The sequence below is a fragment of the Trachurus trachurus genome (assembly GCF_905171665.1).
Source record: "Trachurus trachurus genome assembly, chromosome: 23".
Taxonomy (NCBI): domain Eukaryota; kingdom Metazoa; phylum Chordata; class Actinopteri; order Carangiformes; family Carangidae; genus Trachurus; species Trachurus trachurus.
The window spans coordinates 4038633-4182811 of NC_139912.1; the positions used below are offsets into that span (position 1 = coordinate 4038633).

A 144179-nucleotide genomic window follows, 5' to 3' on the forward strand; every position below is an offset into this window, starting at 1 on the left:
AGCGTCGGTCGCCTCGACGGACCTGTTGCTGCTGGACGCCGAGCAGATTCTCTTGTATTCGGCGGACGGGAGGCGGCCGGTCTTTACAGGATCTCTGCGGATCCTGATGTTGCGAATCAGATTACTGGAGATGATTTGAATCGTCTCTCCTTGTTCGTGCTTCGCAGATTTTTTCGGTCGTGTCGGTGTCGGTATATGTTTCCCATCAGCGTGAAAGTTTGGGGCCACAGTGGGGTATCTGGAGCGTTTGCTTTTTGAAACGTTTGAGCCCTTGGATACCCTGTCCATGGTCCAAAACCATGTACGTACGGTAGTTTGGAAAACAGAGTTTGTGAAACGATCAGTAACTGTCTAGTACACGTCTCTTCACACACTGTGTAATGCGAGATAAGTGTTTTATAGCTACTACACCTTTTCACCAGTCCAACATGAAAGGCAGGTGTGATGATGTCATCAGTGATGCTGCTTTTGAAGATTCCGTGCAGAGGTGAGAATTCCATCCTGTGTGACATCATCTGCCATTTATGAGCTCATCCATGGCATGACACGGAATGTATGACATCATTAATCATTTAATGACATCACAGTTCATGTGTGGGTCAGAATGTGTGGGGGAGGGGTTTCCCAACAACCACTATGACATCACCTGAGCTACAACACACAGACACCTGTGTATGACTGATAAACTGGACTTGAATAATTATCATTATTTGATATTGATTTATTTTTTATTAGTGACTCACGTGAGAAGCTCTAATCATCTTTCAAAATAAAAGTGTCTCCAAAATAAAAGTGTAACCACATTAACACAGAAAATCATCCTGTAGGCTACATGTGTAGTCAATTTTGTTAATGTATTTGTTATACAGTAAAATGTACATATAAAATGAATATTTTATATTAAAATGTAGTTGAAAATACTTTTGTGGCAACATATATGACACATCTTTACCAGAATATAGAGGATAGAAGATATTTTTTTAATGGTAGGGAAAATAAATAACACTATCTATCTATCTATCTATCTATCTATCTATCTATCTATCTATCTATCTATCTATCTATCTATCTATCTATCTATCTATCTATCTATCTATCTATAGCCTATGGATAATATCTTACCCATCAGTATCTTTTTCTTTCTCTCTTTCTTCCTGTCTTTCCTTCCATCTTTGCATGTTTCTATCTATCTATCTATCTATCTATCTATCTATCTATCTATCTATCTATCTATCTGCTCTGCTCCACTCAAACTGCCCATCAAGCCGCTGATTGGCTACCGAGGGATAGTGGGCGTGGTCCTCTCTCACCATCAGAGCTGTGATTGGTTGGCTGGAATCCTTGGCTCGTAGTGGGCGTGGCCTTACTGTAGCTGCTGTCCGACAGTCAGATCAGTTGGACTGACTCTCTCATACATTCAACAGTGTAATAACGGGACCGGCGGCGTCGTTGTCGTCGTGAACTGGAGTTTTTTTTCCTCTTTTTTGTGTGTGTTTATCTCGCTTTTGATAGGGGATATCAGTCTGTGTGACAACCCCGCCGCAAAGTCACACTTTGTGGTTAAAAATGGAGACATTTGAATGAATTTGAATGGAGTAACGAGCGTGAGGAAGGTGGATCGGGAGATAGTTGAGAGGATTTGAAACAGGAAACCATCCCGGACTGAGCGAGCAGACGACCGACAGGCGAAGAGACGAGCAGTCGGACGGCTTTTACGGTGTATTTGGAGTTTTATTTTCTTTCTTTATATAATTTTTTTAAGCTAACAACTGTTTTTTGAGGGAGTATTTTGATGCGGCCGTTAAGTTTTCCCCGCAAATGACGTGGACTAGCACGATGAGCAGTGGCTACAGCAGCTTGGAGGAGGACTCCGAAGAGTACTTTTTCACGGCCAGGACTTCTTTCTTCAAAAAACCTTCAGGCAAACTCACAGAAAACAAGGTAAAAACAAAAAAAATACACCATTTAAACCTTTAACTACCTCTTTTGGCTTTTTTGGCGTGATTTTTAGACTGGTAACGACTCCGTGGACACTTTAAAAGTCCACTGACAGGCAGCGTCACTCAGAGCTTCACTCAATAATCAGCCAAATCAATATTCAATAGTCGATTAACAAAAGCACACATGAGATACAGATTATTTAAAGTCCGTTTTCAATTATATAGTTGTCATACTCGCCTTCGGTGTTAATCCTGTCTGGAAAAACTGCTCTAATTTCAATTAAATGGTCATTTTGTTAAGTGGGTTCACCTGTTGGGACCTGTTACCTTCCCCACCATGAAAAAACCACAACCCATTAGAATAAAAAGTTTGGTTTTTATATTGTTTTTGTTAGCTTTTTATGCCGAATTTATCTTTTTTTTTTATGTTAAAAGCTTTAATGGTCTTTCTCTGGCATTGGTTGGGGAAAAAAATGGCAGATTTGTCAATGTGGTTTTGGTGTTTGTAGGACTGTGTCATAGGAATTATTATGTATTTGCATAACAAAAAAGAGCAAAACCCCAGTCTGTGTCTGTGTGGCTTAATCCCCTTTTGACAGTTGTTATAGCCTTTAAGCCTACATTACAGTACATTTCATTTCATTTCACAATAAGAGTCCAGTCCCCTTCCTCCTCCTCCTCCTCCTCCACAAGTTACAGATCAGTATCAGTCATGGAGAGGAGGATGTTTAAAGAGGAAGTTACTATTACTTACTATTTAATCTCACTATTTAAAGTGGTTTTCTGTATTTGTACAGAGATGGCAGGAGACCACAACCCACCTAGAGCTGAAACAGGCTTAAAAAAAACAAAAGAATAGCCTAACACAACAATTACATTCCTAACTAGATTATTGAACTTTGTTTTTAATGACGTCTCTGCTGCAGAATTAGGTCTGGACCAAGTCTGATCGAATCAAATCAAAGACGTTTCGGGGGTTTATCATGTCTGGAGCACAAAAAAATTAGGTCACACAACACACACACACTCACACTCACTCACACACACTCACATAACACTGCTCAGGTCCTTGAAGTAGCTCTGGCTCACTGAACTGAACACACAGCTGGGGTTGTGCGACTCAGCATACTGTAACAGAATCGGGCTATTCTTCTACTCAACCCACTCACTCACTCACTTCAATGTGTGTGTGTGTGTGTGTGTGTGTGTGTGTGTGTGTGTGTGTGTGTGTGTGTGTGTGTGTGTGTGTGTGTGTGTGTGTGTGTGTGTGTGTGTGTGTGTGTGTGTGTGTGTGTGTGTGTGTGTGTGTGTGAGTGTGTGTGAGACATGGGGTTTGTTGCATATTCTTGCACAGCAATGCATGACCCTTCACTTTTCCATCACAGGCCCTTTAACACAGGTCTTCTCTTTCCTCATAGCAGTGTGTGTGTGTGTGTGGATGGATGCACAATGTGGCCCATAGTGCTGCTGAAGTTAGAGGTTGTGACCTGTGGCGTCCCATAAACGTGGAGTCGGGAATGGGAATGGGACTGTGGCGGTTTTCCCCCTCCACATCGCCATCGCCACACAACAGTAATTACAACTAGACAACGTGTCCCTTTAAGGGGGGGAAAAATGTAAAAATGTGTGGGAGCTGCAGCCACTGCCACCGCCGCCACTGCTGTATGATATTATGATATGAAATTAGTGGCTTCTGTATGGGAACAAACACAGACAGTTGTTATTGTGAGATGATGGAGGCAGTAATAGATTACTGAAAGTACTGGAGTGTACTTTTCTGCAGGCTGGTTGGAAATATGAGAATGTAGGAAACTGTAAACCGTCAGAAGAGAAGCGTGTTGAAATGAAACTGAGATTGTTGTGTCAGCATCAACGCTGCAGAGAAGACTGGACTTTTTTTAAAGGGATAGTTCAACATTTTGGCAAACTGGCCCATTGCCATAATCCCTATAGTCATAGCAGTAGGTTAGGTTCGTTACCTTTAATTGTTGGTGCAAGCTATTTTTAGAACGGCGGAGCAGAGTCGTGAGCTGCTCAGAGCTACGCTACACTACGGAGGCTGATGGGATTTCTTGGTTTCCCTCATCAAACTCATCAAATACACAATCCAACAACTCCACAACGCTCTGGTGGACAAGTTGTGACCTGCACATTCACCACGCTATGAGATAATAACACAACGTTACCAGACAGAGTTGTTTTAGAGGTAAATGTAGAGACTGCTTGATGAAAAACTGCTTCCGACAGGAATGCGCATCAGCGGTTTTGCATGAATTTACCACGAAAACAACTCCCTAATATTAATATGTCTTTATACTATAATGTATTTGAGAATAAAAGGAACATATGAAGTTATATGAGTAGTTTGCAAATTGTAAATGCATAAATACATCACATTTATTACAAACCAACACTGATGCATCATTGATAAATGAACTGTGGCCGTTATAATGAGCAGTCAGGATTTAATCACAGGTACAAACAGGTTTTTTCAGTTGTGTGTTCCTTATAGAAGCAGTTAGAGGGAAACAACAGCATTACATAGGCTACTGCTGAGTTGAATTGGTGGATTATATCCAGTCAGGGTCCGACGTTAAGGTTTTTTCGTACTTGCCCTGTCGGGCAAGTACTTTTCAAATCTACTTGCCCCATCTAAATTCTTACTTGCCCTGCCTAGGTTTTTTTTTTCTGGTTGTGTGGTGCATACTTTCGCTCATGACTTATATCTTACTAAAATCCTTCCTGTTGACTATACACAACACTACACAACACTTCTTTCTTCAGAAAGCAGTATTTATTATTATCTATAATTGCATTTAAATGGCAATCATTGCAGACATGTAAAATTAACTGCTATTTCACATTATTTGACCAGGTGAGCCACCTGTTTAATGCCCGATCACAGTTGAAATCTTGAACTGAAGGGCCTTTTAATGGCTAAAACATTAACCTGGACAACATTTTAACAGATAGCTGGCTCCTCCAATCAGATTTTATTCTTTTCATTGCATTCACATGCTGCAGTGGACAATTTAGCTTCAGTATTAATGCAGTATCTAAAAATATATATATATATATATATTAGAAAAGACCAATTTAAAAAATAATTTTGAATATGAAAATGTTCATGTCCATCTATATGCTCTCAATACTTGGTTGGGGCCATTTGACTTGAACTACTGGAAATAGGCTAGACTTTTCCATGTTACTCTAGTTTATTGAGTTGCCCCTGTAAAACTCAAGGATGTGGGACATTGAAACAACAGTGACAGGCAAACAGCCAATCATATGTGTCAAACTCAATTTAGTTCAGGGGTAACAAACAGCACAATTTGATCTCAAGTAGGCCTAACCAGTAAAACAATATCATGATAGCCTATACATAGGCTATATTTCAAAATTTCTATTTTTCCTCTGTTTTAGTACATTATTAAGATGTTTACAGTTAATGAACTATCCTTTTACAAAACATATTATGAACCACCTGAAATTTCTTGATAAAAATATGTGCAATTTAAAATTTTCACACTTGCTGAGGGCCGGATTGGACCCACTGTTGTGCCGGTTTTGGCCCGCGGGCCGCATGTTTCACACCCCTGGTTGTAGCGCCGTCTCCACGTGTGTTTATTGACAACAGGATTATAACCTAAAAAGGGCACGTTAGCTCGTCGGTATGGTAACTAAACGGTGCGTCTGCCCCGAGTCTGAAACAGCGGCGGCGTTAATGAAGCAGCGTCAGGCCGCTCACCGTCAGTGAAATGCTCGGTGAAATCGCCGATTACGGCGAGCCGCGAGCGACGTACCTATCTCACCTGGTAGAGCACCCGCTGCAGCGACCCAGTTCGATCCCACCTGACAGTGCCTTTGCTCCGCGTCAACCCCCCCTCTCCCCCCGTCTCTCTCCAGCTGTCCTTTCAAAATAAATGCATAAAAAGTCCGAAAATAAAAAATAATAAAATCTGAGTCGGTGCTTGCCCGACCGGGCAAGTCCGCGCAGGTTCTACCTGCCCGCCGGTAATTTTTACTTGCCCCGGGCAATCGGGCAACCGTTATTGTCGAACCCTGCCAGTTGAGTTGTTTTTTGTGCGTTTTTTCCCACGCACATTTTTCCTTTTTTTAAAAAGAAAAAAGTCTCCATAGAAAACCCAGCAGCTGAAGAGAATGGTGCATTCAAGTGTGTTTTTATAGAATGGGAAATAACGGAAGTTGGTGCTCTCTGTACACATTCATGATGCTTGACCTTGAAGGCACCACTGGCGTTTGTGGTGTGTGTGTGAGAGAAAGAGGAGTTTAATAAGCTGCAGTTTAAACAGAGAGGTGTGTGTGTGTTTGTGTGTGTGTGCAGGGTAATCCCACCCAACCCCCAGACACACACACACACACTCATACAGTACAGTGCACACAAACACACAATTCAGACAATGTTGACAGACCGAAGCTTACTGTGCAGCATGTGATGAATGATGATGTCATGGTGGGCGGGGCCGGGACACGCCCACTGACCTCAATTAATCTGATTTATTTAATTATTCATCATGACCTCATCTCTGTTTGTTTAATACTAAAGTGTCTGACCAAGCAAAATTTTAATATTTTATGATACATTTATTGAATCGTGTCGTGGGTAGGGTTGGGCACGTTGGAAAACAAGTAATTAGTTAGAGTTGCTCTGTACTTTCCTCAAAAAGTTAATGAGTTACTACATTAAAAAGGTAACTAATGACCAGGGAAAGTAAGTGTTGCGTTTTCTATAAAATAAAATGCTCAAATATGTCAAATTACTTGGACTCAATCCTGAACCGAACCCACACACCTAAACTCCTTTTTTTTTTAAATAACGTCCTACACTTTACTTTTCTTTACTTTATTTATTTGAATGGGACAGTGCACATTAATGGACATAACATGTAAATATGACGGATTATAGCAAGATGCTAATTTCCGTCCGTAGTCTCATTAACATAAAAACAGTTCAACATATAACAATGAAAAACACACACACGCTTAAACAGGTGTTTTATTATTTTGTGATAGGACTTTTTGAGTCAAGTAACGGCGCATTTTATTGTCAGTAACGTTAACGGTGTGAGAGGAAACAGTAACTTATTTTTGATTATTCGTTAGTGAAAAAAGTAGCGCCATTAGTAACACCGTTTATTATTAATAACGCTGTTATTCCCATCCCAGTGTGGGAATAAAGGTTGAATTTAATTCATACAAACTGTCACTCATAACATTACTGTTCATTACTATTTATATTGTACTGACGGAAATTTGCTTGGACACACACACTTTATTATATTCTCCAGAACAGACAAATGTTCAGAAATCGCTGTGTCATGGATTCACAAGAACTTGGCTTTACATACGTATGTGTATATATATGTGTGTGTCATTGTGTGTGTGTGTGTCAGGAAGTGGTATTTCCTCGCAGGTCGACTCGTGTGTGAACAGAAACCCTGGTGTTTGTTCAGTTCGTCATGTTTGGCCATGTCAGGATGAATGGACATCACGTTGTAAAGTAAAGTACAGAGTGTGATAGATAGTGGAGAGGTTGTTTGCTGACACTCCCCCTCCCCCGCCCCCAACTTTCCTCCCCCGTTCTCCCCCGTCATTGGTTTATAGATCGATGGTGTAATGTCTTTACCTGCCCACGCCCTGAAAGGTGTGTTTATATTACTTTTTTTATTTATTTTTAAAAGCATTGACTTCACTTCCTGTGCCCGGTCGGACCAGTCTCTTTATCACCTTATCTTTTTTTTTTTTTTTTGAGTTTTGTTGGTTTTATTATTTGGCTGACATGGGAGTATTATTCTGTGGAATTGCAGCTCTGAGGTCATTCTCCGCTGCGGAGCTTAGATTTTAACTTCCTTATCTGTCGCCGCCACTGCCGCCGCTGTGGGGAGAGGAAGAAAAAAGAAAAAAAAAGTAACACGTGTTTTATTATCTTCAAGGGCGACGGATAGACGACGGGCAGCAGATACTGATCTAATCTGTCACTAACCTACACACCGTCACACCGGCCGTTCACCCGTTACCTGTGAACTCAACATGTTCATTTAGTTTATTTTTTATTTTCAGTCTCCTGTTGCTGCAAAACATTTTGACCCTTTTACCTTTTTTTTCACCTTTTTTAAAAGACGTAACGAGCTGTAATGGCCCCTCCTCTCTATAGGTTATAACCAGGATAACAATTGTTTTGATTAGTGATAAATCTAAGTTTTTATTGGCTTATCTTTGAAACAATGGCTGCCTCAGCTCTGTTTAGTCAAACATGACGTCTTCAAATGTTATTATATTAGATTAAAAAGACAATCGATCCACAAACATTGTTGATTATTTAGCCATGAATCGATTGGTCAGTTCATTGATTGATAGAAAATTAACCGAATTGCGGCTTATTATTCGCTAAAAAGTGCAAGAAATTCACCAGTTCCAACTTCTTAAAGGTGGATTTATTCATTTTTCTTTGTCCTCAGAGGTTGTTAACTGAATATCTTTGGATATTTGACAAAAATATAGATTTATAGATTTCAAATTTGCACAATTGGCTGTGAGAGCGTTTGATGTTATTCATAATTTGTTCTTGAGTATCCGTCCATTAATTGATAGGTTAAAAGTAAATGTTTTGGGTTTAAAGTTATCTTTTGTATCTGGCTTCACCAGAATGAAGAATATGAATAATATGACTTTTAAATAGGATCTATTCCATGTGTATTTAGTTTATTACGTTCATATCATTCATTGACCAACCAAAACAATTGGTGTACCAACACAAAATCTCAGATCTTCAATAAAAAGTAGCAGAAATCATGTCAGAAATGATTATACAGACATTTAGAGAGCTTTTAAAATGGTAAAACTTTACAATCAAGTCAGTTTCTTTGAGTTTTAAATCAGTTTATTAGAGTTAAATCAGTTTCTTTGAGTCAGAGCCCAGCTGTCGACCCGTCGCCTCGGTAAACCCGTGCGTCGTCTTTCCTGTCCTCATGTTCATGTGAATCCAGATCCGTCCTTTCCCACATTCTCTCCATCTAGATTTCCTTCCTCTTCTTGTCCAGCCTCACCCTCTCACCCTGTTTTCTCCTCACCCCCGTCCTCACCCCTCCGTCGCCCCTTCTCTCCTGCAGTTCCTCCTGCATTGTATGTCACTTCCTGCCTGTTCTCGGCTCGCTTTCCTGTTCTCTCTCGGCACCAAACCAGCGAGGCCGCCCCCCTGGCTTTGTTGTTGTTGCCTGGGTTACTATAACATGTCGGAGACTTCAGGCACCTGCTCCAACTACACAAACACTTTAGATAACACACACATTTACATCTTATTTCCATGTTTCATCACCTTTTATTATTGTTTCCCCACTAATGTTTTTTGGATAATGAACGATTGTGCACTCATTTGCATAGATGTCACTCCGCCTCTTCCCTCAAAGGTTAATATTTAAATCCATAACGGTGTGTTTTTTATGCTGTTAGTTGGTGTTACTAGGGGTGCTAAGCTATAAAATGCAACAGAAAACCATATTAGTGCTTCCCAACCTTGTCCACCCAATCATACGTTCTTGTTTTCCGAAAGTTTGGTCACATTTGAGCTCTTAGGAACAACTAGAGCTGCAGAAACTGGACTTTTGAACCATCTCTCCATAGCTTTTCGTGGTGCATTTACTTCAACCTGTCACACAAAGGAATCAACCTTCTTGCTGTTTCTTGAAACGTGACTACAACTGGTGTCACATCTCAGTGCCTAGTCAGTGTGATTCTGGCAGCCGCCTCCCCACTGATACTCTATTACAGAATAAGCCTTTAACTTCGCCAAGTCGTCCTTGGCTCCGCTGTGATCCCTCACAAAGACTCTTACCGGCCACGTTCCACTGATGCAGATTAAACTCATGACCCACTAAGCGTCGCTGTAAATAACGTCTCAGATCCCCGTTCTTCAAAAACTTAATGTAAATACATGATGCAGCAGAGTCGCACGGTCCATCTGTTACTAGAAACAAGAAACTGTGGTTAAAGCTTCCTCAGCTGCTGCAGATCAAGAGTCATCTGATGCGGTTACAAGATGTGGTGTTAGTCCCACTAAACCCAGACTTAAAAAAAAAACATGTAAACACTTCAGTCTGACTGAAATCGTACTAAATCCAATAAGTCAAAGTCGGACTAAAACACCCAGTTGATGTGGTTGGAGTTCCAATTGATCAAATCTGAAGACAATCTACAGTTCCCACTATAGGCTTTGGACAGGAAGTCAAACAAAGTACGAAACAGAAGAAAAGAACGAACATGTGCGAAATGTTCGTAGTTGTTTGTCGATTGTTTGGTCTGTTTGGTTTGGAGGTAACAGGTCGATCAGAAAAAGGTTCGGCATCAGATCAACACCTATTGTAGCGTAGTCTGAAAGACTAACATACCCAGTTGATGTGGTTGGACGTTGAATTGATCAAATGCTCTGAGGACGATCTACAGTTCCCACCCCGGGCTTTGGACAGGAAGTCCAACAAAGTACGTAACAGAAGAAAAAAACTAACATGTGCGAAATGTTCGTAGTTATTTGTCGATTGTTTGGTCTTTGAGGTAATAGGTTGATCGGAAAAAGGTTCGGCATCAGATCAACACTTATCGTAGCGTAGTCGGAAGGCTAACAAACCTGGATGATTAGGTAGAATTGGTCAAATTGGACAAATTAGCAAAAGGCGTTCTGAGGACGGTCTACAGTTTTTACCTTGGACTTTGGACAGAAAGTCCAACAAAGTACGTAACAGAAGAAAAAAACGAACCTGTGCGAAATGTTCGTAGTTATTTGTCAATTGTTTGGTCTTTGAGGTAATAGGTTGATCGGAAAAAGGTTCGGCATCAGATCAACACTTATCGTAGCGTAGTCGGAAGGCTAAGAAACCTATAGATAATGTGGTTGGAAGTCGAATTGGTCAAATTGATCAAATTAGCAAAAGACGTTCTGAGGACGATCTACAGTTTTTACCTTGGGCTTTGGACAGGAAGTCAAACAAAGGACGTAACAGAAGAAAAACAGACATGTGCGAAATGTTCGTAGCTGTTTGTCGATTGTTTGGTCTTTGAGGTAACAGGTCGATCGGAAAAATGTTCGGCATCAGATCAACACCTATCGTAGTCGGAAGGCCAATGAACCTAGATGATGTGGTTGGAGGTTGAATTGATTAAATTGAACAAATTAGCGAAAGGCATTCTGAGGACGATTTACTGTTTTTACCTTGGGCTTTGGACAGGAAATCAAAGTATGTAATAGAAGAAAATCAGACATGAGCAAAATGTTTGGAGTTGTTTGTCGATTGTTTTGTATTTGAGGTAACAAATCAATCGGAAAAAGGTTCGGCATCAGATCAACATTTATCGTAGCGTAGTCAGAAGGCTAACAAACCTATAGATAATGTGGTTGGAAGTCGAATTGGTCAAATTGATCAAATTAGCGAAAGGCGTTCTGAGGACGATTTACGGTTCCCACCCCACAACAAAGTACGTAACTGAAGAAAAACACGAACAATGGGTAAATTGTTCGTAGTTATTTGTCGATTGTTTGGTCTTTGAGGTAACAAGTCGATTGGAAAACGGTTCGGCATCAGCGTAGTCGGAAAGACTTTGGTAAATAAATCGGTACCTGTAAGTTGTGATAAGAACAGTGGTCCAATTAAATGACCTAGCTGAGCTGTGACTAGCAACTTTTAGCATCTTAACGTACCTGACTGTAGCTGGAAGAGGATGGGATTTTAAAATGGCCTTTCTGAGCCTCCGTAGACCACAGAAGGTTCTGTCTTCACTCAGCTTTTAGGTTTTCACAAGACATTTTAACGTCCTTTTGGTTTTTACCAGTTACAACATAATTAGCTGCTAAGACAAACACTTGGATTTACCAGTGTAAACCCTCTATTGTCGTTTCTGGCCCACAGTGAATTGTGGGATACGTTGGGCCTCTTCGAAATGCTTTTATGTCTTTTATACAAAGTGCACTTGCGTTTGAAGTCCTCGCTTGAACCCTCACCAGTGTTTAGACTTTCAACACGGCCACGCCGACCATAAACACGGGAGGTCGCGTCCATGAGGGCTGAGCTGATCGCACCTCGACCAACCAGCTCGACTAATCACATTTCTGTTGGTTTTTTTTTAATCTGCTGGAGGAAATTCCCTAAAGTTTGATGTCGGTGTCGTCATCACCTCGACCTGAATCCGTCTGACTTTCATTTTCATTATGTCTGTTCTCTGTGATCGCCTGAACGCTGCTTTGTTTGTCAGTCTGGCATCAGTTACATTTACTGCAATATTACTGCAACAACAACAGAGTCAAAGTTCAAAGAAACTTTATTGCTGAACAGGAAAGTTGATTCACAACCAGGAGGCATAAAAACACTCTTGTGATGGATGTCCGAGGTCAAAGTGCAAAGGACAAGTAAGAAGTGGAGTTTGTCTTTTATTGATACAGTAAAATATCACTAAATTTTATGATGTGGTTCAGTATTGATGCTTTAAAACACCGTACAGATGTTTTATCAATAGTTTACATGGCAACAGAGGTTTGGTGTCGTATTTGAACCTTTGACCGACAGTGTTTTCTCTGTTCAGACTGAACAAAAAATACTGTTGTTGGGCGTTGCAGCGACTGAGTGTTACAGTAATAACAAATTTGTCTCGTCTTTATCTTTATTCCGTCCTCCCTGTTTGCACTTTTGAGTTTCAAATTGCACAAAAAAGGTTTTACAATGATGCAGGACTGTGAAAAACAAACACAGCTGCAACTCTCGATGTAGAAAAACGAACCGTATTTATTTGTGCATGCAAACATTGTGTGTTTTTTTTCTCCTAAAAATAGACTGTGATAGATGGCGGCCATATCACAATGTCTTGTCAATGCACTGGGCGAGTAATAAAGTTTATTATGCAGCATTTTAATGACAGGTCAGATCAAAGTCAAACAGAAATAATAGGTTCACTTTGTTTCTCTGCATGTTTGATATCAGGTGATCTGAGTGCATGAGGTAACAGAAGTGTGTGTGTGTGTGTGTGTGTGTTTGTGTGTGTCTGCAGGTTGTATAAAGCCTTTTATGAGACTCTTATCCTTTTACCTCCTCCTGCGTTTTTGCTTTTCTAAAGTGGGATTGTTCTGAACTGTTCAGGCCCTCGATATCTCCTCAAACAGAGCTGCACTGCTTTTTTATCCCTGGAAACACACACACACTCTAACACACACAAACACACTGACACACACTCTAACACACACGTCCTGTAACTCAGCGGTGGGCTGTGGTTTATAATAAGATAAATCTGCCTTTGAAAGGAGCCACCTGCGTCATGGAGAATATGAGGTGTGTGTGTGTGTGTGTGTGTGTGTGTGTGTGTGTGTGGCTAAAGTGAAAGAGTTCATATACAGACGACTTAAAGCTGCTGTACACTGACCTATATAAAATATCAACCAATCAATAGCTTCCAATCCAATTTAATTGCATTTAAGCTCTTTTTTTCTTATAATAACAGTATAATTCTGGATAAAACAGTCATTTTTAGAAAATAAAAGCCTAATTTCTTTATAATAAAACAGTTTTTTCTAGTTTCAGCTGCACAAACGTGAAGATTTAATGTCGTGTTCATCGTTTCCAGACATTTTACTGACAGATTAATTAATTAACAACACAATCGAGCTGCCGACAGGAACCATCCACACTGTGCTGTGTGTGTGTGTGGAAAAGTGAAAGAGTTCATATACAGACAACTTAAAGCTGCTGTACACTGACCTATATAAAATATCAACCAATCAATAGCATCCAATCCAATATAATTGCATTTAAGTTCTTTTTTTTTCTTATAATAACAGTATAAATCTGGATAAAAATGTCATTTCTGAAAATAAAAGCCACATTTTTAAATAAAAAAACTGCTTTTTCTAGTTTCAGCTGCAGAAACGTGAAGATTTAATGTCATGTTCACAATTTCCAGTCATTTTACAGACAGATTAATTAATTAACAACACAATCAAGCTGCCGACAGTAACCGTCCACACCGTGCTGCTGTGTGTTCGCCCCCCCGCCGGCTCCACGTCGTGCAGCTTGTCTCCAGTGATGATGAATCACTCGACCAGCTGCTCCACACAGACCAGCTCCTGTCCAGAGCCCTGAACAGGTGCTCAAGTGCTTTTTAAACCCCTTCACCTACTCCGAGCAGGACTGGACCACCTGTAGCCTCATATTACAAGGTCAGAGGTCGACAGACAGGAGATGAAACCGACCTTATATAGAGATACTGTGAGTTAATTAGACTTTTAGAGATCATAAAGTTTGAGATGCAGGTCAGAGGTCATCAGAGAGAAGCTGTGTCCTCTGTATATTTGACTTTATTTGAATTTAAATGACTTATTTTGCATTTTAACGCCCTGTTAATGAAGATAACAATGATACTGTTCACTGCAGTATCTCAAATGTGTCGTTAAAGTGGAGAATGTATTGTATTTTAGGGCTGTTTGGTCAATAAAATGTAAAAAAAAAAAAATGTTGAAAAATATAAGATGACGTCCTCAAATGTCTTTTTTTGTCCACAAACCAAAGAGAGAATCAGTTTATTGTCATAAAGGAACAAAGAAACCAGAAATATTCACATTTAAGCAGCTGAAATCAGAGAATTTTGACTTTTTTTCTTTAAAAAACTAGTTGACAATTAATTTAATAATCGATTATTGTTCAGTTCATTGATTAATTGTTGTGGTTCTAATATTTTACAGCTTTTTCGTCGACGTTTAAACTGGTTTTTGTTGCTGTAAATGAGTCTGGTTGCAGAGGAGTGACTTGGCCTTCGCTCTTGTGTGTTTACATGAGCAGTAATGAAGCGTGTGTGTGTTGCTGTGTTTCTGTGTGTGTCTGTGTGTGTGTCACATACCAGGCGTGCGTTGTTGGGAGCTCATCTGGGAGCAGTTTAGCTCGGCTGTGATCTCCGGCTTCACCATTATCACCAGACCACAGAGCACTTTGAGGTGGTCGCTGATTCCTTTTGATGATGCACAACGAGAAAGTGAGAGTGAGATGATGGTAAATGACGAGGCGGGTCTGCAGAGAGAGTGTGTGTGTGTGTTAGTGTGTGTGTGTGTGTGGTCAGGTGGAGGTCAGGAGGATGAAGAGCTTTTTCCTTCTCTAGATGTTTCTAATTCAGATTTCATGTGTAAACGGTTTGAAGTGGCAGCGTTGGGTCTTTTATTTTGAAAGGAACAGCGAGAAATTATGTTGATTCACCACAGTTAGTGTGTGTGTTACAGTAACAGTGTGTAAGAAATCTACATTTTCTGACATTCAATGCGTCATGAACTATTTTGATTATTGATTATCCCAAATATCCTTTAGTTTTTCATGTAAAATGCGAAGATTTACTGTTTTTCTGCGTTTTATTTTGCTATAAACTCAGTTTTTGGACAGTTTCTCAGAGCAAAGAAGCATTTTAAAGACATTTTTCAAAGTTGTTTGACCTCTAAACTTCATTTTCTGATATTTAATCCACTGTCAATGGATCAATCACTTGAGAAAATGAATAAACATTAATTTATGCTGTAATTAGCTATTTTGATTATCGATTATCCCAAATATCCTTTAGTTTTTCATGTAAAATGTGAAGATTTACTGTTTTTCTGCGTTTTATTTTGCTATAAACTCAGTTTTTGGACAGTTTCTCAGAGCAAAGAAGTATTTTAAAGACATTTTTCAAAGTTGTTTGACTAAACTAATATTTTTGTGTGTGACACATACAAACACACAACGACTAACAACATTGAAGGACTGTGGGTGAGGGTCAACCGTACACACACTTACACATATAAACTAGGGCTGCCCCCAAATAGTCGACCAAGCACTGGTCGACCAAAAAATCATTAGCCGACCAAAATTTCATTGGTCGATTGGTCGCAGGAAAAAAAAAAAAACATTTGGAGCCGTGTCTTGTCAAAATTAAGCCAACATCAATGACTGAACTGTATAGGAAAGGCTATTGGGCTTTTATTTTGAAGGGCCAGATACAGGAAGTCGTGACGTGACACTTTTTTTTTTTTTTTTACACGGCACGGCAGTCTCTCTCGTATCACCGCTGTCACCATTAGCGGTGCTGTCTGAGCCCCGGTCCCGTCCCACAGCGCTCACCGGCGGTCAGTCTCAGTGTCACGGAGCGGATCCATGATAGTCCCCGCTGCAGTCAGAGACCCCCACCCATAGACATATGTCTATGCCGTCTATGCCCGCACCGCTCCACGCTGCGGACCCCCACCCCCGCACCCCCGTCACAGCCTGAGCTCAGTAACTTTTTACCCTCCTCATCTACTGTGTTTATTGGTGATAAACGGGCATTCTGCCGGTAATAACGGTGAAACCCGACCGGCTTGTTGTTGAATCTCGGACCCAACACGGCCGGAGTCACGAGCATTAATTAATTAATTCTCAACCTGACCGCGGGCAAAAAAAAAAAAAGAAATTATAAAAAAAAAAAAAAAATTTTTTTTTTTTTTTTTTTTTTTTTGGAAATTTTTTTTTTCCCTCAAGGTGGGGGGTCGATTAGTCGACTAATCGCCATAAGTGACGACTACTGGTCGACCAACAAAATCTTTGGTCGGGGGCAGCCCTAATATAAACACACGGGGCCTGATGTGCGTGTAAGAAATCTTCATTTTCTGACATTTAATCCACCGTCAATGGATCAATCACTTGAGAAAATGAATAAACATTACATTATGCTCTAATTGGCAACTATTTTGATTATTGATTATCCCAAATATCCTTTAGTTCTTCATGTAAAATTAGTTTTTCTATGTTTTCGTTTGCTATAAACACAGTTTTTGGACAGTTTCTCAGACCAAAGAAGCATTTGAAAGACATTTTTCATCATTTATTTTGACATATAATAGAAATCAAACTAATATTCTTGTGTGTGACACCGGCTAAACACAATAACGACTAAAAACCTTGAACATCGGTGGGTTTCTGAACGCCCCTCCTGCTGAGCGCTGGGTTCATGTTCACATCTCTGAAGTCTGTGTTTTGGCTAGCCTGCAGTGTGTGTGTGTGTGTGTGTGTGTGTGTGTGGGATTTTCCACTACACACTGACACTTCACAGTCTCATCCTTCAGGTATTGTTGTTTCCTTTATCAGTCCTCGAACAGACACACCTGTCCTCTTGTCTCTGACGTCCTCATTGTGTCTTTTGTCTCGCAGCAGTGACCGGTGACGCCGCGTTGTGAAATCTTAGACTCGTTTCTGCTGGTTTCACTGGAGCGACGAGAAAACAACAGCTATTATTATTAAATCTCATTGTATGTGAGTGAAACTGGAGCTGTTGTTTTCATTATTATTAATAATAGAATTAGAAAACACAATAGAAATAGTTTTATTCTCCAATTTTCCCTCCAGTGGAGACACAGAGCTGCTGAGATGAAACCAGTTTGTCTTGTTAATCATCTGAGGAAACTTTGAGGAGACTCTTGAGGGTTTTTATGTTTTCACATCAATACAGACATCAGATCACAACCCCACAGACCTGAATACACTTAAAGGGATAGTTCAACATTTTGGCAAATTGGCCCATTGCCATAATCCCTATAGTCATAGCAGTAGGTTTGTTACCTTTAATTGTCGGTGCTAATGGGAGGCTAATGGGATTTCTTGGTTTCCCTCATCAAACTCATCAAATACACAATCCAATAACTCCACAACGCTCTGGTGGACAAGTTGTGACCTGCACATTCACCACGCTATGAGATAATAACACAACGTTACCAGACAGAGTTGTTTTAGAGGGAAATACAGAGACTGATGATGAAAAACTGTCCCTGAAGGCAACGTGCATCAGCAGTTTTGCATGAATTTCCCTCTAAAACAACTCTGTCTGGTAACGTTGTGTTATTATCTCATAGCGTGGTGAATGTGCAGGTCACAACTTGTCCACCAGAGCGTTGTGGAGTTGTTGGATTGTGTATTTGATGAGTTTGATGAGGGAAACCAAGAAATCCCATGAGCCTCCGTAGTGTAGCTCTGAGCAGCTCACGGCTCTGCTCCGCTGTTCTAAAAATAACTTGCACCGACAATTAAAGGTAACGAACCTACTGCTATGACTATAGGGATTATTGCAATGGGCCAATTTGCCAAAATGTTGAACTATTCCTTCCGTCTTTTCACCTGGTTTGGACTCGCTGTTTGTTTTCTGCGTAATCCTGCAGCCCGATAAAACCTGAGCTCTTCCTCTTCCTCCTCCTCTTGTTGGACGTGACTGATGGTAACAGGCGCTGCTCTGCTCTCTCTTGCTTCATACCTGACTCACTTTCTGTAACGACTTTATCTCTCTTTCATTATCGCCGATCGCAGCTGCAGCCGCTTGTTTTTCTTTCACCACATCTATTTTTAATTAGACCGTCGTCTCTTTGTGGCTTCTCATTAAAGTTTCTGCTGGAGCTGGTTTGGACGTGAACGTTGATGAAGTTTCCTTTTAAGGCCTTTTTATTTTCTTCATTCCATAACCGTTGATCAATCCATCAGTCATATGACGAGAGGGTTTTTTTTCCAACCTGATGAGATTATTCTGACTAACACGGTTAGGTGGTGGATTAGTTTAGTTTATTACATATTCTATCTGGTAATTCCTTCTTAATATGATGCAACGTGATGATTAACCGGCTGCAGTCTAACATGAAATGGAAAATAACTCAGAGAATATCTGCAATGATGAGCTGGTGGACAGAGAAATGATCTGTTTATGATAAAATGTCATAAAAAAAAGATGTTTCTGGCATCACAGTGTTGAACGTTTATGGATTTTCCAGTCGTCTGTGACACTGAACTAAAAACCTGAACAAGTTTCCAGCTGTTGTTCAGACTAATCTCTTACATTTTATCCATTCGACAACCAACCAGTTACTGAAGAACATAAAAAAACATGAATTATAATCATTAGCAGCCTAAATTTGCTATTGATTATCACAAATATCCTTTAGTTTTTCGTTTTTTGTCCGTTTACTTCGTTGTAAATCAAAAATCATGGTTTTTTTGGACAGTTTCCTGACAAAACAAGCATCTTTTCATTATTTTTAATAATATATCTACTTTAATAGATTTAAGTGGTTTTAAAACAGAAACAGTCTTTAGTTGCAGCAGCGTCTGAATGAAACGTCCCAGAGGAAGAAGAAGAAGAAGGAGAAGTCTGATTGTTGACTCGCCCTCGTCCAACACACACACACACACACAGTCCGAGGTCATAACCAGGAGGTTTCATAATAATCCCTGCACACACATGCTTACTCACTCCACACACACTCCCCCACTCAGAGAAACACACACACACATGCACACACACACCTCTGGACCTGTTGCTCAATGCTTCTTGTGTTAACAAAGTGAAGCCTGTGGAAAGACAAAACTCTGGGTTTGTCCCTTTTACTGTTTCTATTTAGCAACGTCGTCAACTTCAGGAACAACTGGGGAAACATCAACTGGGTGTGTGTGTGTGTATGAACTCTGGCCAACAGTATCTTTACCCCCCTCCCTCAGTTTTAATGAAAGCCATTATTCACAGTAATGAGAACATGGAGGACTTTATTATTTCGGCCCCAGACAGCGGCTCCAGTGTGAGAAGAGCTGGGAGCTGACAATCAAAACAGTTGGACGGAGAGAGACTGCGTCATGTTTCTGATGTTATATTTATCTCCAAAGCAACTGAGAACCGAGTCTGACCACATGAGGAGCGGCTGAGGAAAGAGGAGGAAGAGGAAAGAGGAGGAGGAAGAGGAGGAGGCAGCTGAGGACGCTGGGTTTTTATTAAACATGATGATGTGATAGAACAGATTTAATGTGTTCATCCTCCACTTCCTCTTCTTTTTCTTCTACGTCGTTCTCCTCCTTCACTTCCTGTCAGTCTTCTCTGGGTGGTCCGTGTCCGTCCGTGTCCAAACAGACTTTCACCGCGTTGTGTTTACTGAACCACACAGTCAGTCTGTCCGTCGTCATCCACTCTGGTTCAGGTTGTCCTCGTCATCTCCGTGTGGTCCGACAGGTTTCGTCTGCAGGTCGAAGACAGTAGAAGACGTTTTGACACCAACAATACGAACAAGTTGCAATGTTTTGAGACCAAATATACTATAACTTTTTAGTTAGTTAGTTCGTTTATTTGTCATGTACATTAAAAAGTACGGTGTACAGTCAATGCATTGAAATGTAGTCTGCCCTGGCTTACTCTCAACCCTTAAAAAATGAAAATCAATAATGACAGCAAAGATAACTAAAGTAGATGATTAAAAAAGTTGAGGTTGAACTTTTTAGGTCGATCGTGGACGTGTCGTTGGTCCAGATCAGACTGGATCTCTGTTAAAGTGAAGTAATGTCCATTATATTCAGGTTTGTTTTCTGTATTTTGTCTCTAATTTGTCCAAAATGTTGCGCTTGTGAAAAGAAATGACTTTTAAAAAGCCTAGAAACAGAAATATTTCAACAGGACTGCCGATCTTACCTTACCTTACTTTTTCTTGTCATATTTGCCAACATCTGCATCTAGAACAATAATACCAATATCAGTTCTGCAGATATATTGATCAGGCTCCAGCTAGATGGGTTGATGGCTGAAATAACCTGGAAATATTGAAATAATCAATCGTTTCTCATAGTTTTTCATGAAGAAATCTCAAATTTTTACCAATCAAAGCTTCTTAATTGTGAGAATTTGCAGCTTTTCTCTGTTCTGTATGTGACATATTTTAGATTTGCAACGTTGGTGAGACTAAATCATTTGCAGGCGTCACTTTACACCAGATGATTTTTCAACATGTTAGGCACAAAACTAATGAATTGGAGAAAATATAATGAACCATTTAATTCATATTTAAGTTACAACCCAACTCCAGACATGAGATTTAATGGTATTGATCCAGAACCTGAAGCATGCCTTAAAGATGATTATTTAGCGTTATTTTGTTGAGTCTTAATAACCTTTGAATAAATTATGCTCAGACAAACCGGGTCCTGTCTCCACTTTGAAAGCTGAAGGTCGCCCAGTTGTGAATTATTTATTCAATAGCATGAACAGTGTTCAGCAGAGATGTAGAGGTCATCATCATCATCATTATGATCATCAGCCTCCATTAGCGGAGGAATGTCCAGCAGCATGGTGGAGGAAAGGTGTGAGCTCTTTGTTAGTGGTGCATACGTGGACACATTAGTGCAGGAATGCCGGGAGGGAGGAAAGGTGTGGCCCATCTCCACTTCCCCCCACGGACCCAACGGGAAGTAGCACAGAGAGGGAGGGAGGGAGGGGGGGACGAGCTGGACACGAGATACTTAGGGGGGGAAAAAAGAAAAAGAAAGGGAAAGAAACGTCTTGAAGAGAAAGATGATCGAGTCCGATCCAGGAGTTCACAGGTTAGGAAATGACTTTCACATTTGTTTGGTGGGTTGGACTTTCCATTATGTTCCATTGATTCATTTGTGAGTAAATTATTGTTAAACTAAAGTAACTTGGATGTTTTCACTCGATATAAACACGTGAATTTTGTTTATAGCAAAGGAAACGATTCAACTTATTTTGAAAATACAGCTTCCTGCAGGAAAATCGACCTGAAATAATTCATCGTTTACCTCGTTTTAAAGGAAATGAATCAAGATTATTCTGATGTTTCCAAGTTAGTAACGAGTTTAATATTCAAGGTGTTTATAAAAACGGTCCTCAGGACGGGACGACGCTACAGGGAAAATATTTACCCAGAATCCTGTGTCGTGTTGATTTTATTTTATGAGTCACAGAGTGATGTGTTCATCACTTATTATACATTATACTTATTATACATTATCATTAACTCTTATGATGGTTCCAGCTTCTCTAAATTGAAGTTTTTAAATGATCAAGAGACAAATTAAACTTTAGAAACTTGTAAAGGACATTTTTTAACACCGGGGACACAAAAATGTGACGGACCAGGCAAAAGACTGAGGTTGTTTTTCTTAAATTTGTCGCACATTTGTGTCTTAACATGTATATTCTTAGCTTTCATTGCACTAAACCATCAGGGCCTCCGTCCTTTTGGCTTTTTTCATGCATTTCATAGACGTAATAATGGCAGAAATAACCATTTTTTGTTTAAATTAAACACCTGGCAGTCGTGATACGTCAGACTGACAATAAGTATAAACTCTCTTCTTTATGTTTGACTGGAACGAAATGGTCACTGGCCTCAACGTTAGAATAAACACAGTCACAGAAATAACTCCAGTTTAGCTTCGACACGTCTTGGACTTGTCCGTACAGATAATATAGGTTAGATTCAGCTCACGCAGCCAAATCACTGTGTTTAGTCTGAGCGCAGCGTCCACAACACACACACACACACACACACACACACACACACACACACACACACACTGCTGCTGGATGATGTCATGTGTTTACGGACGGTGGATGCAGACGAGCGTGACAATGCTAAACAAAGGCAGGAATGCTGCAGGTGTGTGTCGAGGAAGACGCTGTCATTATCTCTCACTGTATAGACAAAACCTAAAACCACCACGTAGGTTATTTTTAAAACCGCAGGGAGATGGAGATATAAAAAAACAAAAAAAAAAAAAAAACCTCCCAGACTCTCTCCCTCTGTCTTCTGTCTTCTGCAGCTGTTTTTCCTTCACTCGTCTTTTTCTGTCTCGTCACTTTTTATTCCCTCTTTCTCTTCTGCTTTTGTTTCCAGCTCCGGTGCCAGAGCTAAGAGTCTGTTCTGCTTTTTAAAAAATTCTTGTTTAATGCTCTTCTCTTTCATGCAACAAGTGCAGCGAAGAGACAGGAAGTTCAATTATTCTTTTAAATATTTAACCCAGTTTTAAATATCAGTCACTCTTTTGTTTTATACTTGGAAAGTATTTCAATTGTTGGAGAAATATACTTGCTGTCATAACAGGATTAAGTTATGACAAACAGACCTTTACAGTCCATTTAAATCAACAGAATAAGCCTTTTATTTCCTTTGCTCATCCGTATTCAAGACCACTAAAAGCACATTAATGCACCGTCACAACCTGTAATGGAGACAATGGTATGAGCCTTTACTCATTCATATCCTGTGCCTGCAGTGACAATGACTTATGTTGTAGTGAAAGGCGTCATAATCCAGAGGTTTAACGCAGTTAACAGCTGTCTGGAGTGTTTTACATGTCACATCTGGACAGTGCATTCAAATCACTTATAGTGCACTTAATTTCAACAGCTCTAGGTTTACAATTTCTGATTTACGATCTCCTCTATCGATCATAATAACATCTTTTAGATACGTTTTGGGTTTGTAACGATTCAGGTACTGAAAGTTTAATGGTGTAGTTTTCAAGGTTAAGTGACAATTTAGATATCGATAGAAGAAGGAGATTATATATCGATATTTCAGTTGCAGAGTTCCCTTAAGTGACATTTTATTGGATATAGTAATAAGATACAAGGAAGATGAGGCAGAAAAGGAAGTATGTTTGACAAGAGACAGGATTATTTAGGCTGAAATTCAATGTCTGCTACCCAGCTTCTTGTTTTGTTATTCTTCTTCTCTTAGTCAATGTAGGGCCAGTTAAAGAGACAATTTAAATCTAGTCTAATTAATTAGTGTTGTGGTTCAGTGTGAATGTGTCCTGGGATCAAACTCTATGTAGACGATGTTGCTGTGTGTTTCACAGAAAGTCGATAGCCTCTGTTCATCTGAAGCTTCATCTTAAGATTTATCGCTCTAGGAATGAAACAGTTTGTTATACTTGGCTCTACATGTTACATTGAGCCTTTAAAGAGGAGCATTTAGAGTCGAGTTTAAACACGTGAATAGATCTTGTATCTGTTTATCTGTTTTTATATAATTTTATCCGTTTCTACCATAAATCAACTTTTTGAGCCGCTGCCATGAAAAGTCGCCGCACACGAACGAACCGCGCTATCCAATCTGCTTTAACATGCAGCACGGTGATGTAATGTCAGATGGGATGTTCACTGCTGCAACAAGAGGCTTTCACACTCTTTCCATCTGAGTGATTGTGACTGTCAAGTATTTGTTTTGGCTCCGTTGAAACCCTGGTTGCTGCCTTTGTCTCTGTCTCTCTCCTCTGTCTTCCTCCTCCTCCTCCCTTCGTCCTCATCCACTGTTGATCTTGCAGCTTCAGTGGGAGGATTCGCTCTGCTCTTAAACAGGAACATGACCTCAGTGTGTTGCAGCTCCGCTCCGCTCTGCTCTGCTTCTCCTGTTTGTTTGGATTCAGTCGTTCTCGCTCTCCCAGTTCCTCTTAACTCTCTCCGTCCTGGACGTCAAAAAACAAAAGTCACAAAACTCCTTATACTCCAGGCCAGTAAAGTCACTGTGGGCTTCGTTGGAACCAACAGGACTTCCCCTTTTCTGAGACCACAGCTAGTTAAACTTTTCTTTTTAATTGTGAAACATTTTCTAAAGGAATCGTAAAAAAAAATATAACAACACAAAACTGGCAGCATCCCCTTCGCCACAGAGGCTCATTATCTTTGAGCTTTTAATGTCCCGTGACGGGCAAACGGTCGTTTCAGAAGCTTCTCCACCCTGACCAGAATAAAAGTCTGGAGAAAGAAAACTCAGCACCCTCGGGTTTGTTTTGTAAACTTTTGATTGTTTGCGGGCGTAGAAATCCCCCTGAATCAGAGAAAAACACTGAAATTCAGCCGCTCCGGTGCATAAATATTCATATTGGCTCGTTTGTTTGAAATGATGGTGAAACATATGTTGAAACTCCTTGAGGGAGCTCAGCGAGGGCTCCAGGATAATCAGAAATAAACTTTATATTGTATTTTCTCAGAGCTTGTAAACTGTGGAGAAGGAAACGCCGCCAAAAATAATAACAGCGATAAAATCCCCCCCTCAAAAACACAGAGACAACAGTTGAGTTGATGCTCGTGGTGGTGGAGGTCGGTTTGGTTCAGACCCTCGGTAATTGGACGATTAACTGTGGCGTCACAGTTGGTTTCTTTTATTTGGTGCAAATAAGGAGACAAACAAATCAGAAACAGTCGACTGATCCAGAGCAGCGTCCCGTTCCTGTTCCCTCGATGCTCCAACGAGTAAAGAGGTGGCGGGAAATTAGTCTGAAATCAATGACAAACGTTTCCCTCAGAGGATCGGCCGCTTTTCATTGTTGTCGACTGAAAATCAGACACCGGTTAATTGTTTGCATCCATCCGTCCGTCCATCCATCCATCCATCTATCCATCCATCTATCCATCTATCCATTCATCTATATATCCATCTATCCATCCATTCATTTGTCCATCCATCCATCTATCCATTCATCTATATATCCATCTATCCATCCATTCATTTGTCCATCCATCCACCCATCCATCCATTTGTCTATCCATCCACCCATCCATCCATCCATCCATCTATCCATCCATCCATTTATATCCATTTGTCCATCCATCTATCCATCCATCCATTCGTCTATCCATCCATTTGTCCATCTATCCGTCCATCCATTCGTCAATCCATCTGTACATCCATCATCCATCCATCCATCCATCCATCTATCCGTCCGTCTGTCCATCCATCCATCCATCCATCTATATATCCGTCTATACATCCATCTATCCGTCCATCCATCCATCCATCCATCCATCCATCCATCCCTCTATCTGTCCGTCCGTCCATCCATTCGTCCATCCATCCATCCATCTATACATCCATCCGTCCGTCCATCCATCCATCCATCCATCCATCCATCCATCCATCCATCCATCCCTCTATCTATCCGTCCGTCCATCCATTCGTCCATCCATCCATCTATACATCCATCCGTCCGTCCGTCCGTCCATCCATCCATCCGTCCATCCATCCATCCATCCATCCATCCATCCATATATCCATCTATCTATCCATTTGTCCATCCATCCATCCGTCCATCTATCCATCCATCCGTCCATCCATCCATCCATCCATCCATCCATCCATTCCGGCGGCTTGTTAATTAATTAATATAGAAATTAATGAAACTGCAATAAAAGAAGAAACATTAGAAGCAGCTTTAGTTGCATCTTCAACAAAACCTCGCAATGTTTCCTCTCTGATCCCTCTAAGTGAAATGTAACAGCGACATTCAGTATGTCCAACGCCAAAACTCTTGATAGGTACCTAACAGATTCAGGTGATACCGTTAAATTGACTGATAATTGGTCAAGAAAGCATCGGTAATCAATGAGAGGATTGATCGTTCTGGCTGAAAAAGACTTGATAAGTTCTGTTTGAGCTTTGGATTCATTGGTCTCCAACAACTACAAACAAGTACGAACCGATCTCAGTTTGGTTCGGCACAGACTACTTCCTGGTTTCAACGTGTTTTACGGGACGATTATATCAAAGTCGTAGAGGCTTCTGAACGTGTTTAGATCTTGTTTCCCTTCTGGCAGATCAATCAATCGATCGATCAATCACATGCTTTGTGGTACAACTTCAGTTATTTGCACTATTGAGGTTTTAAATTCCAGCTGTGAGACAGATGTGACTGTTGATAGTGGACCAGTTGTTGCTGTTGTGTGAGGAGTCCAGGTGTTCGTGGTCAGGTTGTGTAACGGCGCCGGCTAATAAAGGCTGACAGTCACCTAATCTGCTGGGTCACCAGGTTGAGCTGCTGATGTAATGCTAACACACACACACACACACACACACACACACACACACACACACACACACAGACACACACTCCACAGTCCTGAGAGGAAGGCTTTTCCCCCCTGAGGGAGTATCATTTATCAAGTTTCTTCTCCTTCTCCTTCTTCTTCTCTGCCTTTGTTCTTCCTCCTCTCTGTTCTGTTTTGTCCTCCTCCTCCTGTGAGGATGGAGGGATGACAGTTAATCTTCTTACCTGTCACTTCCTGCTCACTCACCTGGGCTCTGACTCACCTGAGCTGTGCAGCCGCTTCAAGTTCAGACTGATCACGGTAAAACAAAGAAGAGAAGATGAAGAAACCCTGAGGTGAAACGTAACGTGAGGAAACACAGTTTTTTTAGAGGGGTTTCTGCTGCTGTCGTCTCTTTGTGTCTGTTTGTTGTCGTCTTTGTGTGTCGTCCTTTAATCCTGATGAGTCAGCGTCTCTGTCGGATTCAGTCGCTGTGATATCACTCCGGGAAAAAACCCAACTGTGTTAATGAACGACGTGTCAGAAAAGAAACATTTAATGTGTTATATCACTTTAAATGTGTCACTTTCGTCTTTTATTTCACACATCGACGTGCTGAATATCTGATTATTTATCTTTTATATGAAGGCCGGTGTATTCCAATCCACTTTATTTGTATCGCACATTTTAAAGTGCTGCACAACAGATACAAAACAGTAAAATAAAGAAAGTTAAAGTTAAAATTAGGGCTGCCCCCAAATAATCGACCAAGCACTGTCGACTAAACACCATAAATGACGACTACTGGTCGGGGGCAGCCCTAGTTAAAATACAGTAAATTAAAAGCATATAAAAGCAATAAGAAAAACATAAGATTTTATCATCAATCAATCAATTCCTCAGTTATTTTATTTTAGTTTAGTTTATTCATTTGTTTCATTCATTGAAAAAAGAAAATAACAATAATGCAAATCCTGATTTTTTTGTCCAAAACCAACAAATATTGAATTTATGATGAAGAAAAATCAAGAAAAGCAAGAAAACCATCCTTTATCCTTTGATCCACTGATTGATTGATTGATTAATCGATCAGCTCAGCTCTTTAGTAACAATTTAAACAGCTGTGGCCAGATGTGAGTCAAGTTTTTATCTCTGAAACAAACTCACAAACTGTGCGACCATGTTGCTGCTCAAAGCTGTGAACCATCAGTGGACACATTACAGTGCTGCTGCAGTGTGTGTCTGCAGTGTTTGCACATGCTGTATTGGCACCTTGTCTTTCCCTTGTGTGTTTTCCATATAAGGGTGTATGCGCCTTCAAAGCCTCTCTGGATTCTGCACTGTGTGTGTGTGTGTGTGGTTTTTATTAGATGCCGAGCAGCGCTGCACTATGCCCATGTAAGCACAGACGACACTCGGGAATTAAACTCAAGTCTAAAGACTCTGCATTGGCACAAACACACACACACAGACACACAAACACAAAGTTCAGAGGTTTAACATTTCATTTCAGTCGAAGTCATCGTACTTAATAAAAAAACGCGTTTGCAGCTTCTAAACATTTTTACTTTTCTTTTTTTTTCTGTGTCGTTTTTAAATCCGTGAGGCGTTCAGGGGAAAATGGGTCAAATGGCCGAGTCCCAGCGGTCCATTGCTGCTGTTTCCAGTCTGCACATGTTTGACTCTCTCACTCTGTGTGTTTATATTATAACGAAGCCTGTGGTGACGCTGCAGAACCTGTCAAACACATCAACAATAATCCATCATCCATAATCAATTAACCTGTCACTTACTGTGTTATTATGTATAAACAGTTGTTTCAGCTTCAGTATAACAAACGTGAACATAGCGCATTAGGATTTTAGTATTTTTCTACACCGTACATCGTCTCTACTGTGTTTTCTATTTATTTATTTACCGTGTCCTTTTAATCCGAGATCAGTTTCCATCTCACGAAGGCGAAGTTTGACCTTTAAAATCACTCGTAATGTTTATAAATGACCTTCAGTGACTCATCGCTTTGCTGTTCTGACATTTAAAGTCGTTTAATTCTCGTTATATCACGTTATTCATGCCCGCAGTTGTCGACTGGTCGTTTTATCATCCACTTTCGTGTCTACAACTACTGATTGCTTGTAAAAATGTGTGTAATAACAGAAAATCACCATCGCTTTAAAAAAAAAACCAGTTACTTAACATAACAAGAATACAGTTTATCGCTTCAGTGTTTGATTAAAGTGTATTTACATGTGTCAGAATGATGAAATAACCCGTAAATATAGTAGAATATTGTAATAATACAAATAATAAGGATGAAAATTGCAGATATATGACATCATTTAACATTAAATGTCCATATTAAGTGACATTTAATATAATAAAGTGATACATACACAAAACATTTGATTTATCTCTAAAAAAGAAAGAGTTATCAGGTTTAAGATGTGAAGTTTTTACGTTTTACTTATTGAATAGACCTTTAAATGTTAATAAAGTACGGCCACCTGTAAAATAAATGGGTTTATCCTTTGTTAAATGGATAAATCTGATGTTAATTTGAGTATAAAATGATTTTTTTTTAACATGTAACTGAGTTTTTAACTGTGGCTCATTAACCCACATGTTCATTAACACGTGTGTGTGTGTCAGCTGACTGTTCACACATCACATGCTGTGCTGCGTTCACGTGCACGAGGCCTCCTGTCAATCAAACTGACAATTTCCCTAACCCTGGAAACATGTTGATTTGTTATGTTTTGGTTTCGTGTGTGTGTGTGTTGTGTCTAAAATTAGATGAGTCATTCACTCAGCATGGGACTGAGGCCGATCAGAGACGAGTGTGTGTGTGTGTGTCATGTGTTTGAGCCTCCAGCAGCAGCAGCAGGACACACACTCAGCTCCATGTCTGTGTGTGTCTGTGTGTGCAGCAGTTCTAGTTGTGTTGAATATTCAAATTCTGGACAGAAACGTGCACATTTTAGTTTTTTATCTCTCTAAATGTGACCTCTGACCTCTGGTTGTGTGAGCTCCTCCCTCCCTCTCCCTCGTCTTTATCTTCATCTTAATCATCCTCTCTGCTGCTGCTGCTGCACATGAAATAAAAACCTCCTTTATTCTCCATCGTGACTCGAAGCAGCAGCGGCGGCGGCGGCGGCGACTAACGACTTAATTAGATTCAGACGTCGAGGAGCTAAAAGCGAAACGAGCCGCTCGCTGGTCGACTCCGCGGCGCATGGTCTCCGTCTCTGAGGTAAAAAAACAAACTGATACCGGGAAGATTTTAATGATTTATCTGTGATATGATGATGAAGATGAAGATTTAGAGGTTTTTATTTCATGAAAAACAACAAACAGACAGAAAAACTTGATGCATGGCTTTAGTTCCCAGTGCAATTATGACTCATATATTTAAAAAAAAGACTTTTCTTTGTTTTTATAATACAGGATTTCACTCTGTCATATATGTAGTGTGTTGTGATTATCTATTGATTCATTTTAATGACAAATATAGTAAAAATCAAAATATAAACTCCTTATTAACATAAATAAAAATGTTAAACTGAACCAGCTTTATTTAGAAGAACTAAAAACGGATCAAACTCTGTGAGTCTGTGTCTGAAATGTGACGTTTCCAGATGTTGTGGCTTCGCCCTGATGTGCAGATCTTTCAGGATGTAATTCCTGATTGATCTGCAGAGCTGACAAAGTCCAAAATACTTAAAAGAGGTCAAATATGGAGCCGATACAAGTAAAAGTCGGATTTTAATTTGAGTTTAAACAAGAAAACTTGGATTTTTATCAAAATAAAAGAGAAACAATTGCACCAACTAAAAGCTGCCCTTCAAAATAAGAGTCCTAGATCAGTCAAAAATGTCAAAATGTGTGTTTTTTAAAGCTAAAATCAGCAGTTTCCTGTAAAATACATACATAAATAATCCTGCAGTGAAGTACAGACACAAAATTTAAAATATAAAAAGCTCTTGAGGTGAAAGTCGATGTTCAGTTTGGACACGGTTTAATCTGCAGCCTCCTTCCTGTTCGGAGTAAAAACGGACGCATCTGCTGCTCCGGCAGGAAACCAGACACAACAACAACAGTGACGATGACACATATACACACACACGGTTTAGTATCTTCACTGACCGTCCGTAAAAACCAGCTCCTCCTGCTCCTCGATGATTTAATTTGTCGATTTGTGATTTATGTTTTTGTGTTTTCTCTTGTTTCTCTCCTTCAGGATGTGGAGAAGGAGCGAGAGCTGCGGACGGTGCTCAGCCGCGACGAGATCAGACAGAAGGTCGATCAATACAACACAGTGACCACAGACCACCTGAAGATGACGCTGGTGAGAGCTCACACACACACACACACACACTGAAACACACACATACATAAACAAACACACCCACAGCGGCTGAGTCAGAGTCGATGAGTCGTGTGTTCAGCTCGGAGCTCATTTCTCTTCTGTAGCTGCCGATCAATCACAGAGCAGTTTGATCGATCAGCTGTGGACTCGTCAGGATCAATACTTTGGATTTATTTAAGAAAAAAAAAGCTGCTTTTAAAAGAAGATGAAACAGATTTTAGGAGTTAACTATGACAAGTGGACATTAACATCATAATGGAGAAGCAGGAAGTGATGAAATTAAAGGTTAGAGACGAAAATAACTGTGATTTAATTCACTGTTTTTGTTTTACACTTGTTTTTACCTTGAGTAAACTTTTATTTGAAGCTGCTGTAAAAGCTTCAGCTCCAGGGTTTTGTTTGATATAAAGTGTTAATTTATGGGCTGTATCTTATGTGTTGTTAATAGGGATGTCACGATAACTTGTTTTCGGTATTTTTTTTGACTATTTTGATTCGATTTTACACATTCATAGTGTTGTGAAATTAATTCATGTATAATAATAATAGCCTAGTGATAATACCGTGATTATCTCTCTGACAATAATCGTACCAAGAAAATTTATAATTGTGACATCGACATTGTTAATAAGTTAAAATAAACGTGTTTAATATATAATATCTGTATTTTCTATGTTGAGTTCAGTGTCAAATAGTGATTTTAAAGCACAGTTATATCTGTGGTTTTGTTTTTAAGGCTTTAATAGACAAGTAAGAGCTGAATCAAAACTAGAGCCGATGGTCTCAGGACTTATTATTTGTTACATTTGTCCATAATAATAATAATAGAAAAAACAATATTGATCAGTATAAGATCCAGAGATCTGAACCTTCAGATGTTAAGTCTCAGGTTTCCTCAGGTTTCAACATCCTCGCAGCCTTCCCAGCATTCCTCAGCAGTTACATCACACTGATGTCACCTTATCCCCCCTCAGTGTTTTCCTTGGCCGTGCAGAAGGTGTGTGAAGCTTTGTCTCACACACACACACACGATGACTGTGTTGTGTTAAATACAGAGGAGATGAATCACAGGTTTTATCATGTCAGACGTGTGACTGTAGATTCATTCATTCATTTTAAAGCTGCAAATTTACGTGTTACTTTAAAAGAAATATAACTTTATTTAACTTTTTGTGTGTTTTTAACCAGAGAGTTTTTAATCTCATGAGGGAGGAGCCAGATTTTTGTCATAACACAGAAATAAAACAGAAACTTAACCTTTAAAATGTTGCATAAACCAAAGTTAGAGTATAACTTAAGTGTATTCAACAACTTTAAAAGTGTTAAAGCTCAATAACTTTAATTTATTTTCAGATTTGACAAAGAAAATCAGAAAATCCTCACGTCTGTGAATGTGACACCAGAGAATATTTAACATTTGAGCTGTAAAATGAAACATTAAAGGGATAGTAGCATTTTTTTAAAGTGGGGTTGTATGATCTACAAATAGCCCCTAAGTACTTTAATTGCAGTAGAAGACTCTCTGCACTCCTCCCGTTAGCAACGCCAGCCCATAATAGCCCTGCCCAGAGATTTACAACACACATTGTTGTGAATGGACCCAAAGAAACGGCCTATTTTCCCGGCCTAAAAGAGGTTTTACCTGAAAAAAAATACACAGTTCCATTGTTCACTATAATACAATTTTTTTCCAGCCCCTCAAAGTGCAGGAAAAACACAGTTTTTATTTGGAGCTAACCAACTGCTGATCGGCGGACGCTAACCCTGGGCGGAGGGATACGTGAGTTGGTTAGGTCCAAATAAAAACTGTGTTTTTCCTGCACTTTGAGGGGCTGGAAAAAATTTTATTATCACGAAAATAGGCCGTTTCTTTGGGTCCATTCACAACACTGTGTTGTAAATCTCTGGGCAGGGCTATTATGGGCTGGCGTTGCTAACGGGAGGAGTGCAGAGAGTCTTCTACTGCAATTAAAGTACTTAGGGGCTATTTGTAGATCATACAACCCCCCAAAAAATGCTACTATCCCTTTAAGTTGATTACTGTATGAGACAGATGTTGAACCTGGTCCACACCTCCTTTTCCTCTCTCTCTCTCTTTGTTTTCTGACTCCTGTTCACACGGAGCTCGTTCGACCTCCTCGCTCCATATGGACTAATGAGATTAAGACGCTCTCTCTCCATCTGGACCCATCTGTCCAACTGGGATCAGTGGGGGAACTGGTGTCAAACAGAAACAAGACAATGAACTCACTTCAGCTTCATGCTGTTCATTGATAAGTTTATCAAATGTCTGCATCAGTCAGACACTTTATTTTGTCAAATTAAGACTCAAAGTGTTCATTTAAAACAGAGGAAAGCAGCTGATTCTCATTGACTGGGGTTGGTTTTTTTTAACATTTTGCCTTGAAATCAGTGTATTTTTTATACTTTATATGCAGATAAATAACATTTCTGTCCCTTCTGCCTCTGTTTTTTATTTTTATAGTTACCATAAATCCTCCTTTTCTTTGCTTCAGCTGCTGAACTGACATAATTTATATTAGATTAGAGACAGGCGTCAATATGGGACAGACTTTTATTTAATTTCAATGAGGTTTTATTCTGGGCTTCCTTTTTTTTTGGCCGCATTCGAGCCGAGAATTAACGCTCACGAGTCCTGTCGCGTTGTGTCCGTGCTTTAACACCTGCGGGTCGAACAAGGTTGGATGGATCTTTGAGAACTGTAGCAGGAATGAAGCAGCTTAGAAAGTGCTCAAACAGGCGATCGTGGACTTTATACATTCACAAGAACTTGCAGAAAATACAAACAGACCCGGAGACCTTGAGACCGGCTTTTATTTATTCAAACCTGCAGCCAGACCAGGTCCAGTACAGGAGACCACCGGCGGCCGAGTCTATTTGATCATTTACGGTACATATTTATGTAAAATCTTTGAGCTTCAACACCAAAACATGTTCTGTGTCCGTGCACTGAGCGGTAAAGACGGTCCCTTCAGAAAAACGCGATTATGCGATCGCATAATTTAACGCATAATCAGCCACAAGTCTGCACATTTATGCAGGGCCCGGGCCACACTTTTCCAAAGATGCTGCAATTTCGCCGCATATATCGCAGATTTCCACACAAAATGCACAAAATATGCAAGGCTTGCGAGTGTTGGGGGAATCACCTTTTTCTTCTTATTCATCAAACCGCAGTTTCCCGCAATTTCATCGCATCAAATTGTATAAATATCGTGCATTTTCCATCGCATTTTTTAAAGCAGAAGTAAGCGATCCGGTCGTTTTGGCTAATGCTGCGTTCCAGGCAGGCTTTTGAAACCGTAAATTACAGCTTCAAGTCACAACTTACGACTTTGTAGCGTTCCAGGCAACCCACTCGTGTTTTTCCGACCTGTTTTACCGGTGAAAGTCACTATAACGGCCACTCGTAACTTCTGACCCGTGAACTCGTACCAGATCGAACTGGTACGACTTCACAGGTCGGAAAAACACGAGTTACGAGTTTCCTTGAACGCACCATAACAGTCCTCGTCGCTACGTCACCACATTCACGGCGTCCCTTGGCTGCACACACAGCCCTGCATGCCGTTCTCTCTCCTCATTGGATAAAGGTTGTAGGATACGAGAAAAGTTTTCTCCTCGGCTCAGAGCAGAGCAGAGTGACTGACAGACCCGTGTTTCGGTCCAAACACTCTATGTAAGTGATTGCTGTCGGAAGATATAACTATTTAAGACTTATATTAACACAAATATATCACTTACTTCTGCTTTAAGAAAAACGTGCTGCATTATCAAGGATTTTTTTCCTGCAACAATCACAATAAAACTTGGTGACAGACAGTGACAGTGAACGCATCGTCTCTCTCTGTTTCTCTCTCAGGGCTCGTCCGGCGTTTACACCGGCTTCATCAAAGTGCAGATGGACCTGAGGCGGCCGGTGACGGTGAGAGCGACGCCGCATCGAGGAGGAGGAGGAGGAGGAGGAGGAGGAGGAGGAGGAGCAGGAGGAGCCTTCGTGGAGGAGGAGGCGTTCTATCTGCCCAGAGGAGTCACCAACACGCTGCACATCAGCTCCAATAACACCGTCAGACAGGTGGCCGACACACACACACACACACACACACACTGAGAGCAGCTTGATGAAGACGTGACGACTGAAGTTTGACTCTGACGTTCAACTTTTTAATTAAAACGTCATTTTGTTTCGTGATGAGTTCATGAACTTGAGCTGATGTGGGACGTCCCAGTTCCTATAACTATATCTTGTCTGTAACAACATCTATTGCACGTCTGTCTGTCCATGGATGTATTATGGAGGGAACACCTCCTCTGTTGCTCACCCTGATGTTTCTCCAATTTTTCCCTGTTAAAAGTGTTTCCATGGAGTTTTTCCTCAGTCGATGTGAGGGTCTAAGGACAGAGGATGTTGTTGTGATGCCATGTAAAGCCCTTTGAGACAAACTGTTTGTAAAAACGGGCTATACAAATAAACTTGCCTTGCCTTGCCTTGCCTATAATAAATATATGTAATATATTAATAATTTATAATATTCGACCTGTTGGCAGATTAAAGCAAAAACTAATGCGCCTTTCCGACTGCCACCAAAAGCCGATTGTTAGCGGTCAGTTTAAACGGGTTTTTTGGCCAGTGGGAAAGGGGTATCTTTCAACTCAATAAGTGAAGCCCCAATTAATCAGCTGCCAATCATTATCAGCTGATTTTAATACAAAATAGGTGATTGGTAGATGGAAATAAAAGCTTCTAGTCATTGATCACCTCATGAAAATGATCAGAAGTGATTGGTATCCTGATTGATCGGCGTTTAGTTTGTTCTGGTGTGTGTTCGACAAGTGTTTTCAAACTGTTAAACCCTATTCGCACAGGATTAGTACTACCTGGGGACCTCTGGTGATTTGTAAATTACCCCCCACACATCTGTGTTTCTTGCGGTGCATTCGCACGGGATAAGTGAAGTCTGTATTTTACTCGAATTTACTGACATTAAGGCTCCGATACGACGTCAAAGCTGTGCACGTCGTAACATCCGCTGCTGTCACATCCATGTGCGAAGCAAATTATAAATAAAATGTCAAAGCAGCAACGTGACTTCGCAACAGTGCAGTTGTTGTCGCAATAACGGGCCGTCACGGCATTTGTATTAAGCCTATTGAAAGAAAAATTTTGCTCTTTTTATGGATCTGAGCTGTTTATTTAAATGGGTTTCCAGCACCGATACGTGCCCGTGTTTGCACCTAAAACGCCTTCGAAAATGCCGCTCATAATTTCCACCGCAGCCTCCATGTTTCAACCCATACAGTAGCTATGGTTTCAACCGGGGAGGAACAAAAAATGCCCCTCAATTACTGAGATGCAGATTTGCACGGGACTAGTTTTACCATCGGTCTTTGGTGAAATATAGTAGGTCATTTGCGGAGGAATTTTTACTTTACAAATTACTGACATGGCGCATTCGCACGGGATTAAGATCACAGACGTCCTCCGCAATTATTACAAATTACCAGAGGTCCCCAGGTAAAAACTAATCCCGTGCGAATAGGACTTTAGTGTGTGTGTTTGTTTTACTGACCATGTCCTTTCTCTGTGTGTGTGCTCGTGCAGGTGATCGTCGCCCTGTTGAACAAGTTCACAGTTGCAGACAACCCGGCCAAGTACGCTCTGTACAAACGCTGCCGCAGAGAAGAGCAGGGTAAGTGTGTGTGTGTATTAGTGAGTGTGTGTGTGTGTGTGTATTTATGTGTGTTTAGGTGTGTGTGTGTGTGTGTGTGTGTAAAAGAGAGAGAGTATAAAGCAACAAGCTGCAGTCTTGTGTTTCATGCCACTCGTGCCGAGCTCAGTATCAGATGCTTCGGCGCTGACATAGTGTCGACAATCTGTGTGTGTGTGTGTGTTACAGTGTGTGTGTTACAGTGTGTGTGTTACAGTGTGTGTGTGTGTGTGTGTGTGTGTGTGTGTGTGTGTGTGTGTGTGTGTGTGTGTGTGTGTGTATTTCTGGAGGCCTCACCCTCATCTTGTCGGGTGCTGGATGCCTCAGGGCTCTCCCCACTATCAACAGCTCACCAGGAATAAACACACACACACACACACACACACACACACACACACACACAGCTGCTGCCGGTCGTTGGGTTTCACATATTAACGTCGTCTCCCAGCAACAGAAAGTCAAAGTTTATACGAGTTAAAACCATAAAAAAACAAGAAACAGGGAGGAAGAAGTCGCTTTTTATTTTTATGTTGTTGTTTTTTTTTACTCTAAAACTTTATAGAGATTTGTTTGTTTTTTTATTTTATTATTTTATTTTGTGAGTTACAGTCGTCTGTTTTTGTTTTTTCGTCTCTGCTCATAAAAACCGAGTCTAGACTCTTCGTCTGAAAAACTCTCGGATCTCAAACCACCGATGTCGACGAGCTGCAGAATAAAAAAGTTCCTGCTGCTGTTTCACCACAGAGAGAGAAAGAGAAACGTATGAAAACATCTGTGACTTTATAAAGGGATAGTTCAACATTTTGGCAAATTGGCCCATTGCCATAATCCCTATAGTCATAGCAGTAGGTTCATTACCTTTAATTGTCGGTGCAAGCTGTTTTTAGAACGGTGGAGCAGAGCGGCGAGCTGCTCAGAGCTACGCTACGGAGGCTCATTATGGGATTTCTTGGTTTCCCTCATCAAACTCATCAAATACACAATCCAACAACTCCACAACGCTCTGGTGGACAAGTTGTGACCTGCACATTCACCACGCTATGAGATAATAACACAACGTTACCAGACAGAGTTGTTTTAGAGGGAAATGCAGAGACTGTTGATGAAAAACTGTCCCTGAAGGCAACGCGCATCAGCGGTTTTGCATGAATTTCTCTCTAAAACAACTCTGTGTGGTAACGTTCTGTTATTATCTCATAGCGTGGTGAATGTGCAGCTCACAACTTGTCCACCAGAGCGTTGTGGAGTTGTTGGATTGTGTATTTGATGAGTTTGATGAGGGAAACCAAGAAATCCCATAATGAGCCTCCGTAGCGTAGCTCTGAGCAGCTCACGGCTCTGCTCCGCCGTTCTAAAAATAGCTTGCACCGACAATTAAAGGTAACGAACCTACTGCTATGACTATAGGGATTATGGCAATGGGCCAATTTGCCAAAATGTTGAACTATCCCTTTAAGTGTCAGGATCAAAGATCAGATAAACAACAAGAAAAGAACTTTAATTCATTAATTTCCTATTTCAATCGGCTTCAAAGAAGATTTTATCAATGAACAATCAATCGTCAATGAATTAAAGTGAAGTGAGGTATCTACTACGGTGGCCCTGAGGGCTCAACTGAAGAGAAACACCTGCAAAAACATAAATGTGTCGATGGATCAATCATCAATAGTTGATTTATTGATTTATTTTTTATATATAGAAACATGAATCCAGATGTTTTTGGTCAGATGTGTGTTTCTCTCTCTCTCTGTTTTTGTAACCGCTCCTTCATCGTCTGCCATGTGTGTTTATACGTACACACACACACACACACGCACACGCTGCAGCAACCGCAGTGCTGGAAACACTGTACAGACTGAATTAACCTGTGTGTGTGTGTGTGTGTGTGTGTTGCAGTGTATGTGTGTAAGCTGGCCGACTCCGAGCAGCCGTTGTTCCTCCGTCTCGTCGCCGGTCCCGACTCCGACGCTCTGAGCTTCGTCCTGAGGGAACAACAGACGGGAGAAGTCGTGGTAACGTTTCTTCTTCTTCTTTTTTTCTCTCTCTCTCTCCTTCACTTTAAACACTTCCTCCTGTTTCATTCTCCTTTTTTCTCCTGCTTTCCCTCCTCCTCCCTCCTCTCCATCCTTCTCAATCTCTTCCTTCATCCAGTTTTCCTTTAACCACTTCGCCTCCTCTTCCTCTAACTCCTCCTCCTCTCTTCACTTCCTTGTTGCTGCTTTCTTGTCTTTTTCTTGACTTTATGCCATTTTATCTTTATTGTTTCCACTGAAACCAAAATTTAGTTGAGTCAAAACCCACGAGAAAAGAGAAAATAATCAAAATTTCATTTAGAAGTTTTTAGTTTCAGGCTCATTTAATGATCAATATTTCATCACAGTATGGTGAATAATAATCTAACAACAGTTTATATATATACAGTATATATATATATATATATATATATATATATATATATATATATATATATATATATATATATATATATATATATATATATATATATATATATATATATATACAGTATATATATATATATATATATATATATATATATATATATATATATATATATATAATGATAATAACAAGTCACGTGACCATAATTATTCAAATTATCATCATTTAAACAGAGAAAATATTAATAACTTCCATAATCTTAAAGGGACAATGAGGAGTTTTGGAAAGTGAAGTGTTCTCATACTACATTTACCATGAGCCTCTGCGTGCACGGTGAAATTGCCACCATTAATTAAAATAACAAAATAACGATAGAGACAAAACCATATATTAATCGAAAATGGAGCCATTAACAAGTGGTAACGTAGATTCATCCACATTAATGTGTGACTTTTTTATAACCAAATACAAACTCCTCGTTGTCCCTTTAAAATAAGACGAATAAAGAAGCACCAAAATCTACATGAATGAATGAATGATTGACAGAAATAATAAACTACAGAACATTTAACAATTTAAGATCCAGATGTCACAGTTTAGGACAATAACATCTAGTATAATTAGAAAATAAATGACAGAATTATAGAAGAAAGAGTGAAATAATCAAATAGAAAAATGAGAAACTGCAGTGAAAACAAGACATAGGTAAAGGTTTTCTGTAATAAACTAATCTCTTCTCTCTTCCTCTCTCTGCTCGTCAGTGGGACGCCTTCTCCATCCCCGAGCTGCGTAACTTCCTGCGTATCCTGGACAAGGAGGAGCTGGAGCAGCGGGAGGCGATGGTCCGACGCTTCGAGACGTATCGACAGAGACTCCAGGAGGCGCTGAGGGAGCGGAGAGGACCCTCGTAGTCTGGAGGAGGAGGAGCAGATCAGGACTGCTGCCCCCTGCTGGGCCGGAGGAGGAAGAGCAGGAGGAGTTTAACGTTTCTGTTCTTCTACCTGAAGTCGGACGGAGAGAGAGAGAGGAGGGGGGATGTGAAGACCAGAGAAACGGGAAGAGAAAAGAGAGGATGATGAGCTCCCGGAGGAGGATAAAAGACGAAGAGTTTAAAAAAAAAAAAAAAAGTGAGAGACAGCAAACGAAGGACGGACTTTAACGAGGACGAGATGAGACGTCGCTGCCTGAAAACACCAAAGATTCACTCAGTCGTGCCAAATTCACTCGTCCTCCCTCCCTCCATCCCTCTCTTCCTCCTCCACTTTTATCCTTTGTGGCCATTTGTCGACTTAGAGCTTTATTTAATTTGTCTGTACATATTTTTTTCTTAATTTATATGGGTGAAGCTTTTTATTATTGTTTCGTTTTTTTTTGTTTTGTTCATTTTTTTTTTTTTTCCTCTTTTGGAAACAAAGTCTTAGTTTGTTCTGCAGAGGTGAAGCAACAGTTTGAGTTCAGACACAGACACACAGAGAGAAAAAACACTGACGCATAAAGTTTTATCAGTTTGAATCAATAATCACAGAGAAACTAAAGAAAAAACGTGAAAGTTTGAGAAATAAGGAACAAGAAGCTGCTGAGTACGGAGTTTCAAGTGTGCCAAAGTTAATGTTTTTATCATGTTTTTATTGTATTTTATTATTATAGATCATAGACAATAAAACTACATATATAAAACTCAACATATTATAGGTTGATTAATTAAGTTTGCATTTAAAAAGTGTAAAAAAAAAACATTTAATCCGCCTTTTAAATAATGTTTAGTGAATAAATAGTAGTTTTATAAAATGTTTTGTCATCCCTCTGACTGATGTCGCCGCCTTTTTATATATTTCATCTCATAAATTATTTGTATCCTGCTGTAACGTTTATAGTTTTAATTTGAGGAGCAGACACATCGGTCAGTGGGATAACAAAGAAAAAGTAAAAGCTAATTAATCCATTATCTTAGAAATAAAACGATTAATCATATACTGTATATCAATTGGCAGCTTTAATGCCATATTTGTATAGAATAAATATACTATTATGTTCCAGTTCATACGCATATGATATATAAAGAAATAGATGTAATTGATTTAATAACTTAAACAATATCTCTATTTACATTTTAGCTTTTTTTTGTGATGTTTTTTTGGTTTAGTTTAGTTTTTTATGAATCATTTATTAATAACTTGGCACACTTGATCCTCCATACGAAAGGCCTGAAGCTGGATGTTGTATGTAGATGAAAAAGAGGTGAAGAGACACAAACTGTTCGACGCTAAAGATGGTAAAGACGATGTTTGAGTAGAGACGCAGTAGAACGACAGTAGAGTCTTATTAGACGGAGAAGTTTGTTAAAAAGAAGTGTTGATCGTTGGATGTTGGATGTTTGACGACGATGACGATGAAGTGGTGAAGTTTCGACGGGTTTCTGGAAGTCGACCGAGCGATTTAGAGGAAGTAGAAAACAAACTTTAGACGAGAGGAAAGAAGGAAAAAAGGGGAGAGGACTGTGATTAACTACGTTTTTTGTTGTTGTTGATGGTGCATTCGTGGACGCTCGTTTAATCCAGCGCCGAGACAAGAGGCGGAGAGGTCTGTACGTGCAGATATAAGTAGAAGACAGCGAAGGAAAAAAATGGCCGCATTGTCCCGTCGGTTTTCATGTGTGTGGTTTTTTTTTTGTGCTCTTATCTCGCACTGAAACGTGCAGCAGTCGAGAAATAATAGAGAAAAGAAAACAGAGAAAAGAAGACGGAGATAAAGAAAGAAAGGAGAGAGAGAAAGAGTTAAGATAAATAATACGCATCAGAAAGTAGAAGAAGGTGCAACATTTAAAACAGTTCAAGGCCTTTTTGTGCAGTTTTGTGGTCATTGAACGCCTCGTGATGGCGATGCAAGTAAATAGCTGCCTTAAATATATCATCATATATGCAAACGTTGTTGATTTATATCATTTATGGCTTCAAGACCAAAGAGGCTTTAATAGAAGATGTTTTATTTTTATTTTTTTTATTTAAATCATCATCAGTTTCTCTGGTTTCTGTTAAAAAAGAAACTAAAAAATCAAACTTTAAATGATCATAATTCACAAACTGCTTCGTCGTAGTCTGAGCTGCAGGTACTGATGAAGTCACGCTGACGGTGCTGTGCTCGTGGTTCTGTTGTGCAACAACGGCGCCGCCCGGTGGACAAACGCCGCAACTGTTCTCACGTCTGTGTCAAAAACCTATCGATTATGTTATAGATTTTTATTTTATTTTAACTTGTTGATGTCATAACCAAAGATTTTTTTTTTTTTGTTTGTTTTTTTTGTTGTTGTGGTGTTGCCTGGAGCAAAAAAAAAAAATTATATTAGAGGCTTCTTCCCACAGGAGGGAAAAACATATTATATATATATATATAGTTTAGAGAGTTTTATTTAAAGGGGTTTTAACCCTGTTTTTATTTTACTATCAAACACTGGGTTAAATCTATGGAGGCAGAAAAGGGCCAAAAAGATTTGAATTTTTTAAAAACCACTCAATATTTGTGACATTTAAAGGTGATTCATCTCTCATAAAGTCGATTTATTCAAAGAAAAGCGACATTAGAAAAATCAAAATGAAGTTTTGGATAAAATTCAAATGATTTTTGTCTCTTTTTTGCCTCCATATTTTATAATTTAAAATGATACAACAGTCTGCATGCGAACAGTTAAAGAATCTTAAAGCCATGTCATTGTTGCAGAAAAAGTCGTATCTAATTCTTTTTTTTTCTTCTTTTTTTTCATTTGGGGGCACTTTAACTTTGAAATTCAGGGATGACGGGTTTTTTATTTTAATTTTAATTTTAGTTTTGTCTCCTGTGAGCCACCGACACCATCACACTCTTAATTTGACAGATGTTTGTTATTGTTCAGCTCTGCTCATAATCAGGTGTTTTTCTATTGTAACAATTTTATTTTATTTTTTATTTTTTTGGTCCGGATGAGCTTCCGTAGAATTTGCTCTGTTGTAGCTGTAGACTGTGAAACTTCCCTGTTTGTCTCTTTGTTCAGCGTTAAAGCATCATCACATCATTATCGTGTGCTGATATTAATCAGGCTCGTTGATCAATACATTTTTATTTTATTATTTTATTTTATTTTTTAGTTTGTGGGCCAGTAGTGTTAAAAAAGTCTGAAGAGTTGATGTGATGTGTGAGATCTGGTTTTAAAGCTGCTCAGCCGAGTCGGGACAGAGTTTTAACGAGCTTCAAGGTTCATTTTTCACATTTAAACATTTAAATTTGACAAAAAATTTAAATATTCTAATAGTTTTGTCTATATTTTTGCGAAAAATGTGATGTTAGATGGTATATTTTTCACAAAATTGCTAAAAATGCAGCATTTTCTGCTCCTTTAATGGAAAAATGTGCAGCTTTTTTTGAATTTGGATGCTTTTACTGCACAAAAACTGACACTTTGCAGGCAAAATGATTAGTTGATAGTTTGCTGCAGCCCTGATTCCAAGTTTAATTAAATATATTGGAAGTAAAAACCACTAAAAATCGATATTTGAGGCTCATTTTTGCTCGATGTTTGACTCTGAGCAGCCGACAGCTGTGATGTTAAATGCCAAAGATCAGTTTGTTTGTGTAGCTCTTCTCTTCTCTCTTGTACTGGTTTAATTTTATTCTCCGGTGAAGCTGTTTTTGTCATTTTGTTTCTGTTGTTTTGGTTCCAGATGACACAGTGAAGCTTCTGTGACTCTGCAGGAGTTTATCTCACATGATTTTTTTCCCACCCGATGAGTCTAAAGTTCGAAAAAAAAGAGATAAAAATAAAAAAATGCTCACGGGGTTTAAAGTTCAGAGCCGAGCTGCAGGAATCAAGTTTTTTTGTATCAGTGAATCCTCCTGTTTCAGTTTCAGATCAATAGCTGATATTATGATGTATTGACGGCTGCGGTTGGACTTTTTTTTTCTCGGCAGTGCCTTCTTCGCTTTTCTGAAAACGTCTGAGCTGCAGCAGGAAAACGGACTCTTGAGCTGCTGAACAGACGAACAGACCGACGTTTATTTTTGTAGGTTTCTCTCTCAATCAGTCGTGGCCTTGACTCTGACGGAGCGGCCGCATCTAATAAAGTGAAATTAAAAAACTCAACTACGATCAGTGTGCGTGTGTTTATTATTTTACCACATTTCTTCATATGTTTTTATAGTTTTAGTGTTTACAGTCAGTTTGTACAGATTGAATTGTGTCTAATTCAATCATTTTCGTCACTTTAAGGCTTCAACTTCCTGGTCAGACCTTTTCTTTTTAACTATATTCAGGTGTTGTAATGTAAAAAACAACTAAAAAAAAGTTTTTTAACAGCTAGTTTCAGCCTTTAATGTGAAGATTTACTGTTTTTCTCTTTGATATATTTAATGTTTAATCATAAATTGAAGAAACTTTGAGTTTAGGGTATGAAAGCAGACAAAAATAGTTCATATTAACAATCATTTTTCACTCTTTTCCAATATTTTTTGACTAAACAAATTACAGATCATTAAGGAATAATCGATAATCTATGTTTAACTTTAGTTTCTATAATAACATTTAAATCGGGTGAGTTAATGATGTGAAAAGAAGAGTAAGTAAATGAGATTTTTGAAAAACTTCTTTGAGACAGAACAAGGCTAGCAGTTTCCCTCTGTTTCCAGTCTTTATGCTAAGCTAAGCTAAACTAAACTAACCAGTTCCTATTATGTTTATGATTGTTTAGAGAAAATTTAAAATAAAAAGAGTCTGTTTGAGCCTCGAGCTTCTGTTTGTCTCTTGGTCGTCACTTTTAGTTTATGTCTTTCTTTTCTCTACTCAGTGTTTTGGCAACAAACTCAGTCTCAGTCTCCTCCTCCTCCTCCTGACCTCTGTGTGACCCCAACTCACATAACCTCACACACACACACACACACACACTGAACTCCTCCACTGGTAAAGCTGCAGGAGTGAAGGCCGAAAAAAAATCCAGGATCAATGACAGCGCTGCCTTCAAAATAAAAGCATCTAATAATGGTTTCGTAAATAAATATTATGAAACAATCAGCCACTGTTCACTCTGATGTAACAGTTTTTGTCCATTTAGTGTCTATTTTTTTACTTGTTTAATGTCTCTTTTGTGTCTCTTTCTATTCTTTTCTGGGTATTTTGTCTTTCATGTCTTTTCCCTGTCTGCTTTAAGTCTATTTTTAATTATTTTATGTCTCTTTTTGGTCATTTTTACATCTATTTTTATTCATTTTGTTCTAATTTATAAATCTATTTCGTAATTTCACCACTACAACGCGTGAACAAGTCTGAAAAACAAAAAAACAGAAGCAAAAACTGTCAACTAGTTCCCGGCCACAGCTCTAATTTTGAAATTCCAAACCGGAAGTGAACGTTTACACACCGGATCACTTTACACATCGCTGAATCTCAAACACACACAAACTTTGTTACACACACTCATTCATCTCTGCTCTGATCCGCGTGAAGCCGCAGGAAGAAGAAGAGACGTCGACTCAAACTCCACCATGTAAGTTTCACGTTTTATTTAATTAAATTTGCTCCAAATTAAAGTTTGTTTTCTTTATTTTTAGCTCATGCAATCGCAGAGGAAGTAGAAGTTGTCTTCGCGCTCACAACAAATCCACCAATTTAACGTTTCTTTCATTAAATTTGAGACAGAAACGTCGTTAAAAATTGATTAATTAACAGTTTTGTGAACTTTTTATGGGTTTGTTCGCTGTTCGGCTTCAGTTATTAGGCTTTTATTTTGAATTAAATGATAATCAATGATCGGTTCAGCTGTTTCTTGTGGAGATGAGGAAAAAAAAGTTCAGAAGTTACCTGAACTCTCACATCAATGACGTCACCACCGGTTGACAGGTGTGTTTATAATATATGCAAATTAGAGAGGGTGTTAAATTTGCATATTTATGAATGGCGCCTCTCTGAGGTTTGAAAAGTAACGCTAAACTAAAGGTAACGCTAACATCTGGACACCTCTGGATCAAGTCAGTGTGTGTGTGTGTGTGTGTGTGTGTGTGTGTGTTTGTACATTAACCTCTTCAACTCCAACAACAACATGCAGCTGTTTCCTCACACTCCAGATGTGATGTGTCAGGCTGATGTTGCACAACCACATGATGAAGTCATAGTTTTAATATTTTTAAAGGGAAAGTGAGCAAATAACAGACAGAAAACCGTCAATATGAATATGAATAATGTTTAATGTGAGCAGTGTGAGTCAGTGAACGCATCAAAGGACAGATTTGACTCTTTTTTTTTTATCACAGAGGGAACAAGGAACTGATTTCCATAGTGTGGCTTTTACATTCAAAGTGTGTGTGTGTGTGTGTGTGTGTGTGTGTGTGTGTGTGTGTGTGTGTGTGTGTGTGTGTGTGTGTGTGTGTGTGTGTGTGTGTGTGTGTGTGTGTGTGTGTGTGTGTGTGTGTGTGTGTGTCAGATAGGATCAGGTTTGTGTAACCACCAACGTCCAGAGTTACAAATTCCAGATCTAGTGAAGCATCTTATGCTGAAGGTCAAATTTCACGTCAGGGTGTGTGTGTGTGTGTGTGTGTGTGTGTGATAACAGAGTCAAACAAACTCTGTGTTTTACATAAAAGTTCAAATCAATTAAAACTAAAAACAACAAATGACCTAATTTTTGTTTTATTTAGGCCAACGTAACAATATGTTTGAAAAATGATGCATTTATAACTCGTATTTGATGTTAAATTCCTTACAGTATTTACTTTACTTGCACATAACATTCTGGCACACACACACACACACACACACACACACACACACACACACACACACACACACACACACACACACACACACACACATTATATTGTACTATACAGTATTATATTTTTTGAATATAGTATTCGTATCATAGTACAGTATGTCGCTTAAGGTCAAACAAATAATTAGTCTAGTAGGAAGGAGGGGTCCCAATGTCCCCGAGACAAACACTTTTGAAAAATGTTTTTTAAAGGGATAGTTCACCCAAAATTCAAATTGCACTCATTATCTACTCACCCTCATGTCGACTATCAGGGCTGGGAGAAGTTTCAATTTGGACGAACCGGGAAGAGGAGCTTCCGCTACAAACAAGCTTGAAATATAGACTTATTTTATTTTTTTGGAACAATTTCGCATTTCGGGGCTTCAATACAAGACGGACATTACATACAAGCAGCATGGAGGTATTTGGATGTTTTTTGGTGTGTCTTGTGGTATCCATTTGCAACCGTTGTCGACTTGAGGGTGAGTAGATAATGAGTGCAATTTGAATTTTGAGTGAACTATCCCTTTAAGGACCCTTAAGGCGTCTACTTAAGATTTTTGCTTGTTGCCCGGGTCAACTAATGTCCCATGGGGGGGGTTTTGGTGGCCATTTTGAATTTATGTCCGCACGAATGGTGAAAAACGCCAATTTTCACAACTCCTAAACCAGACATCATACAAAGACAAATGAACACACTTTTTCTGATACTTTTGACACCAGGAATCAAATGGAAAGGTCACTGAGATGGTAAAACTACTCTACACCAGAGAAAAATGAACTCTGAGTAGTATTATAGCAAATAATACTACCTAATTGACAGCTAAAATGGGTTCAGGGGTCCTACGCAAGTATGGAAAGTATAAATACACTGCAAAAAATCAAATATCTTACCAAGAATATTTGTCTTATTTTTAGTCAAAATGTCATTTCTAGTCAGAATAAATCTCATTCTACTTAAAATAAGACTCATCACATTAAAAGTAGCTTGTTTTTAGACACGTTTTCCTTCTTTCAAGCAGATTTTCACTTGGAATAAGTAGGAAAATCTGACAGTGGAGCAAGTTTTTCTTCCTTTCTTCCTTTTTCTACTTATTTCAAGTGAAAATTAGTTTGAAACAAGTGACAATTATCTGAAAACAAGTTAATTTTTAGGTGATGAGTCTTATTTTAAGTGGAAAGCGGTTAGTTTTGACTAGAAATGAGACATTTTGACAAGAAATAAGACAAATATTCTTGGAAAGATTTTGGTTTTTGCAGTAAAATGTGTGTGTGTGTGTGTGCAGGTTTGGCAGGAGATCAGTGTGTGTGGTTCTTCTCTCCGTGGCCGTTGGTGTTTACCTGCTGCCGTCTCCCATCGACCCCAAACCACACGTGTAAGTACACACACACACACACACACACACACACACACACACACACACACACACACACACACACACACACACACACACGGTGATGTAACTCCTCCTCCTGCTCCTCCAGACTGAAGGGCCCCCCCCCGGCCCTCGAGGGGCCGCTGGCCGCCAACACGCGTCTGCAGAGCGGCCGCAGGCTGTTTGCTGGGAAACTACACGGCCCAGAATCCTTCACTGCTGACGGGAACGGTGAGTAAGATTACCGGTTAAAGGGATACTTCACCCAAAATCGATAATTCACCAATCATCTACTCACCGTCATGCCAAGGAAGGGTTTGGAGAACTTCCAGAGTCATCAAAACGCTTTAGGAGTTCCAGGGGGGGTCTGGCTGGTGACGGGTTTTCATATAATGACGGTGGATAGAGTTCACTTTTGAATGGTCCAAAACACACACTATGAAACATCCAGATACCTCCATACTGCTCGTCTGTACTGACCCAAGTGTCCTGAAGCCGCCACATGGAAAAGTTGTTCGGAATAAATTAATGTGATCTCTGTTTTTATCCTTGTTGTAGCAGTAGCTCCCAGTGGCTGCACGAGATTTGCTGTGAGATGTTCTTCCGTGTTTACATCAAACATCCAATGGTTTACAACGACCAACGAACATCTGGCAGCAAATCTCGCACTGCTGCTACAGTGGTTCCCAACCTTTTTTGGCTCGTGACCTCATTTTGACATCACAAATCTCTGGCGACTCCCGTCTATCAAGATGCGCCAGCTCAGATTTTACATGTTGCATTTTATTTGAACTCGATTTATATTTGAGAAAGTGAAAGAATAGAATCCAGTTGTTTAAGATTGTCTGTGGTGTTTTAAATCATAATTTTAAAAAGAATAATAATTAGTTAAAAAAAAAAAAATTATCAGTAATGTTTTTTTATCAATTACTAGACATTTCAGGCGACCCAATTTGAATTCCAGGCGACCCCACGTGGGGTCCCAACCCCAAGGTTGAAAAACACCGATCAAATATAATTTTTTCCGACCAACTTTTCCATGTGGCGGCTTCAGGACACTTGGGTCAGTACAGACGAGCAGTATGGAGGTATCTGGATGTTTCATAGTGTGTGTTTTGGACCATTCAAAAGTGAACTCTGTCCACCGCCATTATATGAAAATATAATATAATAATATATGAAAACTCCTAAAGCGTTTTGATGACTCTGAAAGTTCTCCAAACCCTTCCTTGGCATGATGGTGATTTATCGATTTTGGCTGAAGTTACCCTTTAATTATTTTATCTATAAAACGTTAGAAAACAAAAGACTGAAATAATTGATTGGTTATTGATTTTGTATTGTGTGTGTGTGTCAGGTAACGTGTTCACGGGGACGGTGGACGGGAAGCTGTGGAGGATCGGTCCTGACGACGACCTCACACTCGTCACTCACATGGGACAGAATCTACCGGAGTGTGGTTCGTTCTTCTCCTTCTTCTGTTTTTATTCAGCGGCTGCTGCTTCCTGTCTCTGTTCCTACATATTAATATTATTATTATATGTTATTATTATATCTTTAAATTTGATGTTATTTCTTCATATTTACTGTAAATATTCAGTAATATCACTGCAAAAACTCAGACTCTTACCAAGAACATTTGTCTTATTTCTAGTCCAAACAAATCTAATTCTACTTAAAATAAGACTCATCACATTAAAAGTAGCTTGTTTTTAGACATTTTTTACTTCTTTCAAGCATATTTGCACTTGAAATAAGTAGAAAAATCTGATAGTGGAGCAGGTTTTTCTTCCTTACTACAAGCACAAAAAACTTGCTTTCACTGGCAGATTTTTCTACTTATTTCAAGTGAAAATTAGTTTGAAATAAGTGAAAATTATCTAAAAACAAGTTAATTTTTAGGTGATGAGTCGTATTTTAAGTGGAAAGAGATTCGTATTGAGTAGAAATGAGACATTTTGACAAGAAATAAGACAAATATTCTTGGAAAGATTTGGGGTTTTTGCAGATAATATTTATACAGTATGAAGCTCTATGACCTTCTAGTTTCAGCTTTATTGATATTTTTTATTCTTCTATGTTTATTTTCATTCATAAAATCCCCAAAATTGACTCCTGAGACGTCGACTCACCTGATATGAAAAGTTCAAAGTGCTGAAAACTAAAATTAGATCAAATAATTCACCAGTGAAAAAGCTGTGGATGATAAAAGTGGCGTTTTTGCATCTTTAACTTTTTAACGTTTTGATTTCTTTATTTCTTTCATCTCTGCTCTGTTATCAGGAGGTTTTTGTTTTATTCCTACAAACTTTAACATGTTTTCTCTGTAAAATCCAGATAAACAAGGAGACGACGGCCGCAATTTAAACACAAACATCTTCACACGGTTTTTAAAAATCTGGATGTTTGTGGTTTTGTGGATTTGACGTCAGAGTGAAAACAGAGCTCCGCTTGTCTTCTGTGTTTTTACAAAATCATCACAGTCGTTCTTCTGTCCTCAGTTTATTTTATTTTAGTGTGTGTGTGTGTGTGTGTGTGTGTGTGTGTGTGTGTGTGTGTGTGTGTGTGTGTGTGTGTGTGTGTGTGTGTCCTCAGGCAGCAGCACCGACTTCGAGCCCGTCTGTGGTCGTCCTCATGGCGTTCGCCTGGATCGTCACGGTCAGCTGATCGTCGCCGACTCGTACTTCGGGCTCCACAGCGTCGACCCGGCGACCGGAGAAAAAACTGTCCTGGTGGCGAATTCACAGGGTAAAGAAAGAGTGTGTGTATGTGTGTGTGTGTGTTAGGGATGTCACAATTACTTGTTTTCACAATTAATCGCGGTATTAAACGCCACAATTAATTGATCGTAAAGATTCCTAAATACCGTCACTTTCCAAAAGAAGATGATGTATGAACCGTGTCGGCAGATGTTGCGCCAAAGTAAAGGGTAAATGCACAGAAACTGGTCCATTTAACTAACGTAGCATTGAATTAGTAGGAATTTAAATGCTAGAGTGTCATTTGTAATAATAAAAAAAAAAAGATTAAAATTAACTTAAACATTTGGTATCGATGACAATTAATGACTTGAATATTTCAAACACTTCCCCTGGCGGTTTAAAGCAGAAGTAAGTGATATATTTGTGTTAATATAAGTCTGAAATAGTTATATCTTCTGACAGCAATCACTTACATAGAGTGTTTGGACTGAAACACGGGTCTGTCAGTCACTCTGCTCTGCTCTGAGCCGAGGAGAAAACTTTTCTCGTATCCTACAGTTTTTATCCAATGAGGAGAGAGAACGGCATAAAGGGGCGGTCCTCTCTGTGTGTGCAGCCAAGGGATGCGCCTGAATGTGGTGACGTAGGGACGAGGACTGTTATGGTGCGTTCAAGGAAACTCGTAACTCGTGTTTTTCCGACCGTGAAGTCGTACCAGTTCGATCTGGTACGAGTTCACCGGTCTGAAGTTACGAGTGGCCGTTATAGTGACTTTCACAGGTAAAACAGGTCGGAAAAACACGAGTGGGTTGCCTGGAACGCTACAAAGTCGTAAGTTGTGACTTGAAGCTGTAATTTACGATTTCAAAAGCCTGCCTGGAACGCAGCATTAGCCAAAACGACCGGATCGCTTACTTCTGCTTTAAACATTTGGTATATTTGAATATTTCAAACACTTCCCCTGGTGCATTAATAATTGGTCATATTTTAATAGATATTTAAAATATGTTATAATTAGTAATGTATATTTTAACTATATTTGATTTTACACATTAATAGTGTTGTGAAATTAACGAATGCATAATAATCGTGATAATCGTAACACCGTGATTATTTCTCTGACAATAATCGTACCAAAAAAAATCTATTATCGTGACATCCCTGTGTGTGTGTGTGTGGGTTAGTATTAAAAACCCACTTCATTATCAGTAAATGATTATTTTGCGTTTGTGCGGTGCGTCCTCCTCAGGTGCTGACGGCGTTCCCTTCGCCTTCCTCAACGGCCTGGAGATTTCCTCCCAGACCGGGATCATCTACTTCACCGACTCGTCCAGTCGATGGGGACGGAGACACGTCAAACTGGAGGTGAGAGGGTTAATTTAAACACAAATAAAAATATAATTAACCAAATTAATTTTTCTTGTTAATATAATAATATCCCTGACTACTTTAAACAACACAATACAAACATCTAAAAAATATATATATATATCAATTATTTAGGAAATAGCAACATTTTACCAGTTCCCCCGTTTTAAAAATAATGGTTCAGTCCAACATCCTTGGCATTGAGGAAGTGACATCACTCAAGTCTTTAGAAGAACAAACTGTAAAGAGGAGAAAGTGTTAAAGCGTCTTTTCTTACATATTTTATTGTTTTTATTGTGAGATCGGCATCACATCACATAAATGAATAATAGTTAACAACTGTTGAGGAGAAAACTAACAATAATGTTGAAAAATATTATAATTTCATGATTTCTTAACCCTCCTGTTTTCCTTCTGGGTCAAATCTGTTCCCTTCCTCCATCCTTCCTCTTTCCTTCCTTTCTCCCTTCCTTCTTTCCACAATCATTCCTTCCTTCCTTCCTTCCTTCCTTCCTTCCTTCCTTCCTTCCTTCCTTCCTTACTTCCTTCCTTCCTTCCTTCCTTCCTTCCCTTCATCCTTACTTCTTCTTCCTTCCTAATCTGTTCCCTCACTCCATCTTTATTTGCTTCCTTTTTCCCTCCCTTCCTTCCTTCATTCCTTCCCGTCAACCTTCTTTCTTCTTCCTTCCTTGAACGAATCTGTTCCTTCCCTCCATCTTTCTTTCCTTCCTTTTTCCCTTCCTTCTTTTCACAATCCTTTTTCCCTCCTTTTCTTTCTTCCTTCCTTCCCTTCGTCCTTACTTCTTCCTTCCTTTTTGACCCTTTGTTCCCTCCCTCCTTCTATGTTTCCTTCCTTCCTTCCTTCCTTCCTTCCTTCCTTCCTTCCTTCCTTCCTTCCTTCCTTCCTTCCTTCCTTCCTTCCTTCCTTCCTTCCCTTCGTCCTTACTTCTTCTTCCTTCCTCTTTTGATCCAATTGACCCAATCTGTTCCCTCCCTCCATCTTTCTTTCCTTCCTTCTTTCCCGTCTACCTTCTTTCTTCTTCCTTCCTTGAACGAATCTGTTCCCTCCCTCCATCTTTCTTTCTTTCCTTCCTTTTTCCCTTCATTCTTTTCACAATCCTTTTTCCCTCCTTTTCTTCCTTCTTCCCTTCCCTTCGTCCTTACTTCTCCCTTCCTTTTTGACCCAGTTGACCCAATCTGTTCCCTCCCTCCTAGGCTACTATCTTTGCTTACTTTTTCCCTTCCTTCTTTCCTCCCACCTTTCCCTTTGTCTTTCCTTCCTTCCTTCCTTCCTTCCTTCCTTCCTTCCTTCCTTCCTTCCTTCCTTCCTTCCTTCCTTCCTTCCTTCCTTCCTTCCTTCCTTCCTTGACCCAGGAGGACAACAGGAGGGTCAAATCATGTGATGCTACATGTCTTGGCTAATTATGGACTTACAGCTACTTTTAGCCAAAATCTCCAAACCTGTAACTAAAAAACACAGTTAGGTGAATTTTGTTACAGGGAATTGTTGAAAGTTGTTTCCAAAAATCAGACGACTTTAAGTTCAACCGAATTCAGAGAATCACCCACATCTGAGCTGTAAAAGAGAGAAAAAGAAAAAAAAAAGAGTTGAAAAGAAGTAGATACTGTAGGTAAATAGAGGCCGATTCAAGTTGAGTTCATTAAGGGGTTGTTTTGGTTCGTTTAAAGTGTTGCCTTGGTAACAGCTGCTCAACAAAAACAGCACAAGGACACTTTTCTTTTCATCCGTCCATCAGGCTGCTTCGACAGAAAAAAAAGAGGAGGCTGAAGTCCATTCACTTCTACTAATGACGGGAAAACGAAGCTCCAGGAGAAACTGTGTTTACAGAATCACTGCAGGCTTTTAGCACTAAACTGAATCTATTACGTAGATAATGATAATAAAACGCTTGTTCCACATGTTCCTCCAGTTAATAAACACTCAACACACTTTATTGTGTTATATAGCTACACAAGGTTCAAGATTAAGTCGCTGTTGTTTATGGTTGTGGAAATGTATTTAACCGAGCATTAGGCTGATGGACAAACAGAAATTATTGATCATAAAATAAAGAAAAACACAGCTTCAGTGCTGTGAGTCATATGTTAAGCTAAACAATCCAAATTTAAGCCAAACCATATTAAAAAAAAAAAAAAAAAAAAAGCTAAGATAAAGTCTTTACAGCCTCTACAAAAAGTCTGAAGTGATTTAACCTAAACCAACAAAGCTAAAGAGGCTAAAAGTAAGAAGATTTAAGCCAAAATGAAAATGTTATCGAAGCTAACTTAACTAAGCTAAGACAAGCGAAACTAATGATGCCATCATTAGTTAGTTAAAGGTGTACAGAAAAGAAAACTGAATTTGAGCCCACTCTGGATCATAAAATTAGTGTAATAACTCATCTATCAGACGTTGTAGGCCAAACTTTGTGCAAAATTCTATTTTTGAGTAAATCTGGGATGAAAGTGTGTATTTTTTTTTTCGCATTGGATAATGCAGGCGCACGGTTTACACGTCAGCCTGTACACGATTCACCAGCCACTGATATTGGATCCGTAATCCGTCATTCAAACGTCTGAGACACGCACACACACACGGAGCTCGGGCTCGCCCCAAACTTTGAATATCCCGCCCGCTCGATAACGACCAATCAAATTCGTTTTCCTCACTCGGGTAAACTCGTGTTGCAGCTCGTGACAACTCGGCGCGACACACAGGACAAACGGCCATTTCTGTACACCTTTAAGTTGGCTTCGATAAGATAGTTTTTTCTTACTTTAGCCTAACATGTTTTTTAGCTTTGTTGGTTTTAGGTTATTTAGAAAATGACCGGAATTCTCCTTTAATCTAGAAAGTTGGACAAAGCAAAGATGATCTGAGCAGATTTTATTTAGCTAAACTGAACGACGGCTAAATTAACAGCTAAATAAATAAACATACATAAATACATGTATTAGCTAGGGTAAACTACTTGTAGGTAAGCTATGCTAAGTTGATGTGTTTGTTGTCTCAGGTGATCGAGCTGAACGCCCTCGGCCGCCTCCTCTCCTACGACCCTCAGACAGGAAGTGTGAAGGTGCTGCTGGACTCGCTCTACATGCCCAACGGCATCGTCCTGTCGCCTGACGAGAGCTTCCTGTTGCTAGCGGAGACGAGCATCGGACGAATCCTGAGGTACGAACAGTTTGACAGTGTGACAAACATCCGTCTGCTGAAAGGACGAATGTTTTAAACCTCTTATCTCTCTCTCTCTCCGTCTGTGTTCAGATTTTGGCTGAAAGGCCCAAAGGCCGGCACCAAGGAGATCGTCATGGACAACATGATCGGTTACCCCGACAACATCCGCCGTAGCGACCATGGCACGTTCTTGGTTGGCATAACAACGCCACGTTTCAGGAAGTTCATGCCTCCCTTCCTGGACCTGATCGCCCCGTACCCGGCCGTCAAACGCCTCCTGGCCAAGGTCGGTGGTGAACCAGGAAACTATGACGATGAAACTTAAAACCATGTCGCTAAGTTACTTAAAGGGATAGTAGCATTTTTTTAAAGTGGGGTTGTATGATCTACAAATAGCCCCTAAGTACTTTAATTGTAGTAGAAGACTCTCTGCACTCCTCCCGTTAGCAACGCCAGCCCATAATAGCCCTGCCCAGAGATTTACAACATACATTGTTGTGAATGGACCCAAAGAAACGGCCTATTTTCGTGGCCTAAAAGAGGTTTTACCTGGAAAAAAAATACACAGTTCCATTGTTCACTATAATATAATTTTTTCCAGCCCCTCAAAGTGCAGGAAAAACGCAGTTTTTGTTTGGACCTAACCAACACACGTATCCCTCCGCCCCCTCTTTTAGGCCGTGAAAATAGGCCGTTTCTTTGGGTCCATTCACAACAATGTATGTTGTAAATCTCTGGGCAGGGCTATTATGGGCTGGCGTTGCTAACGGGAGGAGTGCAGAGAGTCTTCTACTGCAATTAAAGTACTTAGGGGCTATTTGTAGATCATACAACCCCACTTTTTAAAAAAATGCTACTATCCCTTTAATATATACAGTGTATAAACACACACATACAGTACTGTGCAAAAGTTTTAGGCAGACTCAGTCAGAATGCTTATCCATCATGCAATACCATCAGTGAGGCGTCTGATTGGACCCAAATGTATTTACAACAACCCCAAACATTCAGCGTTCAGTGTCATTTAGAACTATCATCAGCATAAAGAAGAACAACAAGTCCTGGAAGTGATGGTGTGGAGCTCTAAACTCAACATCATCCAGTCTGTCTGCGATTACATGTAGAGACAGAAGGATCTGAGGAGCTCCAAGATATTTGGAAAAAAAACACCGGCCCAGGGGTCTCATTTATAACCGTTGCGTACGCACAAAACGGGGCTGAAAGTGGCGTACGTGACTTTTCACGCCAAGGTTGTGATCTATAAAAAACAGACTTGACGGGAGAATCTGCGCAGCTCTAAGCAAACTCTGACCCATGCGTACGTTGGTTTGGAGGAAAAGGGGAATTGGCGACACAGACGGTGTGGTGGTGAACTGAAGTCAGACTCAGGAAATGATGATTGAGAAGAACGATTATGTTTTTATTATCGGCCGTCACACATTTAATTTCAACCCGTATGCGTTAGATCCATGTTGCCACGGTGATTTAATTCAACAGCGCCCTTATGTTGCATCGGACTGGTGTTTCAGAAACATCTTCTTAGAATCTAACTTAAAATTCAAAATCAAAATTCCTTCTCTATATTTAATCACCACCGTCTCTCTGTCATATTGTCCACTCCCAGAGCGCAGGAGGAGGAGAGGACGGCGTGGCTGCATGGGATAAATACATGGTGTAAATAACTATATGTTCCTATGATACTGTGTGAACATATGATCGAGAGTCAATTAAATCTCAAACCCTGGGAAAAAAAATCCAGTAATCGTTCCCACAATTGTTACATTCTGTTTTCTTGTTATCAAGAGAAGTGTCATGTTTGATCATTCCTCAGAATGTAACTGATTCTGCTAATTATTCAAAGTTTTATCGATCAGTCTAATTACTGTAAATAATACAGCGGTGAGCCCCGTGCGTAATTCTGCACCACGGCACCGCTGGAGGAGAAAGGAGGGAGAGGGAGACCATGACGAATGGTTAATAACTCGTTTCAGATTAGAACTGTTGTCATTGTTGTAACCATGTGCCGAACCGGGTCCAGCATGTGAGAGGGCAGCGCACCAAAACAACACCGCGTGCGCTCTGAGCCGCTGACGCCGTTAACAGCTGCAGCAACACGTCACGTCGCCACTTTCACACCTGCAGCTAATTCACAACACAGACAGAACAACAGCACGTCAGGCTCATTGACATGCAGATCACATTCATGTGGTGGTTTGCATTGACCATCTACGGTTAAAACAGGGCGTGAACAGGGCGGAACGTGAAGCGGATTCAGCTGCGCACACTTGTAGGAACTCTCTGATTTATAAAGGGAAGTTTGCCTGCAAGTGTGCGTACGCAGGGTTTTATAAGTCTGAATATTTACTGGCGCACGCAAAACCTGGCTTTTGGGCGTACGTACACTTTTAGTAACAATCCCACGCACAGTTTTATAAATGAGACCCCAGGTCCTTCAAAAACTGTGTGCAGGTCGTACCTACCTAGAAGAATTGATGCTGTTTTGAAGGCAAAGGGTTGTCACACCAAATATTGATTTGATTTAGGATTCTCTTCTCTTTATTCACTGCATTTTGTTAATTAATGGGAAAAAAAATTAACACTTCATCTTTGAACGCATTCAGCTTTTTTTCCACACCTGCCTAAAACATTTGCCCAGTACTGTATAGACCAGAACGGCTTTTTTATGCAAATGAGAATGACTGATGCATCCTGGGTAATTTAGGGGCAGCACCCGGCATCCCTCCATTGAAAAGTTCAGCCTACTAACTAACAAAAAGTTGGCTATTAACAGGCTATTTACAGACAACACTTAGCCAAAACCTACCCGGTGACTCGACCAAATACGTGTAGATGTCTGGGTCAGACATTTCTGGCCACTGTGTGAAGTCATTGATCACTGTGGGAGGCTAAAGGAGCATACCGCTAGATTCATTAATTGTAATTTTTCAAGATAGCGTGAACGGTGGGTTTCAAAGAGGGTGTCAAAAATAATTATGAGACATAGTGCTACAAAAGAAACAAAAAATTAAACATTCAAATTGATTGTTAGTTAGTCTACACTCCATCAAAACACAAAAAGCCACTGAGTGCAATGTAAAAATGCCGAGCGCTGCCCCTAAATTACCCAGGATGCATCAGTCATTCTCATTTGCATAAAAAAGCCGCTCTGGTCTATAGTACATGTCTGTGTGTATGTAACTATGTGTGTGTGTAAGTGTTAATGTGTGTGTATGTAGGTTTGTGTATATGTATGTTAATATGCATGTGTGTGTTTGTGTATGTAAGTTTGTGTTTATTTATGTATGCATGTATGTATATGTGTGTGTAAGTATGTGTTTATGTATGTATGTTTGTGCGTGTGTGTAAGTATGTTTAAGTTTATGTGAGTATGTACAGTATGTGTGTAAGAATGTGTTTGTGTATGTAAGTATGTGTTTATGTACATATGTATATCTAAGTATGTGTGTATGTAAATGAGTGTATGGAAGTAAGTGTTTAAGTATGTATGTGTTTATGTAAGTGTGTGTGTAAAAATGTGTTATGTATGTATGTGTGTGTGTGTAAATGTGTAAGTATATATGTAAATCTCTGTTGACCTTTAACCCCTTGTGTCCTCCAGCTGGTTCCTCTGCGCGGCTACAACCTGCTGCTGCCCCGCTACGCTCTGGTCCTGGAGCTGGGGCCGGACGCCGAGCTGCTGGGAAGTCTCCACGACCCCGAGGGCCGGCTGACCACGGCCGTCAGCGACGTCTTCCAGCACCGAGGGAGGACGTTCCTGGGAAGCACCGACCTGCCCTTCCTGCCCGTCCTGGAGGACACGGACAGCTCGTGATGGACGAGACGAGACGAGATGTAGGACTGTATTTTTTATTTTTATTTTTTTTATATTTGGACCCTTTAAAGGATAATTTCCGTTTTTTACAACCTGGACCTTATTTCTAGCATAAAATACGATCATTTACTCACCCAGATAACTTTGGTGTCATTTGGAGTTGTTTTGACGAAATTAGCCCCAGTGGAGCGGCGCGTATATCCGTATAATGCGAGAACACGGGGCAGCGCAATGCAGCCTCTAAATAACACATTATCCGCCGCAAAACTCGTTCATTTCGCCATTATTTTGTTATGATACACTAGTGCTATTCCCCTCTGAGTCCGGGGTTAGCTGTTATCAACATCCGGGGTCTGTAGGTTGACCTACTGACCTCTGACCTGGATGATGTCATCTCCGACCGCTGCCCGGCGCGGCTAACTTGCTACCGCTAGCAAGCCGCGGTTCGTTTCTGCGTGTTTCCGACTTTCCGACAAAATGAGCAGCTGGATGAAGTTCAGCTTCCACAGGCTTCCTCTCCTCAACCTGGACTCACTAAAGCTCCAGCTAGTTGGGCTAAAAATGACTCAGAGGGGAATAGCACTAGCCTATCAGAACTAAATATTGGTGAAATGAACGAGTTTTACGGCGGATAATGTGTTATTTAGAGGCTGCATTGCGCTGCCCCGTGTTCTCGCATTATACGGATATTATATACACGCCTCTCCACTGGGGCTAATTTCGTCAAAACGACTCCAAATGACACCAAAGTTATCTGGGTGAGTAAAATTTTCGTATTTTATGCTAGAAATAAGGTCCAGGTTGTAAAAAACTGAAATTATCCTTTAAGGTTCCGTACATAACGAGCAGCTGGATTTTACATGTTGATGATGATAACTAGTCCACATTCACATCTGGAGCCACATGTGGACTGTTCTGGATCTTGTGGCTTCAGGCGTCTTGACGACGAACTAGAAATGTTTTTTTTTTTTGTTTTTTTAGAGAAGTCATAAGTTCCTGTGGGAACTGAAGAAGCTTCAGATCATGAACTGTTGTAAAGGTTTTAAACTTTTAAAACATCAGTTGTGTCAAAACACTGGAAATATTGTTGTTGTTATTATTGATGTTGTTGTTAAAGGAATAGTTCACCAAAAAATGAAATTCAGCCATTAGTGACTCACCCTCATGCTGATGAATACTCTGGAGTAGTTTTTTATTCCTCAAAGTGCATCTGGAGACCTGGGAGGCCGGTTCGTAGTCCAACGAAAACTTTTATGACAGTAAAAATGTCCATAAAACTAGCCAAAAACCATTTAATATTCCTCCACACTGCTCGTCCACTGCAATCCAAGTGACCTGAAGGGAGATAGTCCAGAGTTTACTGGAAACAACGTCATTTAGGGCATTTTTACAGCCTAAACAGTCCTGTATTGAATTTACCTGAACGTCAGAGCGCAATCCAGGACTGTTTAGGCTGTAAAAATGTCCTAAATGACGTTGTTTCCAGTAAACTCTGGACTATCTCCCTTCAGGACACTTGGATTGCAGTGGACGAGCAGTGTGGAGGAATATTAAATGGTTTTTGTGTAGTTTTATGGACGTTTTTGTGTCGGGTGCTATTGACTCCCATATAAAGTTTTCGTTGGACTATGAACCGGCCTCCCGGGTCTCCAGATGCACTTTGAGGAATAAAAAACTACTCCAGAGTATTCATTAGCATAAGGGTGAGAGTCAATAATGAATGAATTAAATTTTTTGGTGAACTATTCCTTTAAACTGTAGGAATTATAAATGTTAACGCAAAATTAACAGTTCACTTTGTTTGTTTAGACTCAGACCGGTGGCTGTAACAGAATAAAAATGAGTTCTGGCTTTGAATTTTAATAACTATTGAATGTTTTGGTTTCTATTCAGCTAAAAAAAAGGTTAAATGTGAAAAATATCATTAGAATTATAAGTCCAGGATGTGTTTTTGTGAAATTTAAGACGTTTTTATAGAAGAAATTGAAATTGAAAACAGGAAATGACATAAATGGCACAAAAAGACAGTCAATAATCAATCAATTACTTGAGAAGACGTTTCTGTGATTGAGAATTTCTTTATTTGGACAAAAACACAAGCAAAAAAATACATCATCATCATCATCATCGTCATCAAAAACTACTCTGAAAATAAAAAAGTGCCAAAACAACAGACGAGTTCTGACGGTTGGAAAAAAGTGCATCAGTGAAAACACAGCGACGTGTTTCGTGGTTCTGCGGCGTCGGGACGTTCGACAGAGGGAAAAAACGAGCTGCGTGGTCGTTACCGAGGCGACGACAGGAGGAGGTGAGTCACAAGCCATGTTTCCATCCAAAGTGATTCGAATTACTGGGAAATGCGCATTAAAAGAAATTCGAATCATGTGTGTTTCCATCTACGGACTTTGCCCCCCCCCCCCCCGGACGGACTGACTGACGGTCTGATTTGAACACATTAGCGCGATTTAGCGCATATGTTTATTACCGTCATAACGCAACCTGTCCGTGTGTGTGGGAGAGAGAGAGAGAGAGAGAGAGAGAGAGAGAGTCGCGGCGCCCCAGACTTTATTAATGATAAACGCTGGACGCGCTGGTTGATAAGTTTGGTTTTTACTGAGGAGGAACTATGAAGAACTGTGCACTAATCACATATGAAGGTGTGTGGGGGCTTTTATTTTGCCGTGGCGATGCGCCGCAATTAATTAATTGTTGTGTGACAGCGGAAACCCTGATGTTGTCTTGTGAGTGAACTGCAACATGGGAGCAGATGGGGTGAAAGTGGCTACGTCACACTTGATTCGCATACAGCTGTTTCCATCCCATTCGAATCAACCAAAACCCGACCATAGCGAGCGTATTTCATTTTGTGCGAATCAGGGGATTTTAATGCGAATCACGGCGTTTCCATCATCATTTTCCGATGCGATACATCTCGATGCGCATCTAAACAGCTGATGGAAACGCACCTACAGGTAACAACTGCTTTTTTGTTTTGTTTTGTTTTGCTTCTTTCACAATAAGACAAAGAAAATAAAAACAGACAAGAACAACAATCGTCTTTCAGTTTGTGAACGTCGCCTCAAAGTCTCCGGATCAAACTCTTTGGTTGGACGTTAAAAAATCTGCAGAGGAAATTTTTTTACTGTCGAACACAAAATATCAGCTTAAAAGGAAAAGTTTTTTAATTCTTACAGAGATGTGATGTTAATTTGTCGAACTGCTCCTTTAATATTAAAATGTCAGTTTTCAATAATGTTACAATTTATGACGTAAACTTTGAACTTAAAAAAAAACTTCCCTTTGATTTTGAAGGAGACGAAAAGAAAAAACATAAAGTAAATGTACATTTCCTTTTTCTATATTTATTAGGTCAAATATTAGTATTTTCAACTCAAGAAAATTAATAGTTAGAAACCTAAATTTAACTATTAAAAAAAAAAACACTAAAATAAAAGAACTTATCGAGATTAATTGATATAAACAAACATATTATTGACCAGTGTTTATCTATAATTGGCTCAATGAAAAACTACAAACGTTGTGTGAAATAATTAGTGAAATGTAACGAGACAAAGTTTTCACAGGTAGAAAAGACAAAAGTGTCGGAGTGGAAACGTTTCAAATCAGACACTATTAGAAAAAAATATCCACTGAAATAATAAAAACGTAAAAGTCGACGAGTCTCTGAAGCTTTAATATAATAATAATAACGACTTCCTGTTTGTGGCTTCATGTTGTTGTAACGTAGTGAGTCTCGTCTCTTTCTAGGCACTCGTCGTGTTTAAAGTTCAACTTCCTGTTTCATGAGGTTTGACTTCCTGTAGGTGGCGCTCTTCTGTGTGGATCCTGAACTTTTTTATCACTTTAATCAAACAACTTCTTGGTGAAAAACTTCTTAAGCTTTTAAGAAAATGAAAAATATTGTTTTATTAGATCTTTGATATTCTAGGGAGCTTTTATTTTGGCGATCCTGCGGTTTCCAGCTCATTTCCTGTTGATTTTTACAGTGAAGTTTTAAAGAGAAAGTGTTGTTTAAGCTTCTGTTTGTTATGTTCAAGTTTTTTTTTTAAAGAAAAATAATTGATTATGAAGTAAAGTTATAGTTAAATGAAAAATACAGTAAATGTCGATGTTTGAAACGTTAATCTGTGAATATTAATTATCAAAGTTTTCTGTTTAACTGGAAATAACAAAGTGAAGATGACGACAGATCAACACTTTATCATTATTCATATGAACAAAAAAACAATTAAAGTGACTAAGTTTGGCACATTTCTGTTTGTTCACAGAAAAAAAACCCAGGACCTGTCAGATAAATGTAGTGATAATCATAATAATAATAATATTAATAATAATAATAACAATAATAATCAATGACATTGATAATGAACAGATGAGTTTGTGAGAAGTGGCTTTGAATCCGTCCTTGATGATAATTTGGCTTCGGTGCGACGACGACGACGACGCCAACAGACACAAACCGACTCGACGGGCTCACGCCGAGCTTCGACAGGTGAGTCGCCGTCGCCGTGGCAACCCACCTGGTCCCACCATCCCCGTCTCCGTCTCCAAGGAAACAAACACAGCTCTCGTCCTCCCTCGTCTCACTTCATCCTCTGTCGCAGTCGACTGAGCCTCCAGCTGTGGCCCGGGAACATCTGTCTGGGGTCGAACTTATACCTGAGGAGGCGGTTTGAAAAAACTTTATTTAACTGTTCAGGAGGAAGTTGATCAATTAATTCAGTTAATTACAGTGCGTGAAGTCATTTCAGTGAATCCGTCCGATAATTTATTGTTGAATTAAGTTGTTGATAATTAATTATAAAATCATCTGGGTTTAGATTAAAGATTGTCTATCCAGGGTGTTTTTTATTTTCCTTAAAAAATGTTTTTACCAAAGAAAAAAATATATTTTCCAGGAAAATTAAGATAATTCAACAGGAACATGTTTTGAAATTGAAAGTTTTTACTTTCTCTGATTGTCAGATTTGGACAAATGAACAAAAACAAACTGTTGAGTAATTTCATGTTTTTCTTATTTGAAGTGAATCTGTTCAGAATCTGTTTTATTTTTCCTCTTTCTTTGTTAAAATATCTTAAAATTGTCTCAACTTGTGCAAAATCACCAGCACAGAAATGATAATTACATACAGTTATGTTGTAAAGTGGGAAGAATAAAAAAAAAGAGGAATAACTTTAAGAAATTGTTAATTTTTCAAAATAAAAGCACAGTTGAATTTAAACTTTAAACAGAAATGCAGCTGATTCTTCATGTTTGAGATGTTCGTCTGACGTTTAAGTGTGTTTAAGAGTGTAGAAATGACGGAGTGTCAGTGAACGCACCGTGGGTCGTAGACGCCGGGCGTCCGACACGACGGCCCCGAACACGACTGCAGCATCATCAGTCTGTGGTTCATCTTCTCCAGGAAGTCCTGCCCGACGGAGTCGGCGATGTTGGTGAGCTGGTAGGGGTCAGAGGTCACGTTGTAGACCTCCACGAACACCTGCAGGTTCAACAGGTCACTTTAAAGCCCCAGCGTGTAACTTATTTGGCTTTTTATTGGCAAAAATCAAATATTGCTTTCATAAATACGTTGAATCACAGCTGCATACAAATGAAAGCTTTCTCTACCTTAGAATGAGTTGTTACAAGTCGTTACAAATACATAAGTGGGCGACGCACCGAATCGAGGCGGCCATGTTGCATCGCCATTTTTTACGTTGAGTGGCAGCGTGACCGTAGGTAACCACGGAAACTCAGCGGAGCTGTGGGCTCGGCCTGTTAAAACTGTCACCACTGTGTAGTGTGAGGAAGGACGGAGGCACTGGTGTTGCATTCAGGTGCAGTCAGGCAGACGGCCGTCGGCAAACCAACCGGATGTCATTTTACTCCACCAGAGAAAGACGGTAAAACAATACCACATCACCATGACAACATGTTGTCACGCCTGTATTGTTTTGCCTCGTGCTGGAGGACCACTTGTTTACATAGACGCTTGTTTATCCTGTTACATGCAGCATCTGTTGTCTGTCTGACGTCTGCCCGATTTCAGGTGAATGCAACATCAAGAATACGTTCAGATATGCAACCGCACCGCTAGATGGGAGGAATTCCTACATATTATACCTTTAAACAAACACTACGAGCTTCTACCTGAACATGAACACACACACACACACCTGGTTGTCGTCGAACTCGCAGTACTGCAGGTTGGCAGAGGGGGCGACGGTTCTCACGCAGGCGTACGTGTTGTTGTACGAGTCCTCGCACACACAGTCTGGAAAACACTCCTACACAGAGAGAGAGAGAAAGAGAGAAAGAGTGTGTGTGTGTTGGTGTTTCTGCTCTGTCTCTATGAATAAATAAAGTTTTATTAAAACATTTTTTAAAGAGCTTGTACCGACACCCCCGGGCCCAGCAGGGGGCAGGACGGGTCCGACACGTTACTTCCTTCTCCTTCGTACTCGACCAGGAAGTCTGTTCTCCAGCTGCTGCCGTTCACCTTCCCCTGCTGTAGGGGAAAACAGGTAACCATGACGACAGATACATAGATTATGAGTTTTTCTACAGAAGCATGTTGCATTCACTTGAATTTCTTTTTTAAAAGCTCTGTTTTTCAGAGTAATATGTTTTTGATTTAACCAGATTTCAAAATCCTGTGAGAAGCTCCTACCTGCTGTAACGTAAGGACGGATTTCAAAATAAAGGTGCGACATCCGACTGCTCTGATATTTTCTGAGGTGGAGTTCTGTAATAACAGGTCGTCTCCTCTAAACATCAATCTGAATTCACAGGGAACAGAGTGAAAATAAGAATAAAATGAGTCTGCTTTTCCTTTGAATCCGTTTTGGAAGGTCACCTTTATTTTGAAATCAGTCCTTACACGCTCTTCCTGTTGTATAAACACGTAGCACAAAACAGAGATCGACTGTTTTTTTTTTGAGGTGGAGCATTTACATCATGGATCTAATAGAAAAAAAAAACTAAAACTGAAAAAATATTATTTTGAAAAACAGAATTTTTTTTATTTTGAAAACGAGAGCTTTTTTTTCCCAAGTGAAAGCAACACGCTTCCGTAGTTTTTCAGCTCTTGTTAAAAAACTGAGTCGACCGATCAGAACTCATCCAATCAGTGATGATGAGTAACCATCAACAAAGAGGTAACCATGGTAACCAGGAGGGGCGTGGCGTGGGGGCGTGAACTCACCATGACGGGCAGGAAAGACGTCCCGTCCATCTGCGTCTTGTTGACGTCGTAGCCGGCGATGTCCAGGATGGTCGGACCGAGGTCGACGTTCCCCACCAACAGCTGAGACAACGTGGTGAGTTCAGGGGAAGTCGGTAAAAAACACAAGAAGAGTGACAGTGTGTGTGTGTGTGTGTGTGTGTGTGTGTGTGTGTGTGTACCTGGCTGGTCTGGTTGGGTTTGATGTTCGGGCCTCGGACCATCAGAGGAACCTTGATGTCAAACTCATAGAGCTGCCGCTTGTCCAGAGGGAGAGAGAACTGACCTGAACACACACAATAATCAATTAGTAATCAATCAATCATAGTTTTTTTCTGGTAATTAGAAAATTGTGGTGTTAGTGTGTTCATTTTTTGTGCTTTAGCTATATTATTTATTGTCGTACTATTACTTTGAAATTCCACTTTGAGTTTCCTGTGGGGCGTTACTATGGAGCTGTGCAGCAACAACAGGTGTTAGACTGTAACTCTCCGCCTCATCACAGGTAACAAAAAGAGCTAAAAGTTGTTTGTGTAAATTACGTAACTGTTGTAGCCGTTAGTGGTGGAGCTACATTAAAGAGATAGTTCAACACTTTGGCAAATTGGCCCATTGCCATAATCGCTATAGTCATAGCAGTGGGTTCGTTACCTTTAATTGTCGGTGCAAGCTATTTTTAGAACGGTGGAGCAGAGAAATTCATGCAAAACCGCTGATGCGCGTTGCCTTCAGGGACAATTTTTCATCAAGCAGTCTCTGCATTTCCCTCTAAAACAACTCTGTCTGGTAACGTTGTGTTATTATCTCATAGCGTGGTGAATGTGCAGGTCACAACTTGTCCACCAGAGCGTTGTGGAGTTGTTGGATTGTGTATTTGATGAGTGTGATGAGGGAAACCAAGAAAGAGCAAGAGCCTCCGTAGCGTAGCTCTGAGCAGCTCACGGCTCTGCTCCGCCGTTCTAAAAATAGCTTGCACCGACAATTAAAGGTAACGAACCTACTGCTATGACTATAGGGATTATGGCAATGGGCCAATTTGCCAAAATGTTGAACTCTTCCTTTAAAGTTATAACAGAGAGAGCGAGCGGTTGTCTGTTCAATGTTTAGCTTTATAGTCTTGTATATTTTTTGATGTTGTATAAGAATTGTAACATTGTCCTGTGATGCATTGAATCTATTTTTTAAAGAATGAAAGTTACTATGGAGCAACAATGATGTTTGTTACACTGTGTCTCACCGGTGTGGTAGCCGTTGTCGGAGGTGAAGAAGATGTAGGTGTTGTCCAGTTCTCCTCTGACCTCCAACCGCTTCACGATCTTCTCCACCAGGTCGTCGACCGACAGCAGCGTCCTCCACCTGAAGAGGAGGAGGAGCAACGAGTTACAGTTAGTGAAGGAGAGGAGGAGGAGGAGGAGGAGGAGGAGGAGGAAGAGGAGGAGGAGGAGGAGGAGGAGGAGGAGGAGGAGGAGGAGGAGGAGGAAGAGGAGGAAGAGGCGTTCAGGGACGTCTGGAGATAACAGTTAGTGAAGGAGAGGAGGAGGAGGAGGAAGGAGGAAGAAGAGGAGAAAGGAGGAGTAAGAAGAAGGGAGAAGATGAGGAGGAGGGGGAGGAGGAAGAAGGAAGAGGAGAGGAGGAGGAGAGGGAAAGATGAAGAGGAGGAGGAAGAGGAGGAGGAGGAAGAGGAAGAAGAAGAGGAGGATGGACGAAGAGGATGAAGAAAAGGAGGGAGAAGGATGAAGAGGAGGAGGAAGGAGGAAGAGAAGGAGAAAGAAGAGGAAGAGGAGGAGGGGGAAGGAGGAAGAGAATGAGAAAGAAGAGGAAGAGGAGGAGGAGGAAGAGAAGGAAGAAGAGGAGGAGGATGAAGAGGAGGAGGAGGAAGAGGAGGAGGAGGAAAAAGAGGAGGTGGGGGAGGAGGAAGAAGAAGAGGAGGATGAAGGAGGAGGAGGAAGAGGAGGATGAAGGAGAGGAAAGGGAGGAGGAAGAAGGAGGAGAGAGGAAGAGAAGAAGGGAGGAGGAGGATGAAGAAGAGGAGGAAGAGGAAGAAGAGGAGGAGGAGGAAGAGAAGGAAGAAAGGGAGGAGGAGGAAGAGGAAGAAGAGGAGGATGAAGAGGAGGACCGACCGTTTCCTGAAGGCGTCGTCCAGCAGCTGAACAGACGAGTTGGACATCGGCGTCTTCGCCTGACGGATCAGCCAGTGTTTGTCCTGACGAGACAGACACACACACACACACACACACACACACACACACACACACACAGGTTGTTAATGTGTTAATGTTAATGTGTGTTACTGTGTGTGTGTGTGTCTGTGTGTGTGTGTGTGTGTGTGTGTGTGTGTGTGTGTGTGTGTGTGTGTGTGTGTGTGTGTGTGTGTGTGTGTGTGTGTGTGTGTGTGTGTGTGTGTGTGTGTGTGTGTGTGTGTGCTACCTTCCCGTGTGTGTTGAAGCTCGGGTCCCTCGGAGCCTTGGTGGCGTTGAACCGGTCCTGGTACTGAGGAGCCGCCGTCCAGGGGGAGTGAGGAGCCGGAGTAGAAACCAGCATGAAGAACGGAGAGAAGCTGGATTTATACTGGAGGAAGTCTAGAGACATGTTGGCCTGGAGGGGGGGGGGGAGTGAAAGAGAGAGAGAAGGGGAGAGTGAAAGAGAGAGAGAAGGGGAGAGAGAGAGTGAGATAGAGAGAGAGAAGGAGGGAAGGAGGAAGGAAGAGGGAGAGAGAGAGAGAGAAGGAAGAAGGGTGGTAGGAAAGATAGAGCAAAAGAGAGAGAGAGGGTGAGAGAGAGAAGGAGAAGGGGAAGAGAAGGAGGGAGAGAGGAGGAGGGAAGGGGGAGAGGAAGAGAGAGAAGGAGGGAGAGAGAAGGAGGGAAGGGGGAGAAAAGGGGGAAGAGTGAAGAAGGGAAGGGGGAGAGAAGGAGGGAGAGGGAAGGAGGGAAAGGGGAGAGAAGGAGGTGGAGAGAAGGAGGGAAGGGGGAGAGAAGGAGGTGGAGAGAAGGAGGGAGGGGGGAGAGAAGGAGGGAAGGGGGAGAAAAGGGGGAGAGTGAAGGGGGGAAGAGGGAGAGAAGGAGGGAGGGGGGAGAGAAGGAGGGAAGGGGAAGAAAACGGGGGAGAGTGAAGGAGGAAAGGGGGAGAGAAGGAGGGAGAGAAAAAGGGAAAGAGGGAGAAAGAAGGGAGAGAGAAAGGAAGAGAGAGGGAGAAAGAAGGGAGGCAGGAGAATAATAAGAGAGAAAGAGGGAGATAAAGAGAGAGAAGGAGGAGAGTGGAGAGAGAGAGATGAATATAAAGATTTTCATAAATCACAGCAACATGTTGAACAACATCAACAGAACATGACTCATCAGCTTCTACTGTGAAGCCGAGGATGTTCAATGTCTCAATGTTCTCTAATGTAACAGCTAATACTCCTGATGTTGTTGTTGTTAATGAAAATCATGAGAGAGGTGCTCATTCTGGAGGTCGGCTGTACCTTTGATTATAGCCTAGAGGAGGCCTTTCTGACCAAAGTGCTGAAATAGCAACAGCTGAAGCAGACCATCTCTCAGCTGGGCTACAGATGTAAACTTATAGTCTTTATATTTGGTAGTCTGGGGCATGTGCATAAGTTGGTTGTGAGGGGCCTTCAGATGGCCGGCCTCCCTAAAAGAAGAGCTAAACAGTTGGCCAGGTACTGCTCAGTCTCAGTTATTATTGGTAGCCGCTCAATCTGGAGGAGACGATGTTTTTTATATCCTTGAATGTCTGTTTTCTATCTGACCTGTAGGTCAGTTTGTATGTAACTGTGTTCAGCTGCCCAGGCGCTTTGTGTCTGACCGTCTTCCATTGTCAACTGCACTGGCAGAGTTTATGTCCCTTGTGCAAGAACCCTTGTACTTCTTTATATGTGGGCATAAATAAATATTTCAAGTGTGTGTGTGTGTGTGTGTGTGTGTGTGTGTGTGTGTGTGTGTGTGTGTGTGTGTGTGTGTGTGTCTCACCAGCACGTCGGTCAGGTAGTCTCTGCTGTAGTCCGCTCCGTGTTTCTGAGCTTTCCCGTTCACCGACAGCGTGTAGTTGTAATATTTAGAGTTCTTCTCCTGGGAAAACAAAAAACACATTCACAATATAAATAATATTCCAATAATCAATAATCAATAATATCGACCGTTTACAACCAGTGAACAGATTTAATTATGACATCATCTCTGGTCGTTTCACACGGTCACATGGTCACGTGACCCGGGAGGGAGCAGAGCAACACGGTGCGTTCAGGAACATCTAGTAACTGATTGATTGGTTCAACTGCTGCAGTCACATGATCGACGTTCCCACAGGAAAACTCACTGCTACACATCTGGGAACTGCAGAGAATCATTCGTTCCTTTCCTTTCCTTTCCTTTCCTTCTTGTCTTTTCTTTCCTGTTATTTCTTTCCTTTCTTTGCCTTTTCTGTTATGTTATGTTCTTTTCTTTTCTTTCCTTTCCTTTCCTTTGCTTTCCATTCCTTTTCTTTTCTTTTCTTTCCTGTTATTTTCCTTTCCTTTCCTTTTCTTTTCTTTCCTTTCCCATTCTTTTCTTTTTTACTTTCCTTTCCTATTCTTTGCTTTTTTCCTTTCCTTTCCTTTCCTATTCTTTTCTTTTTCCTTTCCAGTTCTTTGCTTTTTCCTTTCCTTTCCTTTCCTTTCCCATTCTTTGCTTTTTCCTTTCCCATTCTTTGCTTTTTTCCTTTCCTTTCCTTTCCTATTCTTTGCTTTTTCCTTTCCTTTCCTTTCTTTTGCTTATTTCTTTCCTGTTCTTTTCTTTTCTTTTATTTCTTTCCTTCCCTTTTCTTGCATTTTCTGTTATTTTCTTCCTGTTATTTTCCGTTCCTTTCCCATTTTTTCCTTTTCTTTCCTTTCCCATTCTTCGCTTTTTTCCTTTCCTTTCCTGTTCTTTTCTTTTTCGTTTCCGGTTCTTTGCCTCTTCCTTTCCTGTTCTTGCCTTTCCTTTCCTTTTTTCTTTTCTTTCCTTACCTTTTTCCTTTTCTTTTTTCTCTTTTCTGTTATTTTCCTTTAATGTTTTTTCCTTTTCTTTTCTTTCCTGTTTTCTCCTTTCCTTTTCTATTCTATCCTTTTCCTCTCTGTCAGTGTCTCACCAGTCCGATCCAGTAGCTCCATCCTGGGGGAACGTGCTCCACTCCTCCGGCCTCTGGGTGTCCGTACTGTAAACACACACACACACACACACACACACACACACACACACACACACACACACACACACACACACACACACACACACACACACACACACACACACACACAAAAGGTGAATTAATGACATGATGAAATGAAAACAGGTGAGTTTAGGAACAAAAAGGAGCAAAAAGTAGAAAAAAACACCAAAACCTCGACTCATTTTTCAACACTTTGTTTTCTGGTCTCTATATGACATGAAACAAACATGGCGTCCGTCCATCTGTCCATCATTCCTCACCTGGTTGAGGTATTTCCCGGCGAAGAAGGTCTGGTATCCCGCGGCGGCCTTCAGCAGGGCCGGGAAGGTTTTGGCCTCCTCGCTCTTCTGCCAGTCGCGGCTGCTGCAGTTTCCCTCCAGCGTGTTGTTGATGACGTGGTGGTTGTGCGGATACTTCCCCGTCAGGATGCTGGCTCGGCTCGGGCAGCACAGAGCGCTGGACACAAACTGACCCAGGGAGAGGGAGGGAGGGGGAGATGATGTCACCGTAGGGTTTTATTGATTTTATTGATTGATTTTATGTTATTGGTGCTGATACTCACAGCGTTGGTGAACGTGATCCCTGCATCTCCGATCAGTTTCTTTGTTTTGTTCAGAGGCGTCTGCAAGAAAAAGATGAGAATCAATAAGTTCATCACAAACTGAACGAGCTCCGTCGACGTCAGTAAAAACACGACTCAGAGAAGAAACATAATCAATATTTTATATTTCATACAAACACATCACAAGCTCATTGATCAGACTGAACTCTGCACTTAATAACAGCCAGTTATTATTGTAGTATATTGTATTATTATTGAATTGTATGTTTCTATTTCTCTATTTCATTTATCTTGTTTTTATATGAGTTTTTTTTTGTTATCACTGATTCACTGTGTTTAATTACTCTGTGTCGAGACCTCATCGATGATTTTTTTCAACGAGACAAATATTATGAGCTCATAATCTAGATAATTCTTCATTTAGATCATTTAGGAAAATCAATAACTCCACAGAGTCAAACGCTTATTTTCCTCGTCCATTTGATCTCATATGAACTCCTGAAATCTGACTTTACTTTAGATATAGAAAATTAAGGCCAAAGATCTTGAATTGAAGGACTTGATAACAGGACTGAACATTTTTCTTTAATTTTAAGTCGATTTTTTATTTAATATGGTAAAAACTACATTTTTTTCAGCCTTTATTGATAAAAAAGAAAATATTTTTTAGGTTTGGACTTGAATTTAGGAAGTCACACAGAAAGAAGGAGAAAACAGAAAACAGAATAATCCTTGAAATCCTTGAAAAAATGATTGATTATCAAGGTGTGGACTGATTAGTTTTTATTCTGATCAACAAAACAGTTTCTCTTCTAATTCATATTCAGGTCAAAGTCATCTGCGAGCTCTTTAGTTTGTTTGATTGTCTATGTTTTTGCTGTTTTGTCAATTTACTTTTACAGAATCAGTTCATGTTTGGTGATAAGGATGTCTGGTATCGATCACTGTAAGAATCGATCGTCTTCTATCGATATTAGTCCCAGTAGAGCTGTGACAGGGAGGTGAGGAGGGGTGAGGAGGCTGCTGACTGAGTGAGATGCCGAAACGATGAGTGTGAGCAGGAATGTGATCGGTCAGCTGAAATGTTCGATTATCACCAATAAATCAATGTTTTTTTTCTATTTCCGATGCAAATACTACGTCACGACTCTGGGATAATAAAATAAAACAAATGTCGGTAAATAAATGAGTAAAAGAAGCATTATAAACAGGTTGTAACCAAAACAAAGCACTGACCAGGCCGCCGATGGCCACGTCCAGGTCGTCGGTGAGGATCAGGACGATGTTCGGTCTCCGGTTGGGTCCGGTGGCTCCGCAGCTCAGCCCGGTCCACACGGCGATGACGCAGATCAGGAGGCAGCAGCTCGGTAACGTTAACGGCACCGGGACCGGGCAACGGCGGCGGAAGAACGAGCCCATGATGGCGATTATTATTAGTGATTAGTGATTATTATTGATTATTATTGCTGCTGCAGCGTGTGGTGTGGCCCCCGTCTCTCCGTCTCCTCTCCCCCGCGGATCTGCTGCTTCCCACCGGACTGAAGTGAAGTGTTGTGACGGAGCTCCGGAGGAGAAAAAAAACCCAACAGACAGACACAACACAGAAGGAACAGACTCGGCCCTGTTTCTGTTTCAGACACTTCCGGGTCACGTGTTGCTTGGATACCGGAAGTCCGAATCAGCTGATTTGAATAATATATTTTTTTCCCCCAAATTACGTATCACAGTTATATTTTTTGATTATTAATACGTAGAATGAGCCAATATATCGGCCAAACTAATGTAAAAGTGAAGCTAGCGTTTGGGTTGAGCGAATATTTAGGCAAAGTACCCTGAGCTAACGTTAGCTACTACGCCAGCGCTTGTTGCCATGGCGACAGTAAACATTAAAGGATCATAGGGCAGGATTTGTGAGAAAATACCGGAAAATACCCATGCGTTTTACGTTTTTTAAATAATAATGGGTGAGGAAGCGTTCAAAACCAAAAAGAACGAGCCCATCCGCGTATCTCTCCATTGCCCTGAACGGGGTCTGTGCTGCAAAATGCGCTGCAATTCAGGGGGTGAATTTCGCGCGCTGGCCGGCGGACCTGACGTCAGCGCGTCCACGACTGCCTTCGAATGGATCAATGGAATGGAGACATGAAGAGGGCAACCGCGGCAGAGCCATTGATATAGTAACAGAGTGGCGACACTACTACTACTGTTAGGCTATAACCACCGCTCTGAACCACGGTGGATCCAAATCACTGTTACTGCCAGCAAACGACCCAGCACAACTGAAAGCCCTGTTAAAAGCCCCCCCCCCCCCCCCCCCACCGCCACTCTCTCTCCCCCTCCCCTTATGAAATCATGAATGTGTCCGGTGTTTATTGGTTTTCATGGGACCGCGGACCCTGACAGATGCGGTCCGACCATGGATGTATTGGGTCCGACACCCGGACCCGGCACGTTAATTCTCAGTACCGGCCTGTAGGAGCCCATACAGATCCATGCAGAGGAGCTCAGAGGAACGGACAGCAGCCCCCTGCTGCAGCACAGTGAAGAGGCAGGTGGTGTGTGTGTGTGTGTGTGTGTGTGTGTGTGTGTGTCTGTCTGTCTGTCTGTCTGTGTGTGAGAGAGAGAGAGAGAGAGAGAGAGAACCTACAGTAAAATACCCCCCCCCCCCCCTCCCCTCCTTGAGAGCAGATAGGAAAGACTGTAAAGAGTAAAGTAAACAGTGAAGAGTCTGTGCGCGCTCCCGTGCCGGTGGCTTCGCTGGTTGCTGTAGTTACGCGCAGCGGCCGTCGCGTCACTGGCCGTTCTCATTAATCCTGCCCTATGATCCTTTAACGTCGCGGGCTGAGAAAGTAAAAGCACACATCAGGATTATGATGGAAAAACGTTGCAAATGCACAACACTTCACATGTAAAGGCACACATTGTGGTATTTCTTTACTATTAAGTTTATTTTTTTGATAAACCTGGCAGAGCAGCAACCGTCTGTTGTTTAGACTGCGCGCTCTTATAGTAAGGGCATTTTAGCCGATATTTGACCAATCTGGGAACTAAATCCTTACCAAGAAATTTCTTCACAATTGTCTTTAGGAACGTGCGTAGTATGACGTCTTAAAATGTTGAAATTCAACTCCCGTGGGAAACCCCCTAAAAAACTACTCAAAGTTGGGGTACCCGTAACTGGATTTTTGAACATTCCGAAATGTTAAATTTGGCCTTAAATAACTTGTGAGGGGTCAAACTAGGGGTTTTTCATGATTCCGAGTTGATCGCAAACATTAGTTTTACACCCAAAACACTCATTGGTGGAGAAAAAAACAGCCACACCCACTTTTCTTGTTCATCGGAACCCCCACTACCACCAATAGAATGTTGGTGCAGAGAAGCCATTCCATTCATTATCATTGCAGAGGTTGTGTTACATAATACTACTAAATACTCAATATAATATAACTTTTATTCTACCCTTTTTTCTATAGGACATTATACAGACCCTCCAGGATTTTGTGGTGTTGCTAAATGTATTAAAAAAGTTATTATAAATGTCATTTATTATGCAGATCGGTAGCAAGCGGCGAGAGAGAAAAGACAGTGGACATGCACCAGATTTCACATACCAGCAACAACTGAAACAAGTTTGTTCGAAATGAAGATAGGAAAAGCACAAACAATACACAGTGGTGCTACATTGATTGCAAACATGGTAATGTTAATCTGCACACACACTGAGCATCAATCTCCATCGAGCATCCAGGCTCTAAGAGGTCGTTTTTGAAGAATGGAAAAAGATGTTGCAGTGTGTCACAAACTTGTTCATTCCAGCTTGGGCCTATTGCTTGGTCATGGCCGTGGTAGCTGTTGTAGTGTATTATGGGATTTGTAATGTGAGTAATGTGAATGCTATATTGGTGGGCCATTATTAACATAATATTTTTCTTGAAGGCCATATAAAAGTGTATCGCAGGACAGATCTGGCCCCCAGGTTTTTGACATGAGATTGACGTGTGTGCTAGATTAATGTCCAACAATGGAAAAAGGTAGAATATAGTTATATTAAGTATTCAGTAGTAATAGTCTAAGTTTTTTTGTGACATTAAAGAAAACCTCTGTCATGCACAGGAATAGCTTACTGTATCTCTAATGTATTCTATTAAGTATAGTAGATCACCGCCTAAACCTAACTGCAAAAATCCTCGTGATGACAACATGCCTACACCATGTTATCCTAGTTTGATAGCTAATGGAGCAGTCAGCTAGCATTTAGGAAAATATAATGGTCAGATGGTCATCAGATTCAGTCGCACATAGGAGTTGGCTAACAAACCATATTATTTACTGTTAGCCAACTAATAACCATGGTAAGACTTTGATGTCTATCTCTATAATGCATTATAACCATACTTATAATGAGTTATAATGTGGTTATAGCACTGTATAACTACAATTATAAACATTCATAAATGATCATAATACTTTATAACAATAATCATAACACACTATAAAGCATTTTATTGTGACTTAGGTATAATACGTTATAATTGTTAGTAACTCGCTGACAATGCCCATATCGATAATACATTATAAATATAGTTATGATGTGTTATAATTGTCTTATAAAAGTGTATAACCATCATTATAAATACTCATAAATGATCATAAGGCTTTATAACATTTAGCATAACACATTAGAGAGCATTTTATAATGGCTTATGGTCAAGTATTATAATAGAGTTATAATGCTCTATGATGTGTTATGCTTATTGTTATAAAGTCTTATGATCATTTATGAGTGTTTATTATGATAGTTATACATGTTTATAAGCCAATTCTAACACATTATAACTATATTTGTAATGCATTATCGATGTGGTCATTGTCAACGAGTTACTAACAATTATAACGTATTATAATACCTGACCTTATAGTCATGATAAAATGCTTTATAGTGTGTTATGATTATTGTTATAAAGCATTATGATCATTTATGAGTGTTTATAACTATAGTTATACAGTGCTATAACTGCATTATAAGTCATTATAAGTATGATAATAATGCATTATAGAGATAGGCAGGTGTGTGTGTGTGTGCGCGCGCTGTGTAGGCTATGTTTCCGTTTTTACTGGTATGTGAAATCTGGTGTACATCTGATTTCTTTCCTTCTCTCTCGCTCCCGATCCGCATAAAACGTAATGTTATATGAAAACAATAACTAGTAATATATAATATCTATCTATAATAACTAATAAAAACACAGACATGCAAATAAAATGGAAATGGAAAATGGAAACACTGTGGCCACAGCTGAAAACAGCTAGCCACAGCGGTCTATGATAGCAAATTTGCTGAAAAGTTGCAGTGGCAAGGCCAAAGAATTCATGATTGAATTTGCATTAATAGTTGCAATCGTGACATCATAAAATCCTGGAGGGTCTGTATAATGTCCTATAGAAAAAAGGGTAGAATAAAAGTTATATTATATTGAGTATTTAGTAGTATTATGTAACACAACCTCTGCAATGATAATGAATGGAATGGCTTCTCTGCACCAACATTCTATTGGTGGTAGTAGGGTTTCCGATTAACAAGAAAAGTGGGTGTGGCTGTTTTTTTCTCCACCAAGGAGTGTTTTGGGTGTAAAACTAATGTTTGCGATCAACTCAGAATCATGAAAAACCCCTAGTTTGACCCCTCACAAGTTATTTAAGGCCAAATTTAACATTTCGGAATGTTCAAAAATCCAGTTACGGGTACCCCAACTTTGAGTAGTTTTTTAGGGGGTTTCCCATGGGAGTTGAATTTCAACATTTTAAGACATGATATTACGCACGTTCCTAAAGACAATTGTGAAGAAATTTCTTGGTAAGGATTTAGTTCCCAGATTTTCATATGTTGCCCTTACTATTACTTTGAAAAGCTCAAAGCCCGTGTCAGCTGATTTGAAAACATTATTATATTAATTTATTCACAAATAACGTATCACAGTTATATTTTTTTGATTATGAATACGTATGATGTATGGAAAGCCGTTTTAGTCATAATGAAATAAATTAATAAATGCATAAACGTGAATGTTTACCGTCGCCATGGCAACAAGCGCTGGCGTAGTAGCTAACGTTAGCTCAGAATACATGCTAACTTTACCTAAATATTCGCTTAACTCAAACACTAGCTTATATTAGTTTAGCCTATAAGTGAATATTTAGGCAAAGTTAGATAACGTTAGCTACTACGCCAGCGCTTGTTGCCGTGGCGACAGTAAATATTCATGCGGAGACGGAGAAAGTAAAAGCAAGTAGCTCTATAAACCGGGATTATGTTGATGAAACGTTGTAAATGCACCACATTTCACATGTAAAGGCACAAAGTGTGTTATTTATCTATTATTAAGTTTATTTTTGACAAATCTGGCAGAGCAGCAACCGTCTGTTGTTTAGACTGCGCGCTCTTATTTTGAAAAGCGGAAATAGCTTCGCCACAGCAAGCGAAGTTTTCCGAAAGTGTCCGGAGTGGATTTTCGTTGAAAAACAGAAAATTGAGTCACAATAAATGTTACTTTGACAGTTGTAAATGTTACCAAGATATTAACAAATAATTTAACAATAAGTTATTAATAAATGAATTGAATGTGTTATCTATTACGTTAGCCTACATACTTTATTCCCCACTGGGATCACCTAGTAAAGGTTCAGATGGTGAAACATTCAGATGAAGTGAGTGAATTTATTGTCAAACAACACAAACACAAACAAGAGTGAAAAAAAAAAAACACAGGTACAGATTGAACAGCTCAGTGTTTGTTATTGTTGCTGGAATGAATAGTTGTGATGGAAAATAAAATAAAAAACAGTCACCTGATGATTTTTGTAACAGTATTTTGCAGCTCTGGTGGAAGTGGTCTGGAAAAAGGTACACAACTGAATGATGTTTGTGTTGTTCCAGATGTCAGAACACCTGGATTATTGTTTACCATGTCTCCTGTCATCTGTTTAATTCTGCTTTTCAAAATAAAAGTTTAACAAAAATATTTTTATTTTCGGATTATTTTTTAAATTTATAATTAAAGAGGAAATCGTCCATCATCACATCGTCCACTCTTGAGTGTGTGAGGAGACACTTCGGTGATGAAGCTCTGCGGTGAGTGACATAGACCAGAGCGGCTTTTGTATGCAAATGAGAATGACTGATGCATCCTGGGTAATTTAGGGGCAGCGCCCGGCATCCCTCCATTGAAAAGTTCAGCCTAACTGGCTTGACAAACTAACTAACAAAAAAAAGTTGGCTATTAACAGGCTATTTACAGACAACACTTAGCCAAAACCTCCCGGTGATTCCACCAAATACGTGTAGATGTCTGGGTCAGACATTTCTGGCCACTGTGTGGAGTCATTGATCATTGTGGGAGGCTAAATGAGCATACCGGTAGATTAATTAATTGTAATTTTTCAAAATAGCGTGAACGGTGGGTTTCAAAGAGGGTGTCAAAAATAATTATGAGACATATAGTGCTACAAAAGAAACAAAAAATAAAACATTCAAATTGATTGTTAGTTAGTCTACGCTCCATCAAAACACAAAAAGCCACTGAGTGCAATGTAAAAATGCCGGGTGCTGCCCATAGACTGTAAAAAGAATGGACGTAGCATCCGTGACGTCACCCATTGGTTTTGGGGAGTCGTTTTTGTGACTCAAATATGGCGGCCTTGGACAGCGCCATGTTGGATTGGCCGGCCGAGAACCCGCCCACTGGCCTCGAAACAGCTGTCCACGGAGCTGCTCGGACCTGTCACTCAACGTTTCCGCGCCTTAATTGGCCAGAGTTTTAACCTAATAACAGTAAAACGGTAGAGTTAAAAAAAAACTTCACCCCCCTCAGAGTGTGTGCGGGGGTAGAAACTATCGATTGAGAAAAAAAAACGTTCTGACACCAGGCTTTTAACATGTTTACTGAGGATGTAAAATCGGCGATTTTAACATGGGGGTCTATGGAGAATGCTCCCTTCTGACACCAGCCCCCAGAGGAAGAAGAGGGGATTGCAGTTTGTTGAACGCGGAAGTGAGCTTCACATCTTAGACCGACAACTGCCCCCTTGGTGCTGCCCCTAAATTACCCAGGATGCATCAGTCATTCTCATTTGCATAAAAATGCCGCTCTGGTCTATCAGCAGCAGTAACCATGACGATCTAGAACCGGAAACAGAAACAGAACGAGTCCCGCGAGCGCAGGAGAAGCCCCGGCGCCCAGCAGCAGCAGCAGCAGCCGCCGCCCCAGCAGCAGGAGCAGCGCGGCGCCCGGCGGGAAGAGGCCGGCCTCATGTCAGGTGACGGCGTTCAGGCTTTGGCTCCCGTCACCCGGCGTGAAGAACTGGACTTTGGGCGCCACCAGGCCCGAGTTGTTGCGCCGCAGGCTGCCGCTGCTGCCGCCGGCGCCACCGCTGCCACCGGCGCCTTTACGCATGGAGTTGTTGCGTCGCATGGAGTTACGCTTCCTCAGCGAGTTCTGGTGCGACAGTTCGCTCTTCTGCAGAGTCTGAATTAAGATGGACGGCTTCTCGTCCAGCTCCCGGGCGCTGCACAGCGGCGTCGTCACCTGGAACAAAACAACAACAACACGCCACGGTTAGATTACCAGATCAACAACAACAACAAGAAGCTGATCCAGTAGTATATGGCTGCAGACCCGGAGACCTGCACAGTCAGACCCCTTAATGCCACCTGGTGGTTGACTGTACAATTGCAACTGCACAGTCTGGACCCGCACTATGGTTTTTTTGACAGGGCAAAATCCAAATAAAATGCCAAGATCTAATTGTTTGTGAAGCTTGTAACACTTTAAAACTTTTTTTAATAGCCTATAATGAAATAAAATGCTTTTAAATGTTCTATTGCATGGGGCTACTATTGGTTTTGTATGCTAATGGATACAGATATGACAGATACGAAATATGGACAATATGGATGGCAGTAGGAACGTGAGTATTGATGTCATAAAAGTTTTTGTCGAAAATGTACCAATGAAAATGTTCCAATGTTTCCACAAAAGTATGACATTTTATATTTTATGAACACGTTGGCTCACACACATAGCCTATAATTTTATTTCTGTTTAATTTAAGCACACAGTATTAAAAGTATCTCGGTTTCATTAACTTAAATTCCAAAAAGATCAATATTATATATATTACTGTGTTTGATGTGCATATAAGACTATCGTAGTAAACATATTATGGTCAAACGGTCGTTACACTGTCAGATACATTTTCGACAAAAACTTTTATGAACAATGTGATTCACATTCGATACTCATGTTCCTACTGCCATCCATATTGCCCATATTTCGTATACATTATCTTTTACTTTATTTTATCTACATTATCTATTACTTTACTTTAACATTATATTATACAAAACAGGCAGCGCTGTAGCAAAAAACCATAGGGTCTGACTGTGCAGGTCTCCGGGTCTGCAGACGCATCGGTTCCTGCTGTTTAACTTCTACCTTCACTGTGTTGCCGAACTTGGAGTAGTCCACCGAGTACACGCCCTCCTCCTCCGTCACTATGGGAACGAAGCGGTGGCCCCACTGGATCTCCTCGGAGACGTAGGAGGTGCGGGCCTGCGTGGTGATGCCGGTCGTCTCCACGACGCCCTCCAGGATGACGATGACCTCCAGGTCGCTGCACTGCAGCTCCATGGCCGACAGGTCGTAGAGCGGGCTGAGGGGGCGGAGCCACGTGGTTCAAACCAGCAAATTTACATTTAAGTGCAGGTTAAAGGGATAGTTCAACATTTTGGAAAATTGGCCCATTGCCATAATCACTATAGTCATAGCAGTAGGTTCGTTACCTTTAATTGTCGGTGCAAGCTGTTTTTAGAACGGCGGAGCAGAGCGGCGAGCTGCTCAGAGCTACGCTACGGAGGCTCATGGGATTTCTTGGTTTCCCTCATCAAACTCATCAAATACACAATCCAACAACTCCACAACACTCTGGTGGACAAGTTGTGACCTGCACATTCACCACGCTATGAGATAATAACACAACGTTACCAGACAGAGTTGTTTTAGAGGGAAATACAGAGACTGTTGATGAAAAACTGTCCCTGAAGGCAACGTGCATCAGTGGTTTTGCATGAATTTCCCTCTAAAACAACTCTGTGTGGTAACGTTGTGTTATTATCTCATAGCGTGGTGAATGTGCAGGTCACAACTTGTCCACCAGAGCGTTGTGGAGTTGTTGGATTGTGTATTTGATGAGTTTGATGAGGGAAACCAAGAAATCCCATGAGCCTCCGTAGCGTAGCTCTGAGCAGCTCACGGCTCTGCTCCGCCGTTCTAAAAATAGCTTGCACCGACAATTAAAGGTAACGAAAATAAACAATAAAAACATCTTGAATATACTTTAAATCTTTAAAATTGACACATTTCACACATTCAAAACACATTTTGAATATTTAAAATATTAAAACAGAATAAATGAGATGACTTCAAATATCAACTGATCTAAATTGTGTTAGTTTTATTTAGTTTAATACTTTTTGCTACCTTTTCTCATTCAGCAACAGGTGATACTTTTTATTTTCTCACGTTTATTAAATGTACTTTTCCTTGAACTACAAGTGTGATTTTTTTTTCTCTCTTTCAGATTATTCCAGATTCCAGATTATTTTTGTCTTCATGTCGGAGAATCAAACGACAAAGATGGGAAAACATTTCTATTACTGTAAATCAGTTCATGCTGCTGCTGTTTGTGTTTGTCCAGCAGGTGGAGCCACAGACTCACATTTACTTTTCACTCTGAGCTCTGATGAGGAATAATTTTCTTTTCTTTTGAGTTTTAAAAACATGAAAACATCCAGATGTGTGTGTCGTGTGTGTGTGTGTGTGTGTGTGTGTGTGTGTGTGTGTGTGTGTTTGTGTGTGTGTGTTTGCACCTGTTCTTGTCGATGATGTGACAGATGATGAGCGGAGCGAGCAGGAACAGGTTGTTGCTCGCCACGGCGCTCTCCGTCTGCACGTCGATCTGGTGGATGGGAATGATCTCGCCCTCGGGAGTGGTCGTCTTCCTCACCACCTGCACCACAACATTCAACAACGTTACAGGAAGTCAGAGTTTCATTTCTTTACCATTTAGTTTGTTTTGATTTATTCATTTAGAGATCTGCACGCTCTTATTTTGAAAAACAGATGCTCCCTCAGTTTTTTTTTACTCCTTCCTGGCCAGTTGTTTTAGCTGCAAAAACACATGATTTCTCATACGATGTTTTTATTTTATTATTTTTTATTCCTGTCTATATTCTGAAGGTTTTTTTTACAGAGGGGATTGTTGATATATCATTCATGCAACATTTTATTCCAAAAAACAAAAACAAAAAAAAAAGCGAAATTTGATTTTTTTTTTTTTTAGGGCTGGTGACACTATTTTCTCATTTACAGAGTGATAAAAAGAGATATCCAAAATCCTCCTCTGTAAAAACTTCTGACTCTAATATGTCAACAAAATAAAACAAGAATTTTGAAATCTGAATAAAGAAAATCGTTCAGATTTCTGTTCTGGAAATGTATGTAAATTAGCACATATTTCATTAGATATTGCCCCATTTACACATTTTAACATAAAATTTGACAAAACTTGTAATACAAAAAATACTTGTCTTAATGTGAGTGATACATTTGGGAAGTTTCATGGTGATATCTGTTAGTTAAAATTTTTACCCATATGCGGAGGTGGACATTTTTGTCCACTTGAAGGGTCATGGATGTTGTAAAAAAATGCATTACGAGTCAAAAATATGGACTTTCATTCTGAAACTCGGGACATCCAGAATTTACCCAAAGATACAACTCCTCGCCAAAAACCAGACCCCTGTGACCTTTCATTTGACCGTAGGGAGTTGGGAAAGTGTGTGAGGTGGACAAAAATGTCACGTGAAAAGAAGCTAAACTACATGTAGATAACAATATCTCCTATTTACATCTGCAAAGAATTATGGGAGTTGTAGTTATTATCCTCAAACAGGAAGTGAACAAAGAGTGAGGACGTAGTGAAAACACCTGCAACCTGACGGTGGCTCCAATGATCATGCTCTTCCTCAGATCTCCGATACGGATCATGAAGCACAGCCGGTTGTTCCTGACGGCGATGACGGCGTGGCGGCTGAAGATCAACGTCTCCGCTCGCCGGTTGGACTGAGCCGTCTTCATGAAGATACAACCTGAGGAGAAGAGGAAGAAGAAGATGAAGCGGCCTGGGAAAACCCGTCGGAAGTCGCTGACGTTCTATTGTGGCAAATAGCCAAAATAGGTGGAAAAGTACTATTTCAACGATTTTTATATTTTGATTCTGGTACTTTGAACTCGGAAACGGAAAGTAGTACTTATTTTTACGTTTTTGTGACGAGTAAAGCGTTTCATTTTCATTTTTTTATAATATGTTGTTGATGTTTTGTAAAACATGTGCAAGTGCCGATGATGAGCTCAGTTTAGCGCCGATGCTACGTTCTGTTTAGCATCGATGCTACGTTATTAGCATCGATGCTACGCTAGGTTAGCGTCTGTTCCCGTACCCCGTGATTACCATAGACTGTATAAAGAAGGTGATTACACGCACCCTATACGGTCCCTTCTTGTCATAGAGGCACCATTCAAGGACCCTCGGAAAGCAGAAAACCACACGATTCAGATACAGTTTACAGCTCATCTCTATCATAAACGGTTCAGAAGCTGTTTAATGTTTTTAAAACACTCGTCTTTAGAGGGTTAAAACAGCAACGTTCTAAGTTAAGCCATTTTTGTCACTTTTCAGTTTTTTGGTCATAATAGATTAAAATGCCCATAACTTTTGATCTGAAAGGGCTATCTCAGTTATTCAAACATTTTTGGATGGCTGAAAACTTCTAGTTTATGGAAATATCAAAAAATGAAGATTTCAAAATCCCACCATGTGAAGGGTTTTCCCAGGCCACCACACATCAGTGTTTCTGTGTGTGTGTGTGTGTGTGTGTGTGTGTGTGTGTGTGTGTGTGTGTGTGTCGTACCCAACATGACGGCGTTGATGATCAGACCCACGATGTTCTGCAGGATGAGGACGGTGATGGCGGTCGGACACTGCTCCGTTATCATCCGGCCACCGAAGCCGATGGTCACCTGCACCTCGATGGAGAAGAGGAACGCCGAGGTGAACGACCTGCAGGACCAACCAGACAGACAGCAGGTTAAAGGGAGAGTTCACCCAAAATTTGAAATTTCATTCACTCATTATCTACTCACCCTCATGTGGACTAAGGGCTGGGAGAAGTTTCAGAGTCCTCCGTGGCTTCTCTGAGTTACAGGGGGTCTCGGCGTAGCAGTGCATGTCCATATGACGGTTGCAAATGGATACCAACTGTCTTCGTAACAAAAAGACACACCAAAAAACATCCAAATACCTCCATGCTGCTCGTATGTAATGTCCGTCTTGTATTGAAGCCCCGAAATGCGAAATTGTTCAGAAAAAAATCAAATAAGTCTATATTTCAAGCTTGTTTTGTAGCGGAAGCTCCTCTTCCTGGTTCGTCAAATTTCGCATTTCAGATTTCGGGGCTTCAATACAAGACGGACAATACATACGAGCAGCATGGAGGTATTTGGATGTTTTTTGGTGTGTCTTTTTGTTACCAAGACAGTTGGTATCCATTTGCAACCGTTATATGGACATGCACTGCTACGCCGAGACCCCCTGTAACTCAGAGAAGCCACGGAGGACTCTGAAACTTCTCCAAGCCCTTAGTCCACATGAGGGTGAGTAGATATAGATAATGAGTGCAATTTGAATTTTGGGTGAACTATCCCTTTAACGTTTCACACACACACTCAGACACACAGAAAATAAAAATCTGGTCCTGCAGCTTTAAATTCTCATGTTCAGTTTAAATCTGTTTTTTCAGCCTCAGTCTGTTTGTTTTTGCTCCAACAGCTGTTTGAGTCGAACAGAAAACTAAAATCCACTGAAGCTTCTCTGTCGTCACTGGATACAAACATCTGGTTCTGGTTCTGGTAACACTTTATAATAAATACACACTATTAAGCATTAAATAACACATGAATACTCATTAGTATGTAGTTTATGTTTTACTCATCATTGATAAGCACTATTTATAAACTTCATACTAATGAGTATTCATGCATTAAGAATGAAGAATTCAGTATTTATTAATGCTTAACCCTTTACCTACTGAGGCTAAAAATGGCCATTTGGACATATTTTGTTATTATGGCTATAAAATAATAAGGAAATGTCCTATGTCTGTTTCCTTTGACCCATTTTTCCAGGAGTAGTTAAACTTTAATTTTTTACATCTGGTAAATGATTATTGCACATAATATGGAAGCAAGAGCAGTTGTGTACTTGTTATAAAGTGTTGCCCAGGTTGCTCCTCAGGGTCAGAGAGGATCAATCTGAGAGGAGGAACAACATCTGGATTTAAACTTTATGACTCTTTTTTCCCCCATAAATATTTTTCTCATCTTCGACATTTTAAAGAGTTTTTGGTCACTGTTTAATTTACAGGCTGTTAAATATGTGATAATATGTCAGTTTCATAGTATTGTCATGTTTTTAATAAAGGCAAAAGATTACAGATGCTTTTCATGCTTTGAATTCTTTGGGAAAGGTCAGAATTTTTCTCCGCCAAGTCTTCTTGCAATCAATCGTTATTTCTTGGCTTTATTTCTAGACATTACTATGCAACTGACTGTTATTTCTAGACATTATGACGCAATTAATTGTTATTTCTTGGCTATTTCTTGACATCCTGTAAAAATCAAAGGGTTACCAACCGAGTTTTTAATTCAAAATATCAAGAAGTATCTAAGAAAGATTAAAAAAAAAAGAAAAAAGAAAGAAACAGGAGCTCCACTGTTTCCTGTCTTATCTCCTTTTACGACAGGAAACACTGGACCTCCCTTTATGAAAATAAAGGACAAACACCATCCCATAATTCCTTGTTTGATGTGTGTGTGTGTGTGTGTGTGTGTGTGTGTGTGTGGGGGGGGGGGGGGGCGGAGCCACGTGAAACAGATCTGTTTGTTTTGTTTTGTTTTGTTTCTGTGGTTTGGAAAAAAGGAACTTCTGTTTATCGTCCCAGTTTTATAAATAAAGTTTGTTCAAAAAGAAAAAAAAAAGAAAACATGTCCTTGAAATTTCTCCTTCAGGTAAAACAGAGAATCTTTATCTTTGCTTCAGGTCTTTTCTTGACCTCATCGTGACCTTTGACATCGAAAACAAATGAGGTCGTTTTGACTTTTCTGCTGCCGACAGAAAAACTACGGATTTAAACTTTAAATGTTTTACATTTTTACAAGTTTCAAAGTAAAAACTTCACCTGACAAGTGACGTTAAGTTGGAAAAAGTCAAGACACCGATGTGAAATGTGACTTTATCTGGGTTCATGTGAGAGTCACTGGCAGCAGAGAGAGAACGAATCTGTTCCCTCCCTCCATCTTTCTTTCCTTCCTTTCTCCCTTCCTTCCCTTCGTCCTTACTTCTTCTTCCTTCCTTCCTCTTTTGATCCAGTTGACCTGATCTGTTCCCTCCCTCCATCTTTCTTTCCACAATCCTTCTTGCCTACCTCCATTCCTTCCCTTCGTCCTTCCTTCTTTTTTGACCCAATCTGTTCCCTCCCTCCATCTATTTTACCTTCCTTTTTCTCTTCCTTATTTCCTCCCATCGTTCCCTTTGTCCTTCCTTCCTTGACCCAGGAGAACAGGAGGGTTTTAAACAAATTAAAGTGACTTCACGCTGTGCGTCTCTTATTTGACGTCGGTGACGCAGTGGGAGGAAGAAGGTGGGGGAGTGGGGGGCAGAGAGGGAGGTCCCAAACACTCCCTCCTGTAAACTTCACTTTATTTCCTCTGAAACTATTAACGCAAAAGTTTCATAACTTTCTGACGTAATAAAAGTTTTTTTTCTCTCCTCCATCTTTAAACTCCACTGAGGAAGAGGAGGATGGAGAGACGTTCAATGACATTAAACACATTAACCCTCCTGTCGTCCTTCTGGGTCAAATTGACCCAATCTGTTCACTTCCTCCATCCTTCCTTCTTTCCACAATCCTTTTTCCCTTCCTTCCCTTCGTCATTACTTCTTCTTCCTTCCTTCCTTCCTCTTTTGATCCAGTTGACCTGATCTGTTCCCTCCCTCCATCTTTCTTTCCTTCCCTTTTACCCTTCCTTCTTTCCACAATCCTTCTTGCCTACCTCCATTCCTTCCCTTTGTCCTTCCTTCTTCCTTCTTTTTTGACCCAATCTGTTCCCTCCCTCCATCAATCTTACCTTCCTTTTTCTCTTCCTTCTTTCCTCCCATCTTTCCCTTTGTCCTTCCTTCCTTGACCCAGGAGGACAACAGGACGGTTTTAAACAAATTAAAGTGACTTCACGCTGTGTGTCTTTTCCTTTCTCCCTTCCTTCTTTCCACAATTCTTCTCCCCTTCCTTCCTTCCTCCCTCCCCTTCTGCTTTCTTCCTTGACCTAATCTGTTCCCTCCCTCCATCTTTCTTTCCTTCCTTCCCTTTTCCTTCCTTCTTTCCTTCCTTCCTTCCTTCCCTCCCTCCCTCCCTCCTTCCTTCCCTTTATGCTTACTTCTTCCTTCCTTTTTGACCCAATCTGTTCCCTCCCTCTATCTATCTTTCCTTCATAGTCCCTTCCTTCTTCCCTCCCTTTGTCCTTCCTTCCTTGACGTCTCTTATTTGACGTCGGTGACGCAGTGGGTCCCGGGGGGGAGAGGGAGGTCCCAAACACTCCCTGCCTGTAAACTTCACTTTATTTCCTCTGAAACTATTAATGCAAAAGTTTCATAACTTTCTGACGTAATAAAAGTTTTTTTTCCTCTCTCCTTCTTCCTCCTCCATCTTTAAACTCCACTGAGGAAGAGGAGGAAGAGGAGGAAGGAGAAGAGACGTTCAATGACATTAAACACATTAAAGTGACTGCTCTTCTTTTTTTTTGTAATTTTAACTGTAAAAAACAAAAACAAAAAGAAAGAAAGAAGAATAATAAGTTGTGTCTCTTACTTGACCTCGTTGACGCAGTGAGTCCCGTTGATCTGCGCCGGGTCCAGGTCCCCGTGCGCGAAGGCCACGAGCCACCAGCTCATGGCGAAGAGCAGCCAGCTGCTGACGAAGGTGGTGGTGAAGATGACGAGCGTGAAGCGCCACTTCAGGTCCACGAGCGTGGTGAACACGTCCTGCAGGAATCGACCCTGCTCGCGGATGTTCTTGTGCGCCAGGTTGCACGCGCCGTTCTTGGCGATGAAGCGCGCCTTGTTCACGCGGTCGCGGAACACCGGTTTGCGGGGCACGCGGGAGGCGAGCCCCGGCAGACCGAACTCCTCCGGGATGATGCTCTTCCGCGCCAACATGTCGCTGTTGCTGAGGAAGAGGAGGAAGAAGAAAAAGAAGAAAGAAAGTCCGTGTTCAGTGCGTCTTTACGCGCGGACACGACATGTCCAAACGGTCCGCACGCGCCGTGGATGGAGAGTCTCGGTGTGAGCAGCAGCAGCAGTGGGTGAGTGGGGGAGGGGGGGAGGAGGGGGACTGGGACTGGGACGGTCTCCTCTCTCCTGTTGACGTAGTCCAGCGTCCAGACCCGCTCAGACCAGGGTGCTGCTGCTGCTGCCTTCAGGGACCGTGGGAGTCTTTAAAACACACCAAATAACAGCGCATTTTTACGCATTAAATTATGACTTTCAGACATATTTTTCCAGTTTTTATGTAGCAGGAGTTCAGTAAATAACATTAAATGGAAGAAAGATGCGAAATAGTGAATAATAATGGAGTCAAGGTCAATTGATTAAAGTCATGGAAAAAAGAGGAAAATACGAAACGACGAGTCTTTAAAACACACGAAATAGGATAAATGGTAAATGGTCTGTATTTATATAGCACTTTACTATACCTGAAACGATACCCAAAGCGCTTTACAGTACATCACATTCACCCATTCACACACTGATAAGATAAGATTGCACTTCTGGTTTATTTTGCATTTTGTCCTCTTACAGTAATTATTCAGCTGCAAACTAGAACATTTCAGCATAAACACATGAAAAAAGTGTCAGAAAACACCACATTTTTCCCGTTTCTGTGTAAATTGAAGCAGCAGGAGTTCAGTATATAACATTAAATGGAAGAAAGATGAGAAATAATGGAGTCAAGGTCAGTAATAAAAGTTTAAATTCATGGAAAAAATACATAAAAGAGGAAAACACGAAACGACGAGTCTTTAAAACACACCAAATAACGTCTCCGGGGTTGTCAATAGTCATTTTAACGCATTAAATTATGAATTTCAGAGATATTTTTCCAGTTTTTACGTAAATTGAAGCAGCAGGAGTTCGGTAAATAACATTAAATGGAAGAAAGATGAGAAATAATGGAGTCAAGGTCAATAATCAAAGTTTAAATTCATTAAAGTCATGGAAAAAATTTAGTTGAACAGTCAAATGAGAAGAAAGAGACGTGTCTGCCTAGATGTTCACTCTTTACCCACAATTCCTCCAATGTGCTGTTGCTTATTTAAGCAAACAGCGACATGAACGGCAGATAAAACACTAAGTTTACACCGAAATTATAAAAACTATCAAGTTAATTTGACTCAAATGTGTGTTTTTCTGTCTTTATCTGCAGAAAGAGACAGATCATGTAGACACTGTGGACTAGTTAGTGCACTTTACTAATAAATAATCATTTTATATTGTTAGAAAAAACATTAAACTGTTAGTCAGTGATCAATAGCCTATCAACCTGAATTGTTTCTCACATTTACAAGTTTCCTTTTTGTCTTTTATCTATTTTTTCCCCCATGATTTAAATGAATTTAAACTTTGATTATTGACCTTGACTCCATTATTTCTCATCTTTCTTCCATTTAATGTTATTTACTGAACTCCTGCTGCTTCAATTTACATAAAAACTGGAAAAATGTGGCGTTTTCTGACACTTTTATCATGTGTTTATGCTGAAATTTTCTAGTTTGCAGCTGAATAATGAAGAGGACAAAATGCAAAATAAACCACAGTATTAGCAACTTAATATATAACTAGCTTTACTTGTACACATAGGATTTAATATTTAATCATAAATTACACATTTCTGCATCTAAACTTAATATTTCCTGTTTTTCCAGCAGTTTGAGGCTTCATCACCAAGTGGCGCCATTTAGCAACATATAGTCAGAGGTCGAGACAGAAGCAGCTTCTCTTCACTCAGAAACATTTTTATTTTCATTATTTCAAGTGTAAAAAAAAAAAGAAAAAGAGAAAAAAAGAGGCACACATCATAATAATAATAATGATACTTTGATATATGTTTTTAAAAACCCTCGGATATACAGGCGATATACATACAGAATGTACAGTTACATACATGAAGATTTATTTAAAAACAAAAGGTTTTTTAAAAGGTTAACAGTCGAATGAGAAGAAAGAGACGTGTCTGCATAGATCTGAAAACATGTTCACTCTGTGCTGCAGGAAAGTTAAGGTGGAAAATTTACCCACAATTCCTCCAATGTGCTGTTTGAAACGTTGCATTTGTTGTTTCCCTAAAACTAAAATTTAAAAAAATGAATGAAAGCTCTTTGTAGTTTTAAATAAATGCAACTGAAATATTAACATTTGAAACAAGAAAACAAAGAAATAATTTGTCTTTCCACTTTTTCCCTTTTTTTTTTTTTTTTTGCTCCAACACTTTCTTAAAGACAAATATGGTTTGGTTTGGTGTAAAATGATTTTACAAGGCAGCGGTCTGCAGCATCTGGTGGACACACACACACACACACGCACACACACACACACACACACACATTCCTAAACAGAATAGATTTACAAATCGTACTTGCAGCCAAGGATATAAAAAAAAGAAAAAGGCGGCTGAATGAGGATCAAAGACGAGGAGGAAGGAGGACGAACAGTCGTTCATTAAAGCAGAAGTGAGTGATATATTTGTGTTAATATAAGTCTTAAATAGTTATATCTTCCGACAGCAATCACTTACATAGAGTGTTTGGACTGAAACACGGGTCTGTCAGTCACTCTGCTCTGCTCTGAGCCGAGGAGAAAACTTTTCTCGTATCCTACAATTTTTATCCAATGAAGAGAGAGAACGGCATGCAGGGCTGTGTGTGCAGCCAAGGAACGCCGTGAATGTGGTGACGTAGGGACGAGGACTGTTATGGTGCGTTCAAGGCAACTCGTGTTTTTCCGACCTGTGAAGTCGTACCAGTTCGATCTGGTACGAGTTCACGGGTCAGAAGTTACGAGTGGCCGTTATAGTGACTTTCACCGGTAAAACAGGTCGGAGAAACACGAGTGGGTTGCCTGGAACGCTACAAAGTCGTAAGTTGTGACATGAAGCTGTAATTTACGGTTTCAAAAGCCTGCCTGGAACGCAGCATTAGCCAAAACGACCGGATCGCTTACTTCTGCTTTAAATGACAAAGTGAAAGAAAGAAAACAAACTCTACAGTTTTCACGCTTGTAATCAATAACTAATGAATCCACTGTGACTAAATGAAAAATGAAAAAAAAACAGCAGCTGCAAAACTCAAGTGGCAACGAACGTGTTGAGATGAAACATCTGAGAGCAACAACATAACAATAAAAAAAAGCTGAAACTGTGGCAAAAGAATCTTTTTGGCATCGAGTCTGTACAGTACAAAGTGATTTTAACAATCTCATTTAAAAAGCAGAGTATACAATATATAATCAATACACAATAATACAAAAGGGACAATAGCACCAGCTCCCAGAGAGACGCACGAGTGACGAGTACAAAACTACGACTGTGTAAACTGAGTGTAAACTAATATATCTGTAATAAACACATCAACTGGAATAATAATAATAAACACTAAATAGTCTGGTTGATATTCTCCCATAAAACAAAGGCAACTATTGTTTTCATTTCAATGTTTTTTAAAGGGATAGTTCAACATTTTGGCAAACCTACTGCTCTGACTATAGGGATTATGGCAATGGGCCAATTTGCCAAAATGTTGAACTATACCTTTAATAAGGAAATGAAAGATATGTTATAAAACATATATATGTTTTCAAATATTAACTGTCCACTAGAGATTAGAATTAAAATAAATCAAATGTCTTGTAAACAACTCTACCATGGAGCGTTAAAGAATTATCCATTTAAGTCTGTTTTAAAGTTAGGGCGTTTTCACACCTGCAGTTGTTCCGATTCAGCAACTAAACCGATACAACTGTTGCGTTCTTTTTTCTGGGCCGTTTGTGTTCACATTGCATGATTCTAAAGCGGTACAGCGCTTTGCGCTGTGGAACAGCGCCGTAGCAACGGCCCTAACAACACCCCATCAGCTGATCAGCAACAATGGCAACAATGAACCGCGGGCTGACTTGCAGTAGTGAGGAGGTTCAATTTCGTATTAATATTTGGGCAGACGAGTATTTAGTTGAAGTTCAATTAAAAAAAATGCCCAAGCTGACTGGTTTATGGCTGGGGAGAGACCTTGAAGTATGCCTATAATGAGCTACAAATGTAGTCTAATAGGCTACATTGTTATTATTTATTATTATTATTATTATTATTAGCTAGTGACCAAGCGTGCTGTCCGCTGTCTCAGTGCTGACACGTGAATGAATGACAGAGCGTGTCACTGCCCGTGAGAGAGAGAGAGACAGAGAGAGAGAGAGACAGGGAGAGGGGTGGTCAGGTTGTGTTGGTCAAGCTGTGTTTTCAGTTTCAGGTGTCATAGTTATGTCAGATGAATTGTCCTCTAACACAGCCATTCTCAACCTTGGGGTCCCTCCCGACCCCAGTTGATGTGGCTGGAGGGGACGAATGAACGACATGTTTCTTGGCATGCATTGCTGACCTGGGCATTGTTTCTTAATAAATTAGACAAACTTTTCTTGTCATTCCCCTTTTCCGTGCATGGTTGAAGGAGATTGGCTTGCATCCACGCTCCACTCGCTCCTGCGCCGACAGGTCCCCGCATGTCACATAAACCAGCCCGGGTGTGTGGACACCGCATCAACTCGCCACCCGCATCTATTTAAACTCCGTCGCTTTGTTTTGTTCTTTTGCCCTGATGAAAACCTCCAGGTCGGAATATTGGCCATGGAGACAAAACTACAGCAGCCAATTGTTTTTTTCAGTGCAGGGATCAAGAACTAAAAAGGCAAAAAAAAAAAAAAAACCCACCGCGGACAGCGCTGCGCTTTATTCATCATGCGTTCACACCGGCGTGTGTGTGTTTGTGTGTTGGGGCGGGGGGTCGCGGACAGCAGTGCATGTGAAATTGGGGGTCGCGACTCAAAAAGGTTGAAAACCACTGCTCTAACACACCCTACAGTTTGACTCTTTTTTTCTTCTAGTAAACGGGCAGCGTAGCATGACTAGTTATAGGGGTTGTTTGCGGAGCTCTGCCCGGTGCTGATCGCCGCGGGTCAGCTTGGAAAGGCTGGTGGACTCGTGGCTTGAGTTTGCGTCTTTCTTTTCTTTTTGCCACCGGCTTTCCTGTTTTGTGTACATTATGAAAAGGCCAAGACGACACGCTGCTGATGCTCCATTATGTTTTTGGGGCAGTTGCCCGTGGTCCTCCTCCTCCGGTTGCCAGGTAACCAGTCAATTTGTTCCGATACATGTGTCGGTTGCGTTCTCACTACAAACGAACCGCTCCAGGGCTCGGATGGAAACGAGCCGAGACCGCCTCTCCCAAGCGATCTCGGCCCGCTTGTTTTGTTCCGCATCGAGCGCGATTGCTGTGTTCACATCTGACCAAACGAACCGATATATGACGTAAACGCTCCCTGTTTCGGAACAAATTGTCAGGTGTGAAAACGCCCTTACTTTTTTTTGGTACATTTTGGCCGCCTGTAGCTTCCGTAGATTTCACTGCTCGGACACATTTTATACTTTAAATCGTAGACAAAAGTGTCGACTTTCATATAAAGTCGCTGGTTAAACAACTGGAGTTTGATTTTAAATGTTCTGCATCGAAGAAACAAGAGTTCGACAACTGTCCGATCGACAATTTAGCGCCAAGACTTTAGAGGCGAAACATTAACGGTCTTTTTTTTTATAACTTTATCTACATCTTCATCTCCATCCTCTGATGTAGTTTTGTAGTTTTCACGTGCGGCTAAATGTTTGAGAAACATTAATAAAGCATTAGCTCCAGGTTGTGTTTGTCTGTTTTTTACCGCTCAGCTCTGTCGCTGCTAAACGCACCGTGAAGCTGACGACGGAGGAGTGCGCGTGGGCCGGAAAAACCAAAACAAATACACTAATAGAAGCTTTAAAAGAAAAAAAAACGTGGTGGTCATCTGTTACGTTAAATTATTCAACGTTCACGGGAGCTCGTGTTTCTGGCGTCTATTGTCCCCGAGGATAATAATAAGTTCAGCAAAGCATGACCGCAGACAGACAGTGGGTTCAGGCCGAGCCGTGACACCCTTCAGTGTTTGTACCAAGTGTCCACGTAGAAGTACAACTGACAGAACGAGGCGTCATGGAAACACGGGGGGAGGTGGTGAGGTCCCAGAAACAAAATCCAACTTTTAAGGATCGGAAAAAACTTTTTGGTGGTTCACATTTTTAATTTTTTTGGGATGTTGAGTTCATCCAATGCAGTGGATCAAGAGGGTCCCCAACTTTTTCTTGAAATTTTACCACTTTTTTCTAGAATTGTTAAACTTTTTTATTTTTGGTAATTCTTTTTTCTTGAAATTGTACCACTTTTTTCTAGAATTGTTAAACTTTTTTTTTTTGAGAATTCTTAATTTATTTATTTTTTTCTTTAAATTTTACCACTTTTTTCTAGAATTGTTAAACTTTTTTTTTTAGAATTTTATTTTATTTTAATTTTTTGGAGAAATTATTCCAATCTTTTTCTAGAAAATTTTAAAATTTATTTATTTATTTATTTTAGAATTTTACCACTTCTTCCTTGAAATGTTTGAATGTTTTTGGAGAAATTTTACCACTTTTTTCCAGAAATGTCTCTATAATATTTCCAAAAATTCACGCCTAATTTTAATGTACAAATTCAAACAAATATTTGTGTATTTCTGGTGTTTGCTTCAAAACTTTGTCCAACGGGGGTCCGTGGTATAATTTGTGTCAATTTAGGGGTCCTTGATGTAAAAAAGTTTGGGAACCACTGATCCAATAGATTCAAAGAACTAAACTTTGGGCCAAAAACAATAAGATCCATCATTTTTTAGTAAGAAATTTGCTTTAAAAAAAAAAAAAGTTTCATGTTGTTTCTGTTGTACTTTCACTGGTTTTCCGCCAAATATTTGACACCACTTTATCCCTTAACATTGGCTGGCGTCGACGTCCAACTGGGACATGATGTACAGTTCATTATTGTGATGGAAATCCAAAGCAGGATCGAGGACGTTGTGAGGTTTGACGTCTCCTCATTGGCTGAAGAATTCATCCCCAAAAACAGGCGGGAAATGTAAAAAAAATGGCGGCAAATCTACCGGAAGTGAGACTCTTTCGTTCAGAATAAGAAGAAGAAGGAGGAAGGTTTGAGTCGATGCTGGAAAAAGAATCAACCTCAGAGTGGATTTAGCTTCAAGTTGCAAAAACTCAAAACTCCCGACATCACCTGAACGCAGCATCAGATTTATATAGAGAGCTACCACAGCCGCTCCATCAGTTTTACTTCTACGTCAGAACTCAACATCAAAACGTAGCACATCCTGCACCAGGGTCTAAAAAAATCCTCTGATATAAAATCGTTTACAGCGATTGATCATCGATCAGTTGATCAGTGCATTGATCCATGCAACATTCAACCGTTTCAAAAAGGATTTAAAAACAAAAAAAAACATCTTCCTCCTCTGTCGTTATTGCATAATACAAGTGATAAAGAGTATAAACTGATATGAGTGCTGAATAATCTAAAAGAAGAAGGTAACAAATTGTTTTTTTTGTTTTTTTTTACACAAGATAATTAAAGACTTTTTTAATTCTATTAATATAAAAACATCCCAACCTGGACCTGGAAGTTCAGCTCAGTGTAGAAATATTCACTCAAGAGTCTGTAGATTTAAATTCTGCTGTTTACAACCCTGAAGTGAAACCCAATTTTTTAACTTTTCACAAAGTCTCTTGAAGATTTAAACAATTAAATCAGTTCAGTAATAAATAGATTCATGTTTAAAAAACCAGGAGGTTATGTTCAATGTTAAATGTTAAATGTTCAATGTTAAATGTTCGTCTACGTGTTGGTTCAGTCGTTGATGAGACGTGTTGACGATAAGAAAAACAGAAATCTGATTAACTCCAATTCAAACTGATCATTAACCAGGAAGACACTCCAATTGAAAATTTCTCACTAAACTTTATTCATATCTGTTTTTTTTTTTTTGTTTTTTTTTAAATTAGGTTTCAGGACGTTAGTTAATGTCACTGTGCTGTCGAGCAGATGTTTGGTTTGTGTTTTAATTTGTCAAGAAAGACGTTGTTGTGTTTGTAGGAAACGTTTGGAAGACTTCGGATTTTTGTTACCTAGCAACACAACAAACAAGATGTCAGCCGTCATTCACAAAAAAAAACATCAAATCAACATTTAACGACAATGGAGTCATTTCAATTTTTATCTTTGATATATTTCTATTATTTCTGATTATTTTGACCTTTTACACCTTTAAAACTGTTGCTGATCCGTTTATTGATCTGTGCTTTTGTGATTTTTTTAAAATGGAAACTGGTAAAAACCAAAGAACGGACCTGATGATCAGTTGATCGGTTGTATTGATAAATAAGACACTGTCTGAAAAATTCAAACTGAGACTGACGGAGTTCGTAGATCCACTGAAAACACAAGAGTGTGTTTGTGTGTTATCGTCTTCAACGCAGCGTCTCAGCTCCGCCTCCCTTTAAACGATAGAAAGGAGTCGATTGATCGATCGATTGATTGATTGATTGATAGATTGATCGATCGATCTGAGGGTTCACATGTCGGCTCGGACGAAGGAGGCGAACATCCCGTCCTCCTGCTCCAACAGAGTCTCGGGTTTGTCGTACTCCAGGATGTTTCCTCGCTTCATCACGATGACCAGGTCGGCCGTGAGGATGGTGTGGACTCGGTGCTGGAGACACAGGAGGACACACAAACACACAATATGAACACACACACACACACAATATAAACACAAATACAACACAAACACAACACAGAGACGGTCAAGTTGTGGACAAAAAGTAACAACGACAACAGCCCTAGGATTTTGGTGGCCCTAAACAAGATTGGCCCTGCACTCTAAGCACAAACACCAAATCACTGGTTAAAACTGAATACAGACGTGTTTATGCCCTCTGAGGTTTGAGGACATTTTCTCAACTTTTACACATTTTCTTAAATTTATCATTTTAAGATACTTGCAGATGTAACAATACTCAAGTGTTTTATGTCTAAATATTAGAACCTCCGCTGTAAGCACACTGAGGCCAGTTTGTCCTAGAACACTGTAGAAAGAAATAATTTAGGCCAAATGCTGGAAATTTGAGGTCTGCTTTTTGAAAAATATCAAATCCCTTGTGAAAACACAGCTTCAGTCATGAGAATGAACTGTTTTGGTGCTTGAAATAGGATATGAATACAGTAATAGATAAGTGTAGAAAACAAGTCTAAAATGAAATTTTGTAAAATCGCTTCTTGAGCACAAATGTTGTCATTCTGCCGTTCTATTTTCACCAAATGTCTCAAATGTGAGATAAAGAAAAAGCTGAATATTGACTTCACATTACATATAAGGCTCATAGCTGCACGTGCAGACCTTAGGATGTTTAAATGACTTGAATGAACCCCGGTACCTTTCTGATCATGTGGCCCCCCACCTAACGGCTGTGGCCCTAAAAAACCGCATACAGTGTTTATGCCAGGGGCCGGCCCTGAACGACAACATAAATCCACCACAAACACAGAGAGATTTGTCCAACATGCTCTGGTCCAGTGATTCAGCTCTTAACTGGTCAAATTGATCTTTTCATTCATTAGTTCAGATTTCAAGGTTATTTCAGTTTTATTTTAGTCACATTTATTGGTTGGAATCTGGTGTTTTATGTCTGACCCTCCTCATGGAAGTCGTGTTACTGTAACTCTTGTTGCATTAAAGCGAGATAATGTCGTGATTTGCTTCTTCATCATGTGACGCTGTCGGATGTTTGTTTTGTTTTGTTTTGTTTTGTGCAAGAACTTTTCCAGGGAAGTTTCTTTCCTTTTATCTTCTGTGAATCTAATTTGATTCCTCAGATCCAGTAGAAACACGAACAGGATTATTTGCTCTGATTTCTTTTTTTACTTTGATCTTCACATGTGAAACTTCAGAATCCAACAGGGATGAAAAACTAAAAACTAAATCTCCAGTTGTGACCTAGTTCAGTGTTTTTAGAGACTGTAAAACCAGATTTTACTCTTTTTTTTTTGTTTCACATTTTTCTTATGTGGTATCCATCACTGTGGAGGTTTGTCTTTCCTGGATTTTCAAAGTAAAACGTCCTCATAACTGTTAAATTCTTCCGAAAAATAGAAACATGCTCTGCTGAGTGCAACAGGAGCTGAGAGACGGTCTGACATTTTTTTCCTCTTAATTTACCCAGAATTCATTGTGCCGCAGTCCGGCTTCAGTTAAAGCAGAAGTGAGTGATATATTTGTGTTAATATAAGTCTTAAATAGTTATATCTTCCGACAGCAATCACTTACATAGAGTGTTTGGTCTGAAACACGGGTCTCTCAGTCCCTCTGCTCTGCTCTGAGCCGAAGAGAAAACATTTATCGTATCCTACAGTTTTTATCCAATGAGGAGAGAGAACGGCATGCAGGGCTGTGTGTGCAGCCAAGGAACGCCGTGAATGTGGTGACGTAGCGACGAGGACTGTTATGGTGCGTTCAAGGAAACTCGTATTTTTCCGACCGTGAAGTGGTACCAGTTCGATCTGGTACGAGTTCACCGGTCGGAAGTTACGAGTGGCCGTTATAGTGACTTTCACCGGTAAAACAGGTCGGAAAAACACGAGTGGGTTGCCTGGAACGCTACAAAGTCGTAAGTTGTGACTTGAAGCTGTAATTTACGATTTCAAAAGCCTGCCTGGAACGCAGCATTAGCGAAAACGACCGGATCACTCACTTCTGCTTTAAGTTAAGTCAAGAACAAACCCCTGATCTGATCCTGAAGACGCCGTAGCTTCGTCTTTAATCTAATGCTGCGTTCGAGACAACTCGGAACTTTGAATCTCCCGCTTCAAAGCGTTCGAGACGCCAGAATCACCAAAAACATGTCGGACCGGGACAAACTTTGCATTCAAAGTGCTTCACGTAGCTAAGGCACTAAAACATTATCCAGGACACAAAAACAATTTATAAAAAGAAGCATTTAACATTTAACTGGGACAAACTTCTTTTTGGGCTGGTACACTCAGCTAATGTAAGTGTGAAAAATAAATATTTATTTGGAATACTGAGCAATTACAAAGAAATGGCTCAAACCAGACATCCCATCTATAGATGAATGGTATGATATTATTTACGATGTGTATGTAATGGAAAGAATCACTTTTTCAATGAGGCTCCAACAATCGAAATTCAGTGACATCTGGAAGCAATGGAAAATGTACATTTCCCTGAAACACCCTTTTACTTTTGTTTAAGCTTTTTTTCTATATCAAGTTGTACTTGATTGTTTAATTGTTTTGCTGTAACATTGTGACAGAAAACACCCCATGTTCATGTTGTGTTACTTTGTAAAATGCTTTGTAAAAGGAAAAAAAAAAAAAAAGAAGCATTTAAAAAATAATTAAACAGATGATTTAAACTTTTTCTATTTGGGAAAAACCCGAGTTCCGAGTTGTTCTCGAGCGCAACATAATGGAGTCACAGCTTTACAGACCAAACTGCACTGCATGCACATGGAGCATGCAGCATCCGTTGGTACCAACCAGGCTCAGTGGCAGTGAGGTGTCAGCAGACCCAGAACCAGAACCAGAACCAGAACCAGAACCAGAACCAGAACCAGACCCAGATCCCACTCAAAGATGAAGAAGAAGAACAGGAAACAGGTGGAAAAGGGAGAAAAGACGGAAGCAGGAGAGGACGGAGCTGAGCCAAAACCGGTCCGAACCGGTCCGAACTGGTCCGGGTCTACTTGTGAGTCCTCACTAACACACTGAAGAGGCTCTCCTCCTGTTCTAGCAGGTTCGGACCAGAGTCGCTTTCCACCAAGATCCCCGAGGAGAAGACCAGCACCTGCTCGGCGTCCAAGATGGAGGACACACGGTGCTGGTGGAGGACGGAGGAGGAAGAGGAGGAGGAGGAGGAAGGAAGGAAGAGAGTAAACAAGAAAGTAGAGGAGAAGAAGATGGAGAGAGGGAGGAAAACAGGAAACAAACGGGACGAGACAGAATCACAAAGGTGAGAAAAAAGGAGAGAGAACGGTCAAAGGACACTGAGAACATCTGGAACATCTGGATCTTTAACTACGGTGCAGGTGGAAAAACAGGAGAAGTGGAGGAGGAGGAAGAGGAGGCGTCTATCACTCTTTACCTTCGTCTGTCACCACTGAACAAACCTGGAGACTCGGAGCTGCTCGACCGAACTCGACTCCATTAAACGTCCAAACAGTCGTCGTTTTTATTTGGTTATAAAGTTAAAGAGAGAGAAGAGGGAGAGAGAGAGACTCACTGCGATGGTGACGACCGTCCTGTCTGCGAACGCCGTCATCACCACTTTCTGTAGGATGTTCTCCTGCGAGGAAACAAACAGTAAAACGTGTTAATTAAAGTGATTATTATCAATTTATTATCAATAATGACACAGTAGCTGAGAATCAGGCCTTATATAATTCATTTATAATGGCATTTTTATATTTTCTCTGTAGCCTGTAACTGATTTTACACTTTGTAATCCTATTTTTTACTTATTTTAACTATTAATTTGTTCCATTTCATCATCATTATTACTCTAAAAGTCTATTGTTACGTGTTTTTCTGTTATCGTTAGGTTGCAGGTTCGATCCCTGGCCCCCAAAGTGTCACACTAAATCCAAAATAGCTCAGTGTGTGAATGTGTGTGTATAGTGAATAGTATCACACTAGTGGTGTAAAGCACTTTTAACAGTTATTAAGAAATAAATGTGCCATTTATTGTTTTTTATAGATTAAATATTATTATTAAAAATTTCAATTTCACATGTTTTCTTATACCTTCTTGACAGAATATTGATATTACATCATTTTATAGCCTCATTTTATTTTCTGACTGAAAAAGAAAAGTTAATCTGTAAAAGGTTACAAAGGATGTCTGAAACGTCTTTTAATTTCTGCTCTGTAAATAAATAATATAATAATGGAAGTAATGACAAGACACACACTTACTGTCTTTGTGTAATCTCCTTGAAACTATTTTTTTGGTTGTTTATTCACTTCGTTCTTTCGTTTCTTCTATTGTTATTCACATATTTTGATAGTTTTTTTCTCTTTGTGTAATTTCCCTATGATTAATTTTCTTTAATTATTATAATGTATATATTTCTGATTCTTCATTTGTGTGTCCTGTTTTCTTTTTTATATCACATTACTATATCTCATTGTTAACTATAGGTGGAGGCATCTAATAAGCTCTTTTTCTGCCTCTTCCAACTCTGTAAAATATCAAATTATTCCTTTTACTTGTGTGTTTTTAACTGTGCAAAATAAATCTAACAAAAAAAAAAATCTAAAAAAGATAATTATTAATGTTATTATGTGATGTAACGGAGACGAAGACGCACCGTGGCCATGTCTATGGAGGCCGTGGCTTCGTCCATGATGAGGATGCTGCTCTTCCTGACGAAGGCTCGGGCCAAACAGAAGAGCTGCCGCTGACCCACGCTGAAGTTCTCCCCTCCCTCCGTCACCACCGCATCTACAAACACACACACACACACACACACACACACACACACACACACACACACACACAATAACAATCGATCAGTGTGATTACATACAGTATACACTAATCTATACGTGTGTGAGGCCTCCTGTGGTCACCTAGTCCTCCGGGCAGAGCCTTCACCATGTTCTTCAGCTGAGCGATCTCCAGCGCCTCCCACAGCCGGTCGTCCGTACACGTCCTCTCTGGGTCCAGATTGAACCTGGGAATAAAAATAAAAATAAAATAAAAATAAAATAAAAACAAGAAGATGATTTTGAATGTGGATGATGAGTGGAGGTTTTGCTTCTCCGTGACTTTTTGCTTGTGTTGGTCAGTAACATGCTATTTAAATTGAGTAATTTCGAGACTTTATTATTGAAAATGTATGTGAACCTAATAGAAATATGATATTACTTTAAAGGGATAGTTCAACATTTTGGCAAATTGGCCCATTGCCATAATCCCTGTAGTCATAGCAGTAGGTTCGTTACCTTTAATTGTCGGTGCAAGCTATTTTTAGAACGGCGGAGCAGAGCCGTGAGCTGCTCAGAGCTATGCTACGGAGGCTCATGGGATTTCTTGGTTTCCCTCATCAAACTCATCAAATACACAATCCAACAACTCCACAACGCTCTGGTGGACAAGTTGTGACCTGCACATTCACCACGCTATGAGATAATAACACAACGTTACCAGACAGAGTTGTTTTAGAGGGAAATTCATGCAAAACCACTGATGCGCGTTGCCTTCAGGGACAGTTTTTCATCAAGCAGTCTCTGTATTTACCTCTACAACAACTCTGTCTGTCATCAGTTGATTTAGCAATTTTTCAAGTTGGGGCAGAGTTGTGGTCCCAAAAAAATACACAGAACTTGACAATGACACATTAAGTTTTACTGTACGTATCCATGGCGACAGAGTCGAAAGGAAGAGGAGCAGGTGTGTGAAACAGTGAAATAAACACGGAGGTTTAAGATCCTGAGCAGAGCAGCAGCAGTTAAAAGAGATCAATTATCAGTTATTATTACCTCTTGGCTGCTCTAAACTAAACAAGACGAAACCAAAACATTAAAAAAAGAAAGAAACCTTCAATCGCTCCTCTTATTTTCATAGATTCTCAGTTGAAACATGATTTTTTTTTTTTAAGCTCCAGCCTCAGATTTGAATTTTGAAAACGAACCAAATAAAACAACTCTGGTTTGTTTTTGTTGGGTTTCGTATCCCTCCGCCGCCGCCGCTCGGACTAGTTCCAGGTTACGTTACGTCCCTGTTTGTCCACAAGACGTTACATAACGACAGTGTGAGGGAACATTTGTGGAAGAGTTGAAGGGATTTTTCCTTCAGGAGTTCTGGTGATGATGAAGAGGATGATGAGGTCGCCTTAAACTGGACGTTTGACTTTTCACCACCAAAATCTAATGAAGTCATCCTCCAGTTTCTGTCTTTTACTGAATTTAAATAAAGTTCTGTACAGATGTTAAATGACGTGTGTGTGTGTGTGTGTGTGTGTGTGTGTGTGTGTGTGTGTGTGTGTGTGTGTGTGTGTGTGTGTGTGTGTGTGTGTGGTCAGACGGTGTGACAATACAACAGCAACGTCTTGGACAACAGTGTGAAACAGTTACTGTCGACCATTCACCCCGGATTACGTTCACATAAACAAGAGCCGGGACACACACAGACTAACACACACACACACACACACACACACACACACACACACACACACACACACACACACACACACACACACACACACACACACACACACACACACACACACTAACACACACACACACACAGTTATCTGGAGCAGCGTATCTGTCCAAACAAACAGCACATGCTCTTTGTCTTTTATAACAAACACAGAGTCAGTAACACAAACACACAGAGGAGGAAGAGGAGGAGAAGAAAGAGGAGGAGAAAGGGGAGGAAGAAGAGGAGGGGGGAGGAGGAAGAGGAAAAAGAGGAAGAAGAGGAAGAGGAGGAAAAAGAGGAGAAGAAAGAGGAAAAAGAGGAGGAGGAAGAGGAAGAAGGGGAAGAAGAGGAGAAGAAAGAGGAGGAGGAAGAGGAGGAGGAGGAAGAGGAAGAAGGGGAAGAAGAGGAGAAGAAAGAGGAGGGGGGAGGAGGAAGAGGAGAAAGAGGTAGAAGAGAAGAAAGAGGAAAAAGAGGAGGAGGAAGAGGAAGAAGAGGAGAAGAAAGAGGAGGAGAAAGGGGAGGAAGAAGAGGAGAGGAAAGAGGAGGAGGAGGAACAGGAGAAGAAAGAGGTAGAAGAGGAGTAAGAGGAAGAAGAGGACGAGAAGAAGAGGTAGAAGAGGAGGAGGAGGAAGAGGAGAAGGGGGAAGAGGAGGAGGAGGAGGAGGAGGAGAAGAAAGAGGAAGAAGAGGAGGATGAGGAAGAAGAGGAGAAGAAAGAGGAGGAGGAGGAGGAAGATGGGGAAGAGGAGAAGAGGTAGAAGAGAAGAAAGAGGAAGAAGGAAGGAGTAGAAAGAGGTAGAGGAGGAAGAGGAGAAGAAAGAGTAAGAAGAGGTAGAAGGAGGAAGAAGAGGAGGAGGAAGAGGAGGAGAAAGAGGAACAAGAGATAGAGGAGGAAAAGAAAGAGGAGGAAGAGGAGGAGATGAGGAGGAGAAAGAGGAAGAAGAGATAGAAGAGGAGGAGAAGGAAGAGGAGGAAGAGGAGGAGGGGAGGAGGAGAAAGAGGAAGAAGAGGAAGAGGAGGAGGAGGAAGAAGAGGAAGAGGAGGGAGAAGAGTTTGACTTTAACTTCATGTCTCAGGTTTCACTGGGCTTTTATTCGTTAATTTGCCTTCAACTCTCTGTGATTAAGAAATTAACTCACACAGGAATAATAATATAAACAGGAAGTCGTTTCTGTTTGTGAGCAGATGGAACCAAGAGGGATTTAGTGAAGTCTGTATTCGTTTGTTTGTGTGTTTGTTTGTCTGTTTGTGTGTTTACCGTATGGATCCGCTGAACAACACGGGGTCCTGCATGATGATGGAGAGCCGCGACCGGAGCGTCGGCAGAGGGAGTTTACAGATGTCGATCCCGTCGATGATGATTTTACCTGGAGAAGAAGAAGAAGAAGAAGAAAAACACAAAATGTAAATCCCATAATAAACACGGACTTTTCCTTTGGGAAGAATTTCCTTTTGGCGATGACTCTTCTATCATCATATCATATCATAGTGTAGCATAGCTTAGCGTACCGTATCTAGGGCTTTGACATTTGTCCAAAAAATCATATTCGAACTTCGTTTGTTTATTAATATTAATATTCGAATATATTCGAATATTTATGGATAATATTTTTTTTATATTTTGACCCCCCCCCCCCCCCCCCGAAGCGACCGGATTGTCCGACGAGGGGGGGGGGGGCGCGGTATAAGTTTCACTTTCACTGTCATGCCTGCTGCATGCGCGCTTCTCTCTCTCTCTCTCTGTGTGTGTGTGTGTGTGTGTGTGTGCGCGCGCACGCATGCCAATAAGAAACAGCGCTATGCGGAGATTAATGAACGGATGACATGCTGCGGTGGTGTATTTGCGACAATTAAAAAAACGGCCCGCCACTCCTAAATGAATGTAGAGGAAACACATATTTCAACTTTTCCCTCCGTGGTTTGTAGAGTATCTATGGTCGCACTCGCAGCCTTTTGCTCCGCCATTGTTTATCAGTGAAGAAGTGTGAACAGGCGTCAGGCGCTAACGACGTGATAACGTCATACTGTAAGTACAGGAGCCCCAGGTGATCAATGCTAATGAGCTGCGTTTCACAACTTCAACAGGCTGAAAAAAGCCTTTAATCTGGATTGAAAACTACGTTTTCAGGCAAACACATTTACCAAAAATAATGCTTATTACAGGTTCGAATATTTAGAACTGCCCTAATATTCGTTCGAATATGGTTATTTTTTTAATATTCGAATTATATTCGAATTTCGAAGTTCGTTGTCAAAGCCCTAACCGTATCGTAGCTTAACGTACCGTTACGTAGTTTAGCGTACCGTATCGTAGCTTAGCGTACCGTATCTTATCATAGAGTATTGTATTGTATCTTATCGCATTGTATCATAACGTATCGTATCTTATCGTTTCGTTGCGTAGCATAACGTATCAAAGTGTATCGTAGCGTATTGTATCATAGCGTATCGTTATCTTATCGTTTCGTAGCGTAGCGTATCGCAGCATCTCATAGCATATAGTAGTGTAGCGTATCATAGCGTATTGTAGCGTACTATAGCGTATCGTACCGCTTCGTAGCTTATCGTTTCGTAGTGTATCTTATCGTAGCATACCGTAGCATATAGTAGCGTATCATATCATAGCGTATTGTAGCATATCGTATTGTATAGTAGCGTATCGTATTGTATCGTGTCATAAATATTTAGGACTTTATAGACAGATAACAAACCTAACCAAGACTTTATTGTTTTTACCGTTAAACTCATTCATTAATTGATGAATTCATTAACTGAGTAATGTTGGCTCTCTCTTTGCAGCTTTTCAAATTAAAGCTCATATCTCCCAGACACCCATAAACCTCCTGGTGCAGAGTTAAAACAGCACCAGACTTCACTCTGATACAATAACAAACCCTTCAGTTTTACAGTTTATTCCCTTTACAACTAAGTGATGTGTTTGCACACGGTTTAAAAATCAATATCTGATCAATAACCCCGTACAATCAGCACACTGTCGACGTTTTGTGCGTCAGTCTGGACTCAAATATTCCCCTGCTCTCTGTCTTTCATTGTCCGTGCTGTAAAAAAAATGAGACAATCTTATACGAAACGTCTTGAATAAATATTTTCCGTTGTGTTTATGATAAATGTTCCTCTCCGTTCAGTCCAGAGAGATATCGCCCGCTCCGCTTTTATTCCACTGCTTTATAAGGAAACGCTGCCGAAACAAACGTCTTAATTTACAGTTAAATGAAATGTCTGCCCAGCTGTGTGTGTGTATGTGTGTGTGAGTGTGTGTGTGTGTGTGTGTGTGTGTATGTGTGCGTGTGTGTGTGAGTGAGAGTGTGTGTGTGAATGGAAAAAGTGACTGTGTAATCTCATCCTCGTCCGAATAATCTGTCTGGAAGCCGTCGTCATCGTCCCATCGAGAACAAACACACCGATACGATTACGAGTCGATTTAAAAATCCAATAAATAAAAAAAGAGGAACGTTTTCAGACATTACAGTACAAAAAAAAAAAAAAAGACAAAAAGATCCAGAGTCTGAACAGGACGACGGGAGGAGAGCAGCTCACACACAGCCTTATCTGACTCCTCTGATAGAAGAGTCGAGTCTTTAAAAGAACAAAAAGACGTTTGGACTCGGACCTGCAGAGAGTTTACAACCTCCTCCAATAAACATAAAGTCCAACATAAACACACACGACTGTAATGAAGCTCAACGTCACATTTACCTCCAGTCCTGTTTCACTTAAAACCACCGTGACGTCTGAAATCACATCAACTTCTTCAAAAAGATAAGATAAAACTCTGTTCCTCCAACGGAGAAGTAAAGAAATAAGTCAGGTATGAACAGATACTGAAAGAAATAAAAGGAATTTCATAAGGAAAAGTGTAAAATTATAATAAAAATGTATGTTTTTGAAAATTGTACATGAACTGACTGATATCACTCTAGAGGAGTAAGAGTTTGATCCCCCTCTGTTGTACAAAACAACTAAATCCGCTGCTAAAACTAACTTGTTAATACTTTATTTTCACTTTTAATATATAAAAAGGAATGCATTTTATTTTTATTTGAGGGAAAAACCGCAAACAATAACTTGTTTTATAAGAAAATGTGTAGTTTATGGGACGATTCATTCTGTTTCTGCTCTTAAATCACATCAACTTCTTCATAAAAGTTGACATTAAAACCTAATCAAACCTTTTCCTTTAACCATCTCTGGCTTTCAGTCCAAATTGAGCTTGACATTAACTTCCTGTAGCTTTGTGTTTTTAATATTTGCCCTTAAATTATGCACTTTTTATCTTTTAAATCTATATTATTCTTTTTACTTGTCTTGGTTGTTGTGTATTATCACCTATACGTCTTTTCTCTTCCGTATTAACTGTAAATTGCAAATAATCTGACTGTGTAAAAACAATGAACGTGTTTGAGGCATCTTTTATGAAAGAAGATTTAAATAAAGAAAAAAAAAAGAAACTATTTAAATACTTATAGTGATTTGTTGTGGATGGGAATCGAACATGAGCGTCCACCTCCCGTTAACACAACTACAACACAACCCTGAGGTTTTCAAAATAAAACAGGAAGTGTAGAGTTTCCTAACGTCTCTGAGAGAGAAAAAAAAGGTTTTAAAACATAAAACGTTAAAGTTTCTAACAGTAGAAACTAAGAGGACGAACACGAGGCTCTGGATTCACATTCACACACATTCACATTTTGTTGAGTGAGTTTGTTGGTTTTGTTTTTGTTTTCTGTCCTGGGGTTTGTTGACAGAGAAGAAACCTGTGACCTCCTTTGTCAGAGTTTTCCACATTTTTACGAGCAGCTCTCTCTCTCTCTCTCTCTCTCTCTCTCTGCATCGAAGCTTTTAGAGGTTTGGTGACGTAAAACGCTCACAATAAAAGTTCAGTGAAAAGTCAGAAAAAAATAAACTGTTTATGAAGCAGAAATTGTTCAGTTTTTTAATGCTCTTATTTTCTATTTATTATCTTAACCCCCCCACCCCTCCCTGGGGAATCTGAGAGTCCGTCCACACAGACACGGCTTCAGTGAATCTGACTCGGTTTTTTACCGTTTCGTAGTAGTGAAGGATCTGTCATCAGATACACTTTACCTATCACTAACCTGTTCTGTGACTATTAAGTTATGTCCTTATTATTATTTAACTATTAATTCTCACCAATATTTAAAGGGATAGTTCAACATTTTGGCAAATTGGCTCATTGCCATAATCCCTATAGTCATAGCAGTAGGTTCGTTACCTTTAATTGTCGGTGCAAGCTGTTTTTAGAACGGCGGAGCAGAGCAGCGAGCTGCTCAGAGCTACGCTACGGAGGCTCATGGGATTTCTTGGTTTCCCTCATCAAACTCATCAAATACACAATCCAACAACTCCACAACGCTCTGGTGGACAAGTTGTGACCTGCACATTCACCACGCTATGAGATAATAACACAACGTTACCAGACAGAGTTGTTTTAGAGGGAAATTCAGAGACTGTTTGAGGAAAAACTGTCCCTGAAGGCAACGCACATCAGCGGTTTTGCATGAATTTACTTCTAGCTAGCTCTGAGCAACCTGCTGCTCTGCTCCGCCGCTCTAAAAATAGCTTGCAACGACAATTAAAGGCAGCGAACCTACTGCTAAAACTATAGGGATTATGGCAATGGGCCAATTTGCCAAAATGTTGAACTATCCCTTTAATGGTAAAGTTATTTTAATTAAATGGAGTCAGACTGAATAAATAACTAGTTTACTTAACCTCATCTGAACATGTTGGGGAGACTCTGCTGCTGTCACATGGTTTCCTGACTGTGTGTGGATCTTTTTAAAAGTGTAAAATTTTAAACACAGCGATGTCATGACGAGACCTCCGGTGAGATCACAGCGCCGCCACTGAGGGGTAAACACTCGAGCCCTAAATGTCTGGATGTATAGGAGCAGAGCTAAACAGACCACAGTGAGCGAGAGCTGTGAAACGTTTACGATTGTTTAAGCTTCAGACGTCGGAGAGGAGGAGTAAACTACAGGCTGATAATGTTCAGAGTTCAAAAGAACCAAACGCAGCAGAAATAAACACATCATCATGACACCTGAGTTTAAATAACTCTGTCTCTGTCGGCTCAAGTGTTTCTATAAATAAAGAGCAGTTTTCTCTGAATTCAGCTTCATCCTCCACAGTCGCTGCTAAATTTAACTTGTCAATACTTGAATTTAACTTAATATAGATAATGAAACACTTATTATTATTATTCCTTCGACGATTTCTTCTGTTTCTGCTTTTAAATCGCATCAACTTCTTCATTAAGGTCGACATTTCTAGTCAAACCTTTTTGTTGAACTATCTCTGGCTTTCAGTCCAAGTTCAGCTTGACATTCACTTCCTGTTGTGTTTTACTCCCACTTTATTTCATATTTGTTGTTTTGATTTCATATAAATAAACTTTGACTTTAACCTCATTCATTGCTGGCGACTGTTTTCAGTTTGTGGAATAATACGACGGGTTTGGGCACATTAGCGTTTTGACGGCTGTTTATAACACGCCCAAACATCATGTAATGTACAATCAGCCTTCGCTTGGTTGAACTCTTCATGGTCACAGGGTTCATTCTAACTCGAGTACTTTTGATTTTCTTTTACACATAAAAGAATCAACACATTGGATTGATTAAAGCAGAAGTAAGCGATCCGGTCGTTTTCGCTAATGCTGCGTTCCAGGCAGGCTTTTGAAACCGTAAATTACAGCTTCAAGTCACAACTTACGACTTTGTAGCGTTCCAGGCAACCCACTCGTGTTTCTCCGACCTGTTTTACCGGTGAAAGTCACTATAACGGCCACTCGTAACTTCCGACCCGTGAACTCGTACCAGATCGAACTGGTACGACTTCACAGGTCGGAAAAACACGAGTTACAAGTTGCCTTGAACGCACCATAACTTCTTGTCAGCCAATGGAGTTAGCAGCCCCCGCCCTCGTCATGGATCTATTGGTCCTCGTCCCTACGTCACCACATTCAGGCGCATCCCTTGGCTGCACACACAGAGAGGACCGCCCCTTTATGCCGTTCTCTCTCCTCATTGGATAAAACTTGTAGGATACGAGAAAAGTTTTCTCTTCGGCTCAGAGCAGAGCAGAGTGACTGACAGACCCGTGTTTCGGTCCAAACACTCTATGTAAGTGATTGCTGTCGGAAGATATAACTATTTAAGACTTATATTAACACAAAAATATTGCTTACTTCTGCTTTAACATTATTTATTCTAGCTATTCTTTTTTTATGCAAATTCTATTCTATACTAGCACTCAAAATGTGCTTCAACTTGGTCCAAAAGCATTAAAAAAAAGTGACAGAAAGTTCGCCACTTTCGACCAAAGTTGACGGCGAAACGTCAAAATGAAAAGGTTTGTACTAGAAGACACTTGTAGGTCTCTCATGTTATGATGTGTTAGACAGTATTAGTGTCCTTCTGTCCAACAAGACTATTAACTCTGAGTGCATCGTCTTCATCCTGTCAGTGGATCAGAGGAAACGTCCGACAACAATAAACCAAAACAAGAGACCGACGGAGGTCAAGAGTCTGAGGGAACTCCTTCAGAGGAGAGAGACTCAAGAGTCTTTCACTTTAATGACACATAAACACATTTAAAGGGATAGTTCAACATTTTGGCAAACTGGCCCATTGCCATAATCCCTATAGTCATAGCAGTAGGTTCGTTACCTTTAATTGTCGGTGCAAGCTATTTTTAGAGCGGCGGAGCCGTGAGCTGGTCAGAGCTACGCTACGGAGGCTCATTGGATTTCTTGGTTTCCCTCATCAAACTCATCAAATACACAATCCAACAACTCCACAACGCTCTGGTGGACAAGTTGTGACCTGCACATTCACCACGCTATGAGATAATAACAGAACGTTACCAAACAGAGTTGTTTTAGAGGGAAATACAGAGACTGCTTGATGAAAAACTGTCCCTGAAGGCAACGCACATCAGCGGTTTTGCATGAATTTCCCTCTAAAACAACTCTGTGTGGTAACATTGTGTTATTATCTCATAGCTTGGTGAATGTGCAGGTCACAACTTGTCCACCAGAGCGTTGTGGAGTTGTTGGATTGTGTATTTGATGAGTTTGATGAGGGAAACCAAGAAATGCCATGAGCCTCCGTAGTGTAGCTCTGAGCAGCTCGCGGCTCTGCTCCGCCGTTCTAAAAATAGCTTGCACCGACAATTAAAGGTAACGAACCTACTGCTATGACTATAGGGATTATGGCAATGGGCCAATTTGCCAAAAATGTTGAACTATCCCTTTAAGAGAAGAAGAAGAAGAAGGAACTCACCCTCGAAGATGTCCACCATGTTGAAGAAGGCCAAGGACAGGGACGACTTCCCGCTGCCCGTGCGGCCGCAGATTCCCACCTAACAGGAAGAAGCGAAGACGGTCAATAATAATCGCTGTCGTCGCGGTGACACGGCGGTGAGACATGAGACGCCTGCGTGAGAACAGCGGGCGACGGGTACGTGCCGTGTGTGGTCGTCGGCCGGGTGTCAGCTCGCAGTTTAATGCCGACACGCGGCTGCGACTTCAAAGTAAAAATCCCGAGTTCAACAAAACTCACAGCTTCGTCAGTTTAGACTCCGACTGTTAATTATGAAATAACAAGTGACGAAAGACAATTACATAACTTAACAGACTCTTTACATAAGAATTTATCATTAAAAACTCCTCATGGGAAACACTGTACATGATTGATTAACTGATTAAATCACAATTAATCTGATTCTTTATGTTATTAAAATAGAATAAAATCATGTAGAATATTTTTATTGTCGTTATACAGAACAATAGAGTTGGAATAAATCCTTGTTGTGCCCATTAAAGAGCATTAATCTAAAAATATATATAAAAAATGAATAAATAAGTGAATAATTTAACAAAGTGAACTTCATATCTTCATAACTAGAATCTGAATCAGATACTTTATTGATCCCCAGGAGGTTATTGTGTGTTAGTTACAGTTAATCCAACAATAGGGAATAAAGAGGATAAAGATATGATAAATATATACATCTATAAATATATAGGATAAGAAATATGGGGAAAAAATGTGTTTATGCTTCAATATATATAAGAAAAGTGGAATAAAAGAGAATATTAGACCAAATTATTGAAAAAACGCTGCTACACTTTTATTTAACTCCACTGTGAGTTGAGAAAGAATTAAATTATTCAAATGTATCTTGTTTTAAATCTCTTTTAAAAACGCATTTTTACTCCCGTGCTTTTAACTCATCTTAATTTTAATTTTTTACTTGTCACTCCCTATAAAAGCACCTGCAGTGAGCTGGTCCATTTGTTTGTTTTTCAAAGTGATTTTGTGTTTATGTGCTTATGTCTTTTATCTTAATCTTTTATGTCCTAATGTAAAGCACTTTGGCTTCCCCTGTGGTTTTTTAAATGTGCTATATAAATAAAGTTGATTGATTGATTGATTGATTGTTATATAAATCAAATCAACCGTCCTGTTGTTTGTTCTTTTATGATTTTAATTGGTTTTTACCTACAGACACGTCACTGTTTTGTCGTATTAGTGCGATGTGACGTCCTTGTTTCTCAATGACAGTGTGTTATGTAATTACCTTTCATGTAAAATAAAAAGAACTATAATAAAATAGTAATGATATAACTGACTCTCTGTGGGTCACTGGAAGAGAAACCTGTGTAACTTTTGTTAACTTCCTGTGAAAACCACAAACGATCGATATGAAGCTGTGATATCTGTAACTTGTTCCCCCGCTGCCCACTGCGCCACCACGCCGCCGTACCGCCACCGCCGTTCTCCTCGCAGCGCCGTGTTAATTACCTTCTGGCCCGGTTGGATGGAGGCGTTGACGTGTTTGAGCACCGGCTTCAGCATCGGGTCGTAGCGCACACACAGGTCCTGGATCTTTATCTCGCCGTCGTGAGGCCAGTTCTCAGGCACCTGAGAGGAGTCTGCAGGGGGGAGGAGAGGAGAGAACAGGTTTAAACTCTCTCTGTCTTGTTTAAACTCTCCGTTAACCTCTGCAGCAGAAAACAGAGCGAGCAGCAGAGCAACAGAAAGCAGAGCTGTGTCCTGTGAGACAGTGTAAACAGTGAGGAGCCTATGGAGCAGATAAACACAACCGTGTCTGCTCAGTGTCGACTGAAGGAAACATTATTAGTGTGTTTATTATCTATCTATCTATCTATCTATCTATCTATCTATCTATCTATCTATCTATCTATCTATCTATCTATCTATCTATCTATCTATCTATCTATCTATCTATCTATCTATCTATCTATCTATCTATCTATCTATCTTCATCATAATGTTTAGAAATAGCCATGAAATAGCGGTCAATTTCATAGTAATGTTGAGAAATATCGCCAACTAATAACGATTGATTGTGTAGAAATAGTCCAGAAATATTGGTCAATATCAAGGACTTGGTGGAGAAAAATTCTGGCCTTTCCCAAAAAATTCAAAGCATGAAAAGCATTTGTAATCTTCAGCCTTTATGAAAAACATGACATTACTATTAAATAGACCGTTATTTCTAGGCTATTTCTTGATATTATCATGTAATTAACAGCCTGTAAATTAAAGGGTTGCCTAAATTTTAGACATTTTTTCTTATAGATAGCTACAGTATACAATAATGATAGCAATAATGATAGTACAGTCACCTTTGAATTTATGTGAACAAGTTAAACGTCTGTCACTGATTGTCTGACAATTTATTTATTGATACAGATGTTTAGTGAATAATGTGATATAGGGAAGTTCAGGTAGATGAGATCATCCTGATATCAGTAATTTGATCCATGTAGTTCGCTGTATTATTAAACCATACTGTGTGATACGGTGGGATGCAGCTGCAACCATCTTTAGCTGAATTTCCATTGTAGTTTTGAACGCAATAGAAGCACTATTTCTTTCTCCATTTGACAAAACACAACGCGATTTATTTTTGACTCAGTGATACGATGTGAGTAAAGACGGATTTTCTTCTCTTAATATTGTTACAATCAAATGTGACGATGGATTTCCTGCATGGGACGATAATTTCAATTTCTCGTTCCCAATTTACAGAAGTTCTGTAGAAAAGCTGAACAACATAAAATCTAGTTCATTTCAAATGCACTGAAACCTTTAACCCTCTGGTTCGTTCCCCTGAGGTCAGATTTCATCAGAAACGCTCGCTGAAGATGGAAACTTCCAACTCAGAAACTCTGAGGGACTTCCGTAACCCTGAGGCTCACGATCCAAGATGGCCGCTCCGAGCATCGCCAGTGAATAAAAGCCGAAGTTTCCTCTGATTAGTCTCGTTTTTGTGTCTTTATTTTGATCAGTCGTAACTATTTTTCTTTTATTCTTTCTTTTATCTTTTATTTATTTATAAATGTTTGACGTTAGACTCTGGACCCCACACTTCCCATCATGCATTTCAACAGTATCTTCTGTAAAAAAAAAAAGAGAAAAATTACTCCACAGTGTTTCAATCAAAATGTCGTAATCCTGCAGATTACTGTAAATAGTGAATCGATGCCTCATGAGTGACTCCTCAGTTACTCACAGGAAACATCGTTCTGTTCATGTTACTACACTAGAGAGAGAGATAAGAGGAAAGTCTTCGGCTCTGCCCTTTAATCTGTTACCCTCCCTAAACCTTGGAGGGTTTTATACTTTTATCAATTCTCTGGAAGCTTCCATGATGTCAGAGAGGACAAATCCCTCTGTGCTCTTGTCACTCAGGGGTTTGGGGATCGTTTAGTGTTTTTTTTTTTTTTTTTTTTAAAGTGGTTTCACGGCTCGTTTACTCTGAAGGTTCAGAGGAAAAGTCGAGGGGGGAAATAAACACGACGTGGAAAACTCTTCAACTCCACTTTAATCCGTTTCTAATATCTTTCTTTCTCTCTCTTTCTCTCTCTCGTTCCTTTGTTTCTTCCTCCAGCCATCGTCCGAGCTCAGGAATTGTTTTTACTTCCAGAAATAGCTGTGCCGCTGTGTCTCGGTGCTGCCCCCCCCCCCCTCGCTTAATTTTTTTCCCTTTTTTGTTCACGTATTTGAAAAAGTTGGATTTGGTCAGATTTGATTTGGCCTTGTTAGATATTACTGAGGAAATAACGAGTCAGATAATTGAACGTCTCTTTTTTTTCTTCTCTCTCTGTGCTGCCAGGACAAAGAGATTCCTGCAGCATTTGTATTTCACCATAGCAACAGCACATCCCATAATAAACCCGCAGCAACACACAGCTTCTGGAGTGCGGAGATGACACTGTTACAAATGCACACGTGCCATGAACTCATTGACATCACACACACACACACAGACTCACACACACTTAGTGCAGAGTTACAGCTCATTACATTGAGTCACTGTTTGTGCCTGGGAATCGAACCCGCGATCAGATCAAGTGTCATTTTAATAATTAGACAGAGCGACTGTTTAAATGTCGTTTCTCTTCTTCGTCCGTCATCCAGATGTTGGAGGTTTGTTGTTTTTCCAGTGACAGATTATTATTATTATTATTTGTTTTGTTTTATCTGAACTGGAACAAGTTTCCTGCTGTTTTATAGAGTGATGGATGGAGGGATGGATAGATAGATAGATAGATAGATAGATAGAACGATAGATAGAACGATAGATAGAACGATAGATAGATAGATAGATAGATAGATAGATAGATAGATAGATAGATAGATAGATAGATAGATAGATAGATAGATAGATAGATAGATAGATAGAACGGTAGATAGATAGGACGATAGAACGATAGAACGATAGAACGATAGATAGATAGATAGATAGATAGATAGATAGATAGATAGATAGATAGATAGATAGATAGATAGATAGATAGATACCGTAAATTCCGGACTATTGAGCGCACCTGAATATAAGCCGCACCAGCTAAATTTTAAAATAAAATAGATTTTGTACATATATAGGCCGCACCTGAATATAAGCCGCAGGTTTTTCATGTTGTAACATGAGATATTTACACAGAAAGACAGTACACGGAAGATGTGGAACTATAAGTCTGCTCGCTTTTCCGCTGTTATGGTTACGCTCCTAGCCATGTGCATTTGTTGACAACAAAGCCGTCGAAAAATCAATAAATGGAGCGGTGGAAAACGTTACATAACATACGTTGTTACGGCGTGTGTGTTTGTGTAGTCTTAACCATCATGAACAAAAGATTATGGGTTACGGAGCGCGTTTGTGTTGTGGTGCAGCAGAGAGGAGAGCTGGGACACGTCGGGGCAGCGACCAGGTGCTGTAGTGATGTTACAAGGTTGGTTTTCAGCCGTGAGACGGTGGTGAAGACAGAGAGCCTCCGTTCTCACTCGTAACAAGTCATGTAGCGAGTTAAACCATCACAATTACTCCGGAGGCACCAACACGGCATCAACACAGCACCAACAGACAGTAACATGCCTGGTTAGAAAATAAAACTCTGCACCAACACTCAAAACCAGTGTCTTCTTCGGTGCATAATCTTTCCCCACATGTCCCCCCCCGGAGGCCGTTGGCCAGTAAAAATCTATAAATTAGCCGCATCGTTGTACAGGCCGCAGGGTTCAAAGCGTGAGAAAAAAGTAGCGGCTTATAGTCCGGAAATTAAATATATATAGATATAGATAGATAGATAGATAGATAGATAGATAGATAGATAGATAGATAGATAGATAGATAGATAGATAGATAGATAGATAGATAGATAGATAGATAGATAGATAGATAGATAGATAGATAGATAGACAGATAGAACGATAGACAGATAGAACGATAGATAGATAGAACGATAGATAGAACGATAGATAGATAGATAGATAGATAGATAGATAGATAGATAGATAGATAGATAGATAGATAGATAGATAGATAGATAGATAGATAGATAGATAGATAGATCACTGACCCATGGATCCCTCGTAGTTCTCCGACTCGGTGCTCAGGAAGCTGTTGACCTTCTTCACCGCCGACATCTGAACCTCCAGGTCGGCCAGGTTCCTCACCACCCAGTTCAGGTAGTTGGTCACCTGCAATGATGAAGCTGCTTTATGCTTTTATTGTTCTTTATTAATAGATAATTTGAAATAATAAACATTACAGTATATTTTGAGAAAAGTCTCCTCCAGAGTTTATTTTAATGTCAGACAGGGTGCCAGTTTTTAAACCAGTATCACCTGAAATTTTCTGTTCGATGAAAACATTAACAGCAACAACAAATAAATACAGAAAAAAATCAATTCATCATATTAAATGATCAATTGATGTGACGAATCAGTGGTTACAATAATATAAGATTGTTGAGTGTTTTGGTCATGTGACTACACTCGTGTTTGCAACTCAAACAAGTCACAAGAGACGTTCAAGAGAAGAGTTACAAGCCGTTCCGAGCTGCTGCCGACTTTTAATAGTATTAATTTGTTGGATTATAACGTGTCTTATGTTTTATTGGTGATAAAACGTACAGTAGGTGTAGGTGATGTGATAGTTAATACTCACAGTGAGGGCGTAGGTGAGTCCGAGGCCCACGTAGGGAAGGTAACTGAAAGTCCATATCGAAGCTCCAGCTGCCGTCAGCACGATCACAGCTCCCAGGTAATCCTGCAGGAAAATATGAAAATCAAAACCTAAAATTAACAAAGAGCTGCACTTTTAAATTTCTTTTTTTTTTTTTACAATGTATCCAAAATAAACCTGTATGATATGAAACATTAAAGGGATAGTAGCATTTTTTAAAGTGGGGTTGTATGATCTACAAATAGCCCCTAAGTACTTCAATTGCAGTAGAAGACTCTCTGCACTCCTCCCGTTAGCAACGCCAGCCCATAATAGCCCTGCCCAGAGATTTACAACATACAGTACATTGTTGTGAACAGACCCAAAGAAACGGCCTATTTTCGTGGCCTAAAAGAGGTTTTACGTGAAAAAAAATACACAGTTCCATTGTTTGCTATTATATAATTTTTTCCAGCCCTTCAAAGTGCAGGAAAAACACAGTTTTTATTTGGACCTAACCACCTCACGTATCCCTCCGCCCAGGGTTAGCGCCCGCCGATCAGCAGTTGGTTAGGTCCAAATAAAAACTGTGTTTTTCCTGCACTTTGAAGGGCTGGAAAAAATTATATTATAGCGAACAATGGAACTGTGTATTTTTTTTCAGGTAAAACCTCTTTTAGGCCACGAAAATAGGCCGTTTCTTTGGGTCCATTCACAACAATGTATGTTGTAAATCTCTGGGCAGGGCTATTATGGGCTGGCGTTGCTAACGGGAGGAGTGCAGAGAGTCTGCTACTGCAATTAAAGTACTTAGGGGCTATTTGTAGATCATACAACCCCACTTTAAAAAAAATGCTACTATCCCTTTAACAATGTGAAGTGGTTTTCTCACCGTGCGAACCTCCAGCCAGCGGTTGGCTGCAGACAGAAACAGGTAGGCCGTGTTGTTGGTGTCCGTCAGCTCCAACATCCGCTGTTTAAACCGAGCCTCATGTCTGAAACACAAACAGAAATGGAAATGAAAAAAAAAAAAAGGCCGATTATAGACAGTAAAATATTTGTACAGTTGAATCTCTTGAAGTTTTTTTTTAAGTTTTTTTTTATCAGAGAGTCTGAAGCAGAGTCCGTTTGGAGGGAGACCAGTGGTGGATAATGATAATGGGAACCGTCCTGTGATTGCCAAGAAACTGTCTCAACACCAGATTCATTGTTTCTCTGTGTGTGTGTGTGTGTGTGTGTGAGTCTCTCAGTGTTTGTATATTTGTGTGTGTGTGTGTGTGTGTGAGGAAGAGGAAGTCCTCAGGGAGAGAGGAGAAAAAAAGCGTGAGAGCTGTTTAATGTTGGATTATACCGACGATGGGAAAGAGAGTGAAGACAGAAATACAAGGAGATGCAACGAGAGACGGAGCTCATGTTCCTGTCACAACCGCTGACAACCGCATCGCAATATTAACACGATTAATAGAAGTATGAAAGTATTAAAGCTCCTTCAAAATAACGGTAGATGTTTGTATTAAAGCTCCTTCAAAATAAAGGTAGATGTTTGTGTTAAAGCTCCTTCAAAATAAAAGTAGATGTTTGTGTTAAAGGTCCTTCAAAATAAAAGTAGATGTTTGTATTAAAGGTCCTTCAAAATAAAAGTAGATGTTTGTGTTAAAGGTCCTTCAAAATAAAAGTAGATGTTTGTATTAAAGATCCTTCAAAATAAAAGTAGATGTTTGTGTTAAAGGTCCTTCAAAATAAAAGTAGATGTTTGTGTTAAAGCTCCTTCGAAATAAAAGTAGATGTTTGTGTTAAAGCTCCTTCGAAATAAAAGTAGATGTTTGTGTTAAAGCTCCTTCAAAATAAAAGTAGATGTTTGTGTTAAAGCTCCTTCAAAATAAAAGTAGATGTTTGTATTAAAGCTCCTTCAAAATAAAAGTAGATGTTTGTGTTAAAGCTCCTTCAAAATAAAGGTAGACGTTTGTGTTAAAGCTCCTTCAAAATAAAGGTAGATGTTTGTGTTAAAGCTCCTTCAAAATAAAGGTAGATGTTTGTGTTAAAGCTCCTTCAAAATAAAGGTAGTTGCCACCTGGACCCAAACATCCATCCAACAACTTGCATTATTTGGTTTCTCTGAGTGTTTTTATTCTGAAATCTGCTCTATTTTTTATTGGATCAACTCAGAAAACAGCCAGCCAATCAGAAGAAGAGAGGCTCAGAGCCTCCTATAAATAGTTTCGATATAATATAAATTCCCAGTTGTACCTGAAGGCTCTTATTGTGGTGAGACCCTCGGCCGTCTCAGAGAAGTGACAGAGCAGAGGAAGCTGAGTGGAGTCGTCGAGGTCCTGAAGGTCCCTGAGAGAGAGACAGAGAGAGAGAGAGAGAGAGAGAGAGAAGATTGAGTTTATATCTCTTGGTTTTGTTATTTCTAGTTTATACAGAGGAAGAAAACATTGATTTTCTATAAACAGTTGGCAGGAAACTTTTTGGATTTATAGCTGTTGGCTGTTTACTGCAGGAAAAATGATGCTAAATTTATAATAAATTAAAGAAAGGAGGAAAAAAAAAAAAGAAAGAAGCTGCACTGTGGACGGACTCACTTGGACGCGACCCGGAAGTACTTCTGGATGAAGTAGAAGGTGATGGCCAGAGGAACCAGGGCGATCAGAAAGTAGGGAGTGATGGAGGCTATGACGCCGATGGCCGAGAGGCAGAGCAGCGTCGAGCGGGTCAGAGACTCCAGGGTCGGAGGAATGTGCTACAAGACAGAGAGAAAGAGAGAGCCCTTAAAGGGAAAGTTCAACATTTTGGCAACTTGGCCCATTCCCTATAGTCTTAGCAGTAGGTTTGTTACCTTTAATTGTCGGTGCAAGCTATTTTTAGAACGGCGGAGCAGAGCCGTGAGCTGCTCAGAGCTACGCTACGGAGGCTCATGGGATTTCTTAGTTTCCATCATCAAAGTCATCAAATACACAATCCAACAACTCCACAACGCTCTGGTGGACAAGTTGTGACCTGCACATTCACCACGCTATGAGATAATAACACAACATTACCAGACAGAGTTGTTTTAGAGGGAAATACATGCAAAACCACTGATGCACGTTGCCTTCAGGGACATTTTTTCATCAAGCAGTCTCTGTATTTCCCTCTAAAACAACTCTGTCTGGTAACGTTGTGTTATTATCTCATAGCGTGGTGAATGTGCAGGTCACAACTTGTCCACCAGAGCGTTGTGGAGTTGTTGGATTGTGTATTTGATGAGTTTGATGAGGGAAACCAAGAAATCCCATGAGCCTCCGTAGCGTAGCTCTGAGCAGCTCACGGCTCTGCTCCGCCGTTCTAAAAATAGCTTGCACCAACAATTAACGAACCTACTGCTATGACTATAGGGATTATGGCAATGGGCCAATTTGATAAAATGTTGAACTATTCCTTTAAAGTCCACTGGTACCGGTTCGTTACCTGGTCGATGATGTTGGTGTCGGCCGAGAACCTGTTGAGGATCTGACCCAGAGGAGTGATGTCGAAGAACCTGGGGAATCAGAAACATCAACAGGAAATATTCAGGATGTTTTCTTGAAGCTCTGACACTTGAAGTGAAGTTGAAATCATGTAAACACACGCGTCACGGTTGTTTCCATAGAGACAAGACATCTCTGTGTGTGAAACTGAGCTGTCATGTCGGGTAAACTCTGCTTTAATGCTCCTGAAACTGATAGTGGAGCAGATTATGGGTCACTCTTTTGGAAAAAGGCGCTGGCCACTCAAACAATTCAATATTGCGGCAATTTTTCAAGATGGCTTCCGGGTATTGTACCGCTATAGACATATAATTATCAAATCAATTCATTTTGGTCTAAGGTATTATAAGGGGGACCACTAAAAATTTTAACTAACAGATATTACCATGAAACTTCCCAAGTTTATCACTCACATTAAGACAAATATTTTTCATATTACAAGTTTTATCAAATGTTATGTTTAAATATGTAAATGAGGCAATATCTAATGAAATATGAACTAATTTGCATATATTTCCAGAACAGAAATGTGAACAATGGATGAAGCTACTTTCAAAATGTTGTTTTATTTTGTTGACATATTAGAGTCAGAAGTTTTTACAGAGGGATTGTTGATATCTCCTTGTATCACTCTGTAAATGTGAAAATACTGACACCAGCCCTAAAAAAAAATATCTAATTTCGCCATGTTTTTAGTAATAAAATGTTGTATAAATCAGGCTGTGAATGATATATCAACAATCCCCTCTGTAAAAACCTTCAGAATATAGAAAGGGATCAAACTGGAAGGTTTGGTGTCTGTAAGTGCTGCTGAAGTGGAGATTTCTAGCTCAGAGTCTGAGGAAAAACTAATTTTGAGAGAACGGGTCAGACAAACTTTTGGTGAATTTAGGAGAAAACATGGTGAAATCTGATTCTTTTTTTAGGGCTGGTGTCAGTATTTTCTCATTTACAAAGTGATAAAAAGAGATATCCAAAATCCTCCTCTGTAAAAACTTCTGACTCTAACATGTCAACAAAATAAAACAAGAATTTTGAAAGTAGCTTTATCCATTGTTCAGATTTCTGTTCTGGAAATGTATGCAAATTAGCACATATTTCATTAGATATTGCCTCATTTACATATTTAAACATAACAAATTTGACTAAACTTGTCCTGTGCACTTTTCTCTGGGTTTATGATTTCCCTAACAAGATGTATCATTGGTTTTGAGTACCTGTGATCTGCTTAATATCGTTCGTTTATACTGCCCCTTTCTGTTGCCTCTTTCTGGAGCTCTAGCAGGCACAGGCCATTTGGCCAATCAGAAGAGAGAATGAGAACCTCTCCTCTGATTGGCTCACTGTTTTTGAGTGGCGTGTGGTCGGGCCAATCACAGGCAAGTAACTGAAACCTAAGCTGCATTCATAAAAATTGAAAAAAAAAAAACTGGTCACGGTGGGCGGAGTTACCTTGTGTGTGACATCACAGAAAGGAGGAAGTGCTCTCTGCTCGTCTTTAAGAGAATGTTCCTACAAATGGGCGGTGTGTGTTTCTCCATTTATGACCAGTTTGATGCATGGGGCAGTATATACGTGGCCCAGAGACCTCCCCAAGCACGAAAAAATAACCAAAATCACATTTTTCATGCCATGGGGCCTTTATTGTAAGTGATAAACTTGGGAAGATCCATGGTGATATCTGTTAGTTAAAATGTTTACCCTATTCACCTGTAGTTGTCCCCCCTTAAAGGTCTCACATTTCATTCTTATAAGTGTTGTGTTTGTGTCGACTGTCATGTGAAATGTTGTAGTGAAGATGGCGTGCAAGTTGTTGTGTTGGTGTGTGTGTGTGTGTGTGTGTGTGTGTGTGCACCTGATGGGGGCGTGGATGATCTTGTTGAGCAGGTTGTGGTGCAGGTTGGTGGCGGCGGAGAGACCCAGGAACTCCACGGTGAGAGAGGTGATGAGACACAGCGTGATCCCGGCCGCACACAGGATGATGAACACCATCAGGAAGGAGTCGTCCTGACACTGACACACACACACACACACACACACACACACACACACAGTTACACACAGTGGTGTAGTCTCATTTTTTTAAGTGGGTGCACTGCTTTTTAGGTGGGTAAACTGTTCATAGTTGCATCACTGGTGGTTCTCAAACTTTTTTACATCAAGGACCCCGAAACTGACACAAATTAGACGACGGACGGCCATTGGACAAAATTTTGAAGCAAACACCAGAAATACACAAACCATCAATGTACATTTAAATTAGGCGTACATTTTTGAAAGATTATAGAGACATATCTAGAACAAAGTGGTAAAATTTCCCCCCCCAAAAAAATAAATAAATAAAAAGGTTTTTAAAAAATTGAGAAAAAACTGGTGACATTTCTCAAAGAATTCTAGAAAAAGCGAAAAAGTGGTAAGATTTCGCAAAAAATTGTAGAAAATTTCTGTCTCTCAAAAAAAGGGGCAAACAATAATACAATTTTTTTTTGAAGAAACTGGTAACATTTCTAAAAAATAAATAAATAAAAAAAAAAGTCTAAACAATAATTAAAAAAGTGATTTCAAGAAAAAGTTGGGGACCCCCTTGAACCCTGTCAACCCTTCCACTTTGAGAACCACTGACATACTGAAATATTTATACATTTTCAGTGGCTATACTGAGTATAACTGAGTATCACATAGACACTACTGGTTACACATCATCTACCTATACTCTGCTCTCAGATCCCTTGAACGCATCGTGTACCTTGCCCGGCGTCGGCGTGCTGCTGCTGCTGCTGCTGCTGCTGCTGCTGCTGCTGTTGGTGGTTGTGTTGGTGTTGATGATCCCGGTGCCACTGGACATCGGACATTCTGTAACATTCTGGTTGGTCCATTGAGCGAGCCAGTAGTCGATGGCGACGATGACCGAGTGTTTGAGGAGTTTACAGGAAACCATGAGGAAGACCATGAAGAAACCACCGGAGGACATGTAGCACCAGCACACCTGAGAGGAAGAGAGGGAGAGATGATACGTCATAACTCCTTAAAGCCACAGTGCGTAACTTATATCGCCCCCTAGAGGATTTCTGCGTTATTACAACGATACGGCCGGCACCTCAATATGGCGTATGGCCTGGTGTAGAGATTAATGAATTCAATGCCTTTTAAGACTTTTTAAGGATCCGTAAGAACCCTGTTTACAGACACGTAGAAGCTACGCACTATAGCTTTAAATCTCAATATTTATTTGGATTTTCCCTCTTTTTTTTATCTTAAATATGAGTTTTGACTCTTGTTCAAGAAAATTCAGGCTCATTATTTGTGATTGATGTTTCTTTTTTTGACAGAAGCAGCCGTTTCCTTGGTTTTGTAGAATAATATGAGTTCTCTGATAAGACAAGAGGCGACAGAGGAGTTAAAGCAGCTGCTGTTATGAACGTTGTAACAACGTGAAAAATCTGTGACGACTTCCTGAGATGTTGATGTTACTGTGAATTAGGAAAAAAGACTAAGAAAAGTAAATGTTTGATGGATTATTGGGGCAAATTCACATAATGCATATCAAATGTTTTGTGCCAAAATGTTTAATTAGGTCGTATCCATTAGTTTCTGTCCAGATAGAGTGATCTGTATTAGTTAGTAAAACATGTTTTACCTTCCACGGGATCTTCGATCGTCTGTTGGTCGTCGTGGACATGTTGTCGTCGTCTTCCTCCTCCTCTTCCTCCTCTGACGGGAGGAAAATCACATCAACAAAACAAAACAAAACAAACACACAATCAAAGATTTAAAAGGAATAAACAACATGAAACTGAACCTTCGTCCTCGTCATCGGTCTGGTTCTTGGCCTCTCTGGAGTAAAACGCTCTCCTCAGGGTTTTCCTCTCCATTGTCGTCTGACTGTCCTGCTGAATGTCCTACACACACACACACACACACACACATAGAGACACACACAGATGTGAAGTCACGACAGGTTGATGAAACATCTGGAGCCGCAGCAGCAACATCTGTCCTGAGGCGTCGTCACCTTCTCCAGCTCCTGGTCCTGTCGGTTCATCAGGGTTTTCCAGTGGTCGTAGAGCTCCACGTCGTGGGTCTGGATGTCCTTCAGCGTCCCCTCCCTCAGGATGGAGCCGTCCTTCATGGCTATGATCTGCACAACACACACACACACACACACATACACACAACAACAAACACACAAGACATAATGAACAGGTGATAGATCGACAGAAAAGTCATCTTCATTTTTTTTTAAATGTTCAAACAAGGAGTGCTTTGCAGACTCATTTGATAAATTAGTGGTGCTCTTTAGATAAATAAAGGCATTTTATTGATTTAAAGATAGTGCCTAGGAGTTTTTCTCTGTTTTGATATTGTCTTCATTTTAGTTTACCACTGAAAAATTGTGGCCTTTCCCAAAAAATTCCAAGCATGAAAAGAATATGTAATCTAAAAAAGAAGCATTAGGGCCAACAACGGAGATTTTTTTTTTTTAAGATTCTGAGTTAAAAAGTCAGAATTTCTGAGATAAAAACTCGAAATTTCTAAGAAATTCAGACTTTTTTCTCAGAAATTCTGAATTTTTATCTCAGAATCTTATATATATATATAAATAAAAAATAAATCCCTGTTGTTGGCCCTAATGCTCTTCCGTAATCTTTTGCCTTTATAAAAAACGTGACATTACTATGAAACTAACTGCTATTTCTAGGCTGTTTCTTGACATTACTACGCAATTAACGGCCTGTAAATGAAAGGGCTACCTTGTGAAGGTCCTGAAAAAGGATGTGAGGGGTGGAAGCTGATGTATGTGGTGTTATTTGTTGCGATCGTGGTAGTTGTGCTTTTGTAAAAGAGTAAAGAGTAAAGTTATTGCATCTTCGTTTTAGTTTACCACTGCTCACCCAGTCTGCGTGGATCAGGTACTGCAGTTTGTGTGTAACCAGGACGACCGTCCGTTTGTCGTCCTGCAGGAACTTGAGGATCCCCTCCTGCATCAGGTGATCGCTCAGGTGGATGTCCAGCGCCGAGAACGGGTCGTCCTGAGGAGAGACAGAGAAACCATGGAAGGTTTTTAACCCTCTGACGTCTATGATCACACTGGCGTCTTCAAAGCGGCGTAAAAATAAAACTAGAGCGCCTGTTTTCAAACTCTCAGATATTTTTATTTGACTTTAAGTCAAATGACTGGAGATGTTTAATTTGATACAATACTTGATTCAAAAAACTATTTATGGGGGGATGGGATGGGAGGGGAGGGGCAGCCCATATAATCAGATTTGATGATTTTGTGTATTTTTGGGTCCAATGTGTTAATAAAGTAGTTAAAAAATGAATAAAATACATATATTTGAATTGAATATAAATAATATTAACCCTCAAAGCGCCATAAAAAGGAGACCAGAGCTCCCGGAGCTCTGTGTCAACTTCAGTCGAAAGTGGGGATTTGAAACTCTCTCCCAGTTTTTATTTGACTTTGATAAACCACGTAAAATCAGAGATATGATAGTTTTAATTTGATTGTACGAAAAAGAAATCAGATCATATAGATGAAGTTGTGCTGAAAAAAAGAAGATACCAAGTGTGGGCATGTTAAACATATTTTTATGTTTTTATGTGGAGTATAAGAGCAAAATCAAAAGTATTCAAAAACAAAATACCAAAGGAAAGAAGAGAATGTGGATATTTGTAAAAGCAAAGCCTGGCCTTTAACTGAATCCCCTTGATCTCTCTATACATTATAAAATATGTATCTGTTTCACTTTAGCTATTTTATTTCATTTTCATTCGTTTTTAATTCATTCATTCTCACTTTATTTTATCCCATTACACTTAATCTATTTATCTAATTTTATCTACCCTCCAATTGCAAAAGATTGAGTGTAAGATAGCGTTTCCTCGATGCATCTGTTTTAAAATCCTTGTTTGAATGTGTATGTGAATGTATGTGGGCCCTTATATATCATAATTTTTATCATATAAAGCACTTACGGAAAAGTGCTGTACAAATAAAGCCTGATTGACTGAAAGAGGCTCAAACCTCTAAGATCAGAGCGGGTGATGTACTGGTTTTAATTCAAGGTAAATCAGACACATTATTGACAGAAACTGAAGCAGATTAAACGTTTGTGATATTTGTCGGAGTCTGAATGAACTCCTCTTTCCACCTGATTATTTCTGGATAATAGAAACAGGGATAATAACCTCTGCTGCTAATTGTTTACGCCATAAATTCCTCATAAATCTGCTCTGTGGCGTTTGCGATGTTTGTGTTACTGGGCGGGCAGCGGCGGCGGCGGCGGCCGGGTGTCCTATAGCGCCTTAATGGAGCCGGTGTTATGATTATTTGACGCACTTGACCATGACGTACGGACTGGAGATCACATATGGAAACACGAGGCGCTGCACGTCCACGAAAGAAAAACATTCCCTCCTCATTTTTAACGTGACACACGCAGACATAACACAGTGAGACGATGAGAGCTTCTAATGAGGGATGTTCGCTCGCTGCTGGACCACCAATTAAAAAAAAAAAAAAAACTGTGATGGCAACAGGAAATTATGCAAGCGGAGCACTCAGAAAGATAAACACATGACGGCACAGCGGAGTGAGAAACAGACACCTCCTCATCCCAGAGGCCGAGCGACGGGTCCGACGTGATGAAGTCCAGTCAGGAACCAGGACTCAGTCTGAGGTGTCTAAATACTTCAGATCGTGTTTTTGTGAATGTTCAACAGCTGGAGAGAAGCAGATGTGATGAAGGACAAGAGAACTTATAGTATTCTCTCTACTACGTCTTCCCTGAAGCTTTGTCATGAGTCGTTACTACAAAATAAAAGCAGATGCGCAGCTTCACATATTGTATGATAACATCAGCATGACTCACTTTTCCTCTTGTTAACGCAATAAGAAATGTATTCATTAACACAAATCTGAATCTCAAAGTTAAAGGGATAGTTCAACATTTTTGGCAAATTGGCCCATTGTCATAATCCCTGTAGTTTTAGGAGTAGGTTCGTTACAGTGTTAATTTTGTCGGCTATTTTTCAATTTAGTTTTAGTCTTAGTCTTGTGTCAAATGCCCTTATTAGTTTTAGTCATATTTAGTCAGCTTGTATTCTTTTTTGTTTAGTCACATTTTAGTCGATGAAAAGTCTTGGCATTTTAGTCTAGTTTTAGTCGACTAAAATCCAAAGTATTTTAGTATAGTTTTGGTCAATAGTCTTTTTTTAGTCTTTGAAAGCAGATTGACAGTAATGTTAATCACAATCATCATGAAAAAAACCATCGTTGACGAATATTTTTCGTCTCGTCTCACAAAATTAACACTGGTTCGTTACCTTTAATTGTCGGTGCAAGCTATTTTTAGAACGGTGGAGCAGAGCCGTGAGCTGCTCAGAGCTACGCTACGGAGGCTCATGGGATTTCTTGGTTTCCCTCATTAAACTCATCAAATACACAATCCAACAACTCCACAACGCTCTGGTGGACAAGTTGTGACCTGCACATTCACCACGCTATGAGATAATAACACAACGTTACCAGACAGAGTTGTTTTAGAGGGAAATTCATGCGAAACCGCTGATGCGCGTTGCCTTCAGGGGCAGTTTTTCAGCAAGCAGTCTCTGCATTTGACTCGATTATTGATAGGGGAGTAACGAGGTGGTTTTGGGCTGAAGACAGGAAACAAGGCGTTCGATCACCTCAACTCAAAACACATGAGGACTCACCAAGAAGACGATGTTGGTGTTCTGGTAGAGAGCTCTGGCCACACAGATCCTCTGTCTCTGACCGCCGCTCAGGTTGATGCCCTGAACCACAGAAAAACAGAGAAACATCACATTACAAGAGATCATCATTATTTGTGCTGTTTCTCAATGCTTGTTATTATATGTCCTGTTTGTTTGCTTTTGTTTTCTTGCCTGATGCCATTTTATGTCCTGCCTTGTAATGTCTGATATTGTTTGTGCTAATGTCTTAGCTCTGTGTGCTACTTGCATGTGTTTCTAGCTGTACTTTCCTCTCTTGCTCTTCTTCTCCCTGTCTGCATGTTATGTCTGCATGCCATGAGCTTTTATTATGCTGTATGTCAGACTTCTTACCTGTTTTACTTGTTATTATGAGCTTTTACTAGGTAGATTGTTATGTAAATTGTGTTTTAAAAGTACTTAATTGTTGCCCCTTTTTTTTTGGTTTTTAGGTTGCCTTTAACATCTGGCCAGGGACAACGGACGAAAACTAGCCTTGTTGGCTAACTCTGACCCACTTACAGTTTTTCTTTTAACTCTGTTGATTAGTGGTGCACTGTCCCTATGAAATAAACTAATAAATAAATAAATAAATGAATAAATCATCAAGTGTTTCTTCGTCTTTGCAGAACTGGATCGCGCCGTACCCGCTCTCCGATCTCGGTCTGGTCTCCAAACGGCATCAGGTCGATGTCCGGCTGCAGAGAGCAGGCGTCGATCACCGCTTTGTACCTGAGAATAAAAACACAGAATAAAAAACACACAATAAAACAACATCAGAGGAATCGAACATCACTGATCTGAAGCCTGAGTGAGGACCGAGCTGGTTTTTTTTTCTAACCTCTGTTTGTTGAAGGGGCTGCCGAACGTGATGTTCTCCTCCACCGTGGCGTTGAGCAGCCACGACTTCTGCGCAGCGTAGGCCACCGAGTATCTGTTCTTGCTGGTGCATCATGGGAAACAGAGGCCAAAGAGAGGGGAAAAACAAAACAAAAAACACGTCAGAACTACAAGTCCTGTTTTCATAAAGCTTGGGAGCAGGAGCGCTGACTCTCACCGAATAAAAGTCTTTATCATCTCAACAGCGTTCGTTGTGTCTAACTAGATTTAACGCATGTGTGTTTGTATAATTATATATAATATAATTACACCAATACACTACATCATTAGCAGGATGAGACGTCTGGATAAGATCTACTGATTAAATTACTTTTAATTAAGGATAACAAGATTAGAAAGGACACAACTGATGCACTTCAGTTACACTACAACATGGAAATATGAACGAGATTTTGTGTTTTTAATTAAATGCAAAGATTTGTGTTTGCAAACTGGTGAACTGTGTTATAACCTTCACCAAGAAGGTTCTGTTCATCAGCTGTCGTGTCTGGTTGTGATTTTGTCTTGTTTGTCATCAGGATTGCACAAAAAATACTAAACCAATTTAGATTGAACTCAAATTTTCAGGCCAATCTGAATTAGTTTCTATGAATGTGATATTTTGTTTCGGTAACACTTAAGATTAGGGAACACATATTCACCATTAACTAGGTGCTTATTATATTAACATGCATATAAGGAGCTTACTAGCTCCTTATTAGTAATTATTAAGCACGTATTAACACCTTATTCTACCTCTATTACACCACGAATTAAGATTTTTCCTGATATTAACTCCTAATTATCGCTTATTCATTGTAAATGAATGCATTAATGCTATCTACGATACTAATTCAGAGTGATAAAGGAGGAATTACTGTATTAATTAATGAATAAAGGATAATTAGGAGTTAATATCAGGAAAAATCTTAATTTATGGTGTAATAGAGGTAGAATAAGGTGTTAATACGTGCTTAATAATTACTAATAAGGAGCTAGTAAGCTACTTATATGTATATTAATAAGCACCTAGTTAATGGTGAATATGTGTTCCCTAATCTAATGTGTTACCTTTATTTCTAATGGATTCTGCTGTATGTTGTCTGACTCTGGTCTTGGTGGAGGTCTTGACTTTCTGTGAGCTCTTCATGTGGGTTAACACAGGTGAACACAGGTTAGCAACGAGTCACGGCATCTATTTCTATTTCAGCAGCACGTCCACAAATCACCTCCGTCTCTAAATGTTTCAGGAGTTGTGAGCTTTTTTAGTTTTAAATAAATAAAAAAAGTGTTGAGGAGGGAAGTTCAGGTCAGATCAGAGCTCCTGGTCCAATCAGCTTTATGAACACGGCACCCAGATTTTTAAAATAAAATAAAAGAAAGACAGGAGGAGGAGGAGGAGGAGGAGGAGGAGGAGGAGGATTATGTTTCTGTCAAACTCCACTGCAACATGGAAGAGATGTGGGAGATAAATATGGATCATGGATCAAAGGTTAAGGATGAGCTGCAAATCATCGTCAACAACAGCAACAACAGCACTGCCACTGACATCAACACCAGCAACAGCAACACAAACACAAATAAAAAACATCAACAACATCAACAACATCTGTAGCACAGCTGCTGCTGGGAGTCTCATTGTTTAGCTCCGCCCCTCAAAAACTCTTCTAAACCCAAATTCCAGACTTTTTCCAGACTTCTCGGTAAAAAAATTCAAATAATTTGTGATATTTACGTAAATAGATGTGCATAATATTAAAAGAAGCATGCAATTTATCATTTGTTTTCATCATTTTGAACAGGAATGCCGTTATGCAACCAAATCATTTCCAGGAGATTGTAGCTAGGTACAATAGCGCATACAAAATAATTAAGCCAAATAACTTCAGATAAGACCAAACCAAGATAAGATAAATAAAATAAATATATTTCCATACAATAGTTTCCATTTTCCAGACTTTTCCAGACCTGGAAATGTATAAAATCAAATTGGAACCCCGGATATAATTTAATTATTGTCAAAAGTTTGTTGCACATTTGAGCTTTTAACGACTCCAGATACAGAGTCTGATACAGATATGTATGTACTTGTTTTAGTGCATTAACTACAAATATTGTACAGTAAAACATAGAAAATACATTTTATTTTTGCATTATTCCATTAAAAGAACTATTGAAAATATAACTGGTAAATATTTATTTGTCTTAGACCAAACTTACTCTAATTTTGTGAGGGTCACACGATTTAAAATGTGAATTTATAATTTATAAATCTGTGTTAAACTGTCACTGTGAGCTTGGAAATAACTAAATCTATATTATCAGAGCATGTGTGTGTTTGTTTGTTTGGACTCCCAGCAATAAAAGCACAAACCACTGCAGCTTTAAAACCAACGACCATCTCAACACGATGAGCAGAAGATAGTACCACTACCGACCATCTGACGGCCGATGTCGTTGTTTCTGAACACACACAGATAAACACGACACACAACGCCGCTTCAACACAAAGATTTATAGTTCATCTATAATAATAATTATAATAATATTCATGACAAGTAAGACTTTAACTTTACGGTGTGAGTGTGTTTGCATTGCACAAAATTTGTGAACAAACTCTGCACATTTTCCCACAATTTTAAATTTTTACGCCGCTCTTATTTTGAAATATATTTACTTTCCTGCTTCTTTGCTCTGTGAAGTAAACTGAGCTGCAGTTTGTCTACAAGAAAATGCTTCATAAAAGGTTTGATATTACATTTATGTATTCAAAATCAATCTTAACAAGGCAAAAAAAGTGAATATATGCATAAATTACATGATAAAAACCATAATTGTAGAATAAAAAAGTAGTTTATGTGTGTGTGTTCAGGAACAACGCAGCCTGAGAAATCCTTCTGAGTGCAGTTTACAACAGTACTGTCTTCTGAGGGAAGAATGGGAGTTAAAAAAAAGATGATGATGATGATGAAGAGGAGGAGGAGGAAGAGGAGGAAGAATGGCGGATGAGGGGTCAAAAGGTCACGTCAGATGTGAAGCAGGAAGTAGGAGACGGGGAGAAGAGTGAATACCTCCTGATGTCTTCGTCTGTCTCCTCTGTCCCTGACCAACTGTCAAAATCACGTCAGTGTGTTAGACAACGTGTGTGTGTGTGTGTGTGTGTGTGTGTGTGTGTGTGTGTGTGTGTGTGTGTGTGTGTGTGTGTGTGTGTGTGTGTGTGTGTGTGTGTGTGTGTGTGTGTGTGTGTGTGTGTGTGTGTGTGTGTGTGTGTGAGCAGTTTGTGTGTGTGTGTTACATTCTTTAAATAAAAGACAAGAAGGTCCAAGAGAAAGAAAGAAGCTCGAGCAAACAAACAACAAACTGGGTTTTCTGACGGAGGAGACACAGCAAACATGGAGACAGGAAACAGAAGAAAAGACGGAAAGACAGAAAGACAGAAGGAAAAGTAAAAAAAATAAAAAAAATCCAGACGATGAAGACGTGATGTTGACATGATGTTAGCTAAGCTGCCAGATGTTAATCACGTTAACCTTCCCACCCAGAGAAGAGGAAGAAGAAGTGTCAGTGATGTGGTCATTGTCTGTCTGTGATAATTAGGTTTAGTGGCTTCATCCACAACGATGTGTCGAGTCCTGTGAGTGTGTGACGGTGTTAAAGGTTTATATGTACCAACTGGTCAACTGGTTCATTGGAAACATGAATAATTACTGAAAAATATATATTAGAAATCATTCCCTCTTGTATTTATGTTTATTTTCTTCATTTAGCCTTAAATTCATTACAGATGCACATACATGACTTAGATATGTGTGTGAAGGAATCTATTCTTTTATTATTATCATTTTTATCTCCATAGTTCTAAGCAGGAAAGCAGGAACATGTACTGTATATTTTGCCTATTTATACTTTTTATATCTAGTTATCCACCTTTTTCCCAACGTCAAAAACGTAAGCCGGTTTTGCTCTTCCGGTGCAATTTTATGTTTACGTTTCCATGGTTTCGGTAGTTGCGGTAAATGCATGGATTTTTTGATTTTTTTTCAATGAAAATCTGTAAAACGCATGGATCATCACACCAGCTCCTAACAATGGATATCACACAAATTGACATCCATGTTAAAAGCCAGCGTTACAGTAATAGATTCATGCGTTTACAGCAACTATGACAACGACTGAAACGTACAATACCACCGAAAATGCAAAACCGGCTGCCGGTTTTGACCATAGATGACATCGGGAAACTTGTGGATAGTTATTTATTATAAAAATCTATATAAAAAGAAATAATTAAAGCAGAAGTAAGTGATATATTTGTGTTAATATAAGTCTTAAATAGTTATATCTTCTGACAGCAATCACTTACATAGAGTGTTTGGTCTGAAACACGGGTCAAGGAACGCCGTGAATGTGGTGACGTAGGGACGAGGACTGTTATGGTGCGTTCAAGGCAGCCCGTAACTCGTGTTTTTCAGACCTGTGAAGTGGTACCAGTTCGATCTGGTACGAGTGGCCGTTATAGTGACTTTCACAGGTAAAACAGGTCGGAAAAACACGAGTGGGTTGCCTGGAACGCTACAAAGTCGTAAGTTGTGACTTGAAGCCTGCCTGGAACGCAGCATTAGCCAAAACGACCGGATCGCTTACTTCTGCTTTAAGTGTCATAAAATAAAACTTTTAAGGATCTATTGTTGTGCAAATGAAAGTCGCTGTGGTGTGGTCTGTTTCTTTACTAGATGTTTTCAAAATAAGAGCTCTGAATCGCACATTAACCTTCCCACCCTGTCAGTGATGCAGTCATGTCTGTCTGTGATAATTAGATTTAGTGGCTTCATCCACAATGATGTGTTGAATCCTATGAGTGTGTGTTAAAGGATTACGTATATTCAGTAGGAGTTTATCTGACCCTGTACAAGAGACAGGGTTTTATTGAAACGGCTGAACTGTAGGTTTTAAGATTCATTCACAAAAACACAATCAGTGTCTATAAACTTCAAATTAGCTGTTTAAATTATCACTGATTTAGAGAACTGTAGTTTAAATTTGGGTTTTTGGGTTCAAAATGGACAGAATTTGGTTCAAGTTGAGTTCAGATAAACAGTCAGAAAGATAATGAAGTGAAATGAGAAAGACAAAAACAAAGATGTAACTTTGCAGTAGTCAGAACTGTCTTGATGATCTTTATGGAGTCAAAAGATTTGATTGATTGATTGAAAAGATGATTAACAGAGATATTTACTTGCATAAACAGCCGTTTACTGAACAATCTTGTGGTTCATTATGACACTTTATTCCTTAATTTGCCAACATCTGTCATTTTGCACCTCTTTTCTCTTACTGAAGTTTGCACGCTGACCAGCTAGCCCTGTGGTCTCAACATTTTCCGATACCGAGTCACTGTAGTTGGCCCTGAAGACGTAGCTGCTCATTTGACGTATAATAACGATATTAAAGGTTTATTTCTTATTTCTTTTTCTTTTTTTCCTTTAAATAACTCTTTAAAAGTGAATAATCTTGCAAGGAAAAAGTGGAAATTGTTCACAGTATCGTTGCTAAACTAAATTTACAAAGAAAACATCAAAATGTAAGTTCATAGAATAAACTCACAGTCACACAATAAAACTGCTAATTAGAAAAAAAGTTTTTGTAACTTTAAATGACGTTTATTACTTTCAAACCGTTATGACTCCAGATGTTTATATTGTCATCACTTCCCGGCTGCAGTGACTGTTACGTTGATTCATTAAAACTTGTGCGAACATCTGGATTTATCTCTGACTGCTGACGTGTTCAGTTGGTCGGTAGTGGCAGAAAACCACAGGTTGTTTTAGTGACTCATTCATTCGTCCGTCTCTGGGTTTATTTCTGCTCTTCACTTGTTGGCAGCTTCAAGTAATTAAACTCCGTATAAACGAGTCTGTTCAAACCTGAATGTGAATGTTTAGTCTGTGTGGATGAAGACGAAGAAAAAGAAGAAGTTTTAGAAGAGACAAAAGTACCTGATGTCCTCGTGGATCATCTCACAATCAGGAAGGCTGATGTGGCGAGAGAGAGAGAGAGCAGGAGGTAAAGAGAGCAAACACACACACACACAGTCACACATTCACAACCATGTGTGTAAGTGCAGTCACATTAACAGATGGTGCAGATGTGCACACACACACAGAGATACACACAGACACACAGATACACACAGCAGAGGTTAGTGTGCAGCTCTAGTGGCTTCAGATCCTCCAGTTTCCACACACTCGGATCTTAAATTCAATCCTCTGCTAACGAGCTGCTTAAAGGGATACGCCAACATTTTTTTGTGTGTGTCTTGCCTCACTCCCGGGTCCATGACCAGCAGATAGACACCATCCTTTCGACTGTGCGTGCAGTAACAAGGGAGATAGAGCCGTATCGCCCGTAATTAGCTTAGCTCAAACGCTGGAAGTGTATAGGTAGTGTTAGCCTGCCTCCTACCCGAGCCGAAATCAGCAGTCAGAAGCTGATTTCATTTTAGCTCTAAACTCTGTAAATATATCACTTTATCGACATTTCAAACATTTTTAGGCGAGAAAGTAGCCGTTTAGATCAGCAGTGTGTCGTTAATTTGTCTAAATACCAGCTGGTTACAATTTTGTTCGGATGAATTTGGCGCTACTCAAGCTATGTAGCTAGCTTGAACCAAAATAAACCGTCTTTGCTTGAACCCTCCGTTTTGACCGATCTCGTCCCGTTAGCGGCATTTGACCACTCAAGATGCCTTACCGGAGAGTTTTGTCAGCTCTGAGACCAAGATCGGCCCGCCGGTTACCGTTTAGAGTTGCTGAAGAGTTTCTCTGATGACTTTAGGTGGAGGCAGGCTAACACTACCCATACACTTCCAGCGTTTGAGCTAAGCTAATTACGGGCGATACGGCTCTATCTCCCTTGTTACTGCACGCACAGTCGAAAGGATGGTGTCTATCTGCTGGTCATGGACTCGGGAGTGAGGCAAGACATGGAAAAAAAAAATGTTGGCGTATCCCTTTAACACTATGGGTGACAAAATATGAAATTAGGATGTAGCAGCTAATAATAGAATTAAATCTGACGAATCTCTCCAGTGTCCATGTCTGAAAAAACGATATTTTTCCCTTGATAAATCCAAGAAATCATCTAAAATCGTGCAGCTACACTGTTTTCTGACACAGACTATTTCCTGTTTCCACTGTATTCCCAAGTAGAGAGTGTGTGTATAGTACATTTGGTCGTCTTATAGTGTTGCATGCCCCTCATACTCCCTGAAAAAGCAGGACGTTGTCAAGGTATTAAGATGACTTCACTCAGAAAACCAAGGTTTGTTCAGGTAACCAACATTTTCTATCGTCATGAGCGGCTGCAGACGTCGTTTTAGAAGTTTAATTGTTTGACCATCACGTATTTAAACTCTAAAATTACTAAATAATGTGATAAAATATGTGATAAAATGGTGAAGGAGCTTCTAAAGACAATAACAACTGGTTATTCCTGCAGTACAAGTCAATATCATAATAAGTAAACGCCTGTAAATGCAATAAAATGTGATCCAAACTGATAACAGCTCACTAGTCGTGTCAAAATAAGAGCCTTATTAGTGTGAGTCACTGTGTTTTATCTGAGTTTTGATTCAGTAACTATAACAAACTGTCATTTCTTGATTTTTTTTTCCTTTTTTTTGTGAGACAAGATAATTTCACATCACATGAATTTGTCTGTTACGATAGAAACAGAAAAACACATAGTGAGATAATGATGAGAATAACGATAACGGTGGTAATTTCATAATAAAAGCCTCTTTGGTGTGATTCAATATCTCCTGCTATTGAACACATGGAGCATTTTAATTCCATTAAAATGGGGTTTTCTCTTATTAATTTTTTAAACCTTTTTTCATGAGGAAGTTAATTGATTGAACAACAAAATCTTTTAATCTGATTAAATCATCTGAAATTGAACTGAACACTTGATGCTACGTATTAATCCTTTATTCTGATCCCAGACCAGATACTGTAGAAATCTCAGTTGTTTCTAAACTTTGTTCTTTATCCACCAGTTATTTCAAAGATGTACCATTTCCTTTATATTAATATATAAATAACACATAAAAGACACAGTAAATCTTTGAGGTAAATGATAAATAGAGAACAAAGTGTTGAACTTGTATACACGACATCCTTTTAAATATAAAAAAACTAAATAAAAATAGACTTTTTCATCTTTAATTAAAACTGCAAATGTTGTGTTGCTTAAAGATCTTGTGAGATAAAATTCCTAATTACTTCATGGGGTGAAAATCAGCTTTTTTTTCTTTTCCTTTCCCCCACAGGATTAAAACCTGTGACATGATCTATACAGCGATATTGTTAAGTAAGTGTCTTACTTGCTCCAGTAGACTCTCCCATCGATGGTCTGCATCTCGCCCAGCATGGCCAACAGCAGCGAGGATTTCCCACAACCCACCTGGCCCACGATCATCGTCAGCTGACCTGCGCATATTAGAAACCAAGTCGTCATTTATCATAGTAATAAATTAATACATTCTTTTGAGAACTGATAAAGAAGCAACGTCAAACTCAAAATCACAAGACGAGGGGAATCGTGAGAATTGTGAGACCTAAACACTGGTCAGAGGTCAGAGGTCAGAGGTCAGAGGTCAGAGGTCAGAGGAGACTGATTCACTCCTCTACAACAATACAACCCATGAACTTCACCCTGAACTTCATGTTTCCGGCGTCGAGTTGAGGTCAAACTCATCATGAAGGAGAATTTACTGCAGCACTGTTGTTGTTAGATAACATCATATTTAGACAAGTGTTCCTAATGAACTGACAATTTGAGATTCTATTCATCAAATGGACTTCATTCATTAAAGGGATAGTTCAACGTTTTGGCAAATTGGCCCATTGCCATAATCCCTGTAGTCGTAGCAGTAGGTTCGTTACCTTTAATTGTCGGTGCAAGCTATTTTTAGAACGGCGGAGCAGAGCCGTGAGCTGCTCAGAGCTACGCTACGGAGGTTCATGGGATTTCTTGGTGTCCCTCATCAAACTCATCAAATACACAATCCAACAACTCCACAACGCTCTGGTGGACAAGTTGTGACCTGCACATTCACCACACTATGAGATAATAACACAACGTTACCACACAGAGTTGTTTTAGAGGTAAATTCATGCAAAACCACTGATGCGCGTTGCCTTCAGGGACAGTTTTTCATCAAGCAGTCTCTGTATTTCCCTCTAAAACAACTCTGTCTGGTAACGTTGTGTTATTATCTCATAGCGTGGTGAATGTGCAGGTCACAACTTGTCCACCAGAGCGTTGTGGAGTTGTTGGATTGTGTATTTGATGAGTTTGATGAGGGAAACCAAGAAATCCCATTAGCCTCCGTAGCGTAGCTCTGAGCAGCTCACAGCTCTGCTCTGCCGTTCTACAAACAGCTTGCACCGACAATTAAAGGTAACGAACCTACTGCTGTGACTATAGGGATTATGGCAATGGGCCAATTTGCCAAAATGTTGAACTATCCCTTTAATTAAACACTTAAATTCAACCGTCAGTGCAACAGCAAAGATATCCTCACACACACAAACACACGCACATATGACATTACAACCAGCACTTGGCAGAACAACCGATCCTGTTTGTCTCAGTAGTTGTACGACTGGGACAGCAAGTGAGTCACTTCCCAGGGGATGACACAAGCGTGTGTGTGTGTGTGTGTGTGACAGTGACCTGGTCTCCTGACACTTGGTATTTCAGTGACATCGCCTGCAGCAGCATCAGTGTGAGGTATGGTGCAGCGACAGCACGTCTGCACGTTTCATTCACATTATTTTATCACAGCGTTCCCACGGCGACGTGACTCATCAGCCTTTACCCCACTGACAGACCAGAGACTGAGGAGGAGACAACGTCAACTACACAACGACTACAACACAAACTACAACGACTTGTTGTAATAGTTTCCTGTGGATATTGTACAAATATTAAAGCAGAAGTAAGCGATATTTTTGTGTTAATCTAAGTCTTAAATAGTTCTATCTTCCGACAGCAATCACTTACATAGAGTGTTTGGTCTGAAACACGGGTCTCTCAGTCACTCTGCTCTGCTCTGAGCCGAGGAGAAAACATTTATCGTATCCTACAGTTTTTATCCAATGAGGAGAGAGAACGGCATGCAGGGCTGTGTGTGCAGCCAAGGGATGCGCCTGAATGTGGTGACGTAGGGACGAGGACCAATAGATCCATGACGAGGGCGGGGGCTGCTGACTCCATCGGCTGACAAGAAGTTATGGTGCGTTCAAGGCAACCCGTAACTCGTGTTTTTCTGACCTGTGAAGTCGTACCAGTTCGATCTGGTACGAGTTCACGGGTCGGAAGTTACGAGTGGCCGTTATAGTGACTTTCACAGGTAAAACAGGTCGGAAAAACACGAGTGGGTTGCCTGGAACGCTACAAAGTCGTAAGTTGTGACTTGAAGCTGTAATTTACGGTTTCAAAAGCCTGCCTGGAACGCAGCATTAGCCAAAACGACCGGATCGCTTACTTCTGCTTTAACTTTATTCTGATGATTCATTTTTTAACATGACATCCTTAATCTCAAACTCTGGTGTTTTTTAAAAAAAGTCGTTTAAATTTAATTTTAAAAAGTCCAAATTTTACACTTCCTCTGCGTTTTATTTTGAAGGGTTGATCCATGAGGAAACATCTAAAAACCATCTCAGTGTAGTTTTCCTTCTCCTCTTTCAGCTTCTCTCTGGAGCTCTAGTAACAACAGGTCGGTTTCAGCCAATCAGAAGAGAGGAGGAGGAAGCTCTGAGCCTCCTCTCTTCTGATTGGCTGACTGTTTTCTGTATGATCCAATCAAAAAATAGAGCAGATTTCAGAATAAAACACCCGGAGAAATCCTGCAAAGTGTTGTTTGGTTGGATCCAGGTGGTGAGGGGGCGGGGCTTAATGGTGGCGACTGCTTAGTTGTGACATCACAAAGTTACAGGAAGTCCTGACGGCTTACGGTCTCACCTGTCGGGATGCGGATGTTGATGTCGGACAGTGTGGACAGGTTTCTCCCCCAGGTGAAGAATCCATTTGTCACCTGGAAAAAAAACACAAAGACAGAAAATTAAACATAATACAGAATGAAAAGGAAAAAATATATATAAAGCAGTGGATTCATTTATTCTCTGTCCCTCAGTGAGTTGTCGTTGTGCAACATGTGACCGACTACGTGCTGTTTTCTTTCCATTGTAAGAAAAAAAAGCAAAAAAATAAAAGAAGCACATGACCCGTTTTCTGTCCTGACCTGGAGAAACTCTGACAGTAAACACTGCAGAGACTCACACTGAGATCACTTCACTCTGCTGCATCCTAAATGTGTCAAGGTTCAAAACTATGATGTGAAAGAGAAATGTGGTTAAAGGTTCAAAGTCACAAAAGTGCAAAAACGTTTTTAAAATGTTGAGGATCTGAAGTTTACTTTTAGCAGAATTTCTACTTTTAACCTAGAATAAGTCAACAAAAGGAAGGAATCAATCAGTAAACAGACAATAAATATATTATATAGCCTGAGATTCAACTGGTTTATTGGAAACATTAATAATTAGTGATAATGATGCATTATCAATTAACAATGATACTTTAACCTTAATTTTATGCATAAATATGACTTAAATATATCTGCACAGTGCACATATGTGAGAATCTGTTTTTTTTTGTAATAATTAGCATTTTCATCCCCTTGAAAAACAAGCACATGTATATTTTGGCTATTCATACTTTCTTATATATTCATACTCAATTATTTATCATAAAAATCTCAGTAAAAATGGTGAAAAATAAAACGTTTTAGCCTCAATTGTTGTGCAAATAAGAGTTGCTGTGGTCCGTTTCTTTACTAGATATTTTCAAAATAAGAGCCCTGAATTGCAGCAGCAGCTTAAACATGCACATTTCAGATCTTAATATAAATATATACTGTATATATATATATATATTTTTTTTTTTCTTCTGTATTTAAAGTCCCAAAAAGCAGCCAAACATGAAACAGAGTTTGTGTGAGTGATCCGTGTCCCTGCTTCCTGCTCGGCCTCTGTTTACATTCCTCCCATCTGTTGCATTTATTTGTTTATTTGATGTTTATTTTATCTGACAACCCCCTGTTCCCTTCTCCCCACGACACCGATCCCAGAAGACGTCCAGAGTCAGGAGGAACAGCAAATATCTGAGAGGAGCTCACTTTAAAAACTGATTTATCTGTTTGATGAGTTCAAACAGCTGATTTTAACATTAAAGTATTGATTAGATGGTTTTTCTTATCTGTTATTTTATCTAGTAACTGAACCCCTTCATTAAAGAATCACACTGATATGAAGACAAACATGATAATCAAACTTTTCCAAGAGTGGACGAGGTAGAAAAAGGGAAAAGAAAGAATAGATATGATCAAAAAGAAAGAAGGAGAGAGAGAGAGAAACAAGACAAACGGAGGAAGTGTGAGGTCAGAGAGAGATGATTGAATCCAGCGGCAGGAAGCCAGAGGAAGTTACAGGATTAAAGATCAATTCAAGACGACGACGGCAAAACGTGAATCACAACATCCTCCGTTCTGACCTCCGTGTCACGTCTTTCCCATCTCTCCATCTTTCTGTCTCCATA

At 40.0% G+C, this 144179-nt stretch overlaps 5 protein-coding genes across 6 annotated transcripts in view; 2 read left to right on the top strand and 3 right to left on the bottom strand.

Annotated features, from left to right (window-relative positions):
* The first annotated feature begins 1410 nt into the window (after positions 1-1410).
* Positions 1411-42752, top strand: rassf3 (Ras association domain family member 3). 2 transcript variants are annotated; one of them, XR_014596388.1, is made up of 7 exons: positions 1411-1941; positions 30790-30897; positions 34802-35014; positions 36542-36629; positions 38544-38659; positions 39809-41266; positions 41352-42752. XR_014596388.1 is itself a non-coding variant. In XM_083999591.1 (6 exons), the coding sequence occupies exons 1-6, from the start codon at positions 1819-1821 to the stop codon at positions 39956-39958; spliced, it is 798 nt and encodes a 265-aa protein (XP_083855717.1). In that variant the 5' UTR covers positions 1411-1818; the 3' UTR covers positions 39959-42752. The 2 variants fall into 2 exon arrangements, 1 of the variants encoding a protein (XP_083855717.1); XM_083999591.1 differs by having other exon boundaries at positions 39809-42752.
* Positions 42753-45463: 2711 nt separating this feature from the next.
* On the top strand, positions 45464-61125 carry LOC311006694 (adipocyte plasma membrane-associated protein). The gene is made up of 10 exons (XM_083999590.1): positions 45464-45553; positions 48103-48192; positions 48302-48423; positions 49550-49651; positions 50788-50940; positions 52144-52259; positions 55277-55437; positions 55531-55726; positions 59060-59292; positions 61082-61125. Coding segments are annotated over exons 1-9 (1155 nt in total). The 5' UTR covers positions 45464-45551; the 3' UTR covers positions 59273-59292; positions 61082-61125.
* Positions 61126-63049: 1924 nt separating this feature from the next.
* Positions 63050-73869, bottom strand: gnsa (glucosamine (N-acetyl)-6-sulfatase a). Its single transcript, XM_083999672.1, has 14 exons — positions 73481-73869; positions 72245-72304; positions 71943-72149; positions 71602-71667; positions 70467-70565; positions 68926-69093; positions 68619-68701; positions 67736-67854; positions 66681-66784; positions 66481-66582; positions 65674-65784; positions 65453-65563; positions 64616-64776; positions 63050-63952 (listed from the first exon to the last, which is right to left on the bottom strand). The coding sequence occupies exons 1-14, from the start codon at positions 73661-73663 to the stop codon at positions 63877-63879; spliced, it is 1650 nt and encodes a 549-aa protein (XP_083855798.1). The 5' UTR covers positions 73664-73869; the 3' UTR covers positions 63050-63876.
* A 6687-nt stretch (positions 73870-80556) lies between these two features.
* kcnj8 (potassium inwardly rectifying channel subfamily J member 8) lies at positions 80557-89729 on the bottom strand (the record flags this gene model as incomplete). The annotated part of the gene is made up of 6 exons (XM_083999166.1): positions 89286-89729; positions 85275-85423; positions 84292-84452; positions 83172-83311; positions 81739-81955; positions 80557-80829 (listed from the first exon to the last, which is right to left on the bottom strand). Exons 1-6 carry the CDS (start codon positions 89630-89632, stop codon positions 80557-80559), a joined length of 1287 nt encoding a protein of 428 aa, XP_083855292.1. The 5' UTR covers positions 89633-89729.
* Positions 89730-97500: 7771 nt separating this feature from the next.
* The window catches only part of abcc9 (ATP-binding cassette, sub-family C (CFTR/MRP), member 9), a 76187-nt gene continuing 29508 nt past the window's right edge, over positions 97501-144179 (bottom strand). The window contains 25 exon segments of the mRNA XM_083999574.1: positions 97501-98353; positions 101942-102004; positions 103029-103162; positions 103291-103394; positions 106127-106235; positions 113196-113274; positions 114720-114850; positions 118808-118928; positions 119398-119499; positions 120287-120389; positions 121642-121734; positions 121980-122137; positions 122845-122914; positions 124759-124910; positions 125742-125766; positions 125768-125889; positions 126541-126614; positions 126703-126802; positions 126916-127041; positions 127796-127933; positions 130623-130703; positions 131288-131372; positions 131482-131583; positions 139903-140008; positions 142548-142620. Coding sequence (XP_083855700.1) covers positions 98216-98353; positions 101942-102004; positions 103029-103162; positions 103291-103394; positions 106127-106235; positions 113196-113274; positions 114720-114850; positions 118808-118928; positions 119398-119499; positions 120287-120389; positions 121642-121734; positions 121980-122137; positions 122845-122914; positions 124759-124910; positions 125742-125766; positions 125768-125889; positions 126541-126614; positions 126703-126802; positions 126916-127041; positions 127796-127933; positions 130623-130703; positions 131288-131372; positions 131482-131583; positions 139903-140008; positions 142548-142620 — 2589 coding nt within the window. The 3' untranslated portion in view covers positions 97501-98215.

What these genes read in the sequence shown, in the direction of transcription:
- LOC311006694 (XM_083999590.1), top strand. An exon ending in ACAGAATCTACCGGAGTGTG is followed by an intron (nt 49,652 to 50,787) that starts GTTCGTTCTTCT and finishes GTGTGTCCTCAG; the next exon opens with GCAGCAGCACCGACTTCGAG. An exon ending in TCAAACGCCTCCTGGCCAAG is followed by an intron (nt 55,727 to 59,059) that starts GTCGGTGGTGAA and finishes TGTGTCCTCCAG; the next exon opens with CTGGTTCCTCTGCGCGGCTA.
- gnsa (XM_083999672.1), bottom strand. Translation starts at nt 73,663, where the DNA reads ATGGGCTCGTTCTTCCGCCGCCGTTGCCCGGTCCCGGTGCCGTTAACG. An exon ending in ACGTGGCCATCGGCGGCCTG is followed by an intron (nt 72,305 to 73,480) that starts GTCAGTGCTTTG and finishes TTTTTCTTGCAG; the next exon opens with ACGCCTCTGAACAAAACAAA. An exon ending in AACCCAACCAGACCAGCCAG is followed by an intron (nt 66,583 to 66,680) that starts GTACACACACAC and finishes ACGTTGTCTCAG; the next exon opens with CTGTTGGTGGGGAACGTCGA.
- rassf3 (XM_083999591.1), top strand. Translation starts at nt 1,819, where the DNA reads ATGACGTGGACTAGCACGATGAGCAGTGGCTACAGCAGCTTGGAGGAG. An exon ending in CCAATAACACCGTCAGACAG is followed by an intron (nt 35,015 to 36,541) that starts GTGGCCGACACA and finishes GTGCTCGTGCAG; the next exon opens with GTGATCGTCGCCCTGTTGAA. An exon ending in AACAGACGGGAGAAGTCGTG is followed by an intron (nt 38,660 to 39,808) that starts GTAACGTTTCTT and finishes TCTGCTCGTCAG; the next exon opens with TGGGACGCCTTCTCCATCCC.